This window comes from Pelobates fuscus, chromosome 6 (assembly GCF_036172605.1).
Source record: "Pelobates fuscus isolate aPelFus1 chromosome 6, aPelFus1.pri, whole genome shotgun sequence".
Taxonomy (NCBI): Eukaryota; Metazoa; Chordata; class Amphibia; order Anura; family Pelobatidae; genus Pelobates; species Pelobates fuscus.
This window is the reverse complement of record NC_086322.1, coordinates 82,980,056-83,124,234: the sequence shown is the minus strand read 5'-3', so window position 1 is coordinate 83,124,234 and position 144,179 is coordinate 82,980,056. Positions and strand designations below refer to the sequence as shown.

At 42.1% G+C, this 144,179-nt stretch overlaps 1 protein-coding gene across 1 annotated transcript; it reads right to left on the bottom strand.

The window, feature by feature from the left end:
* Window positions 1-39,520: 39,520 nt before the first annotated feature.
* SLC30A9 (solute carrier family 30 member 9) lies at window positions 39,521-142,678 on the bottom strand. Its single transcript, XM_063457909.1, has 18 exons — window positions 142,531-142,678; window positions 130,541-130,699; window positions 99,385-99,447; window positions 94,714-94,813; window positions 93,222-93,314; window positions 92,351-92,433; window positions 82,661-82,719; window positions 81,614-81,681; window positions 81,168-81,270; window positions 73,889-73,944; window positions 65,553-65,688; window positions 65,430-65,469; window positions 64,028-64,099; window positions 56,303-56,410; window positions 52,353-52,518; window positions 46,729-46,858; window positions 44,311-44,424; window positions 39,521-40,551 (listed from the first exon to the last, which is right to left on the bottom strand). Exons 1-18 carry the CDS (start codon window positions 142,628-142,630, stop codon window positions 40,507-40,509), a joined length of 1,695 nt encoding a protein of 564 aa, XP_063313979.1. The 5' UTR covers window positions 142,631-142,678; the 3' UTR covers window positions 39,521-40,506.
* Between the last annotated feature and the right edge of the window lie 1,501 nt (window positions 142,679-144,179).

Sequence of the window (144,179 nt, the reverse complement as noted above, 5' to 3'; positions counted from 1 at the left end):
CTGGCAGGAGGGGGGGACTTGGGTTGGTTTTGTATGTTATATTGCATATCAACTGTTCTATTACCCATTCTGTATGATACCAGTAGATTCGCTCTACCCGAAACCTATTGCCCATGCAGCTGCTAAACGTGCCACTAAACAGTTGTTGACCCGGCCCGATCCCGACACGCTCCCCAGATTAGAACCGGGGCGGCCGCTCCGTCCCTGGGTTAGGGCATGGGGGGGGGGGCCTGTGGGAAGCTTTGCCTTCGCCTGAACATCTCATGTGGCACGTGGCGAGACATGTCAGCTAACGCACTCACCGCCCACGCCCTACCGGGCGCCACGCAGTCCCGGGCCAGCCTCTACACCCGCTACCGGACTGCCGATGCCCTTAATGCCCAAGGGACATGGCAGACCCCTCCTCTGCCCAGTGGCTAGGATGGGGATACCACATGTACACGGGGAGCTTGACCATGCTTTATTTGCTGTATATTCAACTGTTGTAAATAATTGCGAACTGTGGTTTGAATTGTATGCTCCCTGCAAACTGCTGCACCCCCCGTTAGAATGTGTGCCTTCTCTCTGCCCCGCCAACCGCCCCTTGCACCTCTCTCTCCCCCCCCCCCCCTGCTCAGCCGACCGTTGTTACCATGAGGCCCAGACGTGAAGGCCACCATGGCCACCTCACCCTCCCCGCAGTACCCGGGTCATCCAGGAGAGGGCCCCCCCCCAGGGAAACGTACTTGACGCGACCAGGCCTCCCTCCGACTCCTGCTGTCCAGTAGCCCTGACTGATGACCTGCACCTAACAGGCCCTCACGGACGCCTTCTTGCCCCTCAAACAGACCGCTAACCCCACAAGTATTGCCCCCCCCTCTTGCACTGACCATAATGACCCCTGAACGACATTCTACCCACCCTAATGTGGTCCGGGGGACCGTGACACCCGGTACCACCGGACGGTTCTCACACACTCGACTTCCAGACCTCCCAGCAACTGACCCACCTGTATATAAGGTCATCTTCACTAGACCTAGGGCCACGGTTGCCTATAACCCCTGACCCCCTACTAGGTGCCCACCTCCTCCTATCTTCCCCTCCTCATCCCCCCCTTACCTCTCCTTCCCCTACCACTCCCCTAACCTCTCCTTCTCATACCACCCCCCCGTCGGAACCCCACGGTCCGACCCCCCCCGCATCTCGAGCCAGTGCTCAGCCATGGCATCGGGCTATCGGCCCGCACCTTTAATCCTGAGGACGCATAATGTCCGAGGCCTCAACACCCCCGAAAAACGGAGACATTTACTACGCTCCCTCTGGGCTCAGAGGACCTCGGTGGCATTCATTCAGGAAACACACCTGAAAGGGGGGGACGCCCCCCTGATCAGGGATAAACGATTCCCCCTAGGCTATTATGCCAATTATCCCGACGCCAAACGAGCGGGGGTCGCCATCATATTCTCCCACAGCACCCCTTTTACCTGCACCGCCTCACAGGCAGATCCCCTGGGCAGATATATATTTGTTAAAGGCGATATTGCCGACCATAAGTACACCTTCGCCACGGTATACTGCCCTAACAAAGGACAGCACCGGTTCTTGACTAAAACCCTCACACTGTTAGACAAATTCCGAGAGGGCACGCTGATCCTGGCCGGAGACCTCAACATCCCACTGGACCCACGGATGGACTCGTCTATGGGTACCAGCACCATTCCCCTACACTGTATACGTCAGGCTAAACAATCCCTAGCTAAATCAGGCCTGATTGACTGCTGGAGGGTAGTGCACCCAGAGGACAGGGATTACACTTGCTACTCGGCAGCCCACACCAGATACAGTAGAATAGATTATATCTTCCTCGCGCAGGAATATCTCCCCTTCCTGATGGACTCCTCCATTGGCATACAACATGACTCAGACCACGCACCGGTCCAAGTTACACTCAAATCACCGCTTTTTAAACCCAGTGAACGCCACTGGAGACTTAACGAGAACATACTGACGGACAACGAAACTACCACACGCGTAGCCCAAATACTGACCCAATACTTTGACGACAACGACACACCGGACGTCGCCCCCCTCACTATATGGGAGGCACATAAATGCGTCATACGGGGACACCTGATTAGTCTATGCACCCAGCGGAAGAGGGAACATACCGCTAAGATACAGGACCTGACACGCGAAATAGCTACCCTAGAGACACAACACAAGACTGACCAAACAGACGATATCTACCGCCACCTCACAGACGCGCGACGACGGCTTAAAGACCTCCTATCCCAGAACCTATTACTCACCATTCGCAAATCCAACAGACATTTCTACGAGTTTTCAGACAAATGCGGTAGGACACTGGCACGCACCCTGAAACAGAGACAGAGACAACACCACATACACCAGGTCAAGGGACGGGACGGGACAATGAAAAGGACACCGACTGATATACTACAGACTTTTAGGCTCTTCTATGAAGAGCTCTACAACATCGATAACACCACCCGACGTACTGATGCGCCCCAACACCTGCGCAACATAGAGAACTTCCTTACGGAACACGTAGGCCGCACGCTACCAGAAGGCCTGGCTGAGGAACTAGAACAACCACTCACAGCGGAAGAGTTGGCCGCTGCGCTCAAACGATCTAAAACCCACAGGGCCCCAGGCCCGGACGGTCTGCCCGTCTCGTACCTGCGCAGGTTCGGGGACGTGCTGCTCCCACGCCTGGTACTAGGCTTCAACTCTCTGCTGGAAGAGGGTCGGTTCCCAACAGATACTCTACGCGCCACCGTGACGGTCATTCCAAAGGAGGGCAAAGATCCCGCTGAATGCGGGAGCTACAGACCGATCTCCCTCCTTAACGAAGACCTCAAGCTTTTCGCCAAAGCCATAGCCATGAGACTTTCCCGAGCTCTCCCTACCCTTATCCACCCGGATCAGGTAGGATTCATCCCGGGACGTGAGGCGCGTGATAACACTATCCGGGCCCTACACATGATCCATTCTGCCCGGTCGATGAAGAAGAACCTAATTCTGGTCTCCACAGATGCAGAGAAGGCCTTCGACCGGGTAGATTGGCTATACCTCGAAGCCACACTTCGCCATATGCAATTTGGCCCCCATATCCGCTCATGGATCCTCTCCCTATATACAGACCCTACGGCCCGCATTCGGGTGAACGGCGCTCTCTCGGCCCCCTTTTCCATCCGTAACGGAACTAGACAGGGGTGTCCTCTGTCCCCCCTCCTGTTTGCCCTCACTCTGGAACCTTTTCTAGAGGCGGTCAGACGGGATGGGGGCATCAGCGGATACCGACTCCACCATACGGAACATAAAGTAGCGGCTTACGCGGACGATATGTTATTCTTTTTAGACAACCCCGCGATCTCTTTCCCCAACCTCCTCCGTGCCTTCAGGACCTTTGGCGACATATCCAATCTGAAACTCAACATGAGCAAATCGGAAGCCCTACCGATATCCCTCGCAGCTGAGAGGGTCGCTCACTTAAAATCCCAGTTCCGCTTCTCGTGGTGTGACTCCAAACTTAAATATCTTGGCGTATGGCTGCCCAGCGACCTATCATCCCTATTTCGACTGAACTTCCTCACCATACTCGCGGTAATACAATCAGACCTACAACGATGGAGGAATCTTTATGTTTCCTGGTTCGGACGAATCAACGTTGTAAAAATGAATATACTCCCGCGTCTCCTGTACCTGTTCCAGGCTATCCCCATCACTATCCCCAGGACATACTTTCAATCGCTGAACACAGCCATACGGCAGTTTGTATGGAATGGGAAGGCAAGCAGGATTAGCAGGGCACTATTAGAACGCCCCAAACGCAAAGGGGGCGCAGGCCTCCCTTCCCCTCAAGGGTACTACCACGCGACACATCTGCTTAGGGTGATAGACTGGCACGCCCACCCCACGGCCAAGCAGTGGGTCCCCATTGAACAGGCACAGGCGGGGGGCGCTCTCCCCTCCCGCCTGTGGCTCAGTTCTCTCACTTTAACATCGCTACAAACAGGCAACCCTCTGATCGACGCTACATTGCGGGTCTGGTGCTCACTACGGTATACACGCCAGCTCACCACCACCGACAGCCCCCTTACACCCATTACCCACAACCCGGGGGTGGGTGGGGGTCTCACGCCAGCAGACCTGCGCTCCTTCACCGACTCCGACTGGCTTAGCTTCCGACAGCTCCTGCAGGGACACCGACTTCTACCCCTTGCGGCCATCCTGGGGGACAAGGCCCCCACAGGACTAGATCACTTCCATTATGCTCAGATAAGGGCCTACTATAACGCCTTTTCGAACAAACTGTGCCTACACAGACCCCCCACACAGTTTGAGTCACTGTGCACCTCCCGAACCCACCCGGACAAGGGAATATCATTGCTTTACGCGACATTGCTTGATAGCGAACATCAGACACACCCTAGATATATAGCTAAATGGGAAGAGGAGACAGGGACCACACTCACGGACCAGGACTGGGACAAGATTTTTGCGCTAACACACAAAACCTCCATCAGCTCTAAGGTTCAGGAAACAGGCTTTAAGATCCTCACGCGCTGGTATAGAACCCCTGACGTTGTACACCGTATAGACCCGGGATCCCCTAAGGAATGCTGGAGATGCGGTAGCACGGACGGTTCCTTCCTCCACATCTGGTGGACCTGCCCTGATATTGTGCCTTTCTGGACGCAAATCAGAGAAGCCATCCGTCTCATAACAGACATCACCCTCCCCCTTCACCCCCTCACCATGCTATTACACCATACAGACATGTCTATCTCGGCTTACAAGAAATCCCTGGTCAGACACCTCCTGACTGCAGCCATAGCGTTGATTCCCGCCCAGTGGAGACAAAAGGGTGCACCCACCTTCCAGCGGTGGCTAGACAGAGTAGGGGAGATACACCACATGGAATCACTCACGGCAGCCCTACAGGGCAGATTGGAGAGATGCGATCGCACCTGGATGCCATGGCTGTGGTACCTCATGATGGACGGGACCGGGAACCGTGGATCCTCCTCCCCCTCCCCCTCGTCCCTACCCCCCCTCCCCTCCCCTCCCCCCCTGCTCACCTACATTGAAATACCGACCATATGCCGCCCAAACCTTGCCCTGCCCTGGACACCTGTCACTCATAACCAGACCTCGGACACAGAGTTGTTGACCCCTCACATCTTGGACTATACGGCCTCACTCACGTTAGTTCACCAGCCGGACGGACTCTGACTTACCCAGATTCCTAGACCGCTGGGACTGACGACCCCTACCCATAACCGCCAGACTGCCCCGTAGCCGTCTCCCGACTTGGTATCGCGAAACAGGCGCATACCTCTATCCCATCATTTTGTACCCCATACCCCGTTTGTTGATTGTCACAGTTTACGCTCATGTAAAAGGAGTTCACGACTCATATTACGACTAAGCTGAGTTGCCCCACATGTGATACTTACCTGATTATATTGTTGTCAGTTATTAGCCCTAACGGAAACTCCCTAACGTTGGCACATTCATGCCCTAAACTCTTTTTGTATTCTACACCCCACTCTTGATTTACCTCTGTACGCACCAATGACTCGAAGTCACCCACATCTGTCTTCTATAGCGTACTCCGGACCACAAGCAGGCTTCTGTGGTTCCCTGCAGATGTACTAACCAGCTTGCTTATCAGTTGCTTACTATGTTTATCTGGAGGGCTCTGTTTGGGGCTCATTTTTGCTGTAACTTTGCTATGATGTAAATCCCTATGCCACACACCGGAGTTTTCCTTTTGTGTCTATGATGATAGGTGTGCCCTTCCGCTCACCCTGTTCACATGTAATGTATACGTTTGAATCTTGAAAATAAAGATTGTCAAAAAAAAAAAAAAGAATTAAGTGGGAAATCGTTGGAAAAATATATCAAAGAAAGTATCACGCCAAGGAGGTGGAGGTTTCTCCAAATACCCTTCATTTGAACAAGAGGACGATAATTTTATAAAGGAGTGGGAAATAATGCTAGACTCCTTCTCATTTGGGATGATAAACATGATAATAAAGAGAAGGAAATTTACACTGGAAAAACTTGCTCAGGAAATTATTAAGGAACAAAATTCCCTCCTCAACCATAACAATGCAGAGGAATGTACATCAATAACTGATGACATTCAGAAATGCTGAGACAAAATAGAAAAATATGCCATCCAAATAAAGAAGAGAAAATACATTAGGGACCTGACAGACTATAGAAGAAATGAGGTGAGGACATACAATAATAACAATAAAAACAATAATCAACAAGAAATCATACAATGTTCCCTCAAAACTGGGATAATTACCATCCCTCACATTATAGGGATAATTGTCGTCTCCCCCCCCCCCCCCTATACAAAAGAGGAAAAAGGAAAACCAAATTCACAACGTAAAAATAGCCTTTCAGGGAAAGAGAGAGGCCCTTACACAATGAATAAGTATACCCCCAGGAACCCTAAAAAATACCTAGAAGAAAAGACAACTCCTATGGGGAGAGAGAGAAGAGCCAGATCAGATGAATTTACAACAGCCCAAAGTAAGTTAAGGGACATAATAACTAGACGTTCGGACATTACCATAACCAATTAACCAAAACCACACAAAAGGAGGATTTTTGGAACTCCAAAATGAAAGAGAGATACAAACCCCTCCTCCTCCCAAGGTCCCCAATGAAAAGAAGAAGTATAGAGGACGTGGAAATAGAGGAGGAGTTTATACTTAAAGGAGGAAAAAGGGACCGAAGGTGTCATTAAAGACCAATAAGAAGATAGAAATAGATTTGGACATCTTTAATTTGACACAAAAAATTTAAAGCATTTAGAACTAAACGTGTTTAAAAAGGGTTTAACATTCGCGCCAACGAGAAGTCTAAACAAATTTGATACGAATGTTGAGTCGAACAAATTTAAGAGGAATTTATTCCTCAAAAAATATTTTTTTAAAGAACCCAAGAGATCTCTCAGGGAATCTTACAGTGCAAACCCCCATTAATGAGGATTACATACACACATCCCTCAAAAACAGATCCACTTTCTTTCCTAAACATTTCATTTCAAATGAAATGATAACCTTTGAGAAACTTGTAATGACAGAAATTAATAAAACCAGCAGACAAAGGGGAGGTGGGGGAGATTATTGTTAACAAACCTACAAAAAAACTAAAAGGAGATCCCACAAGAGAAATCAAAGACAAGTTCCATACATTTTTTTTTAGAAAAGGATTTGAAACGGGAATACTTAAACATGAATTCCAGTATCTAGATGAAAAATTTCCAAAAATCACAGTGTTTTATCTAATTTTTGCATTATGTGCCATATAACTACATTATTCTGCCCTTAACATTTTTTTGAGAAACACAGTATGATTTTATTCACTTATCAAAATAACAGTAATGCATTAAACAGGTTTTGCAGCATGGAAGAGCAGTCATCCAGAAGATTAACTTCTGTTGCACCCTATCCCCTTGATAACAGTACAGATTGCTTTAAGTAACATGTAGTCTGACCGTTCCAGCAAATTAATAGCATGTTGCTCTCCTTGATCTTTCCGATTACAGACATTCAAGGCTTCTGCTGTCTGGCTTCATAGTTCTGTGGTTCCCTGGTTTTCTCATCACTTCCGTTTGTACAAGTATTTGAGGAAATGACACCTAAGTCATCTCTATCATCAATTAATGAAACACATCTCTGCTTGTACATACACTTAATGACGAAGAAAGTCAGCAGAAAGGTTTTCAAGGGGACAAAGTCAACATCAACATAAGACTCACGGGTTCATGTTAGAATTAACAACATCTGTGAAAATGCACCCAAGTGCACATACTAATATTAACAATTAACACACAAATAATTAGGAACAAAGAGATATGACACATTTGGGAAATTGCATTGTTTGTGACTCTCTAAATGTGAGTGGCAGTATGTGTGTGTCTGTACCCCTGTAATGCGTTTGTATGTGTGTGTATTGGTATGCATCTTTATTGGCTTCTATGAGTGTATGTTTGTCTGTGGATGTTACAACCAACCTGTTGGTTTGCTGGGAGATGAACTCAGTTGCAGTGGACCGGCAGCCCCGTGCAGACACAACCTTCTCAGGTGCTTTACAGTGATATGGGTACCTGGAAAATCTATGGGTACCTTTATTTACAAAGAAAGCAATGAGGCCAGAAAAGAGCAGACAGGAAGTGTCAGGTGGTTCTATGGTCAGGGTTGACAGCAAAGGAGCAAAAGTGAAGAGTCAAGTTGAAGGTCAGAAGACAAGAAATCCACGAATAGTGAGAGGGATGTCAGAGACAAGAAGCGTAGTCAAGGTCAAAGCCAAAAGGCCAGAAGTTTTACCTGAGTAAGGAACCAAAAATCAGAGACCATGAACAACAACCATAAACCTGGACACTAAAGAAAACCAAGCACTGACCACGGGCATGCAGTGCTTGGGTATTTATAGGGAGAGCTGATCATGTGACCACACCGCACCTCCCTGTTGGCAGAGCCCCCAGTACAATACAGGAGGAGCCAGGAACCAACGTCATATTAGTTGTGTCAGCGCTCCTCCCACTTGCTCCTCCAGCACCTCCTGCTTTCTCCCAAGAGACATTTGCCATGGTAGCGCTATCATGGAGCCTAGCGCAGATTAAGAACATTTGACCAGACCATGAGGAGCACCACCGGTGCGGACCCACTCCCAGGATGCCACAGGGGCACTGGAGCAGGTAAGTGCAAGACTCTGTGACAGTACATGTATCTGAATGTGATTTGTTGGGGTTTGTGTTTGAAGCTTTTTATTATGATTAGGAGGGACAAAAGGGAGCAAAGTCAAACACAGGACAAGGAACCACAAGAAGTCAGAATGCGGAGTGCCCTGTAATTGTTAAAATACAAAAAAAGATTGTCAGTGTTTGTGTTGTTTTGAATCTGGTTGCAATTATTATTTGTTAGGAGCAGTATCATGAAGATCACCTATGAATGTCCCACTGATCTTAAAGCAGCTATGTCATCGTGTTGTCAGGATCGGGACAGGGATCCAACACGCAGAGTACAAACAGGTACAGGATACGTATACCGGACCTTAGAATGGCCAGACTAACGTACGGAGAATATAGAGAATAGTCAAAGACAAGCCGAGGTCGAGGGAACGAGAAGACAGGTAAGCGAGGAACAAGCCGGGTCAAGGGTAACAGAGATAAACAGAGTAAGTCAAACAAGCCGGGTCAGAACCAAAGGGATAACAGAAATACAAGAGCACTGTGTGACTAGGCAGACTAGAACCACGACAGGGCAATGAGCAAATGGGAGAAGCAAGTTTAAATACCCTGGCTCGGAAGGGTAGACACGCCTCCGACGAGTCCTGATTAGTCTCTGAAGGATTGAGTGACAGGTCGTTCCGGGTTGGCGTCATGACGTCGGTTTCCGGACGTCATGCTAGAAAAGGAAGTGAGTCCCTCGCGGCCGGCGTTTACGTGACCGGATGGACCGCGAGGAACAGAGGAAACAGCCCGTCCGGACGGATGGACGTCTAAGTCTCTACCTCTCTCAGATACGCCCACCGGGCGGAAGGGACCGGGACGAGATGGGAAGCGGGAGTGAAACGCCCTGCGGAGACGAGGAGCATGAACATCCTCCTGAGGTACCCAACTCCTCTCCTCAGGACCATATCCCTTCCAATCGACCAGATATTGTACTCTCCCCCGGGAGATTCGAGAATCGATAATAGAGTTAACCTCATACTCCTCCTGACCCTCCACCTGAACAGAGCGAGGAGAGGATGATGTGGAGGAAAATCTGTTACAGACTAGTGGTTTCAACAATGAAACATGAAATGAGTTAGGGATGCGTAAGGCAGTTGGAAGAGCTAGACGATACGCAACTGGGTTAATGCGAGTTAGCACCCTGTAAGGTCCAATATAACGAGGAGCGAACTTCATGGAAGGCACTTTTAAACGGATGTTTCTTGTACTCAACCATACTCTATCACCTGGAACAAACACCGGAGCCGCCCTTCTACGTTTATCAGCGTGTTTCTTAACCAGCATAGAATTGTGCAGAAGAATCTGTCGAGTCTGATCCCACAACTTCCTCAAATTGGCAACATGAACATCAACCGACGGCACCCCCTGGGAAGAAGAAGCCGAAGGGAGAATAGATGGATGAAAGCCATAATTCATGAAGAAGGGGCTTGAACAAGTAGAATCACAAACGAGATTGTTGTGTGCAAACTCCGCCCAAGGAATCAAACCAACCCAATCGTCCTGGTGTTCGGAAACAAAACAACGTAAATATTGTTCAACCTTTTGGTTGGTGCGTTCAGCAGTTCCGTTAGACTGAGGATGATAGGCAGAAGAGAAATTCAATTTGATACCCAGTTGAGAGCAGAAGGACCTCCAAAAACGGGAAACAAATTGGGAACCTCTGTCAGATACAATTTGGGAGGGTATCCCATGTAATCGAAAAATCTCCCTTGCGAATATCTCCGCCAATTCGGGAGAAGACGGGAGTTTAGGCAGAGGAACGAAGTGAGCCATCTTGGTGAATCTGTCAACCACGGTGAGGATAACAGTCTGTTTTTTAGAGATAGGTAAATCGACAATAAAGTCCATAGCCAAACAGGACCATGGCTTCTCTGGAACCTCTAAGGGGTGCAGAAATCCACAGGGAAGGGTATGAGGTTGCTTGGTCTTAGTACAAACCTCACATGCACCGATGAAATCTTTAATATCCTTCCGTAAATCAGGCCACCAGAAGTCCTTAGAGATCAAAGCACATGTCTTGCGAATACCAGGATGTCCAGCCACCTTGCTGTTGTGGAAACATTGCAACAGTTCCAGTTGTAGAACAGGAGGAACGAAACGTCGACCTTCAGGAGTCTGTTTAGGAGCTAGATGTTGCAGTTTAATGATCTCGGCAAGTAACGGAGAGTGAATCCTGAGATTCGTGTTGGCGATAATATTGCATTTCGGAACTATAGAGGAAAGAACCGGTTCAGATATAGTAGAAGGTTCATATTGGCGAGACAAAGCATCGACTTTTGAGTTCTTAGAACCAGGTCTATAAGTAAGCACATAATTGAAGTGGGTCAGGAATAAGGACCAACGAGCTTGTCTGGCGGACAGTCGCTTAGCTTCCCCAATATAAGACAAGTTCTTGTGATCCGTTAAAATAGTAACAGGATGTAAGGTCCCCTCCAATAAATGTCTCCACTCCTTTAAGGCCATAATGACCGCTAAGAGTTCCCTGTCGCCAATGTCATATCTACTTTCAGGGCCAGACAGTTTCTTAGAAAAAAACCCACAAGGGTTTAGTGGTTTATCCACCCCTAACCTTTGCGACAGAACAGCCCCTACGCCTGTCTCAGAGGCATCGACCTCGAGTAGGAACGGCAGAGTCGTATCAGGATGGACTAGAATTGGAGCAGAAGCAAAAAGATCCTTGAGAGTCTTGAAAGCAGCGAGAGCTTCATTAGACCAAGTCTTAGTGTCAACCCCCTGTCTGGTCATATTGGTAATAGGTGCAATAATAGAAGAGTATCCCTTAATGAAGCGCCTATAATAAATGGAGAAACCAATAAACCTCTGAATAGCCTTAAGTCCCTTAGGCAAAGGCCACTCTAAAATGGACTGGAGTTTGTCAGGGTCCATCTTAAAGCCTTCCCCAGAAATCACGTATCCAAGAAAGTCTATCTGAGACTGGTCAAAGCTACATTTCTCCAATTTACAGTATAAGCCATGTTGCAGGAGTTTGTGTAATACCTTTCTGACCTGTCTGTGGTGGGTCTCAACCTCTCTAGAGTGTATCAGTATGTCATCCAGGTATACAATAACACAATCATGTTGAAATTCCCTAAGAACCTCATTAATCAAATCCTGAAATACTGCAGGTGCGTTACAAAGACCAAAAGGCATGACCGTGTATTCATAATGCCCATAACGGGTATTGAACGCTGTCATCCACTCGTGTCCTTGCTGGATTCTCACCAAGTTATATGCCCCTCTGAGGTCCAACTTGGTGAAAATTTTAGAGCCTTTCAGACGATCAAACAGCTCGGTAATCAAGGGAATCGGATAGGCATTTCTGATGGTTATCTTATTCAAACCTCGGTAATCAATGCAAGGTCTTAGTGAACCATCCTTCTTTTTAACAAAAAAAAAACCAGCCCCGGCAGGAGAAGAAGATCTCCTAATGAATCCCTTGTCTAGATTCTCCCGAATATACTCCTCTAGAACTGAATTCTCCTTAGTGGATAGGGGGTATACATTGCCCCTCGGAGGCATGGTACCAGATAGTAAGTTCATTTTACAATCAAAGGTCCTGTGTGGAGGTAGAGTGTCAGCATTCTTTTTGTCGAATACTGCTTTTAAGTCTAGGTACAGGGGCGGTATCTGTATCTCTGTAGACTGGGTAGAACTACCTGGTGTGTTAATTACACCCAATGGGGAAACCCTCCGTAAACAATTCTCCTGGCAACCCTGGCCCCATGAGAGTATCTGCCCTAACTCCCAATCAATAATAGGGTTATGTCTTTTTAACCATGGGTAACCCAGGACTATGGGAACAGAAAGGGATGAAATAAGCATAAGCGATAAGTTTTCCTCGTGTAAGATACCATCAGTTAAGCTAACTGGGAACTCAACGGCCAAGGGTGTATCCCTTAACTGGGATGGGATAGTGTGTTTAGTAGCAAAGGCTTGATCGATAAAATTCTCAGCAGCACTGGAATCTATCAAAGCCATGGTCCTTAGTACTCCCCTTTCCCAAGTTAAAGAAACTGGTAGCAGAAGCCTGTGATCTTTATAATTATGCGTAGAGGACAAAATAGAAACACCCAAGGCCTGTCCTCTAGAGAAACTTAGGTGCGAGCGTTTCCCGAACGATTAGGACAATTCAGGCGTAGGTGACCTCTGACTCCACAATACATGCATAATCCCTCCCTTCTCCTGTACTGCCTCTCCTCCTCTGAGAGGCGAGTATTGCCTATCTGCATAGGTTCAGGACATAGTGAGGTAGTGGAATCAGGACTTTGAAATGCGGGAGCTAATTTAAATGAAGGTCTAAGGTTCCTCTCTCGAGTGTTCTGTCTCTCTCTTAAACGCTCATCAATACGAGAAATGAATGAAATTAAATCCTCCAAATTTTCAGGAAGCTCTCTAGTAGCAACCTCGTCGAGGATTACATCTGATAGCCCATTCAAAAATACATCTATATATGCCTGCTCGTTCCACTTAACTTCTGCCGCCAAAGACCTGAACTCTAGTGCATAATCCACAAGAGTTCGATTCTCTTGTCTCAGGCGCAACAGTAATCTAGCTGCATTGACCTTTCTACCAGGAGGGTCAAAAGTTCTTCTAAAGGCAGCTACAAAGGCATTATAATTATATACCAAAGGGTTATCATTCTCCCATAATGGGTTGGCCCATCTCAGAGCTTTCTCAATGAGTAAGGTGATAATAAATCCAACCTTCGCCCTATCTGTAGGATAGGAGCGAGGTTGTAATTCAAAGTGGATACTGATATGGTTAAGGAAACCACGACACTTCTCAGGTGAGCCACCATAACGTACTGGTGGTGTAATACGGGAAGAGGCACCTATAGTGGCTACCTCTAGGCCTGAGCTCACAGGAGAAATAGAAGTAGTACGCGTCTCCTCTGGCGGGTTATTAGCACGAGACAATAACGCCTGTAGTGCTAGCGCCATCTGATCCATTCTGTGCTCCATGGCTTCGAACCTAGGATCAGAAGGACCAAGCTGACTGTTTGTTCTTGCAGGATCCATTGGCCCTGTCGTAATGTCAGGATCGGGACAGGGATCCAACACGCAGAGTACAAACAGGTACAGGATACGTATACCGGACCTTAGAATGGCCGGACTAACGTACGGAGAATATAGAGAATAGTCAAAGACAAGCCGAGGTCGAGGGAACGAGAAGACAGGTAAGCGAGTAAGTCAAACAAGCCGGGTCAGAACCAAAGGGATAACAGAAATACAAGAGCACTGTGTGACTAGGCAGACTAGAACCACGACAGGGCAATGAGCAAATGGGAGAAGCAAGTTTAAATACCCTGGCTCGGAAGGGTAGACACGCCTCCGACGAGTCCTGATTAGTCTCTGAAGGATTGAGTGACAGGTCGTTCCGGGTTGGCGTCATGACGTCGGTTTCCGGACGTCATGCTAGAAAAGGAAGTGAGTCCCTCGCGGCCGGCGTTTACGTGACCGGATGGACCGCGAGGAACAGAGGAAACAGCCCGTCCGGACGGATGGACGTCTAAGTCTCTACCTCTCTCGGAGGTAGAGACTTCAGGTACCCTGACACGTGTGTGGCCTTGGCATATTTTAAAAATACTCATGGAAGGGAGATAACAGTGACGCTTTAACAAACCATTGCAAAAAGTAAAATCAGAATGCCCTGCTAAATACAGGGGATGTTTTTAAATTTTTTTAAATCACATCCCAGTTTCCCATTTCCTCACATTTCTAGGACTTAATTCCTTGTATGACATGATGCACTCTTCCATGGTAACCCTGGAAGAGAGCAACTTTTCTTCCAGAGATGATTGAGATTTACAGGTGAAAGTTGTAGTGTAGGTTGACCTTTTAGACTGTATAGTAGAAAATACTCATACCAGAAGTTAGTCACATTACACTAATAGCCAGGTTAGCAGTATATGTGTTCGCTATAAAAGACTTCTTGACAGTTAACACTTTGGTGTGTAACATAAAAGGGCACTAACACAATTCAGAGGCAGCTAATTAATGCCCACATCATAGGTGCATCTGTCACAAAATCTGAGATATATATATATATATTACAATTTTGTATATAGCGCCAACATGTTCCACAGCACGGTAAAAAAGATAAACCAAGACCAACAATTCTGATAAACTGCTTTTTTCGATTCCTTCATTTTTTTCTGTTGTATATTATTCCCTGCATCAATGTATTATGGACTTTTATGGACTCTTGTATCCCTACAGGGAGTGCAGAATTATTAGGCAAGTTGTATTTTTTTTTTTTTTTAATTCTTTATTTTTGATGTGCATGAGGGTAACAAGCAGTCTCGCTATGCCACAACAGGATAAGCGAGATAAGAATAAACAGTGAAGTTCACAGTATAGGCATATTGATATCAATGCACACATTTTTTGATATGAAACAAGAGTGGTACACGTTTGAGTATATCGAGTAATTTAAGAAACATTCTGAACCAGGAGCATGTGCGGGTTAAACACCGCCTGAACCTACGTGATTAGCAGTGTTGCTAGGGCTGAACAAGTGTATGTATGCGCATTTTGTTAATATGTTGAAACAGGCCAGCGACAATTTTGGCTTGTAGTGAAAATAATATTTGATAGACATATTACAGTAAAACCATGCTATGGTAGCAGGCGAGGCTTTTGATGGTAGCACACTCCCAGCATGGGTGTGATTAGCCCAGGGTTTTTGGCACGTTGCTTATTAGTAATCTATGGAGGCATGTGTTGGGGTTGCCCTAGGTAGGTAGGAGCTGCACTATGGTACAGAGTAGGCTAACCAGATATTTGCGTTGCTCTGTGGTTCGGTGCCTAGAGCGAGGGTGTTGAACCTTTGCCGTAAAACATGCGCCCAAAGTACAATAGCCTAAACCACGCTGTTACGGTTGTTTGTTAAGTTGGCAGCCAGTACACTATTACTTCTTGGGTTTGGTCTGAGGTTGGTGCTTTAGTGCCCCCATCTAGCATTGTTTGACATTCTTTGTTGTGGCAGTGCAGAGTAAAAATTACCCGCTTTGTGTAGACATTTCAATAAAGGAATATACGGTTGTGTACAGTCAATACACGTGTGCTGTCAAATACACTGCGCCTATTGTTAGATAGTAGGAACTAGCAAGTAATCTAAACTAAACATGTCTGTTTGAAATGTCCTATATAGGCAACAAGCAGATTGCATAACTGAGACACATTATAAGGTTATACCACCCCAGAGGCCCATGGAGGAATAATCAGTTGGAAAGTCATACAGGTAGCTTAAGCTAATTAGCGGTGGTTAGGAAAAACAGAGTGTTAACATAGAGAATGTGACAGACAGTCGTTGTACAGGGACATGAATCAGGCAGTGTGTAATTCTCAGCCTTAGTGGCTCGTCTGAGCGTTGGTGCAGCAATCATACTTGTGAACACCTAGCTACCTCAGCGGCTTGCAGCTGTACAGTCCTGTTCCATAGAGGGGGATTGGGTAAGCTTTGCGCCCCCCTCGATACTCAAGCTGTTTTCTCAGGTCGTCTCCGCATGGGGTCAGTTATGTTGAAGTAGGAGGCTGGCAAGTGCCCTCATGGTGAGGAGTTCGTGGCAGCCGCTGTCATCCAGCTGGTTGGTGTCCTCTTCCTGCGGTTAGGCTGTGTCTCTGTGCCGTTGTTGAGATGTTGCAGGCCGGGTCCCCGAGTCTGGGCGCGCAGGCTGCCGCTCCCGCCTTTTTGGCGTGTGAGGTTTCGGGTCTGGAGGCTGAGCAGTGCCGCGTTTTGGGTTGTTCCTTTCAGGTACACATACCTTGAGTTAGCCACATGGGGGTTATGCCCCTTCGGGAACTGGAGGTGTTCGTGTGAGTCAACCTGGACGCTGTGCCGCCATTTTGGGTGACTCGGTGTAGCAGGAGTCATAGAGTGTGCAGGGTGTGGGCCGGGATCACCCCCACCGGCCCAGGGGGGGGGAACAGGGCCCGGTCCGCTCAGTTGAGGGAGTCTGTCCGGACTGCATCGGGCAGGATAGCAGGCGGCGGCCGTCCGCCTTGCTCACTGCCTGAGTAGGCCTCATCCCGAAGGAGCGATGCTCGTCTCTCCGGGGGACTAAAACGTTAGTCGCAATCCTCTCCCCGGGTCCATTGTCTCCTCGTGTGCTGGCCCTTCTCGGTAGGTCGTCAGGTAGGACCTTAGGCTTTATTTTGTGGTCCAATAATTCGAATATTGCCGGAGCTCTTGTGCCGTGCGACCAGCCGGCATGGCGGTCGGGCCCCGCCCCCAGGCAAGTTGTATTTTTGAGGATTACCGTATATACTCGAGTATAAGCCGACCCGAATATAAGCCGAGGCCCCTAATTTTACCCCCAAAAACTGGGAAAACGTATTGACTCGAGTATAAGACTAGGGTGGGACATGCAGCAGCTACTGGTAAATTTCTAAATAAAATTAGATCCTAAAAAAAATTATATTAATTGAATATTTATTTGCAGTGTGTGCGTGCGTATGAATGCAGTGTGTGCGTATATGAGTGCAGTGCGTGTGTGCAGTGCGTGTGTGCAGTGCGTGTATGAGTGCAGTGCGTGTATGAGTGCAGTGCGTGAGTGCAGTGTGTGTATGAGTGCAGTGCGTGTGTGTGTGTATGAGTGCAGTGTGTGTGTATGAGTGCAGTGTGTGTATGAGTGCAGTGTGTGTGTGTGAGTGCAGTGTGTGTGTGTGAGTGCGGTGTGTGTGTGAGTGCAGTGTGTGTGTGAGTGCAGAGTGTGTGTGAGTGCAGTGTGTGTATATGAGTGCAGTGTGAGTGTGTGATGCAGTGTGTGTTTGTGTATGTGTTGGTGGGGGTGGGCATTTGATATATTATTATTATTTTTTTTTTATATTATTATTATTTTTTGTATTATTATTTATTATTTAAATATTATTAATTTTTTTTTTTATTATCTTTTTTTTTTCGTCCCCCCTCCCTGCTTGCTAGCTGGCCAGGGAGGGGGGCTCCTTCCCTGGTGGTCCAGTGTCATTGGTAGTTCAGTGGGGGAGAGAGGGGTGCTGGCAGAGCTGTACTTACCTTTACTGCAGCTCCTGTCAGCTCTCTCCTCCTCCGCGCAGTCTGTGCAGCTCCCTCTGTCAGCTCACACTGTAAGTCTCGCGAGAGCCGCGGCTCTCGCGAGACTTACACTGGGAGCTGACCGAGGTGCTGAACGGACCGGCACGGAGGAGGAGAGAGCTGACAGGAGCTGCAGGAGAGGTAAGTACAGCTCTGCCAGCACCCCTCTCCCCCGGTCTGTATTATGGCAATGCAAATTGCCATAATACAGACTCTGACTCGAGTATAAGCCGAGTTGGGGTTTTTCAGCACAAAAAATGTGCTGAAAAACTCGGCTTATACTCGAGTATATACGGTAATTTTATTATTGAACAACAACCATGTTCTCAATGAACCCCAAAAACTCATTAATATCAAAGCTGAATATTTTTGGAAGTAGTTTTTAGTTTGTTTTTAGTTTTAGCTATTTTAGGGGGATATCTGTGTGTGCAGGTGACTATTACTGTGCATAATTATTAGGCAACTTAACAAAAAACAAATATATACCCATTTCAATTATTTATTTTTACCAGTGAAACCAATATAACATCTCAACATTCACAAATATACATTTCTGACATTCAAAAACAAAACAAAAACAAATCAGTGACCAATATAGCCACCTTTCTTTGCAAGGACACTCAAAAGCCTGCCATCCATGGATTCTGTCAGTGTTTTGATCTGTTCACCATCAACATTGCGTGCGGAAGCAACCACAGCCTCCCAGACACTGTTCAGAGAGGTGTACTGTTTTCCCTCCTTGTAAATCTCACATTTGATGATGGACCACAGGTTCTCAATGGGGTTCAGATCAGGTGAACAAGGAGGCCATGTCATTAGATTTTCTTCTTTTATACCCTTTCTTGCCAGCCACGCTGTGGAGTACTTGGACGCGTGTGATGGAGCATTGTCCTGCATGAAAATCATGTTTTTCTTGAAGGATGCAGACTTCTTCCTGTACCACTGCTTGAAGAAGGTGTCTTCCAGAAACTGGCAGTAGGACTGGGAGTTGAGCTTGACTCCATCCTCAACCCGAAAAGGCCCCACAAGCTCATCTTTGATGATACCAGCCCAAACCAGTACTCCACCTCCACCTTGCTGGCGTCTGAGTCGGACTGGAGCTCTCTGCCCTTTACCAATCCAGCCACGGGCCCATCCATCTGGCCCATCAAGACTCACTCTCATTTCATCAGTCCATAAAACCATAGAAAAATCAGTCTTGAGATATTTCTTGGCCCAGTCTTGACGTTTCAGCTTGTGTGTCTTGTTCAGTGGTGGTCGTCTTTCAGCCTTTCTTACCTTGGCCATGTCTCTGAGTATTGTACACCTTGTGCTTTTGGGCACTCCAGTGATGTTGCAGCTCTGAAATATGGCCAAACTGGTGGCAAGTGGCATCTTGGCAGCTGCACGCTTGACTTTTCTCAGTTCATGGGCAGTTATTTTGCGCCTTGGTTTTTCCACACGCTTCTTGCGACCCTGTTGACTATTTTGAATGAAACGCTTGATTGTTCGATGATCACGCTTCAGAAGCTTTGCAATTTTAAGAGTGCTGCATCCCTCTGCAAGATATCTCACTATTTTTGACTTTTCTGAGCCTGTCAAGTCCTTCTTTTGACCCATTTTGCCAACGGAAAGGAAGTTGCCTAATAATTATGCACACCTGATATAGGGTGTTGATGTCATTAGACCACACCCCTTCTCATTACAGAGATGCACATCACCTAATATGCTTAATTGGTAGTAGGCTTTCGAGCCTATACAGCTTGGAGTAAGACAACATGCATAAAGAGGATGATGTGGTCAAAATACTCATTTGCCTAATAATTCTGCACTCTCTGTAATGTGAATGGAACGCTTTCACGACCATGGAATGCATACCGGCAAAGGATGATGACACCATCAAATCACAGACGGAACTTTAAATGAAAATGAGGCTTAAACCGCAAGCCTTGAAATAATGAGCTTCAGCTGGTACACCTCTGTGCGGATAGGCTGATGGCAACCCGCGGGAGTTCCCAGATGCATTTAAAAAGCGCACCACAAACTCTTTCGGATCAGACTACCACAAGGAGATGAACCAATGCCTTACTTCCCGTGAAGAAGTTCATGTTTTGAACGAAACGTGTAGGGCTTTCTTTTAGTGTTATTAGAATTTCCTCTTTTTGTTACTTTGTATTTTATTTTACTCCACTTAGTCACAGTATCTTTGTGCTTCGAGAAGAACTTTCGAACACCTCCATATTCCACCATTGAGAGTTCCTGCCTTCCTGCACCAAGCGACTATTCTGTGATGTGTCTATTATTCGTTTTTATCTTGTAAGTGGTTTATTAAAAGGTTTATTTTGTGATAGAAACTCTGCACTATTATTTTTATTTTTTTTTATTTTTTTTTATTTTTTGTCGTGCACGGAAATACATCAGAGTCTGCGTTGCCACAACAACTAACACATACTCTTTTGTGTACATCAGGATACAACAGTGGTGTAGCGTGAGTAAATATGGCACATTTTGGTATATAATAGATTCAAGATACAAGATACAGCATAACATATGAGTCAACTTATTACCTGGTACTTTTCTGCGTACCTTTCTAGAGCTTGTACGTGTGTACAGGAGAGGTCAGGTCGTGATGAAGTGGCCTAGCGTCGTCTGCTTTACATTATTATAGGGAGTATATGTATGCTGCTTAGAGTGAGGGCTGGTTAGGGTGAGAGACTTCTCTGTGTGTGTGGCACGTCATAAAACAAGAGATATAACATATTAACATAACAGAGAGCGTAACAGTACATGCTGAAATGTCATAACGAGTGATGGCGTAGGGGTCGGTGTGTGTCCTCGTGAATTACTAGGGCTATGTGTTAGCGCTGTTTGTCGATTTTGAAAAGGTACATCTATTTCAACCCTGTGTAATGTGGAGCCTAGGGGTGCACACCGCTAAGTCGCTATAGCGCTAGTCGCGGCATGGAGTGGGTTAGCTATTGATGGCTCCATGTGTGCTTGTCCCCATGTCCCAGGGGTGAGGGGGGGGGTTATCACCGGAGCAGTTAAGGTCAGCCCTGTGAGGGTGTTTTCTCCGCCTTCGGGTAGCAATGTGTTGCAGTTTCTAGAGCATAGTGAAAATTATAGTAAACTTATTAAACAGAATTAAGAGAGAGAGCAGTTCTGTATGGTCGGAATTAGACCAGTGGGTCGCACGGGCGGTGCTGAAGAGGTGGCCCATTTCATGTCTGTGGAGGTCCCGTCGTTCTGGATCGAAAGACTGTCTCTTTGTCCGCTGTCTTCGGTTGAGGATGTGGAGCTGTCGTGTCGCTTTGACTTGAGAGTCCAAGTATGCCCAGTATAGTGTGACCGTCTTGGGGGGTCGTAGCCTTGTGTTGTTCTCCATTTATAGTCACCCATAAGGTTCTGGGGGTTGCCCATTTGTAAGGTATTCCAGCTGCGTGAAGTGGTTTGGTTACCGGTTGCATGTCCCTGCGCCACAGGAGTGTGGATCTGCTTAAGTCCTGAAAAAATGAGAGTTGGCAAGACTCAAATTCCAATGGGGTCTTCCCCCGAAGTGCCGCCAGCAGCCCAAGCTTGTCTGACATTGTTTGACATCTGAGTATAATGTCCCTTGGGGCTGCGCTGGGGGCCTGTGGCGATTTGGAAATCCTGTATACCCCATCAAATATAAAAGATTTAGCCTGCCTTGTTGGCAATACCTCTGACACCAGGCGTCTAATGTAGTGGGGCAGTTCCTCTAGTGGTACGGTCTCCAGTACCCCTCTGATTTTTATATTTTTGCGTCGGCTCCTGTCGTCCAGTAAATGGACTTGGTTGGAGAGATTTTCTTGGGCAGTTGTCGAATCTTGTTGTCCATTGTGTGTATGCTGTGTTTTAAGTCTGTTATGTCCCCCTCTGTTGCTTGAGTGCGTGCTGTCACTGCTTGCACTTGTGTGGTGAGCGTTGCCAAGTCTGCTTCCCACATTTGTTTAAGATTGCGTTGGAGGCCTGACAGCATATTCTGGATGTCTCCCTTCGTGGCTGGGGGGCTGTCCTCTGATGCCAGTGAGGGTTCTGGTCTATATGGGCCTGGTGGGGGACTTTCATGGATATAGTCCTCGTCTGAGGGCGCAGGTGAGGCCTCACGGGGAGTGGGTGCTTTTACCACCCTTGGCGTTTGTAGCAGTTGGCCACTGTCCTGCCGTGATTTTGTTGTGACTGGGGTCGGTTTTGGGGTTTTCCGTCCCATCTCACCTGCGTTATGCTGGCTGATCTGTTGGTCTGCTGTGGAAGGTAAGTGCCACGGTCAGTCCCACTCCACTCAGTCTCCGTGCTGTCCGCCCGTGCGGTAGGCCTTAACGCCTCGTTTTCGGGATTTCACTCCGGGTGCCGCAAAAAATGGCATCAGCCTAGCTGGTAAGTCTGCCCATATGCTGCGGTATCTTTTAAGACCACGGGTGTCGCTTTGTGGTCCCGATGTCGGCGGATTGCCGTTTATTTTCTCGGAGCTCCGAGAAATGGCGTCTGCTCCGGTGCGGTGTTAGGCTCCGACCCCCACTATTATTATTTTACTTCTCTCCTGCATGTCCTGATATCGATGCGAAGATACCGAAGCAATATATTGATATGCCTACAATCGATTTGGGTTCGTGAGTGTGTTTCTACAAACAAACATTTCATACCCCCTATACTGGCAATATTTCCATATGTTTTTCTCTTAAAATTTCTGCATTGTAGATACCTGTTTTCTGGTGTATGTATTTTCTATTGTTGAGGACCCGGTGGAGTCCTATTTCTACATGCAGACAGTAATATTGGGGTAAAATTGTTTTCGACTTTTTTATCCCATCTGTATCTTTCTTTTCCACTAAAGGTGTTTCTGGTATACCTGGTGTATTCTGATAAAAACACATTTTGACACGTGGAGCAGTAAGAAAAGAGGGCCGAGCTTAGGTTCAGAACAGTTTGACTTTTTCCCTGCCTCCTCTACCCTGAACGTGATTGCTTTCAGCCAAACAGCAAGCATGCACAATTTAGCTCAAGAGAGCTAACTAGAGTTCTTACTTAGGAGCTTCTGGGTCTCTGTCATTACTAATGGAGGTAGAAAGTGGTGCCCATCAGAACTCAAGGTATCAAGTCAGACCGTTCTTTAATAATTTGCTTACAATGGAAATGGGGCGCGGGGAGGGGCGGCGCCAGGGCACTCCTACAAAGCAACCTATAGTAGTTAAAATGCTTGTAATGTTCCTTTAAATATGAGATGATGCTCCATAAAATAAAATATATTTAGGGAATACGGCATACATGCCTAATAGCTTACTTTATCTGACTGTTTGTTATCTCTAGAACAATGTGTTTTGTAGTAGACGGTGGCTCCAAATAGTTGTCATCTGTGTATTTTCTGGTCACTAACCATAAGTTGAACTGCGTCTGCAGCTGTATTCTCTCTAAATCTCTGTCTGTTTTATTCCCCAGATCCACACACACATAGTCAATTCAGTCTTTCTACCTTGACGTTGTTCTGCTATGTGTAAATCGCAGAACCTCATGCTGCAGAAACATACATAATAGATATTTTTCTAACATCATAATACGTATTAATGTTTACCATGCTCATTCATAATAGCACAGATTAGTGTAAAGTGTTTGGTATTCCTTCCCCCCTTGCCAACATTAAATCTAATGTAAAGTATAACTAAATTCAAATGAGAAAAGCTTTATAATATATCTATATATCTGCACAACCGTGACAGCTAAGGGCTTCCGTACAAATAGGCAATTTATCAGACTGTTCTGAAGATCAGCTCACATTTAGTTATTCGCAGTAAAACGAGCACAAAGAAAAGAAAACAAAATCCTTTGGGCATAACCCTTATGTCACAACCCGATAAATATAGGTTATACACAATAAAAAAAAGTGGTTACTTACTATGACTTATGAATAGACGGTTCGGCTCTCTGCAGCAACACCATCAACATGGGATACTGTCAAACCTTCCCATATGGACCAGCCTCAACTATTACCTAGGTCCTAGACACTTGGAGAAATTCAGCATTTCACATGTCATTGTAGTTATTTTAACACAAATATAAAAGCTGCCAATTTCTGAAACAAATTAATGCACCCCATCCATCAATTCGCCATTACAACGGCAACAGACCAATGTCTTACATTACAGATTGATACTGAGTATTTTAGAGGCAGTAAGCTGGAGTTTTATATCACAGAGCAGGCTATGTTGTTGAGGAGGCAGACTGGAGGCCTGCATTACAAAGGAGGACCAAATAGGGCTGTGGTCCTAAGTAAGCCAAAAGTTTCCAAAGATTTTCAGTTTCTCTCCACGCATCTTAGCACCCATTGATCTTACATTATTAAAAAAATCATCCTCTTGCACAACTCTCATACTCCACATTTCTTAACATCAACACATTTTATTTGTACACCATACCAGCTGTCTCCCCTCTTTTGATTTAACTCATTACAGCTTTACCCACTCTCCCTTCCTTTATTAGCATTCACCTTCTCCCCAGCACCTATTCCAAAACATCTCAAGTCATTATTGAGTTCAAAATAGCAGTCCCATTCCAGCATTCCTCTCTGTTTTAAGTCTCTAGGTAGAAACATCACCTACCTTCATTATGAGCCTAATTTCCAGGAACAAGTACCTAAAACACTCCAAGCACCATAACCACTACAGCATGCCCTGGTGTCCCTCCAATCTAAGCAGTCAAACCATTTTAAATGGTTTCAATTCTTACCTGGGATCTGCCAGGTGCTGCTCTGCAGGCTACCAAAACAACTGCTCTATAATAATAATTATAATCTAATACTATAATTTGTCTATGCATCAAACAGAAATGTTTTTGAGCTTTTAAAGCCAGGTATTTACGTAGGAAAGGATTAACAAGGATACGTTAAGATATGCCTACATTTTCAACTAGGTCTTCATCTAGTATACTTCATCTATAATTTTATTTCAGAACCTAACAAGATAAATTCATCAGGAGTATATGTGAAAGTTTTGCTCCGGCCCTTCCCTATCTCAAACGGAACCCGCATGGGTTGCCCCCTGTTGCCTCTCCTGTATGTACTGGCCTTGGAGCCACCAGCCGAAGCAATTAGACAGAACCCAAACATTCACGGAGTACCAATAAAGGACAAGGAATACAAACATAATTTATTTCCCGATGATATCTTACTGACGCTTACACAACCCATGATTTCACTCCAGAACCTCCAACGTGAAACAACAGCATACGGCAAACAATCGTACTACCAGCTGAACGGGTATAAACGTACCAGTAGAACTGGAAGCTAGACTAAAAAAAAACATTCCGATACGACTGGAGGGACAACTACCTGACCTTTCTAGGGATTACAAATACCTCCACCGCCAAAACTACGACAAACTACAGAAATATAGAGAAATATAGAGAACATACTACACAATTGCCAAAATAAATTCCTCTCCTCTTTCGGTAGAATTGCGGCAATAAAAATGACTATACTAACTAAAATCCTCTACCGATTCAGATTGCTTCACATTTACCTACCCCACTCATATCCAAAGACTTCAATCTATCCTAATCAAATTTAGCTGGGGGGGGGAGAAACACCCACGCTTATGAAATGAGAAGGGCGGGCTAAATTTTCCGAACCTAAAAGCTTACCTACATGCAACACACCTTACAAACATTATAGGAATGCACTCCAAAACATACATTCCCCAATGGGTAACCATAGAGGAACATTACAGCAAACAACAAGACTTGGCAGCAACGATATGGGTCCCTAAACGCCTACAGAAATTGTCTAACACTACTCTACCAACCACCCGGCTACTCTTTCAATCCTGGAATGAACACAGGTGCTTAGCCACCATCACACAACCATGCTTTCTAGCAATGCCTATACGATCACTACAAATATATGACACTTTCAATCACTGCAAATAGCACCAACATGGCATAACCCACATACACCAGCTATAAACAGAGAACAGGCTTAAACCTTTACCAGAACTACAGGAGACTCATACGCTGCCACAAACACTAACATTTCCATACCTACAACTGAAAACACTCCTAACGTGCACTAAAGTACACACTCAAAACCAAACAGTCGATCTTGGGCTGACCTCCTTTGAAAAAATGTGTATTAATATGATACCACCTAAGAAAACCCCATCAATATGCTACAAACACATAACGGCACACAAAACAGAGCCGCCCTGGGGGTTCATGAGAGATTGGCATGTAGACTTGGGTTATGAGCTAACATGAGTAGAATAGAACAAAATCTTTGCAGCACAGAAGGGCCTTACCACATGTGCCTCACACATGGAGGCATCCCAGAAAATCCTGTACCGCTGGTACATGGTGCCGGAAAAACTAGCTAAAATATATCCTAATGTCAGCAATCACTGCTGGAGATGTCGCTCCCCTACAGCTCTGGGAACGATGCTCCACATGTGGTGGACATGCCCAGAGGTAATGAACCTTTGGAAAAAGGTTGCAGCATTGATACATGAGGTAACAGGTCTTAGAATAGACTGTACTATAGAGAGCTGCCTACTAAAATTGCTTCCTGGACACATACCCAGGCCTATCCAAAAGATAATATATCCAGGGCTGGATTAACATAGGGGCTGATGGAGCTGCAGCTCCAGGCCCAGGCCCATGGAATAGGCCCATTTAAAAAAAAATAATAATAATAATTTTTTTTAAACTTTTTTTTTCCACACTACTCTTAGGTTTGCCACCTGACTAGTATTTTAAGGCACATCCAATATTTGAGGCTTCCTAGCCATGATGGTATTGCAGTAATACTGGCAATGCAAATGCAAATATTTTTTATCAGTATAAACGGAGATTACTCTGCAATACCAGCACCGGCCAGTAGGGGTCACTGTGTGTGGAGAGAGGCAGGGATAGGAAGTTACAGCATATCCCTCCCTGCCTCTCTCTACTCACTAATCCATGGGGGAGCAGCTACACAGCACAGAGAGTTCAGACAGCAGCTCCCAGCCGGCAGAGACAGACTACATCTCAGGGAAGTGAGGGATGAGGGGAAAGGCAGCACGGAGATATGGGGACACAGACACTAGGGGACACTGGGAGACATGGGGACACAGACACTAGGGGACACTGAGACATGGGGACACTGAGACACTAGGGGACACTTTGAGACATGGGGACACTGAGACACATGGGGACGCTGTGAGACATATGTAGACACCCAGTGTCCCCATGTCTCCCAGCCAGTGTCCCTAGTGTCTGTGTCCCCTAGTCTCCCAGTGTCCCCAAATGTCTGTGTCCCCATGTCTCCCAGTGTCCCCATATGTCTGTCTCCCAGCCAGTGTCCCTAGTGTCTCAGTGTCCCCATGTCTCCAAGTGTCACCAAATGTCTGTGTCCCCATGTCTCCCAGTGTCTCCATGTCTCAGTGTCCCCATGTCTGTATCCACAAGTGCCCCCATGTCTCCCAGTGTCTCAGTGTCCCCATGTCTCACTGTGTCCCCATGTCTCTCAGTGTCCCCTAGTATCCTAGTGACACGGGACGCACTGAGACATGGGGACACTGGGAGAAATGGGGACACAGAGACATGGGGACACTGAGACACTAGGGGACACTTTGAGACATGGGGACACTGAGACACATGGGGACGCTGTGAGACATATGTAGACAACCTGTGTCCCCATGTCTCCCAGCCAGTGTCCCTAGTGTCTGTGTCCCCTAGTCTCCCAGTGTCCCCAAATGTCTGTGTCCCCATGTCTCCCAGTGTCCCCATATGTCTGTCTCCCAGCCAGTGTCCCTAGTGTCTCAGTGTCCCCATGTCTCCAAGTGTCACCAAATGTCTGTGTCCCCATGTCTCCCAGTGTCTCCATGTCTCAGTGTCCCCATGTCTGTATCCACAAGTGCCCCCATGTCTCCCAGTGTCTCAGTGTCCCCATGTCTCACTGTGTCCCCATGTCTCTCAGTGTCCCCTAGTATCCTAGTGACACGGGACGCACTGAGACATGGGGACACTGGGAGAAATGGGGACACAGACACTGGGAGACTAGGGGACTGGGTGATATAGGGGTACTGACACTGTGATACATAGGGACACTGATGCCAGGCTGGCCTTCCAATTCTTTGGACAGACATACCCCCTTTTTGGGCATGTTCGCCCCTTTTGGCAGTTCTGGTCACGTGATTCGCATCAGTGGCCTACTCTTTTACCCCTCCCATTGGCTTCCTGCTTCACTGGACACTGCTGTTAGGGAGTATGGATTTACTTGAAAGATGAAACCATAAATTAGATAAAGAGATTAGGATAGAGTATGTGTTTTCTTATAGCTGCATCCTTTGAGTTTCCCTCCATCACCAACTCCATCAGATACATGACGCTTGCGAGGTATGACTGTTGTAATGTTTTTGGTCGATAAGATTCTGTAATTAGGCCCCATCATAATTGTCAGCACCGGGCCCACTGGGCTCTTAATCTGGCCCTGAATATATCTAGTACTCACATGGATCTCCACATTGATTGCGAAAAACTGGAAGTCCAACATCCATCCAACCACCAAAGAAATACAGACAATGGTGACGACCACCTTAGAATATGAGGTGATGATGTGGCACCAGACTAGAATACAGAAAATGAGCCACACTGCCAATCAAATGTGGGCTTCCTACAAACAGACCACTACGACACAGTGATATAGCACCATACTATGCACTTCGGAGAACAGTGTACAGCCCCGACCTATTGGTCGTCCCTTCTGTGGACACTAAAGTTAACCCCACATACTGGGTCAAATGTATTAATTAATAATGAGATAAAGAAAAAAGGGGAAAAGTAATAGATTACACTCTTGCTACATAGGGCCTCTGCCTCCATAAAGGGTTCAGGTAGGCAGGGATGCTGTTTTGCTAGTACTAAGTATAACACAAATCTGTCGCAATGTAATGTTACCTTTTGTGAACAAGAATAGGCTGTTGCGAATTTCCAAATGTACCTTAAACCTCCATCCTCCCACTCCCTTTCTCATTTCTGTAACCCCTCCTAATCTTGAAATGACAAACTAAAAGTTGGGGGGGAAAAAGGAAATATGTGAAAGAACGGACCTGTATAACAGTTAAATTACAGATTATAGTTGGCAACACTATTGTAATGGGCTTGGGTTCTGCTATCAGAAGAAGGGGCACAGCTCAACCTAAATTATTAACATAAATGAACAAGAAAAGAGATGTGGATAGAATTAGACAAAAAAAAAGTGGGAAGAACATGGAAGATGGGTGGGAAGTGAGGGACTAAAAACCCTGCATAGAATAAGAAAAAAAAAACAAGAGACATGGCAAGAAAACAACCACAAGAGACCAGAACATATTAGAGGAGAGATCACTAAAACAGACAAGATGGTCATTCAGTAAAATGGGGGCCACAATATGCTACATTTACATTGTCAACCATAACTGTATCTATGGGGAGGGGATGTAAAACTAAAGTAGAAATAGGCGTGAATCAGAGACCGAGTACAAAAACGTTACTTTCAAATGTAGACATGCAACTTTAAAAAGTTAAGAAAACACAAAAAGCACTTTATATGTAGATCAAGCAGCTAGCTGCCTGAGTTGGACAGCTTACACAACATAAATGGGAAAAATATTGTTTCACTTGAAAAATTATGGGTCTAAGAGGCAGCAAAAAAATACTGCTAGGCACGCCTTTATATTACTTCTGCTTAAAAAGGAGTCATAAAATAGTCAACAAATGCATTTCTTTGTTAAAACATCAGACATTTCTCCATCTTATCTTTATCTTCACTAATAGCTTAATTGTTTCTGAAGCCTTAATCTGTCAGTACAAATCTGTGCACAAAATGAAGAAATGGTATAGCTGTTGCCCGAGGGATTTATTTCGCTCTCTTCTCTTGCTGTTCTCACAAAACACATTCGAACAGCTAACCTTGGGGGAGGAGGGGAATGGACCAATGGACCATGGTTTGCCGAGTTCACATTGCATGGTTTATAACTCACTAGTTCTCGTTACATATCTATTATTGCTGGTAAAATTTGCAACGGATTTGTCAATTTTAGAACTAATCGAGATGGATGATCTATTTAATAAAAATAGACGTAATTCAGAGTTATGCATATAACGAAACACAAAGACAATTATTTGGGCTAATAAAACAATTCAGACTGAATGCTTACATGAATTAAAATAACAGCTGCTTTAAATTCTGTGCAATGCTGTAAACTAGCATAATTGCCAATCATTAAATGATAAATGAATATGTTTTTAAAGGCTCTTTTTCCATATTAATGTTACTTTTTCCATTGTTTCTCTCCTGTGACATCTCACACTCCCTTTCATTACAGAAGGCACACACACACATTGACACAGTTATAATGTTTACATATACGTACTAATCCATCACACTACTTTCATATAAACATGCATCATCAAGCATGTAAAACCACATAGTCCACATAGTCACACTCATGCAAACACACCTACTACATATAAATAAGTACATGGAAAGACCAAGGACAATGTCAACCAAAGAACATAACCATGGTAGCATGACCCAGGTCATTAGAATGATGGACATAAAACGGGGGATGTAGGGAAGCAGTGCTTAACAATGGAAGTCCTTGTGTGGAGTCCAATGGAGCCAATATAAGGGAGAAAACAACATGTGACAGGAATACTAATATAGTGTAGTATGTCTATAACAACAGAGGCAGAATATAAGGAAAAAAATATATTGCACTCACACTTTTCTGGAGTTTAAGATCAGCTCCAGATCACATCGTATGGACGGAACAATCCCCGTCTGTGGATGTTAGGATGGTCTTGGTATCGTATCCCTGTGCCAGTAATCCACGTTTCATCCTAGCATCCACTTGACGTGATTTATCGAGGGTTATCCCAACACATCGACTATCGACTGCTTTTCAATCACAATCTTACACGACAATAATAAGGAGCACAGATATTCCTCCAGATAACTCACTTTAAGAAATACTGATTTCTTAGGAAGTCCGTCAGACCAGAGGCGGCTCTCTAATTAGGCGGTTTAGGCGGCCGCCTAAGGCCTCGCGCTGGCTGGGGCCTCGCGGCCGCCTAAACCGCCTGTTGGCAGAGTGTGTCAGGTCCTCGGTCAGTGACCGAGGACCTGACACCAGGAGGGGGCCCGGCGGCTTGCCCGGTATGCCGCCGGGTGCGAGGCCCCTCCTGGCTGCCCGGCCAGCCACCGCAGACACTGGTCTGCAGCTCCGCAGTGTGCAGAGCTGCAGACCATGTGACTCGCGAGAATTGGCCAATCAGAGCGTTGCCGCGGGTTACCACGGCAACGCTCTGAAATCTCGCGAGATTACACAGTCTGCAGCTCTGAGGAGCTGCAGACCGTGAGCAGTGGCCACCGGACCACCAGGGAGCCCACTGGACCACCAGGGAAAGGTAGGCTCACCCACCACCATCACCCCCACCAAACTCAGGCTCACCCCCACCACCCTCAGCCTCACCCCCACTACCACCATCACCCCCACCACCCTCAGCCTCACCCCCACCACCCCTCCCCACCCTCACCATCACCCCCACCACCCTCAGCCTCACCCCCCACCACCACCATCACCCCCACCACCCTCAGCTTCACCCCCCACCACCATCACCCCCACCACCCTCAGCCTCACCCCCCACCACCACCATCACCCCCACCACCCTCAGCCTCACCCCCACCACCATCACCCCCAACCACCCTCAGCCTCACCACCCACCACCATCACCCCCCACCATCCTCAGCCTCACCACCCACCACCACCATCACCCCCACCACCCTCAGCCTCACCCCCACCACCACCCCCACCACCCTCAGCTTCACCCCCCACCACCATCACCCCCCACCATCCTCAGCCTCACCACCCACCACCACCATCACCCCCACCACCCTCAGCCTCACCCCCACCACCACCATCACCCCCACCACCCTCACCATCACCCCTCCCCACCATCACCCCTCCCCACCCTCACTCCCACCACCCTCAGCTTCACCCCCTCCCCACCCTCACTCCCACCACCCTCAGCCTCACCCCCACCACCATCACCCACCATCACCACCCTCACCACCATCACCCCCCACCACCCTCAGCTTCACCCCCACCACCATCACCCACCATCACCACCCTCAGCCTCACCACCATCACCCCCCACCACCCTCAGCCTCACCCCCACCACCATCACCCACCATCACCACCCTCAGCCTCACCACCATCACCACCCTCACCATCACCCCTCCCCACCATCACCCCTCCCCACCCTCACTCCCACCACCCTCAGCTTCACCCCCTCCCCACCCTCACTCCCACCACCCTCAGCCTCACCCCCACCACCATCACCCACCATCACCACCCTCACCACCATCACCCCCCACCACCCTCAGCTTCACCCCCACCACCATCACCCACCATCACCACCCTCAGCCTCACCACCATCACCCCCCACCACCCTCAGCTTCACCCCCACCACCATCACCCCTTCCCACCCTCAGCCTCACCCCCACCACCCTCACCATTACCCCTTCACCCTCAGCCTCACCCCCACCACCCTCAGCCTCACCATCCCCCATAAACCCCCGCCACCCTCAGCCTCACCTCCCACCACCCTCAGCATCACCCCTCACCACCCTCAGCTTCACCACCCACCACCACCCTCAACATCACCCCCCTCACCCCCCTCAGCCTCACCACCCACCACCCTCAGCATCACCACCCTCAGCATCGCCCCTCACCACCCTCAGCATCGCCCCTCACCACCCTCAGCATTACCCCCCACCACCCTCATCATCACCACCCTCAGCATAACCCTCCGTCACCACCCTCAGCCTCCCCCACTCACATTACCCCCCACTCTCACATTACCCCCCACTCTCACATTACCCCCCACTCTCACATTACCCCCCCACTCTCACATTACCCCCCCACTCTCACATTACCCCCCCACTCTCACATTACCCCCCCACTCTCACATTACCCCCCCACTCTCACATTACCCCCCCACTCTCACATTAGCCCCCCACCCCACTCTCACATTAGCCCCCCACTCTCGCATTAGCCCCCCACTCTCGCATTACCCCCTCTCACTCTCGCATTACCCCCTCTCACTCTCGCATTACCCCCTCTCACTCTCGCATTACCCCCTCTCGCATTACCCCCTCTCACTCTCGCATTACCCCCTCTCACTCTCGCATTACCCCCTCTCACTCTCGCATTACCTCCTCTCACTCTCACATTACTCCCTCTCACATTACCATCACCCCCGCTCCCGCTCACATTACCATCACCCCCCTGCTCCCTTTCACCATCACCCCCCGCTCCCTCTCACCATCACACCCCCCGCTCCCTCTCACCATCAGCTACCCCATACACATAGGGTCTCAGACAAAAACGCAAACATGCTCACAGAGACATACATTCGCACACACAAGGATACTCTCTGTCAGACACACTCTCAGGCACATACACAGGTAGACAGTGCATCAATGTGTATATGTGACACTTTTTTGTTAGTGGGGCCTCATGTTTGTGTTTCGCCTAAGGCCTCATAAAGTCTAGAGCCGCCTCTGCGTCAGACTTATACAAGAGTTTACTTGTTTTGTACTAAAGGACCCAAGCAATTTTGCTGTGTGTGTGTTAAACCACAATTTCAATATTTCTCATTTATTGCACCAACACATATTACATTCAGGATGAAGCAGATTTCAATTTAATGTGATATATACATATATACAACCGTATTTATTCTAAAAACAAAAAAGTTCAAAACACAAAAAGCAAAAGGGGGAAGGGGGTTGTTGGTTTGAGTGGCGATATGTGTGTGGTATCACCTCTTAGCGCTTGAGCGGTGCACTATCATTTGGATGCCGGAGTGCGTTGTTAAGGCGAGTGTACTCCATTCATGTGTCAACCAATTAAACTTATAAGGATACTTCTAAAAAGATTAATGAAAACAAACATTACATAAAAGAGTTTGAGCCGCAGGTTGGTGTTAAGTCTGTGTAGTCAGATTTCTGGGTGTAGGGTCAGATGATCCTTTTGTGTAGAGGGCGCAGCTATTTTAGCGTCCCGTCTATTCAATTTGGGGTGTCGGTCTGGAGGGATTTTCGGGGGGCTGGAATACCCAGAGCTTTAAAGAAGGTAGGTGCCTCGGCTAGCGAGGAGAGTTTATGTACAGTCCCATTGTGAGTGGCCACTAGGAACCTGGATGATCTCCAGTGGTATTCCACACCGGCTGTTCTCAGGTGACTTGTCACTGTATTCAGGGATCTTCTCAATTGTAGCGTAGACCTAGTGAGATCCTGGTACAAGGAGTGACTTGTCCCTTCAAAGGATAGTGGCTCCTTGCCTTGGAGCGCTGACATCAGGAGTCTTTTATCCTGTGATGTGGAACATCTGGCAATCACATCCCGTACCACACTAGAGGTAGCTCTGCCTGATGCTGGTAGTCGGTAGATCCCATCTATGGTGAATTTCTTGGTGTGATTCTGGGGTAGTATGGAGGCCACAAGTCGCCTCATATAGTGACGGAGTTTGTCAGGTGTGATTGTGTCAGGTACCCCTCTGATCTTCAGGTAGTTGCGCCATGACCGGTCGTCCAGTGCTATATAATGGAGTGAGAGAGCCTGTTCGTGGACTTGCATTGTTAGGACTGAGTCTTGGAGGTCTGAAAGTCCCCGTTTAATTTCAGCTATGTCCTCTTCTGAGGCCTTCACCCTTTTGTCAACTGTATGTCTGCTTTGACAACTGCCACGTCAGCAGCTAGGAGTGTCTTGATCTCCTGAACCAAGTTGCAGAAGTCCTGCAGTGTGACCAGTGCAGACCCATCTGGGCCCTCAGTTGTGCCAGGTGCCTGCCCAGGAAGGGGTCTGGTTGTACAGGCTCTGCTGGTGTCATTGCAGTTCTGTGATCCGCCTTGCCCGCCATTTTGGCTGTCTGGTGTCGCTGCAATAATGCCCCTATGTCTCTGGACCCCGATAGTGGATCCAGAGGGGGCTTCTTCTGGGACCGCCTGCTCATCTGTGCCAGGGGTGTTAGGTAAGCGTCTGAATAGTATTCAGCCTCCGGGTCTCCGTGAGGCTCCAAGCTGCCTAGCAAGTTTGACCAATTCAGGCTCTGAGTGGGCTTGTAGGCCCAAGGCCTGCGCTTCTGCATTCTTACTCTCGCGGCTTTGCATGAACGGCATAGGTCGCCTCTGGGGTGCTTACTCCGTGGAGTGTGAGCCGTTTGCAGGTTGGGAGAGGGGTTTAGCCCTCTAAAATCAGGCTTTTATCATCTCAACAGACGGAGCGCAGTGAAATGGTGACAGCTCTTGCTCACGGTTAAGCTCTGCCGATTTTGGCATGTTTGTCTTCTAAGTTTAATAGCAATTAAAAAAATAAAATTACCACACAAAAGTATAGATTTATATAAAGTAGACATCGCAGACTATTAACTCAATGGTATTGTGCCACAGGTAGTATTTTGTTATTTGGATTGGATGGACCTATGCCTAATTTTGTGGCATTTTAGTGGTTTGACTGCCCAGAAAGACCTACTATTTGTGAAAGTAGGCTCTCCAGGGTATCTAATATAGTATATCTTGTGACTCAATTATTCATTATTGTGCTGTGTTTATGTTCACATGCACATTGCAATTTAGTTGTTTATTTTGTAAACTTGATGTGTACCACTATAAAAAAAAAAACTGTAGAATGAAAAAGTGTAGAATGACCCTGTTTGCATACCATTGTCACATTTTTGTGAAGATACAGGGCTGAATTTATAACCTGGCTAGCAAAGTTATAAAAAAAAGCTGATTTAAGATGGGTCTGTGGTATAGTTTAGCAGCTCACACGTTTTAATTACTTCATATGTGGATTCTCACATGACAGATCTTGAACTTTATTGAGATGTCAATTTTTTTTTTTGCTAAATTTTGTGGTATTCATTTTTACATAAAGATTTATGTTTGCTGATTTATTTGTTTTTAAATCTCATGTTTGACAATGTAATAACCTTTTCTAAGCTGTACTACCCAGCATCAGCTCCTGCTGATCTCAGCAGAGAAATTCCCTTGCTGGCCCTAATCCTAAACCTTAACCCTAACTAATTAGGATTAGAAAGATGTCCGCAGAGGAAATCAAGCATTGATTTCAGCAAATGGAATCCCTTTCTGACATCTTGAGCCCTTGCTGACATCAGCATAGGGAATCCTTTTTAGTGTTTTACAATTGCAGCATATGAGAGACTATTTCCCTCTCTGCTGTTAGATCATATTGTGACAAGTTGTTACAATATCACTTAAATGACTCCTGCAGCTGCAATCACTCACAGTGATCAGGTCTGGGCAGCTTGTATAGCCTATGATCACTGATAAACCTCTGCAGCCAGTGACCAAGCTTCCAGGGGCTTGCAGAGAGACCCCCCACAGGTCTCCCTCTGCTGGAGGGACATCAGAAATTGAGGCTGAACCCAGAAGTTCAGCCACTGTAATGTGAAGGGCTCTATGCAGTGCTCACTTTGATACTAATCAGCTTGGGGATACGAATTCTGGAAACAGGTATCTAGTGGTACCTGGTGTTCCCGTTCCCTGCAGGGAACAGTCCCTTGATGATAAAATACTGCATGATGGAATTATTAAGTCTTTGGTCCTTAAGAGAAGGACATCCATGATGGAATTATTCTGTCATGCATCCGTAAGGGGAACAAATATGTGTTTTCAAGTAGTGAAAAACAAAATTAAATATAGGAATACATAGTTCTGTTCTTTACACCTAGTAATCAGCATAGAGAAAGTATACGGAGAACATTTGTCCTCTGCATTAACAATGTTGGCACTGCTTTGTTGTGTCTAAACTGGATTGTGATGTAATTTGCTTACTCTATAAATTTAAAACAAAATAGAGCATCTCATGAAAATTATTAAAACATTTTTTTTATTCAATGCTATAAAATCCAGAGATGACAGTTCCCCTTAAATTAAAAAATTAATTAGAAAACGGTGCAACTTACATTGTGTTCTAGCAATCTCAACACATAGGTGTCTTTAAAGCTTGCCTACCATCTTCGTGTATCTAGAAAAATTCTACTTGAATCCAATCAGAATTCCTGTACATTAGAGTTTATAAAACACCCCACAAAAATTACTTTGTTTCCTAAAACATAATTAAGTTAAATACCCAAAAAGTACCACAACATCCTTTCTTTGGAGAAGACTGAAGTTAAAGAAACATATTGTTTTGCATGTGTATATGTACTAATTCTACTACTTTAAATCATTGGTCACTCCTGGAATGTCACCATTTATAGAATACCCAGTATATAACCGAGTTAGAGTAAAATTTGCCTTCTGACACACAAATTCCATACATTTAAGATCACAGGTCACAGAATTAAACTGAATGGGCTTGCTGTATATGGCCAGTAAAACGCTGTTCAGGGATACACTATTTTAAATGTTATACAGTGAAACCCTAAATGCTTTGGAGTAATCAATATAGTAGTAAGAGCACAAATGTAACAAAACATTTTTACCACACATTCTACATTTTAAATATCCAAGGACAGGCACTAGTATCTGTGCCGAAAAGTTGGTGTTTTTTGTTTTTTTTATTGTTGCGTTTGTGTGCTCTCATTACCATATTGATTATTATGTGCACTTTATTTGTGTGTTTGGGGTGAACACATAGGAGATCGAAGCACCAAAATTCAAATATCCTTAACGATCCATTAAATGTATTGTGTATTAATACGGATGTTAATATATTACATTCATTATCTGCCACCTTGTTAAGAGTATGACCCTTCATGTATTGTGAAAATGTATGAGAAAAATGTATGGTACTTCTTAGATAACATATTTCTGGTTATAAAAAGGGCAATTTTCGGGGCAGGAACAGAGAGAGAGGGGAAAACAAAACCCAACAGATTATTTATTTTATGTTTTTTCTTTAACGCAAAATTCTCAAAAACCTTGCATCCAGGAATATACTGCAGCCAGCTGACATGTTGAAAGAAAGAAAAAATCCCCATAGTATCACAACTATTTAATCATATACTTTAAACAGGTTAACAAAAAAAACATATGAAACAGCTCCTGAAGTCGTCATGTCTCACAGGGAAATCATTGGAGGATTTGGGAGCTAGTGTATAGAGGTCCACGCATCTGCAGGATGTATGGGTTAATGCCACATCCAGTATTTAGCAACACATTTAATTCATTCATTATATTGTTGATGTTACATTCTCAATGCAGGTCGGATACGTTCTCACAGATATTTATCTATTTACATAAATATTTAAAAAAAAAGATAGAAAGCCACTGATTTTCACCAAAATAGGTTTACTTTCTATTTCTTTACAAACTGGATTTCCGCCCCCCGCAACTTGTGTCCATCTAGCAATAACTTAAAAAAAAAAAAATATATATATATATATATATATATATATATCCAATTGGTAAAATTATAAACATATTTAGAATATTTTACAGTCTATGTTAAAACTGGCATAGCTACTGCTTTATTTAATAAGAACTAGAAGCAAATATTGAAAGAAAACAAGATCTGAATGAATGAGAGTTAAAACATTCACTTCTCAAACCAATGTAGTCACAGATGCTAAATGATTTAGGGATTACCCAATGATGTTCCAAAGGAAAGATCAGTAAAAGCTGAAACATTAGTGGTTTCGCCTGACGCCTGTGACATGCATTTCCTAATATTTTTTACATTTTCTAGCCCTACTACAGGCAACTGTTGGAGCTGCCTTGGGGGGGAGGATTGGTGTGGGGCACGGAGTGTATATCCGGCAAGGAGAGAGCCGGACTGGCCCAATTGGAAAGGTGTAAGAGGACGCCATAACGAAGGCCCAATTGGAAAGGTGTAAGAGGACGCCATAACGAAGGCCCAATTGGAAAGGTGTAAGAGGACGCCATAACAAAGGCCCAATTGGAAAGGTGTAAGAGGACGCCATAACGAAGGCCCAATTGGAAAGGTGTAAGAGGACGCCATAACGAAGGCCCAATTGGAAAGGTGTAAGAGGACGCCATAACGAAGGCCCAATTGGAAAGGTGTAAGAGGACCCCATAACAAAGGCCCAATTGGAAAGGTGTAAGAGGATGCCATAACGAAGGCCCAATTGGAAAGGTGTAAGTGGATTGTGTGAGCAATGCAGCAAACCACTCCTCACAATGCTCAGGGCCGCTGGTATTTAGCGTAATGTTATATTCTGCAGCCAAAACTCTGTAAAGTACAGAGAGAGCATGGGACACGCACACAGCACACAACACACACAGCCAGGACACACAACACTTGCATAAAGCACAGCCAGCACTCACTGTTCATACATGACACACAGCAAGCATACACACTGCACACAGCAAACACACATTAGGAAAAAGGGGGAGACTATAGGAGGGCAGAGGGTGAAACTCTCTGGATAATTCTTAAGACTTTTTTTTTTCCAACATAAATTCAAATGTGAAAATTGAGGCAATAATAGCCATGTTGTGGCTATAGCAGAGCTAGATAATTTCTCTATTTTTCCTTTCAGATTTATTTTGTGAAAATTCAGAGTTCAGCAAATAGCCCCGTCAATGCCCAGGGCTTGCCCCAATTTTTTTTTTTTTATTGAAATTATTTTGTGCCAGGGACAAGTAGATTGTCATGATGGGCAAGTATATTGGGCTAACACATTAGTCCCTTGCACAAGTAGATTTATTTTTTAAACAATTCCACACGCATGTGACTACATAACAACCAATGTTCCACACCATGAAGTTGTGTTAGTTTCCTAGAGTCTACAAACGGCGTGCAAGGAGGGACCTATATAACTCCCAGGCCACACTTCATCATGAGTTATAACAAGATCACTTAATATCTAAAACATTCCCACAAAATGGTTCTCCCATCAAGAATGCAATCAGTAAACCAAAAGGACAATAGAAATATTTACAAGTGATATTGGAGATATACAGGGCACAGGAATCAACTCTAAAACAATGCTTATAAGATGACTTGTCTAAATCTTAGGTAATCTGAGAAGAAGCTCTCGGGAAATGATTGCTCTATTCTTATGCAAACCCAGTTTCTCAACATGGCCAGCATTGTCTTAGAACATCGATTTCACAGAGAGATCAGTTTTTTTTAATAAGCAGGCTGAAAAATAACTGACCACACTGGATATTTATAAGCAGCATTCCTACTAAATATTAAAATATCTGGACAGATCAATAGTTTCTAAAAATAAAATATCAAATATTAAAAAAAAAATTCTTTTATTTTAACCACCTCAACACAACGAATGAAACTAATGCAGCCAATTTTCAATAAAAAGGCATTTTCCCCATGAAAAGGGAGTGAAAAATGCAGAAATAAAAATATGACATCATGTCGTTTATGCAGATGGAATGAAATGGAATAACATGGTTTACTTCAGTAAGGCAGCAGTACCAATAAATATGAGGGTTGGTTTTTTTTTGTTCTCAGGAAAAAAAAGACTGCAAATAATTTTTACAACAATCGACTCTAAGATGCTCTTGTAAACATGACTTATTAAGCAAAGCATTTGCATTGCTGTGCGATCTGTACTCATTTACAATTTAGTCATGGAGCATGCACACTGGAAAATGAAATGAAGCTTCTATCGCTGTCTTTTTTTTTTCTTCTCCTATGAATTGTATGAATAGAAATTCTTCTGCTTCTACAAAATTTCCAAGTCGACGTGCCGAACCTCTGGGTTGCGTTGCTGAAACAAAGAAATTTGTAATTAAACATAACAAAAGAATTTGCATCACCCTTGGCTTCAGGGGCACAATACAATTTACGTATTTGGAATAAATAAATAAAAACAGCTTTCTGTCTGAAAAAGAGAATGTGTATATGTCTTAATATACGGTCCAATTCTTTTGTGCTCCCATATCCCAATATGAAATTGTGCTGGTAATGAAAACTTGGTGTAATCATAAATAATGTACAGTAATTGATATATTAAACAAGTGCACGTTTTTTCTTCTTTACGCTAGTAGGCAATGGAAGTCGAGTGGCAGCTTTTCTAAGCGTTCTGGACCCAATACTATGATACTTTATATGTTACTGGGTACCAGTAGATTCCTGTTAAGGACCCCCCTCTGGTTATACTATCTCTTTTTTTGCCTTTCATGAGGAAGTGGTTGGCTGCTGATCTGTGGTTATTAGCAGTCAATAACGGATATGTATCTATTGCAGACCACGGTACCCAAATAAGTGTTGGAATTGTTGGAAAATCACATGACTCTTTACTGTGGGATCGCTCCATAACCACTGCAGTTGATTCCTAATTCTGCTAAGGTTAGTTTTGATATAATATACTCACCTTTTTAATAACACCCACTACACAATTTTGTTTTACGTTTGTTTGGACTCCTAAGGTTATGTTGCTTAGACTACCCCTATAAAAGAAAAGCCAATACTTCCATCTCTCTGCAGAGACCTTAAAGGGACCCTATAGGCACACAGATCACTCCAGCTCATTGAAGTGCTCTGGGTTCAGTTCCCTTTTCACATTTAGGCCTGCAATGTAAATCATTGCAGTTTTAGAGAAACTACAATGTTTACATTGCAGCACTAAGACAGTCTCTAGTAGCTGTCTACCAGACATCCACTAGATATGCTTCCTGCTTGCTATAGGTCGCCTGATGCTACTACTTTTGATCGCCTAACTGACGCTGGATGTTCCCACGCTTTGCATGAGGACATCCAGCATCAGAAAAATCCCCATAGGATAGCACTGCAGCAGTGCTTTCCTATGGGGAGGGCCTAATGCACATGCAGTGCTCATGTGTATTCAGCCCTTTCCCAACCAGCCAGGAGAGTGGTAATTGAAAGGAAGGTGCCCTAGACTAAAGTGAACAATCGCTCCCAGAGAAACTAGAGGAGCCCGCATTTGTTTATTTACAGGAGTTTCCAACAAATAACCGACCGCAAGGACAATTTCCGTGGAACTCTTTTGGGCTTAGCTCACGTGTGCGGTCGGTCAGAACTTTCTCCAGGTGGTGATCCTGTTACACTGCATAGATCTGAGTGCTATTTGGATAACTTGGCACTCATATTAGCGCTATGCAGGGATATAACATATGTGGGGGCTCTAACCTATTTATATGTTTTTGGGTGTTTATACATTGTACCTTGTGTGTCCGGGAGATAATTAATTTAAGCAAAGGCAAACTCACTTATCTCCCAGACACAGATGCCTGGGCAAGTTTACGGTGTTGTGAACAGGTACCCCATGCTGAGAGTCGTGTATGTAACCAGGCAACTTGGCCTAATAAAAACAGTTGTATTGTACCCTTCATTAGGTCTCAACTGATGTTTGGGTTTGCGGGAGATCGAGCGCTAAATCATTGAAGCCCCGGACGGACGGACCACTCTGGGTACAGGCGGTCCGTCACAAGTGTTTTTTTTAACCCTTTATTGTCCCAGAAGGGGGGCCACAAGGTAGTGTATTCCTGACACTGTAGTATCAGTACCTTTAGCCAAATAGTGACAAAATCTTTTTCATTTACTGGAGTACATTTTTCCATGTTGTGCTCAGCTACATTTACTTTTTCTAACAGTGGACACCCACTACAATAGCATGGAACACTTCCTTTGGGTCCAGATCCAGGAGAAGAATTTGGGTTTTAAAGAAAAAGTTATTTTAAGTGAAAAGGCAGACAAACTACATTTGTGTGCTCTAATTTCATAGATCACATAAAAAATGGCAAACAACGCTTATATCAATAGATCTACAGATGCAGTGCTGTCATTAGATCACAATAGGCATACATTTCTAAATATCTTCAGTCCCATTTACAAAGGACAGCGGAGGAGAGTTTTATTAATGACCAGTTGGTTTGATTGCGGACATAAATACATTCTATGAGTGTATGAAGAGTTTAATCTGATACCGCGGTGAAAAAGGTGAGGACATAACTTTATGCTAAAAAATACATTTATGTTCCCGAAAAGACTTTACTAAAGGAAGTAAAGGGTTCTATCATCAAACAGATAACGCATAAAGTGTAACCACAGATTTTTATAAAGCAGGCTTTTCAAAATGCAGTTCTCTAAAAATGAAGATCAAACAGATGCAGATAGTCGCACAAGGAATCAAGATAATCTAAATATATTTTTAAAGAAAATAGAAATATATCACTTGGGCAGAATACATTTCTTCTAGGCATAACTGGGAAATAAAAATTAAGCCAGGAAATAAGTTTGGGAATTCTGTTATTTAAAAAAAAAAATAAAAAAAAAAAGAGTAGTATTAGCATTCTAAGCGTGACGGGGTTTGGGGACATTTGACGCAATAGTTACCTACGTTTCGCTAATTTATAGCATACTTGGAAGCAGTTGACAATGAAAATTACAGACAGAATAAGCACATAAATAAATGACGTTGCATGTTTGTAAAGATTGCACTCCAAAAAATATTAGCTGGTATTAAAGTGCGATACATGACCAAGTATGCCAACATATCTGATTTGACAATTTAGGTATTTCAGCCACAACCATTACTGACAGACATAAAATTACACTGGCTTAATTTTTACAAGCCAATCTCTACTACCTTCCTTTTAACATATCTACTCATTAGTTTTGTCATGCCATATATCTTTGCGCTTTTCATGGCCTGCTCTATGCCACGGTCTTGCATGCCAGCTCATCCAGCTTTTCTTTTTATCAGGTTGTTACGTTTTATTTGCATGCCTGCTTTTTTAATTTGTGTTTCAATGTCAGTCATTTGTTTGTCCATTTTCAATAAGAACCTTTATTTTGGTCCTTGATATCTAGCTTGTTACTCTGCTGCCATTTTTATGCCTCATCCTAACTCTGTCACTGTATGTGTACTCTTGTAGTGAAACAGCATCACATCTATACGTAAATCCAGTGATTCTGCTGTGCCACTAACACCGCCATTTGGGTTGAAAAAAAGTGCGAGAAGACATGTCCCTCATAATGATGCATGGGGTATATAACAATAAAAAGCTATAAGTAGTCCAAATAACTGCAAACGTTGGCAGCCCATTAAGAAATTCTCAGATGGGCCTGTCTGACCTTGGAAGCAATGAGCAAAAACATTTCTTTAGTTTCAAATGTGATTGTTCCAATTTTATTTAAATGTTTCATCTTGCAGTACAATGAGCACTCTGCAGCATATTCTAAAATTACTAATAAGGCTATAGCTGCACTCAGACGACATCATTTTACGTATGCTTTACATCAACCAATCAAAACACAAACGGAAAATTCAGGAGAAATTAAAATAATCTCACACTTCTACTATTATCAGTGAATTCATAGATTGTTTCCTTTGTGATTATCTTGATGTGTTTTTGTCTTCCTCTACGGGAACGCTGGAAAATTATGTTTTGCATATAACTTAAACACTAACAGGGCTATTTATTAAAGTGAGAATTGTAGGTATTTCGAATTTTAGGTCAAAGTAGCTGAATTGGATGCATAGCTGGCATAGCTTAGAACTCACCTTTAATTCTTTTTCAAGTCTGTCTACTTCGGCTCCCAAGGTATCTATAATATTTTCCCCATGTTTAAGCATAAAAGCTTCCAAGTCCTCTGGTGTTTTCACCTGGCGAATTTCCTGTTTTACAAAAACAGATGCGATCATTCATTAGAAAAGAGCAGCAGAATAGCAAACATATATTACAACTATAGCTAGATTTGCATTTTAGAAACGTTAAACTGTTTAAATGCCTACAGGATTGGAAGAATACAGAAATGATGTTCAGTAATGCAGTTGGGGTGCTATAGACGTTACATTAGTTTAAAAGTTGTAGGATGAGCAACTGGTTGCAAAAAGAACAGGAAAGTTGTTTTGCCTTCTTTTCTCTAAGTGCAGTAGCAAACAAAGGCAACATGAAGGGAGCCAAGATGGAGGTGTTCTGTTCCCGGACAGATGTAAATATAGTGGTGAGGATTTCTACATTTAATAATATTTTTCAGATCTCATAAAAACCTATTTCTTAAATACAGTGGACAGGCAAATATGACAATCCTAGGATATGACAGTTTCCCTCTAAGTCCCACATCACAAAAATATAATTTGGAACTTTCACACATTTATATGTAGTTTGAGATGTTTATTTTTAGTTTTTGCAATTTGCCTTGCACAATCTATAAATTAAATGTTAACATCTAGAAATTCACAATTTTTCCATGACTGCAGCATTCAGCCATTATGTACTGATACATGTACTAAACCAACACTATATAAAAGAGCTAACACTGCATATCTGTGATAGAGTGCCTCTCTTTTCTAACAGCACTAGCCTACCCTGCACTGTGCATGCATCTTGCACAACTGATGTGGACCCATGCGCACTGCCAGCATTAGAAAGTCCTACCCCTATACTAGGCATGCGCAGTACACCTATCACATGGATTGTTAAACCGTTTGAAAATCATTAAGCAGGGAATGATGTCCAGGAAGTTGAGACTCTATTTAAGTGGTTATGGTGTTAATGGTGCCTAGAGTGTCCACCTGAAATTCTAGAATGCTACATTTAAAAAAAATAAACATTTTTTTTTTTAACTATGATGCTGTATTTTATGTGACGTGGCAAAACTGGCAATCAAAGAGATATGCAACATACCAAGTTATAGAAGGTGTATAAAGGCTGCTATTAGCTTGTCGAGTACTTTAATTTGTTCTATGCGTGACAGTGAATACGGGCTTGTGTCATTCAAAGCAAAGCTTTCTAAAAGGATCAGAGTGCCAAACCACATATCTCAACAACACTTACTGTGGTAATCCATAGGAAATGACACTGATGCAATTACAAACAATGGTATACTTAGCTATTTGTTTCTACAGACACTGCAGTATGCAGCTAATTGCAGATACTCATTAGTGGATATCTCTAGGTAAAAAAAAAAAGAATAATATATACAGTACACACAGGGCTCAAAATTTCCACACGACATTAGCCAATGTTAAAATGTAGCCCTGGTGAGTAGAAATTCACTCCAGGTGAATGTGACACGGACTCTCCAGGTTTTGAATATTGCATTACAGCTACCTGAGCTTGCTTGTTTCACTTTGGTCAGAATCTACTTGATAAAGGGAGGAATTCCCGAAAGCTCGTCACCACAAATTGACAAGATAGTTAGACAGACGGACAGATAATCTCAAATTATGCTAATGTTTAGCATTTCCATTCAGAAGCACAGCAATTGGGTCATGCAAAACAATACTTATTGCAGCAAATGTCACATGTATTGATTAAATGTGTGATCAATTCTATCAGCTTGCTCATCAATCTGATAGATTGTGGATTGCTCATCGGGAAAGGTCAAAGGTGAAATTTAAACTTGTAATGTTGATTAACGATGAGATACCCATCATCCCCTAAACCCTTAGTGGACAGATTGATAAACTATGTCTATTCTGACAAAATGCATGATGAAAGAAAAAAATATATATCTGTTATGTTGAATCAAATGTTGTGTGAGAAACATAAAGTTGAATGAAATGTGCTATGCACTTTGATATTTGCACTTCTAGAACCCTTTGCTCCTATATACGGCTTATTACATTTCTGCTGTTGTTCTCAACATATTTGCAAGCACCATATCAGTTTGTCTTTATGATGTGATACAGTAGAAGGGAAAGAATTGTATCTTTAAATACAACAGAATAGCAATACCATTTATGCTTACAATATTTTTGTAAATGACGTGCGTTTAATTTGAGTTCCTTGCAGAACAGTCCTATGACAAAAAACAGCCTTTTACGTTTCTAATCTCTGTACGTATACTACACAACCTCTGCTATATTTTCCCTTTTTTTTTTTCTAATGAAAATCATGCTTTAATCAAATATTACTCAACGCAAAATTTTCTATGCAACTTTTGTGGCAATATTAGGTATCAGAAATGTACTTACATTTAACATCTGATCAATATCTTGCTTTTCCAAGTACGATCTCGTTACTACCCGCCCGTCAAAATCTACCTCTGCCTTAAATCGAACCTTGCTCATTCCCATGTCAGTGGCTTTCACATCATGAATCGCCCTGGAAGAAAAGTAATCGAACATATTGAAGCAGATCTGTCATGGCCTACACAGAAGAATGTTTAAATCCAGAAAATAAAAATAGCTATTTTGATAATTGTATATTAATGTAGGCTGAGGCTCGTGATAATTGCCTTTTAAAAAAGAATAAGGTTATTTAATGCAAATCAACATTTTTTTTTCTCAAAATAAATAAATATGTTTAAAATAAATAAATAAAAGAAGCGAATTCCAAAAGCATTTTCCTGAGAATAGTCCAAAAACCATAAGGACTCATTGTGGCCAACCTTCATATAAATTTGCAGAGTTTCTTCTCATTGAAAAACTAATTTCCATAAGCTAACATGACTTAAAGGGGAAATAGGGATTAATGGACCAGTGAGAAGATTGCCATAAAGCAACAACATTTAAATATACATTTTTAGAATGGAGGATTTTAGAAATAAATAGTTGTACATCAGTAGTGTTTATTGGAATCGACGCACTAGCCTTATTCATTAAATTGCGTAAAAAGATACAGTACACCATATGCAGGAAAGTGTGTTAGCAATAAATGCCATAAACCACCTGGGTGGGAACCCCTTATACTTATACCACTCGAAACCATATAAAACACATACAATAGGTGGAATACATTTGATGTTTCTGCAAAAGAAAGCACAACATCGGGCAATATTGCTAAAATAGATTACCGGTAAGTAAATATCTATGGATCTTAGTTACTCACAAACACGGAGACAAATAAATTCATATGGCTCTCATGAGTAGCGCTGAGGGACTCTTTTAGGGATGTCCCCAGTCCTTCTTCTAGTAGATTGGTAGTGGTAATAAAATAGGAGAACCTTCTTAGGTATAAAAACACTTTATTGGATCAGTAAGCACATTTAACTATGTGCAAAAAAGTAGTAAAAAATATATATTGTGACATAGATGAGTCAGTCCGATACGCATTTCGCCCCAGCAGGGGCTTCCATACCGACTGAGGAAGCATCTGCTGGGGCGAAACGCGTATCGGACTGACTCATCTACTATCAAGGTACCATATTGGACTAACTATACGGACTGATAACTTTGGATTTCATTTTTATCTTTTACACATAGTTAAATGTGCTTACTGATCCAATAAAGAAGGTATTTTATTACCGCTACCAATCTACTAAAAGAAGGACTGCGGACATCCTTAAAAGAGTCCCTCAGCGCTACTCATGAGAGCCATATGAATTTATTTGGCTCCGTGTTTGTATCTAAGATCCATAGATATTTACTTAATCTATTTTAGCAATATTACCCGATGTTGTGCTTTCTTTTGAAGAAACATCAGATGTGTTCCACCTATTGTATGTATTTGTTTTATTCATTAAGTTGTGAATTAAAAGCCAAAACGAATGATTCAAACTAAAATAGCCTATAGTGACTAGTGAAACTGAACAATTTTTCAAACTCTGCTAGTCTGGCTTAAATTCTCAAAAAAAAAATATTTCAAATTCCCCATAATGCACAATTTAATGGATAAACTCTGTTAAAAAATAATAATAAAGAACATGCTAGTGACTGTTTAAATCACAACCCTGTTTTATATAAATAGGAGAGCTGATATGTTCTTATCAGTCACTTGTGCTGACTAATGCTCGTGTTGTTATTTCCTGTAGCAAGTGGCCATTAAAAGTCTATTCCACCATTTTATGCCTAAAAGTATAAGTCATTAGAGGGGATTAAATGGCCATTAGTATACATTCACTGGCTTCGCTCTCAAACAGATCTAAGCAATTACCACCATGGTGTTTATGAAATGTGCTTTTATATGAATGGTAAACGAATTAATTCCAGGCACTGATGACATACTTTGTTATATATAAGAAATGTCATTAAGTTGTACAAAAAGAAGTTTCACGTAGAAACAATGCTCAAAATAACGTTTATGTCAATATCTAATACAATGGCACAAAGGGCATAACTGAATGTATAAATGAATGGGTTGGAGATAAAGCAGGTTGTGCATTGGGAGGCAAGATTTGTATGTATGTTTTACGGAATGTCCTGGTAGGCCAGGGCGAACATTAATATCTGTAGGTATGGATGGACACTGAATGCCACCATGTTAAATGCAAACATTGGTCTTCACTAAACATTGCTTGTGAACAGTGTTTGCTGCTGATGCACTGGGCGATGTGTTTTTTGCCCTTATACATATCTGTAGGCCAAGAAATGAAAATATCTTATGTAAAAATGTGAATGAACCTAGAGCATATTAAATTAAAAAAGGGACAGAGCATGTGTAAGTACATGACCAGGGTAGACATCGGGTACTAACTGATGTGGGATAACACAACATGAAACATGTTAGAATAGATTCTGTCAAGGGCAGGAACATAAAAGCACCAACATATTTTGATATGGCATTGTTTGAGAATTCACTTTCAGTAGTCAATGTGACTGAAATTGGTGATATGACTGGTATGCTATGTATGCAAGACCGAACTCGTTGAATACAGCATGTGCCCACTGCTATAAAAAATAATGGACTTAATTCCCATTTTTCTGATCTGTGTGGAATGTTCATTTACAATATAGATATCTCTTGTGTTTTGGCATATAGATGAGACATTGGGGTCTGCATCAAACACATAATAATATAATGATCCGGGGTGATACTACAATATCTCATTAAAGTGGAATTTAACAAGTGTATGAATAGAGTTGTAACATAGTGCAGTTAGGTATGTGCACCAATGCACTTCAAAGACACAATCGTGGGAAGACGTAATGTGAGTTACCCTGAAACCATATCAACCAACTATAACCATAACCTATGCTTAACAACTGCCAGATCACTGTAAATAGACTATAGTAATGCACATAACGTGCCACTCAGCTAAGCACACCTCTTAAATCAATTACAAGATCCAGTGCAAAAGGATCACAGGGATGTAGATAGAAGCATACAGTAGTATGCGGATTATACTGAAATACCAGACCATAAATATATACAGGGACGCCATCAGAAATTTTGGGGCCCCTAACACAGCTCAAGGTCTGGGCCCCCCTTCAAGCCCGCCCACAGGGCCCGCCTCCAAATCCCGCCCACAGGAATACACACACACTAACATATACAAATACTGAAACAGACATACACACATGCATAGGGAGATACTGACACACACATATACATGCAGACATATATACTGACAAACATACATATACATACTGCATACTGATATATATATATATATATATATACATACATACATACATACATACACACACAGTGGCATACATACATACACACACACATATACTGGCATACATACATACACACACACACACACTGGCATACATACATACATACACACACACACACACACACACACTGGCATACATACATACATACACTGGCATACATACACTGGCACACTGGCATACATACACTGGCAAACATTGGCACACTGGCATACATACATACACTGGCATACATACATACACTGGCATGCATACACTGGCCTACATACATAGGCACACTGGCATACATACATACACTGGCATGCATACACTGGCATACATACATACACGGACATACATACATACACGGACATACATACATACACTGGCACACTGACATACATACACTGGCATACATACACTGGCATACATACATACACTGGCATACATACATAGGCATACACTGGCACACATACATACACTGGCATACATACATACACTGGCACACTGGCATACACACATACACTGGCATGCATACACTGGCACACTGGCATACATACACTGGCACACATACATACACTGGCATACATACATACACTAGCACACATACATACACTGGCATACATACATACACACACACCTCATGTTCAGCCACCCTCCTCTCTTCCTTACCATTTCGTCGCAAGAGGATGGCTGGGGATGATGTGCGTAGGCTGCCTCTCCTCGCGGCCTTTCTCTCCTCCTTCCCCCGCGCGGAGCAAATAGGGAGGAAGTGATGTCACTCCCTCCCAGCAGCACTTGCTTTCCGGCTGCATTTTTTATTTTTATTTTTTAAAGGGGCCCGGTCGCGCTATTACAGCGCTGACCGGGCCCCTGAAGATAATAGGGCCCATTGGGCCCCGGTGCAGATGCACCGGCGGCAGTTAAGCTGATACACGTGGGGCCCGGTCACGGTTGTCATGCCCTGATGGCGGCCCTGAATATATATAAGTAGAGAAGAGAAGAGGCACTCCGAATTCAAGCCGCAGGCAGTTTTATTGTAACAAAATGTAACGCAACGTTTCGACTGTAACGGTCTTTTTCAAGCTGACACCACATTGTGAGAAATGTGCTTATATAACAAACAATGTCAAACAGGAAATCAATCAATAACCCAACTAACTAATTAATAGGAGTTACTAATTGATACAAAGCAATTTAAAGGCACATACCAGTGCCAGTAGTGTTGCAAAATAAATACAGGGATCAAATCCCATAATATATTCATTGTACCAAACATCACAAATAGTAATACATCAATAACTTAGTAAAATAAAAATAAAACATAAATCACTATACAATTATACAATTGCTAGGAATAGTATGGAAAGTGTATAAATATACATCCTACTATAACATAAGAGAATGTTTAAATAATTAGTTTACCTACAAGTGCCCAATAAATGAGAGAAAGAGAAAAAAAGCAGAATAAATCAAATTAATTGAATTAAATAAGATAAATACATGATAAATATCTTCAGTGGCGTCCAAACGTGGCTCATTTCCGGGTATGTGAACCGCATGTGACGTCACTGGAACGCAAATGAGGCAGCCTCTTGCGGACAGATCGGCATAAGGACCAAAATAGCGTAGCTCTGTGCTCGACCGTGTGAGCAACATAATGGAGCATGCGTAATGTGCCACAAGGCACAGAGCGCGCAAAGCGCATAATTACTACACACTGCATCTCCACAGAGCATCCATGCCATTAGAAATACGAATAAACTGCAGGGCACAGACTAAGGATCAAACCCATTATGTACAGTATGCACCAATGTCTTATTGAGCTGAAACATAATAATTATTCATATAAATATCCAATTGAGAGACAGATTCAGCATAACCAATTCCATAGAGGGATAAATATATATAAGTCACACGTACTGATGGTAGAAGACTACTGAAATATATGAGGTTCCCAGTCACTGGCAAACTGCTTGAAAATTGCTTAAAGAAAAAGTGGGGGAACTGCACCCAAAGACTACTTGCAAAATGGCCACTGCAATAAGTTGCAGTGCCCCTTTAATGTATGGGTTTAGTTCTACTGTAGGCAAGACACAACATTATTTGTGCTGCTATAAGCATGCAAAAGTGATATGAGTACAAGAGAAACATTGAGGAGATTTGGAAACTCTATATAAGTAAAGATGCAGTAAAAAGCATCTTGGAAACAGCTTCACATCACTTGCATCTATCAATTATATGAATAGGAGTCAGAGAAAACCATAACTTGCAATTACCTTACAACAGGGTCACTCTCTAGGAGCTCGGTGAGACGCTGCACTTGCTCAGGTTGGATGGATCGGCCTAGGAGGGCCTCTGTGTTGGTGTAGATGAGGAAGGCAGATACAGCACCTAGTAGTGTCCCAACACCTAAAGAGCCTAAACTGTCATAATAGGGATTGCCTGATAAGAAAATGAAAACAAAGTTTAATATAACAACATAGTTGTACCTTCGATGTAAGCTAATGCAAACCAAAACAACAGGACAGAAAATGAACAAAATAGCTAAATGCAAACCAAACACAGAGTGCACAACCTTTTATACCTCTTTTTTATTTACATGCTTTTTGTCTATTATGCAGTTACAATTTAGTTAATATAGCATACCTTGAGATTTAATATATAGTATGCTAGGCACTATGCAGTTTGCAGACAGGGAATATGTGCCATTATATGTTCCCAACATTCTTTATTTGAAATGTACTTTGTACCTAAAACATTGTAGATTTACGTATATGTACATTGTTTATAAATAATTTAATAAATAAACCAGAATACAAAATGTTATAGAAGTATTGTAGCATTAATAATATTAGGCTACAGAATTATCTAGAAACAGGTCCATTTAATAGATTAGGATGACATTTTGAAGCAGAACCAGATGTAACAATGCAGTAATACAAGTTTATTCAGTGACAAGCAGTAAGAGGAAAAACAGAAAATTCATTATAAAACCCAACAACAAAAATCTCCTTCCTATCTGACAGGTGAAGTGCCATAAAACAAAACAGAAGAGGTTTGCCTGCAGTCTGGAGAATTCACAGATGCGCTTGCTGAGATTTATGACCTGAAGAGAGCATTAAGGGATCAGAAAGTACTAGCAGACAAATATAATTCATGTTGTCATGCCTTGGGAGTCTGTGACAAGGATGAAAACGAGAACTAAATATTAATGATGGCACCTAGTTACTAGCTGTAGTAAAGCGAGAGGGGTCATATTAACACACAGCAATTCCAAGGGTGGACATCTATCGCGGATCACCACCTATCTGATTCTAGGGTAATTATCAGGGATACTGTAGGCTTTCTGATAAATTTAGCAACACAAGGTAAATATCTCAACAACATATAGCCATAAACCGGAAGGTGGGTCACTTCCAATAACATCACATGCAAAAGCCACAATGATTTATCTGGGCCAAAACCAAGTTGAACGTGATACTAACAAACAAACATACATAACCTTAAGAACTCTGTTTTTTAGGTATGCTCTTATTTGTGAATCCAAAATCATGTTTCACTTTATTTGTGTTTTTAACAGGAAGAGCGTATGCTGTACTGCTCTTTGGGCCAAAATATCTTAAGGTTTCACCTTATTGGTAAGATTTAACATTAAATCAGTGTAAATTACACTGACCAGCCACAACATTCAAATGTCTGATGGGTGAAGTGAATAACATTAACTATACTGGTACAATGGCACCTGTCAAGCGGGGGGATAGATTAAGCAGCAGGTGAACAGTCACTTATTGAATTTCATGTGTTGAAATCAGGAACAATGAGCAAGCAAACAGATCTGAGTGACTTTAACAAGAGCCAAATAACTTATGTTTAGGCGACTGGGTCAGAGCATCTCCAAAACAACAAGTCTGTTCCCAATATGCAGTGGTTAATACCTACCAAAAAAGATGCAAAGAAAAACAGTTGGTGAACTGGTGTCAGGGGCACCTATGGCTCATGTGGGGAGCAAAGGTGAGCCCATCTGGTCAGATCACAAACAATAGCTACTGTAGCTCAAATTGCTGAAAATTCTAATGCTTCATAACTGTGCTATGAAATAATGGAAGAACTTTTTCTGGTCTGATGAATCATATTTTCTTTTAGATTAGGTGGATGGCAGTGTGCATGTGTGATGTTTACCAGGGAAAGAGATGGCAGTATGAAAAGAAGGCAATGTTCTGCTGGGAAACCTTGGATCCTGGCATACGTGTGAGGAAAACGTGCCTATGCCACAAGCTCCTGGAGGAGCTTGCTAGCTAGCCTCCTGCCCAAGGACTATGGGCCATATACAAAGACCCTGTTCGGGAGTTAACCCTGCCTCAGCGGTACTTAGCCGCGAATGTTATGGAACTATTTTCTGCATGAGGCGACTGTGCGGTTCCCGGACTTGGTCCAGGATTTTGAACGATGTTGAAAGCCGCCAAGAGAGCGCTTTTTGAAGGGAAGTTGCCGAGACTAAGGGGCACAAACGCTACCATAAGCGAAGCCGGAGCACCCTATATTTTGGATGCAGGAGCTCCTGATAGTTGACTGGCCAAAGCGCCAAACGCCCTGGAACTTTTTTGGGCATAGGACCATGTGTGCGGACAGTCAGAAATTTAACACTGTGGCGTTTCCCCTAGACTGCATGGATCTGAGCAGTGTTTGGAGAACTTGGGAGCTCAGATCAGGGCTATTTGGAGATGTATTATTTATAGGGTTATTGTATATTTTTATGCTGTTTTGGGGTATTTTTATGTTTTATATTGTGTTTGCCTCTCTGTTCCTAGGAGATAATTAGCTTACCGGTCTTTAACACAATTATCTCCCAGTCACAGAGATCTTTGGGAGGGGCTTGCATTATATTGTGTGGAGACCCCATTGGTGGGGTTTGTGTATATGAGCAGGAAACTTTATAAAGAAGTTCCTTTACACCCTTCACTCAGTCTGGGCTAATGTTTGGGTGGATCAACTATACGTTCTGTAGGAGAGCTGAATCACTTGAAGATGTACCCAGGACCCTGTTCCAGGGTAGGAAGTGATGGAGAGACCCCAGCCAAGCTGCAGCGGTTAGGGGCTGAAGACCTCCTGTGTCCCAGAGGAGAGCTAGGAAGCAAACTTGACGGAGATACCCAGTTGGGGGGGCCAGGTGGTCCGTCACAGTGTGCATGTTAATTTGACACATGCCACATACACACCTTCATGGCAATGGTGTTCCCCGATTGCAGTCGGCTCTTTTAGCAACCTAATGCACCCTGCCACAATGCAAAAATTGTTCAGCAATGGTATGAGGAACATGATAAATTCCCAACATCTCAATCCAATTGAGCATTGTGCTGGAACAACAATTCCAATCCATGGAGGTCCCACCTCACAACTGCAGGACTTAAAGGATCTTAAAGTGTCTTGGTACCACATACCACAGGACATGTTCAGAGGTCTTGTGGAGTCCATGCCTCGATGCATCAGAGCCGTTTTGGCAGCATAAGGGGGACCAACACGATATTAGGCAGGTGGTTTTAATGTTGTGCCTGATCAGTGTAAAATACTTTTTCCTCTTAACAGTGATGAATAACCATAAAATAAAATTAAAAAGAAACTCAGAATGGTTCAAATCAGTGCACAATCTTTATGGTGTATACACAACAAAACCAGTACACACCTATATTATGCAAATAGATCTTTTAAGAGCACCTATCTCAGAATAGAGATAAGTGATTTGAAATTATTTATATCAGAGGTGCTAAACTGGGGCCCAATTATATTGTTAGATCACAAATGTAACAACAATCTCTTGCAAATAAGTATGGGAGTTGTGGTTTAACAACAACTATAGGGGGTCACAATACCACACCCCAAATGTACAGTTTTTACAATGCTGTTCCCAATCCACGGTGTATGAAGTTTGTAACTTCAGAAATGCTCCACTTGATACAAGCATATTGAGAGTAGTAATTATCTGAAGTTTGTATGTAAAGTCGTAAAACCTGCTGAAGCAAGGTCACATTACAAAAATGCTTTGATGTCAATAAATTAATAGTCAGTGACCATGATGTATGAATCCAATGGGTCTTTCTCACGTTGAAACTGACAAAAAAAGAAAGTTCAAGGATTTTTGTATTTTGTCATGGAACATTTTTTGTAATTTATCATGTACACTGACACAATGTAAGATGTACATACAAAATGGTTAACAGAAAACAATTACCTGTGAGGGATGTCAGTCCCATGCAGGACGCAGCCATGATTACTCCCAAAACAGCTGCAGCATCTTCCATAAGGACAACATTGGTACTTGGATCACGGGACTGGAGCACTAAAAGTGACGGAATTCATAAATTATGTAAATTTGAAATGTCTTGAGATTAAAAATAAAATGTATAGCTTGCAGACCAGCAATACATGTTTGTGTTTATATACAGTTTAGAATGCAGAGATATAAAAGTCTCATAGATCTCTGATACTGGTATTAGATTGTGTAAATAAACCATTCTAATGTATATAGAGCCAAATATTTTGCAGTGCTGGGTTTACTGGCGCATACAATATAAAACTTAATTTGTTAGACAGAAGCAAACAAACAGTCAACCAGCACCTGCTGGAGTTGAATATCATGGTAGGTGGTGTGCTAACAAGTCTCGACAAAGTTGGCACTCCTGATGCAGGTTGAAAAATGTAGTCTACTATTGGACTAAAAGGTAATCGTAACAAACAAATGAAATCCCCACATCTCACTTATCATAGAAAGAAGATTTAATCAAAACAATTGATAGAAGGTTGAACTAGCAACAAAAAACAAAAACAAAAAAACAACCTTGTAATAACACCAGCTATTTTTAGCAGTTTTAAAAAAGTCTGATTGTTCGGTAATTTCCTTTTTTCTCATTTTGTGTACGAACGCAAATTATAATTTGTAATGTTTTAAGAACAAATAGTGTGTTTTATTGTATGCATATTATTTATTCAAGAAAGAGTATACACACTACAGATATGTGATAGAGACGTATAGCTGGAAATATTCCCAGGTGTACCTCACAAACACCTAAAGACAATATACAACCAAGTAAAAGAGTGGGAAACACCCAGAATACGTAAATGTATATATAAAATGTAAAACAACCTGGCATCAGGTATAATCCGTGAATAAGCTGTGTATTAGAATCAGAAAACTGACATAGCGTAATACAGTATAGAATAAAGTATATACATAAGTGTTACAATAGATACACTCACAAACACACGTGAAATCAGGCTTCTCACCCTCTCAGGGGTAGTATGATGTATGATGAATATGCTTGAAAATCATCCCATGAAATATTTGTGGATAAAGGAAATCGAAGATAGTGAAGTTTGTTATAAAAATACAAAATCACATTTATTGGTCACACTTACATGTATGCATATCAAAAGAGCATGTCTCCATATAACATGGAACTCCACACAGTATGGTCACAGATCCAAATAGGAACTTTAGGAGTAGATGTATGTAGACAGCCAAAATACAGATGAATAAAATATAAAATACAAAATAAAATACAGATCAAAAGTCCATAGAGAATCCAATGCGTTTCTTCCGATAATGTATAGGACTTCTTCAGGGATATCTCATTGTTAATCCTTTTGGGTTTATATACTGCCGGTTTATCTCCATTTAATTCAGCACATCTGATGTGCGGCGTGCGTTCCACCCGTGGAACGCACAAAGAGCGCGAGATGCTTCAGATTGAAGAAAAGAGTTCTGTGTTGTAGAACGCATGCGCGTAATGTACGCGCATGCGTGTATGGGCGATACTGAAACCTAGACGGGACAAAAAGACATAGGGCGAAAACATCGCCTGAATATCTAATAAGCAGAACAGTTCTAGTGTAGTTGCATCAGAAGATGTTAATAAGTAACTACGAAATGTTAATGTATGGGATGAAAATATACAAAATCTAAAATGAGGCAAATATAAACAATAAAACATTTGCCAAAATTATATATATAAATAAAAAATGTATATGAATAAAAAAAATTATATATACATGCATACATACATAAATATGCATTAAACATGTACACAAAATGGATACAAAATTCCTATAAAAGGAAGATATCATGTATAACATATACACATGCACATGTGAAACACATACACACATGTACACATATATATAAATATACACCTACATAAAATAAAAATATATGATCATAAACATCCTGTGATGCAACACGTCCAAAGTATTTTCCATTTACACATAAAAATCTATTTACAAACACATAAAAATCTTGGAAAAAGAACAAAGGTAAATGAAGCTATGTAAACCATCTAAATCCTATTGGTGTGTAGAAATGGAGGAAAAAATGAGTATGCCTATAGAAAGTAGCCCCCCCAAAAAGAGAGTAAAACGTACTATTAAATGAGACCTTGGAGGTCAATCTCTTGATTGAGTCCTTGATGTAAAGTTTTAAGATTAAAGATCCATAAAGCTTCTTTTCTGACTAATTCTTGTGTTCTTGTCTATCTCCTCCTCTCCAGCCCAACTGGACTGAGTCTATACCAAATGCTTGAAATGTATTCCAGCAAAATGAGGGACATGAATTACAGTGTCTAGGGACACTATGATCAAGTTTATTTTTCTTAATATTATTAAAGTGTTCCAAAATTCTGACATGTAATTTTCTAGATGTACGGCCAACATATTGCGCTCCACAGCCACATTGTAGTAGGTATATAACGAAAGTAGAAAAGCAATGAACATGTTTTTTTAGTATAAGTCCCTACAAGATCAATGATCTTCCTTTTCTGATACTTGCATGTGGAACAACGGCCACAACTATAGAAGCCAGTTATTGGAGTCTGAAGGACATTATTACAAGAAGGTGTTGTGGGGAGTAAGCTGGGTGCTAGTTTATTTTTTAAGTTAGTAGATTTTTTGTAAATTACTGTTGGAAATTTTGGTAACACTTGTTTCAAGATATCATCTTTCATTAGAATATACCAATGTCTTTTAAGTATTTTTTCTACTTTCTTTGCTTGGGAATTAAATTGAGTTATAAAGGCAAATTCAAATCTCGTATTATTATTTATATTCCTATTTATATTTTTATTACATAAAAATTTCTTTTTCGGGTTATGTTGAAGAGTAGTGTGATCAATTTCCACTTCTCTTTCACTTTCATTTTCATTTCCATTTCTATTTTCCAAAAAAAGTGATCTGTCGGAATTTAATATTTCCAATTCGTTTTTTTCCATAGCTTTAACATTATAGCCCTTATCTATATATCTGTTTTATAATTGCAGATTGTTCTAAAAAAACTAGATTTTCTGTACAGTTCCTCCTAAGTCGAATGAACTGACTCTTAGGGATGTTGGCCAGCCAAGGAGGAGGATGAGCACTTGAGCATTCAATTGCTGTATTACAATCCGTAGGTTTGAAATATGTTTTAGTTTTTAACTGATTATGTTCTATATATAGAGTTAGATCCAAGAAATTAATAGAAGAATCACTAACCATAGAGGTAAATTTTAAATTGTAATCATTATTGTTAATCTGATCCCAAAAAGAATTAAGATCTTCCAAAGTACCATCCCAGATAATTAATACATCATCTATGAAGCGCCGCCATAGGACCAAACCACCCCCAGCAAGTACCCCCAATCTAATATGTTGTTGTTCCCAATGGGACACATACAGATTGGCAAAGCTAGGGGCGAATTTTGTTCCCATGGCGACGCCACACCGCTGGAGAAAAAACTGTCCATTGAACCAAAAAATGTTCTTAGTAAGAACAAATTGAATACAGTTAATCAAAAACTCAATTTGGACATCTTGCAAATTTTGATGCAATATTAGTGTTTCTTTTATACATATGGGGAATGTTTGAGTAAAGAGCTGTAATATCAGCAGTGGCTAAAATATATGAAGATTTCCAACATATGGATTGTAAATCCTGCAAAATATGTTTTGTGTCTTTAATAAAGGTATTATGTAAAGGGACGTATGGTTGCAGGAATAAATCCACATATTCGGATAAATTGCAAGACAGAGAATTTATTCCACTTATAATAGGACGGCCTGGAGGTTTTTTTGCGTTCTTGTGGATCTTTGGTAAAAAGTAAAAGACCGCCAGTTGACAGTTGGGATTGTAGATGAATTTAAATTCATCTGAATTTATTATTAGATTATTCAAACCCGTTATTAGTAATGTCTTAAGTTCCACCAAAAATTCAGAAGTAGGATTTTTATCCAAAACTTGGTAGGTGTTTAAATCATTAAGAATATTGTATGCCTCTTGCAAATAATAGGATTTATTCATAATAACGATACCTCCACCTTTATCCGCCTCTTTTATGATTAGATTTTGATTCTCTGTTAAAGATTTTAACGCTGATTTTTCTTTTTGAGTGAGATTAGGTTTAAATTTACTATCTGCAATTTTATTTAGATCCTCCTGCACGAAGTCATTGAATACCTCCAAAAATTTACTTTTCGCAGTCCATGGAAAAAAAGTCGATTTTGGTTTTAAAGAAGTATGTATAATCTTAGGTTCCGTAAAAGGAACATCTTTATCATTATTCATTGTACAAACCGGATGGGTTTCATTGTGTTCGACATTGTTTGAATTTAATTCTTTACCCTTAAAAAATCTTTTTAATGTTAGTTTTCTTAAGAATTTTTGATTGTCCAAATACAAATTGAAAGAATTACAATTGGAAGCAGGGGCGAATTTTAAACCCTTCCTTAATAGTGATAATTCTTGCAGTGAAAGAACTGTGTCTGATAAATTAAAAACACCTTCAGAGTGGTTTAATTCTGTCTGTATGAAAGATGTAGCGGAGTGTCTTCCTCCTCCACTTCTAGGTGTGGTCTCTTTTTTATAAGAGATTTTAGCATTTGAAACCTGTTTTTGTGTATGGACTGAATATTCTGTCGATCTGATTTTTGGTCTCGCTCCTTGCCTAAAAAAAACTTCCTGGTTTCCTTTGGAATATCTAGAATAGTTGGTGGATTTTCTTGATTGGTTACTGTTTGGATTTTGAGAATGGAATTTAGAAGCATATGTAGAATTAGAGTTATCTTTTGAAACTCGATCGGAAGAAGAATTAGAATAAAAATTGGAATTAGAATTTGAAGGGCGTCGTCCAGAGGATTTATTTGGACGAAAACTAGGAAGTCTAGAGGTTCTATAATTTTGAGTAGAATGATTATTAGATTGTCTATGGTCATTTTTGGGCCTGGGCCAATTGCTTTGGTTTCCCTTTTGATAATCATCTTGATCTCTCTTAAATTTAGTGGATTTCGTATTGGAAATTTTTTCATCTACCACTTTTATCTTGTCCTTCAGAATCTTGTAGTTATTTTCTACTACTTTAGGTTCTGTATGTGTGGATATATCCATCTCCACTTTATTAATTTCTTCCTCTAATACTTTTAAAGATCTTTTTTGGTAGTTAATTAAACTGGTCATATATTTCCTAGAATATGACCAGTTTAATTAACTACCAAAAAGAATGTCAGAATTTTGGAACACTTTAATAATATTAAGAAAAATAAACTTGATCATAGTGTCCCTAGACACTGTAATTCATGTCCCTCATTTTGCTGGAATACATTTCAAGCATTTGGTATAGACTCAGTCCAGTTGGGCTGGAGAGGAGGAGATAGAACACAAGAATTAGTCAGAAAAGAAGCTTTATGGATCTTTAATCTTAAAACTTTACATCAAGGACTCAATCAAGAGATTGACCTCCAAGGTCTCATTTAATAGTATGTTTTACTCTCTTTTTTGGGGGGCTACTTTCTATAGGCATACTAATTTTTTCCCTCCATTTCTACACACCAATAGGATTTAGATGGTTTACATAGCTTCATTTACCTTTGTTCTTTTTCCAAGATTTTTATGTGTTTGTAAATAGATTTTTATGTGTAAATGAAAAATACTTTGGATGTGTTGCATCACAGGATGTTTATGATCATATATTTTTATTTTATGTAGGTGTATATTTATATATATGTGTACATGTGTGTATGTGTTTCACATGTGCATATGTTATACATGATATCTTCCTTTTATAGGAATTTTGTATCCATTTTGTGTACATGTTTAATGCATATTTATGTATGTATGCATGTATATATAATTTTTTTTATTCATATACATTTTTTATTTATATATATAATTTTGGCAAATGTTTTATTGTTTATATTTGCCTCATTTCAGATTTTGTATATTTTCATCCCATACATTAACATTTCGTAGTTACTTATTAACATCTTCTGATGCAACTACACTAGAACTGTTCTGCTTATTAGATATTCAGGCGATGTTTTTGCCCTATGTCTTTTTGTCCCGTCTAGGTTTCAGTATCGCCCATACACGCATGCGCGTACATTACGCGCATGCGTTCTACAACACAGAACTCTTTTCTTCAATCTGAAGCATCCCGCGCTCTTTGTGTGTTCCACGGGTGGAATACACAGCTTATTCATGGATTATACCTGATGCCAGGTTGTTTTACATTTTATATATACATTTACGTATTCTGGGTGTTTCCCACTCTTTTACTTGGTTGTATATTATTTATTCAGTATGGAAAGTATAAAACAAATAGAGAGGGGGGGGAGTTCTAGTTCAATCCAGGGCCGGACTGGTCCACCGGGATTCTGGGAGATTTCCCAGTGGGCCGCAGTACCTGTGGCCGTTAGTGCATCACATTGCATTTATTTTTTCCCTCCTATAACTTGCCATTGGGGGCTGGGGAAGACAGTTAACTAGAAGGCCACAGGGAGGCTGCCTGAGGCTGGTACAAGGGCAAGGGTGGCAGCCAGCTGCAGCAGGGAGCACTGAAAGTCTCTCACAAAAGATACTTGGCAGTTTCCAGCTCTGCACAGTCAGTCTGTAGTGAGTTTTTGTGTGTTTGTGTCAGTGAGCTTGTTTGTAGTGCTTGTGTGGGTCAGAAAGCTTGTGTGTGGGTCAGTGAGCTTGTCTCTAGTGAGCTTGTGCGTCGGTGAGCTTGTCTCTAGTGAGCTTGTGCGTCAGTGAGCTTGTTTATAGTGTGCTTGTGCGTCAGTGTGCTTGTTTGTAGTGTGCTTATGCATCAGTGTGCTTGTCTATAGTGAATTTATGTGAGTTTTAGAGCTTCCGTATGTTTCAGTGAGTTTAGTGTGTGTGTGTGTGCGCGCGTTCGCTCATATCTTTACTATGCCATTGAGGTTGCCTGTGTGTGCATGTTAGCTTGTGTGATTTATTCATGTGGAGCATGCTTTTTAATATATCACAATGAGGCCATTGATGCACTGATGCAGATATCGGCATGGAGGATTGCCCTGCTTAAAGAAGTGTCCCCAAACAGGGCCAATCACAACAGACAAGGGGCCACCTGGGGGGCGGTTGCAACAGCACTGTAATATTCAAGGATCATCTGGAGAGACGGGATGCAGGTAAGAAATAATATAACGGCCCCCAAAGCAGATAATTATATCAACATGCTATATGGCACGATGAACTATAGGGACGGAATTTTTTTATTTTTTTTTCAGGGCTGCTTTCAGTTCCCAGCCAGGCCCTGGTTCAATCTATAACTAGGTATTATCACTGAAAAACAAAATACATATTTCAAAATACATGCCAACTGAATGACAGGTAAAAGACATTGATCTTACATGACTAACTTATAAAACTTTGAATTCATCAGTGCAAGTTCTTATGTGAAACAGAAAGATATAATGAGTCTACTCATTTAACAGTAGTGCAGTAAATTGAAAACCATAGTGCAAAATGTAGTACTAATATACCACGTAGGAAAGAAAATGCAAAATAGCTGAACAATAGAATGTATTAAACCCTTGTAATATAAATTGTAATTCTGTTTCAAATTCTCCATTCTGAGAATGGCCACAAATGTGGTGTACCCCTCCCCATCTGGGTTAATTTAATTATAATACATACCGTACTGGTAAAAAGACATTCCTTTTGCCCTAGAACTCTTTCGGATTTCATTGATGGCGACAAGTAGTGTTGCTAAAACACACAGCAAAAGGTTAGAAAAACAAGGGATTTTTAGCTCACAAACACATGGTAAAAAACACAGACTCTACCATTGCTTTTAAAATGTTTAATTTATATTAGAAAATATGCAGCAGAAAGCACATTATTAAACAAAAGAAACAAATAAGGGAGTTGAAGGTTAGTTAATAAAGTGGATGTAAAGTGGAACATGTATTTTGATATTAGCTGCTTTTATAAAGGTTTTAGAAATATTAAAAACTGTAAAATGCAACACTGCTAAAGGACCAGGTGATTTTCTTTTCTGAAAATATATATTTTAACATCTCAGTGACCAATGAAACTTTTAAAGGTATAAGTACTTATACAAGACCTTGCCAACAATTGTTTCAAATTTAGTGATTTGTTTTGTTTACGTCTCTGTGAGATTTTAACTATATATTTTAACTATGCATTTGCAATGATCAATGTAATCATCAAAAACTACTCTGCCAAAAAGAACTGAACTTAAAGGAATTCTATAGTGCCAGGAAAAGAAAGCGTTTTTTCTGGCACTACAGAATCCAAAAGTGCCCCACTCCCTCCCGCCCCCCATCCCACAGCGCTGAATGGCTGTGGGATGGAGGGCGGAACATAAACCCTTTAGTCACTTACCTGAATCCAGTGCCGATGTCCCTCTGTGCTGGGTCAGGCTCCAACCATGCTTCTCTCCCGCCAATATCACCTGGTGGAGGAGTTCTAAAGGCCAGTCTCGCATTAGGATTTCCCTATAGATAAGCATTATTCAATGCTTTCCAATGGGGATTCCGGTGATGCTGAAAGTCCTCATGCATAGCGTGAGGACGTCCAGCGTCGTTTAGACCAGTGTTTTCCAACCCAGTCCTCATTGAACACCAACAGTCCAGATTTTGTCAGTATCTCCATTGGAATAAAACAGGGAAATACATCAATTCTGGACTGTTGGTGGTCCATGAGAACTGGGTTGGGGACCACGGGTTTAAATGACCAAATACATAAATCCTGGACTGTTGGTGGTCCATGAGGACTCGGTTGGGGACCACTGGTTTAGATGACCAAATGTCTTCTAAGCACCTGGAAGTCCCTCTAGTTGCTGTCTTGTAGACAGCCACTAGAGGAGGAGTTAACCCTGCAAGGTAGCAGTCTGGGTGCCTACAGTGTCCCTTTAATATAACAGGTGTCTCAAGAAAACTGTCTCAATGTCAATTCATTAATTTGACGATCTTTGGGCATCTTATATAATAAAGGGTATGTTTAGTAAAGAACACAAATATTAAATATGAGCATTACTAAAAACGATAAAAAGCATATAGATACAACTCCTTACCTCCTTCAGAGACCACAGATCCTGCTAAAATACAATATGCCTGCAATAGAAGAAAAGAAAACTTGGTTCAGCAGGAAACCACAAACTTTGGAAATGTTGAATAATAATGGGAGACTGACCTACCCATAGAAGAGATTCCATTGGTTGCGGGTGAAGTAAGCCCATGATTCCATGGTACCAGGAAAGCCCAGCTCCCATCATAAATATGCCAACTCCGCTGATCAATGAGGCAATGTAACGCATATTTGTAAAGCCATATCTATGCGATTACAAATGGAGAAAAAGAATTAATGTACAATTATGTATTTATGTAAAAATACTGTATCTAGTCAGAAATTTTATTTCTAGATAGTTCACACGGTAGAAAGAAAAATTAAAACACTTTCGTTTAGAGTTTAGAATAGCATCCTACGAATACTCTGTAGTTTTTCTGAATTTTGTCTTATTGTGCATACTTCTATCTTAAGTGTTTATATGTAATCATAATACAAATCAAAGCACCCCTTCCCAACGTTAGGATGATGAATCCCTTCTCACACATCAATAAATACCTGGAGCCCACTCCTCCCCCCTCTATCAACTGAGACCATTTTTTGTGTCCAAAGACATTTTGAGGAGCTGCATGCAATGCTGGATATCAGCGCTGAAATCAGCTCTGTAAATAGACTTTTAAATAGATTGTGGTGTGTGCAAGGTTAAATCCCTGCATCAATAGATACCGGTCTCTACCCTTTGTCAGCTTGGGTCTTTTTTAGAGACCAAAGACTAACTGGTAAGCTGCATTCAGGGATAAAAGTCAGCACTGCAAACAGTTCTTCAAAAAAGTATTGCAATGCCTTTAAAGAAATCATGATGTCAGCAAGGTTAAATCCCTGCATCAATGGATACCTGGGGTTCCACTCTGCCATTTTTAGTGGCACCAGACTGACCAATGAACTCTAAGCAGCACTGAAGTCAGCTCTGCATAGAGCCCATTAACTCCATAATAATGCGGCTCAGTGATGATGCTCGGCTACAGTGTTTCTGGGCTGCAAGCTTGTCTCCAAGCCAACGGTGATCAGTATTGGGCTCTTCCAGCTGCCCACCACCAATCACAATGTAATTGTTTGGGACCCAGGTGTCGTTCATAACTTCCCCATTCCTCTTCACAGACCTCAGACTAGTGTCCTTCAGGTCCTCCAGACCAGACAGGATAGCATTCTTGCACCCAGAGGGCACAGATTCAGAGGCTTCTTGATGAGTTTCTCAGTTTTATTATACTCTCCCTTGAAGCACATTATGCTCTCACGTGGCCTTTACATACAAAAGGAAATATCCTTGGAGAACACGAAGATGATGACTGGGCTGACATTTAAAACATCTCTCAAATTATCTCCACGTGTGCTACAATAAGGAAATTGTTATAAAACAATAGCCCATTAGTACAATTAACATCAGAAACATCCTGCAATATATACAACGCTGTCATCTAGTGGCAGAACACCATATGACAGGTAAATTACCCTAAATTTCATCCAGTTAAAATACTGAGAGGCCGAACCTATCCCAGGCAGGGTAGGACTGATGACTCGGGCACTTTACAGAAGTTTCACTTTTTTTTTTTTAATTCTTTATTTTAGTTGTGCAAAAGCTTGACAGGCAAGTTTAATATGCCACGATAATAATTACAGGCATTTCGAAAGACATATGTCTGTGGCAATTAAGAACAAATGCACATTTTTTTTTTCAAGAGTAATAAACAAGCAAAAACACGGTATATCAGATAATGAGATGGCAGTAGGCACACGTTAAACATATCGAGAAGACTAGCGATAACAGTGTTTAAAATAAGTGAATCTATGAACATGTTAAATTATATCTAGAGCTAATCTTATGTGCCAGGTAAACTTTACAGCGAATGAGGCACTAATATAGGATTACAAACTGTCATTTTTGTGAGATGATAATTCCTAGGCTCAGCTAAAATAGAAGATGTGGAAGTTTAGGTGAGACATGTTTGATAACAGATTTGTGACTCCGCATGTACATAAGTTGCTGATTTACATCCTTACCATGTCTGTCCTATGTGTTGTAATTACAGAATGAGTGTGGAGCGTCAATAGGGCATGCATGGCTACCTACGATTAAACTAAAAATAAAAAAAAGGAAAAGAAAAACAAACAAGAAAAACAAAAAAAAAAAACTTTGCTGATAAGACTTGGTTGAACTCGGGATCAGGACAACCTGTAAGCTGTCAGACATATAGGCTATTTGGCATGAAGTTGGCCAGTAGCAGTCTATCTAAAAACTCTTAAGGCATTAATATTGTCATGCAGTTATCAGTGATATATGCAGTGGGTATAAACGTTTTGGTGGGGATAATGTCCTGTCTACTTTCTGGTTGTCAGGGTAGCGGCCAGTTCCTGGCGTAGGTTGATTTGTTCAGCCGATGCCGGCTCTGGATGTTGGGCTGGCGGGCTGTGTTTGCGGGTAGGCTTGATGCCCCAGTGAGCTTCTTTCTCCAGCGGATCGTGGAGGGGCCCTGCTCTTGTATCTCTCACCAGTAGAGATCCGTGCCGCTTCTTGGGGAGCGTCGCTGCCGACTGTGTGTGCCTGTAGATGTGGGGTTGTTCTCCGCTGGTCCCGGGTTACTGGGACCGCCGAGTGGTGGGCGGGTCGGGCTTGCATGGGGATCTCGCCCTGGTGAGTGTTTGTGCATGTGTTGGCACCTGGGGGACATTGCTTTGGTTCCCGCCATGCTGATGTCCGGCGTTGCCTCTGGGGCCTCTCTCTGGAGGTTCGTGGGGAGTTTCTGCCCATCTGTCGCCTGATTGCCGGTCTGATCCATGCCACCGCTTCTCTCCTCCTTAGCCGGAAGGACTGCTCTTGGCTGTGAAACCTCGTCCAGAGGTAAGTACAGAGTTTGTTAAAGAACTCGATTGTGTGCTTGGGAGGCTTATACAGTGTGTGCTTTGTCGCTGGGCGCGTTGGTGCCGCCATCTTTTTTGAGCCTCGTGAGTCCTGCTTTGCTGTAGACTTTGATGTTTTATCGGGCAGCGTTGCTGGGATGGTTGTTCCCAGCGTGGACCGGGATATCCCCCGCCGGTCCAGAGGGGGGGGTAGCAGGGTCTTGAATTTCTCATGCTGGTGACCAGGTACTGAGCCGGGAGGTCGGCCGCCCCTCCCTGGCTTCAGCTCCCGCTCCCTTTTAGGCCGCGTGGTCGGTACAGGCGTACCCGTGTCGTTTCTGCTCGGAATTAGGATCATCCTGCACTGTATACGGTGCCTTTCCGTTTTCCAGACCTCGTGTGCTAAAGGCTTTGTTGAGTCGTTTAGAATAAGCGTTTCTGCATTATTTAATGTCGGAGCTCTCAGAGCACACGTCCGGCCATCTTGGCTGCTAGGCCGCGCCCCCAGAAGTTTCACATTTTAAACATGAGCGCTCTCATTTTCAAAACATATGCTATCGCCATGCTCATAAGCGATATGATGAATGACTTGGGCAGATTTATTAGTATTCTTTGCAATGGGTAAAGCAATCTTAGGAGTATGTTAATTTTAAAGAATCTGATTCACCCAATCCAATTCTAAGTTCAGTGTGGCATATGATTGCTCTAATTATTCTAATTGTTATAAAGAAAACACAGGATTGTAGAATACAATTGTTTTTTGTTTTTTTTTAAAGACATCTTTTCTAAATAGTATAGTTCTTAAATGATAGCAGCATGGAAACAATGCTATGGAGAAGAGTGTGTACTCACAAACTTTAAATAATTAATTGTCTTGCTTGGTCTGAAGATAATCTATAACGTGTTTTATAAAGACAACTTTAGCTTCATAAAGCAGTTTTGGAGTATTGATCATGCCCCAGCAGTCTCCCTGCTCAATTCATTTAGAAGTTTAATCCCTTTGTTTCTACAGCCCAACTCACACCTCCCAGCCTGTCACTTACACAGCCTTCCTAAACACTTACTGTAATGAGAAATCTACTGTTTAAACTTCATTTATTGCACATTTTGTTAAATTTAGAATCTCTTCTCCTCCTGCAGAGTGGTTTCCAGAGCAGAGTGGTCTCCTGCTCTGTTAATAGCCTTCTAGACCATGTAGGAGCCTCCTGTGATTGAAGCTCAATTTATACAGCAAGTTCTAAAGCAATTTAAGATCTGATTTGAAACCATTTTGCTTTCATGCAGGCTGTATGAGTCACAGTCAGAGGATGTGTGGCTAGGGCTACATAAACAAAACCAAAAGTGGTTTATCTCCTAAATGGAAAAAATATTGAGCAGTGAGTGTGCAGCAACCTGATCTATAGACTACAACTGCTTTGTTAAAGTTGTTATGGTGCCTACGGTGTCCCCTATAATTTATGAATGTCTCAGTTTGACAAACAGGACAAATAATTGAATTGTGAAATGTCAGGAATTTAAAAGGAATTCTAATTTCTAGTTTTAGGCCAAAATATTTAAATTAGAAAAACTACCCTAGTCGGTTATTCTTTAGGTTTGACCATTTCAGTGTAACATTTTAAATTCATTCCCAATTCACACTGAATAGCCCAGATGTTTTCCTGTTTTTGATTGTACTCTTATTTAGAAGTCTAATTTGCTTTGGTGTTGGGGTCCATTTGGAAGTTTTCTCTGCTTTATAAAAGTCCATGGGAGTGGCTTACTGCCTTGAAAAATGGCAAAATGTTCTTATTACATGTTTAGCCTCTCTGCTTCTCTAATCAGACAGGGTGAATCGACTGATCAGAAATGGTTTTAAATTGTCCAGGGAATTTAAAATTGTAGACCAAAATAGCATGGAGGAATAACGGACTTGGAGTATATTTTCCATTTGACTATTTCCAGGCAAATTTATGACACATTTTGAACTGTTGGGAAATTAATTTAAACGTTTAGGCCCAAAATAACCTAACTGAAAACACATCTTGTTTGCTAGAATGTTTCAGATACTCCTATTACAGACTCACATTTGATATTTAACTTGAATTCTAACTTTAGGGTTTTAGTCACTAAACTCAATAGTTTATAAATAGGAAACATAGGCTAAAATTGTCAAGTAGGGACACTGGCTGACTTGCAAAATGTTTACAATCAGTCTAAATTCTGTCTTTTGAATTACATGTGGCTGCATCTTGGAGTTTAGTAAATAAACCACAATGCACATACCGGTTAGAGTGAAAGCATTAAAGGAACACTATAGTGTAAAAAATACAAACATGTATTTCTGACCCTATAATGGCAAAACTCCCCCTTTCCTTTCGTTAAAAAGGTAATAAACTTACCTTTATTCCAGCGCAGCACGGATCTGCCTCTGCTCCGATCCACCTCCTTGGCTTCCGATGGGAAAGCATCATATTAGCTGAGATTGTCAACACTGATGATCTCAGCCAAAGAGTTGGGACCGGGTGCAGCCAAACGCTGCTCTGGCCAATCAGTGAATCAATGCATCTTTATGAGGAATGTTCAGCATCTCCATGCAGAGTGCGGAGATGCTGAATGTCAGTGCTGCAATTGTGCAGCACTGCCACAGGAAGCACCTCTAGAGGCCCTGAGTGACTGCCACCAGACATGCCCCTAGGGAGCAATGTAAACACTGCATTTTCTCTGAAAAAAGGGCAGTGTTTACAGCAAAAAGTCTGCAGGGACTGACTCTACTCACCAGAACAAATACAATAAGCTGTAGTTGTTATGGTGACTATAGTGTCCCTTTAAAGCAAACAGCTAACCAAGGAATTTTGGGATTTTAGTAGAAATATAACCTAGATACATTGTATCCATCTCAAATGCATTTGACTCCACTACAAACTCTTTAGTTCAAACATAGAACTGAAATTTGACTGATGTGGGAAGTTTGGTAATGGATCAGTCACAGGTTCTATATAACGTAGGTAATGTATTTTTCCTGTGTGACATTTTCTACTATACAGTCACAACATCGCACACATGTCTTCTTTCAAAATGTATTGTTTATTGCATATGAAAGAAATGAGAGTTAAATTTAAATTCTAGGATAGCGACCACAAAAACTGTTTAGCTTTTTTGAATAATAGACATTGCAGGGCTGTAAACCAGGGCTAGAACCCCATTCTCAACAGAATTTCCTTGATTCAACTTACTTATTTTTCATTTACTGATTAAAAGCTATATTTAAAAAGGCAGGCTGTTGCTATGGGGACGGAGAGAAATGTAAGCAGGTATTCTACCACAACTATCAGTCTGTGACTTTAAAACAAAGCAGTAGCCCATTTGTACATATACAGATATATATAACATTTTGTAAAGATGTATTTTTTCTACAACAAATTAGAACAACACACAGTCAATAGCAGTTTTGTTAGAAAGACATTCAATCTTTCATTGGGTGCAGTTAACACCTCTAATGCACTTAGAATTATCCTATCTAAATATGTATATACATTAAAGCCACGTAAAAGATGGGACGTTTTGAGGTTAGAACTATAACTCGTCTGTAATAAAGTTAAATCTAAAAACCTGTGTGACAATGGAAAATAAAAACTGCTACTATATTGTGTAAAAACATTTGCTACAATGCAAAAATACGATGCAATCAATAAAAGCTTGTTATACAATATTTAGTGCTGCAAAACTACACAAATCAGAGATGAAGGAATCCATTTATAGTGAATTAGAATTTCATGTACTATTAAAAAAATAAATAAAAGGGGGATGGTGAACGTCATTTCATTTAGAATTTTTTTTTCCCCTAATCCCTCCTCTGCATAGGCTATTTAGATCTAATCTTATTACTTTAATGTTATGCACCACAGCTGCTGATGAAATTGATTTAATCCATTTTTTTAATGCATTCAGATGTTTAATGAACAGGGTAGTATTTAAATATTCTCTGAATGCCATTCTGAATTTAATTCCTGCAGTCTTTATGTGTAATTTTAGATATGTTTTGATACCAGAAATACATTTCCATATTTATAATTTCTTAGCATTTAAAAGTACTAAAGCTGGTAATTATCCTTTGGAGAAAGGGCGCTTTGCACAATAAGCATTACAATTATTTTGGATAGATTAATAATATTTCAAAGTGGAAAAGACTGTGTTCCTAGTGATCTGCTGGACACATTATCTGCTTATGTGTTTTGTGTCTACGGTATCCAAACGTAATGGATATTTGTCATTTGCAGTTGTCTGCAACCAAGTCTAGTTCGCTCATCAACAATAGAAATATAACGAAAACACACATTGAAAATCCTACTTTAGCAGAGTCAATTAAAGTCCACCTGCCCTGCAAATATAACATGGCTGCACTACTCAATGTGTTAATACTCCCATAATGTGGAACAGCATTATTGGAAAATGTGGGATATGTATATTTACATATTTTCAGTGAATATCATTTTTGATTTATACATTTGTTGAGGATTTTGATAGCAGTGTCAAGATTAAATGTTCTCACTTATATGTGATCCCTTAACTGAAGTAGACCTTAATTTGTGGATTATAAGATTTATTCAAAAGGGTTACTACTCGAAGCACCAATAAAACCTTGCAAAGTTGATGGTGCATAGTGTACCCTGTACTCACTTGTGAGCTAGATGTGAGCTAGTCTTAGGACTACTGGAAGTCTAAGAAGGCCTCTCCAAGCTTTCAGAAAGCTGCTTAATATCAGTTTTTTTCAACTTGTGCATACAGTGTGCACATGCACAACGTTTTGTGGAAAGAAAAAAAAAATATTCTGAATGATGTGAAAATACAGCCAGAATATTTAACTACATCCTTTTTTGAGCATCATTAATTACTGATTAGACTAGAACCATACACACACACACACGGAATATAAAAAGATAAACAAACTCCCATAATATTTACTTTTAATAACAGATTCCATTTTTATCGTAAAATGAAAAAATTATAATGATCATAATTGAAAGTTCAGAATTAGTTTTAAAAATTTGTCCTAGAACACAAAATGTTGTCAGTCTTTTTAAAATTCTTAGTTCTGTTTTTTTCAGAACAGTTTTACAGAATGTCAATGCATTAAACAGACACTCCACTAAAGCACTTTCATTTTACAAAAAGTGTGGATTTCAATAGAAATTGGCACTTTTATAAATTAATCATGCTACACATAAATGGCCATCGAGCAGACATCCAGTCCTGTTACCTACTGGGTATTTAGCTCAGCGGATCTAAACTCAAGAGGCAGCAATTGCCAAGAGCACCAGACTTGCAAAGACTTCTCACTGAGCTGCACATGACAGCCACAGGGCAAGAAAGGGATTACTTGCAAAGTATTTAGATGAGATCTGCAGCTTTTGGAAGCTGATCTAACACATACCTTCAATAAAAACAAATGCATGCATGTTTTCATTGGGGGTATATATTTAATAGGGCTTTTTAGAGTAGGGGAGGGGGAAGTGGAGTGTCCGTTTAAATAATCTTGTTGGCCAACTAATAACAACTAAAACTATTAATATATAATAAGATTAACAGTCTTACGGATGGCCAGGATCTGGTATTCTTGCAGACTGCGATATACCCAAAGCCAACAGTGCCTAAACAAAAGTAAATACATTTCAGAATCACAGAATGAATAGGATTTACTGTTACAATGTTAGCAACATGCACAATATTATGACCCAAAACAAATAATTTCAAATATGAAATACAAATTACATGCATATAATTATAATAAAATAGATGGACAAGGTATTATCACCATAATTCTCAAAAACAAGCTAGATTTAAAAGGACACTGCAAGCACTATCACCATTTCATCTCATTGAAATGCTTATAGTGCCTGGGGTCACTTAACATTGTCCCTCCATTCCTCCACTCACTGTTGGTATGGCTAAGGTAGAGATTACTTACTTCCTTATAGCCATACCGATTCATACCTTCAATGGTGATAGGCTGAATGCAGGCAGCTGACACACTCAGCCAAACACAGCCACTCGCTGCTGCTCAGGGTAATGCGTCCTCATTAACCCAAGCAACACAAAGGGTATGGGGCTGCTTGAGACTCTTGCTTAGCATTGAAACATTAAAAATCGAAGGATGGTGCCAGTGCACTCCAAACACTATAACCACTTCAGAGACACACATACGTTTCATCAAAAGAGGTTATGACTATTGGACATGAAGACGTGCTCTGCAGAAAGCAAGGGGCAAATTTACTGAAGTCACAACCACCACTGAACGCATTGCTTTTTCACAAACCTTACGTACCTAAATCACATTTGTTGGCGAGGTCGGTTAGAGAGAATTGGAAAATTATCCAGAAGGATAAGTTGTTACCGGCTCCCTTTTTGCAACCACCGTTTATAAGTTAAAGACTAGGAGCAAATCTCAGGCATTTATTGGTACATATGGATCAATTTAATCAGTGCTGATTTAAAGATGATGGAGTGCATATGGGATGATACCTTTGCTTAGGGTGCACCACTTGTGGACAAATGACCCCAGAAAGTTTATTTTATCAACCACAATTAAATGTGAGATTTGGCACCATATTGCAAGCACCTCTGATTATGTGATCTGTAATATTAGGTGTACTTGTATGTTGGCCTATATAGCCAAAACCAAAAATGAACTCCAAGAAAGATTAGGAATCATTGCTCGTCAATCAAAAATGCAACTAATGACCCCAAAAAACGCCCCCAGTAGCGAGTCATTTGGGGTGGCTGGAAAACCCTCGTCATTGCTCAAATTCATGGGTGATTGATTGTGTAGCCCCTTTAACTTGGGGACATGAAAGGGAAGCAAAGTGGCATTTCAATCTGGGCCATGGAGCGCCAAGAGGTCTCAAAGAGCTTAATCCACTAAATTATAATTTGCCCAGATGATGAAACCCTCATATATTGATCCCTAGGGGTCAGCTGTGAGTGCTATCCTTTTATTTAGAAACTTGATAATCACTTTTTTGGTTGTCTTTGTAGTTGTTCTCTGTATGAAACAGATTTTTTTGAATAATAAAATATTTTTTAATGATACATTACTTTTCGCATTATGTTTGATGTTGCATTTAGTAGATTGAGTTGCGAACTCAGATCACTTCCTCACAGCACTTGTAAACAGGAAGCAGCCTGCATCAGCTATCCCAGCTCCTGCCCTGTACCTGGCCAGCTCCTGCCCTGTACCTGTACCCTACTGGACCCCAGGAAAGCCACCCACACTGCTCCTTATACAAAGAATACAAAGAATACAAATAACTCACACACAAACACACACACACACTTCTCACAAACCTAATACCACTGACAATCCACATACACATGCAATACAACAAGCAGCCCCACACATACACACACACCATCAAACACACAATGTGACATGTCATCCACACACATAATTCCACAAGGAGCCCTCATACACAGCCCATATTTATAGGTATTGTACACAATAGCACAAACTACTCATGAATATATAAAATATAACAGCCCACATGCACACAAATACAATGCTACAAAGCAACTGCAGCATCTGTAAATAAGACCAGCACAATACGACACCATACACATCTCAACTTAAAAAAAAAAACAATAGGACCAGCACGCCAAGGGACTTCAAGAGCTTGTTTTGGCACAGTACCACTAAAAGGTTGCCTACCCCTGCTCTAGTATATAAATGTATTTATTGTTTTTTTGTCCTATTGTCCTATTGTTTTTTTTTTTTAAAGTTGAGATGTGTATGGTGTCGTATTGTGCTGGTCTTATTTACAGATGCTGCAGTTGCTTTGTAGCATTGTATTTGTGTGCATGTGGGCTGTTATATTTTATATATTCATGAGTAGAGTTTGTGCTATTGTGTACAATACCTATAAATATGGGCTGTGTATGAGGGCTCCTTGTGGAATTGTGTGTGTGGATGACATGTCACATTGTGTGTTTGATGGTGTGTGTATGTGTGGGGCTGCTTGTTGTATTGCATGTGTACGTGGATTGTCAGTGGTATTAGGTTTGTAAGAAGTGTGTGTGTGTGTGTGTGTGTGTTTGTGTGCGAGTTATTTGTATTCTTTGTATAAGGAGCAGTGTGGGTGGCTTTCCTGGGGTCCAGTAGGGTACAGGTACAGGAGCTGGGATAGCTGATGCAGGCAGGATACAGGCAGGAGCTGGCCAGGTACAGGACAGGAGCTGGGATAGCTGATGCAGGCTGCTTCCTGTTTACAAGTGCGGTGAGGAAGTGATCTGAAATCACTTCCTCTAAGTGCTGCAATGTGTAAATTGAGGATTTTCCCTCACTGCCTTTATTTACCGCTCGGGTTGCACTAGCGGACATCTGAAGTCCCACTGGGGACTTCACCTTGATTGTCGTGCAAACGCACCTTGAGTGACCCCTGTACTCGAGTGTATAATGCAAACAATGTACTTCTTGAGATTCATTAAAATGTATCATCGTACTTTGTATAACTTTTATTTGACACAGCAGTTTTTTTTTTACCCTTTCAGTTACCTTTTGCAGATTGCATCCTTTTTCACATTTGATTCATTAAAATCTTATAGAGCACGTTGTAAAGACTGTTGCCATTGTTAACACTGCTTTGACACCGTGTGTTACCTTTAAGTGCATGGGGTTGCTATAGTCACCACTTTTCATGTTGTTTCTTGCTATGGTGGCTTGACTTCCAAGACTCTGATTAATATCTATAGCCTCTTTTTCACAAATCCCACCCTCATTCCCATTTCCCAGTCATTTAAACACTTTTTTTTGGTATCCCTTTGTCTTGAAAAATATATATATTTATATAGCTGTTTAGGCGAAACAGGACTGTGGCACATTGATACTTTTAAACGGCAAATGCAAGACTCTATTTCTCTTTGTATGTGTATGTATATACATACATGTGTATGTGTGTGTATGTATATATATATATATATATACACACACATACATACATACATACATACATATATATTCACATACACATACGTGAAATGATGGCTATATATAGGGTGAGGAAGAGGCAAAATATGCCTACAAAATTCAAAATTTAAACAAAGAACAGTTAGACCTGTGCTGCAGATACTCTGAAGTCCCAACCGTGTATATACAACCAAAAAACAAACAAACACGAGTCCTGCACATCCAATATAGGTGTGCACACCCAGGTGCTACCACAATTTATTTGAGGACAAAGTTAAAACAGCAAACGTTTCGAGCAGCAGCCCTTTCTCAATGCTAATGTGCTAATTAGCATTGAGAAAGGGCTGCTGCTCGAAACGTTTGCTGTTTTAACTTTGTCCTCAAATAAATTGTGGTAGCACCTGGGTGTGCACACCTATACTGGATGCGCAGGACTCGTGTTTGTTTTTTGGATGTGAAATGATGGTAATGATGGTATAGAGGCTACTGATATATATATATATATATATATATATATATATATATATATATATTAGGAAGAATACTAGGAAGAAGAAAATCAATGAAGTTCATAATTTAAATAAAGGTGAACCATTACTTTTCTGAAAATTAGACCTCTGAATAAGACATTGATCTATACATACATAAATTCATATTATTTAGAGACTGCTTAATATGAGTAAATGGCGGATTCTAATAAACTAACTGTTCACTAGAAGACATTTTTACAAAATTTTAAAAATGTTAAAAAGTGATAGAAACTCTGTTAGTTGGGGCGGGGCTTGAACGCTGAAGAAACCAGTCGCATGTAAACGGAGCTCCGAGCCCCAAACTGTAAAAACGCCTGAAATTACCCCATTATCCCTCTAATTCCACTGGCACACACCAAGCGACCTAATGGGGAAAAAGGGGAAAAGACCGGTACCACATAAGCCCACCCCGGGATTAACGATCGGGGACATGTGGATGCATGCACGAGGAGCCACAGAGGCCAACATGGCGGCCCAACACGGGGGGTGCTCGGACTTCTCCGAGGAATTATCCGAGGAGGAGGAAGGGGGATACCTGCCACCCCCTGACCCACCGCGGCAGACTAAACGCCAGAACAAAAGGGCAGAACCAGAACAACTCACTGTGGCGATTATGAAAGGCATAATGGCGGACCTGAAAAACAGCTTCCGCGAAGAGGTCTCAGCACTTCGTGCAGACCTACAAGGCCTGACAGGCCGCATCTCTACGCTTGAAGGCTTATCGCTGGCCCAAGCCCAGGAAATTTCCGCGCTACACCACACGGTGCAAGACCTGGAGCACCAAAACCGGCATTACGAACAACGCCTCGCGGCCCTGGAGGATGCCAGACGCGCCTCTAATGTAAAAATCAGGGGAATCCCAGAGGCCATTGCCGACGCCGAACTTCCAAAGTTAGTCGACCGCATATTACTCTCAGCCCTGCCACATGGGCGGCATGAGACGATCACCCCAGGGGGGGTCTTCCGAATCCCCAAGCCCTCAAATACACCACACACTGCTACGAGGGATGTCATCTTGAACCTCCGCAACAGCGGACAAAAAGCAATGATCCTCGCTGCCTTCAGGGGCAAGACTCCCTACAGGTTTGAGAACATGGAAATCTCTATGTACCCGGATCTATCAAGTAGCACCTTGGCGTGGCGCCGAACGCTTAGACCCCTCACCTTACTCCTCCGGGCCCACAAATTGGACTATCGGTGGCGACCTCCCGGGACTTTATCGGTCACAAGAGGGTCGACCACACACAGCATCCAAGACATGCGGGACGCCCCGGCATTTCTCCGGCTACTGAACCTACCCCAAGATTTGCTAACACCTACGGAGTCAGCCACGACGGGCAATGCCAACATCTGCTCCCCAGAACGCACCCATACGTGGGATCCTGACCGGAGTGCACCGTTTGTACCCCAAAGCTCCACTCCAGAGGCCTATGCAACGGTCACATCGTAGGGACTTTGGGACATTCAGAGGTTTGGCACAGACGCATTCACCTCGTACATGTTACACCGGGACCACCGGGCCATGGAGCATACGCCGTCAGGACTGGTAAATTATAAAATATCCTGTAATGTGAAAGTACACCGTTGGGCTGCTATGAGCTACTCAGCTTCACTGCCCTGAACAGGAACATTATTGTTGAGGACAGATGCCGATGCCCCTAACATGTACTTATTACCTTGTTGCCTAGGCCGCTACCTACGATCAGCATTATATTATTATATTAGTGTGTATCACAGCTTTATTTTTATTATCTCACTCTGTTATCACATTGTGTATAACTAAGGGCGTAGGCATGATTACTAGCCGATCTCTGTACTAAGCCAAGCCTATCTGACACATCCCACCGACCACATTTTTTCAGACTGTAAAGTTTTTTGCTTTCCTACTATTCACAGTATGTTTACTTGTTTTAAACGGTTTAGGTTATTTTTGTTCATATTTGCCAGCCTGTAGGTCGGCTATCCTACAAAAAAGTCAGTCTACTTCCTTGGACAAAGAGTGACGTACGGACCGCCAAGACGGGCAGTGTCCGGAAAACTACATGCAAACATTGTCGGGGCCATGCATCTCTCTTGCTACCTCCCATCGCACGAGCCACTGAATGCTTACATTAACTTTTATTTAATTTGTTCCTTCTCCTGCAATTACTCGTACATAAGATCCTCGACCGACCGCAGTACACTGCACTATGTATAACCCTGCATGTAACATAGGTTTAACATATGTATGCTTTATTTTCCTGACCGCAGTTCATGCTCATTTGTCTTAAATCATTGACAGAATAGGCCTGGGTTCCGCATGCAGCCTCTAACTTCACAGTTCACTAGGCCCAAGGGTATCAGACAGCCTAACACTTTGCATACTATACACCTTAATGTGTACCAAGGCTCACACATAGGTCTTTTTTTTTTTTTTTTTTTTTGCGGACCTCTCTCTAACAGCGCATAATCAGATACACCCGGAGGGATAGCAGACTAACATGCCCCTAATGCATCATGGTGCTACTTAAAACCAGGCTATGCCTAACATTACTACATGAACCGTACCATCCTGTATACCCGGCATAGCACGGCACCGCAGGCTCATTTAGCCTACCTAATGCACAAAAAGATACCTACATATGCCTCAGCACAAGCCAGGTTACAGCCCCACAATCTGTTCACAGTGCTCTCTGGCGGATTTGCACCACTATGCTAGGCAGCGCAGCACCTACCTGGTACAAGGAAACCTTGAACCCCAAACTTTGCATAGCTCAGGGTAAGACGCTGTGACACACTGCAGTATCTACTACACGCCGTTACTCCCCTACAAAACTAAACCGACCTGCCTATATTGACTGCGCACTTAGCACATTAGACAGGTAAATTCAGACCACGACCAACAGTGATAACTTACTTACCTTAGCTATGGTAAACGTCAACCTTATCATTATATTTTAATGACTTAAATGTTTAGACTATCAGATGTTTGTTAGATTTACATAAAAATGTGCCTGCGACTTACCAATCGGATCTTATGGTCCATAGCCTGTATTTTCAAGCTAAAGTTTAACAACAAAAAATTTAAAAAAAAGAGGCATCGCAATCCTGGAAACATTATCTACTCTCTGATTGATGTAACAACCCTATGCTGTAAATCTCTCGAATGTTTCCCCCAATTTTTCTTCTGTACCCCATCCTACATGCCTTAATAAAAGAAAGATTGACAAAAAAAAAAAGAAACTCTGTTAGTTATTACAATGTGCCATAAACTCTGAGGAATCTGTTTTTTTTTTTTTAAATATATAAAAAATAATAATTTAAATAATATCCACTCATCAAACCAATTGTGCCAATATTTCTGTCCAAAACAATTGATAATACTTGTTGTATTATAACATCTTACCTGGTTGCATGTATCTGCTAAGGAGTGGATAGCTTCTGAAAACATACTTGCGGAACCAGTATAGACCCAAGCTAAAAGCTTGAAGAAGAAGTTTAATCCATTTCTGGATAAGAAAAAAAAATATATTAACCCAAATCAGTTTCTGAGAACTGGAATGTATATAAATTTTCACAACACTTTCTAACTTGCTTATGTTCAGAATTTGAAGTGAATAACAAAGCTAGAGTATTGGCACTTTTATAAATTAACATGGTTAACTTAAGAGGCAGAAATTGCCCAGAGCACTTGCCTTGCAAATACTTCTCATTTGGAAGGCTGTAATTGGACAGACACAGAAAGTCGTGCTTTTGCATCATATGTTATGTGTTGGTGTGCCTTGCTACAATATTTTTAGCTAAAATTATAAAGCACATCATCAATTTAAACTTAAAAACAATTAAACTTACATACAAATAGCAACCATCACCACTTTCCCAGGTCCACTCGTGAACATGCTGGTTGCTCTTAATCGGGGCTGTGTTCAAATAAACATAGAAAAAAATGAAATAACTTAACAATGAAAAATATTGTTATACAATACAAAGTTCATCGTTAGCCTACTACACACTGTGGATATCTGCACATCACTACGATAAACTCAAAAAGGACAAAGCAGCAAGCAAATAGGCAACGCGACAATCATTGCTTCTGATTTAAATGTGTAATATTCAAAATCTTTATTTTTCTTATACATTTCTTTAGATAAGACAGGACACAAACATTAACCTAAATTGCTAATGCAGAGTAGTGTGTATATATATATATATATATATATATATATATATATATCACATGTAAGATCTCATATCCATTACTTCTTTTTCAAAGACAGCTCAACATATAACAGATATATGCATACTAATTATAACGTTTCCTGTTTTGTGCTTTCTTTGTTGGTTATTTTTCTTTTCCCAAAGGGAATAATGCACGGACCAATATACACCAAAACACAACACACACAAAGTTTGGTTTACCAATTGTTTGTAGGCCCTGGTTGCCAGACATCTTGGATTACCACGAAGACATAGATCCAGCCAGTTTATCAGGCTGCTAACAACACAGAGTAGCACAGATGCACCTAGACTGCAAGGGCAGACGCCTGAATTTTCCAATCTGGAATTTATTATAGGGTATCACAATACTGAAATCAGGAGTTGACTAGACCCTAATCTCACCTGGGTTCTCTTCATATTTCAAAACGGTCTAAAAAAAAATGTCAAAAAATGTTGTGGACACAATGAGATCATCCAAACTAAAACATTGATCACAACCAATGAAAGAGTCGTAGGTCTAAAAGAGTGGAAATCAATCTATGGAGTTTGATGCCAAGACACCAAGTATATCTTAAAATTTGAGCTACTTTATTTAGAGTCATAATGTAAACTAAGTATTTCAGAGGACTGAATAGTCTAGAATGTATATCAAATTATAATGTATATAACATTTATGCATACCTTAGTGTCCCCTAGGAAGTCCTTGTATTCCTTTAACAACTGCTGATTTCTAAATACATCTAAGGGAGGAAAAAAAGAAATTTTATGAGAACATCACTTGTATGTATTTAAATCTAATAAATAAGGAAGAACCCATACAAAAGCAGAGTTCTAGTGCAATGAGAGTAGGATATGGTAAATTGCATTTTTTGGGAGGCTTTAACTCTGTACATAAGTAACCTGAACATAATGTATGTTACCTTAAAAATAATAGAATTCATGATTTAAGTTTGAATAATGTAAAAACAAATTCAAATTTTAGTGAAAAATGCAATGGGCATCTTTTCATTACATTATGATCACTTCTTTCAGGTTACTACATCCAATTTATGGCCACACAAAAGTTGTTAAAAATAAAATCCGAATACTTAAAGGATTACTATATCTACCATGACCTCTATGAGAAATCTGTGATTGGACTCGAGAATGACGTCAGGACAGGAGGTGGAAGAAAGCACTAAGAGCCTCGCTCGGCGTTGGCTGTCAGGTAAGTTTAAACCCCTTTTAAAATGTTTAAGGGGAGGGGGTAAGAATAGTAATGCTCACAGGGCGCTGCAAATGTTTTATAGTTTGTAAAATGGTTGGAGTAACCCTTTAAATACAAAAACTTATTTTCTTTAAATCTAACACAGCTTTTGTCTTACAGGCTATCAGCAGAGTTGTGAGTCCTAACACATGGAGGGGTAGGGGGGGAAGCAATGAAATGGCACTCAAATTTGTAATTTAAAATAACACATTAAAAATTCATATACAGTTTTAATTTCTCACATATGAAGTAATATTGGTATAACACAACCTCACGTGGGAATTGTTTCACTTAGAAGTAACTAAATCACAAATACAAATAAAGCTGCAAAGGTATGTCAGATGAGATGGAATGCCAATAGTAATATAGTCTCTGAAAAGAGATATTTAACTTTATTTATTGTTTACATCTACGTGGGTTTACATTTGGATAAAGCCAAAAGGTGCTTTCATCCCAGAGAGTATGACACCAACTGTCAGTAGAAGATCTTTCTAATCCATTATTTTCCTCATAATACAAGTGTCATTGTTTTTTTGTTAATGGAATAGACTCGTCAAACATCACGTTGATGAAAAAATGCTATAAAATAAATAAATGTAAAAAGAGGGAGTAGAAAAACATGGAGCTTTCCTACATGCTTCCTTTTGCACCGTTTTTTTTTTTTTGTTGTTAATAAAAATAGGCAGCTAATCGCCCTGTTCCATTGCAACTAGAATAAATTAGGTGGCAGATACACAAGATGAGCAATTTAAGACACTGAATACATTTAACGTGGAGTCTTGTTGGCTTGGACACTGAAGAGATTTCACTAATTGTGGTTAATGTGCCAGGGGGCAGAAAGCCATTGGACTTGAGCCTTTACTAAAATAAGAAATGGATGAAGGTTTTACATTTCCTCCATCACATACAATCTGTAAGAAGTAATTCTATATGGCCTGGGGCAGGCTGTGTTTGAGAAGGTCTGATACAATCAAAGTGGCAATGTTATATTAAACAGAATTCAAGCAGCTTTATTTTATTATTTCCTTTCAATGCTTTGGGCTCCTATAAAATTACCAAAGGGAATGCAGGATGAATAATTCAAGGGTAATTGTAGGTTACTGACCCAGTCATTGCCACAAGGCAGAGTAGTATTAAAAAACACATGTTACTTTTAATCACTATCTACAGATTCTGTGAACAGTGGGAAACGCAGTACAGTACATGTCAGTCAATCCTTTCCTAAATCCCAATATAAATTCTGCTTCCCATAGCATGCTTATACAACACGTGGATTTTTCATGGTATTAAATAGTGCTGATAGAAGCAATATGCCATAAAGATTTTGAATTTGTATTGCCCGACACCCAGGATATGCAGTACCATGAGCCGGGCAGGGTGTCTTTTTTTTGGCCTTTAGCCCTACCGTGGACAAGTGGTAGGCCTGGTAGAGGGATGAGACGGTCGGGACAGGTAGTGAGGTCTGTACCTCCGGTTGGTGCAGATCTCAGTATTTGCTCACTCACACTCTAGAGCTTTCTAGTGAGTCAGAGGGCAGCCAGCAGTGCTGCCAGCATACACTCAGTGAGTGACGGTAACGCTAGGGGCACTTACTGAGGTCATGTCTCTCTCTCTCTGTGGTTGTGTAACGAGGAATGTGCTCAATGTTTTGGTAAGAGTATGATCTAGATGAGAGCCAAACATGCTTCACCATATAGGGTTTACATTGTTTGGCTTCCTGAAGATTGTTATATTTAGAATTAAAAGAAATTAGCAAGGTAGTAATGCTTGTTCTTCTCATTCACTTTATTTTTTCTTGCAAATGTTGTATACTCCTATGGAAGGAATTACTGTCACCTCTGAATTATAGAAACATAAACCCGTTTAGTTTCTTTTTGCTCGATATGGCTATCTTTAGGTGGTTGGTTGATGTCACCTCCACAGTTGAGACATGAAACTGTGCGAAGTATAAGATCCCCCTCTAGACAACCAGGGTATATAACCTCCACAGGACCACCGTGGATCAAGGAAAGTTAAACATGGGGGGGGACAGAGCACCCCACACTACACACAGCCAGCACACACCACACACATATTACACCTAGCCACCACATGCACACTACAGGGAGCCAGTGAAATCCACTATTTTGCTAATTAAATATGAGTGGCAAAATTGAGGCAAAAATACCCAGTGGTAACTAAAGCGGACTTTGAGTATTTTTTCAGATCAGCTGAGTTAGTGAAAAACCCTGCCAATTTTCCAGTCTAAGCAGGATACAAAAACCTTTTACCGTATATACTCGAGTATAAGCCGACCCGAATATAAGCCGAGGCCCCTAATTTTATCCCAAAAAACTGGGAAAACTTATTGACTCGAGTATAAGACTAGGGTGGGAAATGCAGCAGCTACTGGTAAATTTCTAAATAAAATTAGATCCTAAAAAAAATATATTAATTGAATATTTATTTACAGTGTGTGTATAATGAATGCAGTGTGTGCGTATGTGTGTGTGTATGAGTGCAGTGTGTGTATGAGTGCAGTGTGTGTGTATGAATGCAGTGTGTGAATGCAGTGTGTGCAGGGCCGGTGCAAGGATATTTGCCGCCGTAGGCAAAAAAAATTTTGCCGCCCCCTCCCCCCCCCCCATATGTCCTGACTTCCCCTCCTCCTCCCTCAGTGGTCCTTACCTCCCCACCCCCGTGTTCCTTCACCCCCCCCAGTGGTCCTGACTCACCCCTCCCCTAGTGGTCCTTACCCTCCCCTCCCCTAGTGGTCCTTACTTCCCCCTCCCCTCCCATAGTGGTCCTTATCCCACCCCCTCCCTCTCATAGTGGTCCTTATCCCCCTTCTCCCTCCCATAGTGTTCCTTATCCCCCCCATCCCTCCCATAGTGGTCCATATACCCCCCCTCCCTCCCATAGTGGTCCTTATACCCCCCCTCCCTCCCATAGTGGTCCTTATCCCACCCCCTCCCTCCCATAGTGGTCCTTATCCCACCCCTCCCTCCCATAGTGGTCCTTATACCCCCCTCCCTCCCATAGTGGTCCTTATACCCCCCTCCCTCCCATAGTGGTCCTTATCCCCCCCTCCCTCCCATAGTGGTCCTTATCCTCCCCCTCCCTCCCATAGTGGTCCTTATCCCCCCCTCCCTCCCATAGTGGTCCTTATCCCCCCCCTCCCTCCCATAGTGGTCCTTATCCCCCCCTCCCTCCCATAGGGGTCCTTATCCCCCCCCTCCCTCCCATAGTGGTCCTTATCCCCCCCTCCCTCCCATAGTGGTCCTTATCCCCCCCCTCCCTCCCATAGTGGTCCTTATCCCCCCCTCCCTCCCATAGTGGTCCTTATCCCCCCCTCCCTCCCATAGTGGTCCTTATCCCCCCTCCCTCCCATAGTGGTCCTTATACCCCCCTCCCTCCCATAGTGGTCCTTATACCCCTTTTTTGTTATTATTATTTTTTTTTTTATTATTATTATTTTTTTATTATTTCTTCTTATTTTATTTATATTTTTTTTTTTCGTCCCCCCTCCCTGCTTGATATATGGCAGGGAGGGGGGCTCTCCTTCCCTGGTGGTCCAGTGGCAGTTCAGTGGGGGGGAGAGGGGGGCTGGCAGAGCTGTAACTTACCTGTTCTGCAGCTCCTGTCAGCTCTCTCCTCCTCTGCGCCGTCCGTTCAGCTCTTCTGTCAGCTTACACTGTAAGTCTCGCGAGAGCCGCGGCTCTCGCGAGATTTACACTGGGAGCTGACCGAGGTGCTGACCGGACGGCGTGGAGGAGGAGAGTGCTGACAGGAGCTGCAGAACAGGTAAGTTACAGCTCTGCCAGCCCCCCTCTCCCCCAGTCTGTATTATGGCAATGCAAATTGCCATAATACAGACCTTGACTCGAGTATAAGCCGAGTTGGGGTTTTTCAGCCCAAAAAATGGGCTGAAAAACTCGGCTTATACTCGAGTATATACGGTAATTTGAAATACTGTGTCAGAACTTTAGTCCCTTTAACATATACATTTTTTTTTCACTGTTTATACCCCTGATGATACACCCAACTGGAATGTTCTAAAAGCAGTACTGGCATTAACTGCTGTCAGGGTGTTTATATCGGCAGACATTTTGTGCTATGATAGAAATTAAAAGTGTATATTCTGAGTCACTCTAAACAGAGCAGACTCCATTTTGTTATTTTCAAGTTACCAAAAGACACAAGATTTCTATCCTTTATGTAAAACTAACCACTTTGCCAGAGCTAAAGGAATGCTTAGTATATACAAACCTGTTGATAAGAAATGAGAACGGGGGATGGACAGACTGTTAGCTAAATGCTAATGGAATATAATTAATTCTAAAACCCAGACATTTGTGACAGAGAAGATTAAATAATTTAATTTTACTTTCGATAATGTATAAGAGTCCCATTGTAATTTAAGGGTCATATTTAGTATTATAACTGTCATATTAGAAATTATAGCAGAATTTGCCAGACACATAGTCTGGACAAAACTTAAAGAAACTCTTTGATCTGACAGTAAACTTAAATTATAGACAACTATAAAGATAAGGTAAATGACGTCAAAATAGCCACCAGGAAAAGTTAACTCTTTCCTGGATAGGTATGTTTAGTGGGACGAGACTGCCCTCTATAGACCAAATACTTAAATTGTTATCTGGAAGGTAACCACACCCCCAGTGTCCCTATTGGTCTATCACCTAGTGAATTTTCCTTTAAAAGTTAAGACAAAGGGAAGAGAGAGGTATGCAGAGGAATGCAGAGAAAGCAAAGGGCAAGTCGGAAGCAGGCTAAGAAAGAAAAGCAGAGTGAGAGCGAGAAAGAAACATTCCTTGACACTTAGCTACCTGAGAATATCTGATGAGAAAATCTACTTAACTGGTAATTATACTGGTTTCATTTAATTAATCTAATGTAATTAAAAAAAATCTAATAGCATGATATATGACTGGATAAATCACGATCAGATTTCGATATTTAGAAATCTTAGTTAACTAAGAAGTACATGGTTATAACCATTCTATTCTGCAGATAGAAATGAATAATAATATGTATTCATGTGACATATCACATGTTAGCATATCATGGTATTTATCCAGGTGTATTGATTTGCTCTAAAATAAGATAAAATATCTGTTTAGGCAAGTTAAAATTCTGCTTATAGAACATAGTAGACTACTCTTATTGGATGGTTCCAGGAAATGACTAATGAGCTGGTTTAAATGTTATTTTATTTAAAATCACATGAGAATATGTCTTAATTACTTAGGAGGTCTAGCCAGCATTGAAAGGGTTATTCTAACTGTCAGCTAAGGGTTTTATGGCTATTTGCTGGAAGCTTTCTCTGTGTGAAACGTTCACTTTCTTTCTGTGAACTACCGTCATAAATCTTCTTAACAATTAAGACTGTGTTAGCCATTGGGAGAGGTTTTTACATTACCATATTGTATTGCATAATATGTTATACTGAATATTCATTGATTATTGTCACGCATGTTACTTATTATTATTTAAAATGTCACAATAAATTGTATCTATTTTTATAACAAATTGTGATTTTATTTATATGGAATACATTTCACTTACACGATAACGATCTTTGGGATCTGAGAATTGAAATAGTGGGCAATTCTCAACTGTTTACTATTATTATCCCATAAATATCCCCACACTGCAGCAGGGCAACCTCAAAATGATAGACAGACAAAACATCAAATATTGCTCTGCACAACAGTCTGTGATAGGATGCATATAATATACAAAATTACTACTGAAAAATTAAAATGAAAATTGAATCCAAAGGTTCTAGAGATTGTTATATATTTGAGGTTACATTGAATTATTTCCCAAATTGGCTGAATTTATTACCACTAAAGTTATAATATTGCCACCACAGGAATTGTATAACAAACATTCCAAAGGGGCAGTTTATGGGGATTAGTAGTAATTATACAAGGGACATAGATTGGCCAAATCAAATAAAAAATTTTAGCCAAAAGACTTATCTACTTGCTACAATGTCCCTTTGGTGTACAGAACATGGGTTGTACTGTTAAACCGTTATAGGAACGTATACTGGAGCACCACTGAGCTATTGAGAGTAGGAGTATCAAACACAGTGTCCCATGACACTGTAATCAAGGACAATCATTAAATTTCAAAGATTTTTTGTGTGTGTAGAGATTGATTTTATTTTTTTATTATATGCATTTTTTAAATAATATGCATTTTTTGTTTTTAGAATATTTATTTTGTATGAATTTTTATTATGCACAATCTGAATTTTAGGTTTAGAATGGTTATATTACTGCATATGATTAAGTGTGATTTTATATGTTGTTGAATTTTGTTATTTGTATGTATATATTATGGAGCCAATATGGAGTTACCATGGAGATGAACGTCACACGCCAGCTGTATGGTCCTGCCCATACACATACAGTGCACACAGGGCTTTTTTAGTTGTCCATGAGGGATCCTTGGCCGCCATGTTTTTGGTATCATCTCAGTTTTCTGAACTCTCTAAGTTACCATGGGGGTATATAAGAACCGGAAGTGAAAGACTTATTTGTGCAACCCTCCTTGAAAAAGTCTTTAGCAGCAACTCTCAAAGTTATCAAGCAACTTCTTCCTCTCATTTAACCTTCCGCTGTCTGGCATTGAATCAGAAGAGAAGCAATATAGCGGTCACCCTTTGACAGATGAATACTGTGTCCAGATTCAGAACTCCGATGCAGCTGATAGGGGTCCTGGTGATTTTAGTGTCTGAAAGCACGGCTTGTCCAGCACTTTATGTTTGCAAGAACAATAAGTTTATGTGGCATTTTTATTTTTATGTTTCTTTGTATTACCTTTTAGCCTACTAAAGTTGTTGTAGACGGTGTTCCCATTTGGTCTGCTCTTTACTGGAAACAGTACCCTATATATAATTGGTATGTGTTTTAAGTGAGATTTATCACTCTATCCATACAGGGAGTGCAGAATTATTAGGCAAATGAGTATTTTGACCACATCATCCTCTTTATGCATGTTGTCTTACTCCAAGCTGTATAGGCTCGAAAGCCTACTACCAATTAAGCATATTAGGTGATGTGCATCTCTGTAATGAGAAGTGGTGTGGTCTAATGACATCAACACCCTATATCAGGTGTGCATAATTATTAGGCAACTTCCTTTCCTTTGGCAAAATGGGTCAAAAGAAGGACTTGACAGGCTCAGAAAAGTCAAAAATAGTGCGATATCTTGCAGAGGGATGCAGCACTCTTAAAATTGCAAAGCTTCTGAAGCGTGATCATCGAACAATCAAGCGTTTCATTCAAAATAGTCAACAGGGTCGCAAGAAGCGTGTGGAAAAACCAAGGCGCAAAATAACTGCCCATGAACTGAGAAAAGTCAAGCGTGCAGCTGCCAAGATGCCACTTGCCACCAGTTTGGCCATATTTTAGAGCTGCAACATCACTGGAGTGCCCAAAAGCACAAGGTGTGCAATACTCAGAGACATGGCCATGGTAAGATAGGCTGAAAGACGACCACCACTGAACAAGACACACAAGCTGAAACGTCAAGACTGGGCCAAGAAATATCTCAAGACTGATTTTTCTAAGGTTTTATGGACTGATGAAATGAGAGTGAGTCTTGATGGGCCAGATGGATGGGCCCGTGGCTGGATTGGTAAAGGGCAGAGAGCTCCAGTCCAACTCAGACGCCAGCAAGGTGGAGGTGGAGTACTGGTTTGGGCTGGTATCATCAAAGATGAGCTTGTGGGGCCTTTTCGGGTTGAGGATGGAGTCAAGCTCAACTCCCAGTCCTACTGCCAGTTTCTGGAAGACACCTTCTTCAAGCAGTGGTACAGGAAGAAGTCTGCATCCTTCAAGAAAAACATGATTTTCATGCAGGACAATGCTCCATCACACGTGTCCAAGTACTCCACAGCGTGGCTGGCAAGAAAGGGTATAAAAGAAGAAAATCTAATGACATGGCCTCCTTGTTCACCTGATCTGAACCCCATTGAGAACCTGTGGTCCATCATCAAATGTGAGATTTACAAGGAGGGAAAACAGTACACCTCTATGAACAGTGTCTGGGAGGCTGTGGTTGCTTCTGCACGCAATGTTGATGGTGAACAGATCAAAACACTGATGGATGGCAGGCTTTTGAGTGTCCTTGCAAAGAAAGTGGCTATATTGGTCACTTATTTGTTTTTGTTTTGTTTTTGAATGTCAGAAATGTATATTTGTGAATGTTGAGATGTTATATTGGTTTCACTGGTAAAAATAAATAATTGAAATGGGTATATATTTGTTTTTTGTTAAGTTGCCTAATAATTATGCACAGTAATAGTCACCTGCACACACAGATATCCCCCTAAAATAGCTAAAACTAAAAACAAACTAAAAACTACTTCCAAAAATATTCAGCTTTGATATTAATGAGTTTTTTGGGTTCATTGAGAACATGGTTGTTGTTCAATAATAAAATGAATCCTCAAAAATACAACTTGCCTAATAATTCTGCACTCCCTGTATACTCACTGTGACTTTGTACCATACCTCACCACTTCTTGTAGTTTTCAAACACTGCCTGACCCAAGGTGCATGTATATGAATGAAGAATTTTCTTATATACTAAAGGCAGAGATGCTTTTTTCCCAATTATTTTTTACATATACTTTGTTTAAAAATAAAACTATTTCCTTTAAAAACTTGATGAAAGAATTATTACATAAAAAAAATGATTTTGATTTTACAGTTGTCCTTTAACTCATCCAGACATATCTGTGTTGCATAACCGCAGTGAAAGCACCGCTCACCGTTTGACAGAAAAACATGTACAATTTTCCTACAAGTTGCTCTAACTCATTGGTTCTTAAACCCAGGGCAGGAAAGTTCTAAACCTTTTATTAAAAAAATGATTAAAAACAAAAAAAACAAAAAAACAAAAAAAAAATAACTACAGGGGAAAAAAAGCCACATGGAAAAGACCTTATGTATGACTTCACTAGTGAACTTTTCATCGATACGAGTTACCAAAGAAGGAAAGTGGTGCCCTACAACAAGGCACTAACGAGGCAGAACATAAAGTGGAAAGGTTACTGGGAGGTGATGTATCCCACATTTATAACTGAGGACTTGATCAGTACTCACTTTCTTTGTATGCTATTTCCTCTTCCTGTCTCAATTTCTTCTCTCTGAAAATGGCTTCAGGACTCCCCCAAACCTCAATCGCTCTGTAGAAGAAAAAAAGTATGACATGATCACTTTGTTAATAAACCCCTTCTATTTGATATAGCTCTATTGTCTGTGTTTATTACCATTCAGCTCGCAGAGAGTAACATATCCAGTATTGCTTATTACTTTACTTAATGACCACCAACCAGTTTTACTAAGACTCTAATTATACTTCAAGTAAGTATCTGGCAATTTAAGCAAACTTACATGTGCCATAAATAATATCATGGCATCCTCTGAATTAAGTGCACCTGTCAGGCAATGTGGCTAAGAAATAAGATGATGGAAAAGACAAAGACTACATTTTGAATAAAGTTGTATAAAAGTTGTTCCCAACACATTTCAGTATGAAATGCCCTTCTGAACCTCCAAAAACCATTAGCTTCTATCATATTAATACTTCAAGTTACAGTAAGTCTTTTACACTCTCTAATCACAAGATATTTACCTTGATTCTGTTACATCCACAGGACCCTGGGACCCTTGGACTCTAGTCTTACTGTGCTCCTTAGTCCCCCCTGGACTCTGGCCCAGAGTCCCTAAGGATGGCCCTATGGCCTTCCCTAGTCGCCCTCGGCATTTTCTGTGTGCTGTTTAAAGGTCCCGAGTAAAGTACCTCAAAATATCTTGGATGCTAATCTATTACTATTTTATGAATTGATGTGTGCTGTACAGTTAGGGCTATCCAACTGCATTTGTTTTTGGACTATGCACAATGTATTTGGAACATATAATTACTATTATTAATATATGTGAACATACAGCTCTAAACAATCAACTCCCTTACTTTGATTCAACATCTGATCTTAGATAAACTGTAAAAGCTTCTGTGTCATCATGAGGACTTCTTCTTCGTATCTTCCGTAATGGTTCCAGATCACTGAAAGAAAAAAAAGAAAAGGAAAGGATTCATAACCAATTACTAACTTCAAGGCATTACAGTCCAAAAAGTGTCCACTATGAATGTAGTATAATATAGTTTGGATCTATTAAAGACATAAGTAAGATGAGCTGGGTAAGAAAGCATAGACTGTTATATGCACAGTTCATACAGCAATAAAGCATTGATTTTCAAGTCAGTCCTCAGTGACTATCCTCAGATTTACAGAGTACCCAACTGTAATCCAAGTGAGATATTGGTAAAACCTGGATAATCCGGGCTGAAGTAAGTCTATTTTGGGAATGTTACTGTGTAAAGAGTTATTTAGGCCTCCTGGGGAATAACTTGAGTTTCTCAAAGGCTTTCTTTACCTCATGCTGCCATATCTGCAGTGGGATTTGCACGATACCTAGCAGTAATAGCAGATAAAACACAATTACAAAGCATATGGTTTTATTAGAATCTTGATAACAGACTGAATCTTGAATAAAGGACTGAATCTAGGTCATCTCAAGCAAGAACAAATCCCACCAGACAAAAAATATTTTGCAAATCACAATATCTTTTAGATGTGTTCCTTCCCTCACTCCCTTAAAAAAATATAATAATAATAATAATAAGTGTGACACTAAATACCAAAACAACTTTAGCTTTAGCAGATTTGGTTTATAGATCATGCCCCTGCATGCTCACTGCTCAATTTTCTACCATTTAGGAATTGTGTTGTTTAGCAGTCCTGAAACAGATTCACTTGGCCTCCCTACACACTTCCTGAAAAGAGATAATTATTTATTGTAAAATTCATTTATTGCACAATGTGTTTAATTTAGAAGTTCTGATTTCCAGCTAGGGCGTAAAGTCGTCCCCTGTATCTGATTAAAGGTCAATCTACAGAGCAGGAGATAAGAACGTCTAAGGTAAACACACTGCAGTAAGATCAGTTTTAAACAATACAATTTTTTCATGAAGGCTATGTGAGTCACAGCCAGGGAAGGTACAGCTATGGCTGTAAAAACAAAGTGATTAGGGTCAAACAGTAGAGAATTAGGCAGTGAGACTTGAGGGACATTGTCTAAAACTGCTTCATTAAGCTAAATTTTTTATGCTTAAAGTATTTCTCTAAAATTGCTTTAAAACTTTCCATTTTCCCTAGTGTTGGGACAGTCTCCTTGCAGCAGCCAATCCTAATCCTAATAACCTTTGTCCAATAAGAAACACTTTGGCAGCCACTGTTCACAGCTCACTGATAATATTGCTGTTTCTCAGCAATGGCAAAGTTTTAAATTTTCAAAAAAAGGGACTGCAATTACACACCAAAATCAATACATTAAGATGCGTTTGTTTTGGTGCTTAGACTGTCGCTTTAATCTGATATCTCATAGCAGATAAAGTGAAATACCTGGGTTTTAGGCAGAATTCATTCATTGCTCGTACACCGGTGATAAAATTATTCTTCATGTACGTGGCTCCATACTCCCGTTTCTTTAAGACAGCTTTGACTATAGCAAAAACAAACAACAAAGGCTCATAAACTATGCTCAATTTTCCAATACTCTATGCAACACAGTGTCTCAACAAAACCACTTTGTGGGAGATGAATTTCAATTTTACAGCTCAACAGATAAAAAATAGATAATACTATTATCCAACTTAATGATGCTCATTTTATCAGAAAGGAAAGAAAAACTAAAAAAGTTAATGTACGTTGCAGAGAAAGGAATCAGCATTCTTAAGGTTTCAACAGGTACAACTGTTGTTGCTTTACTGAACTGAGCAATCTAATCGCTGCAGTAATATTAGTCTATTATAAGGCTAATATTAGTTAATAATCCAGATAACCTGTAAGTTTTAATTAACGTCAACTCAACACTTTTTTTTCTTTTCAGTTTAATGTTTTCAATGCAATTTGCAAATATATCGAAAAAGAATGGTAAAAAAGGCACTAAACAGAGACAATACTAAAATAAAATATATACATATATAACTGACAGAAAATAGGTCTTTGTAAAACTAGTGTTTTTACTTAAAATAGCTACTTGTGCCAGAAGCACACATATTCTAAACTCCCTACTGGGATTGTCTCTAAAACAAGTCGTTGAGGAGCCAACTCGTAAAGAGGCCATACTAGATTTAGTGTTAACAAATGGAGATTTGGTATCAGATATTACTGTAGGTGAAAGTTTAGGATCCAGTGATCATCAGTCAGTGTGGTTTAATATAAGAACAGTGACTGAGTCACACCACACAAAAACAAAAGTTTTAGACTTTAGAAAAACAGACTTTTCTAAAATTAGAATATGTGTAAAGGAGTCATTATCAGACTGGAGCAACTTAAATGGAGTCCAAAATAAATGGGATTATTTAAAAGCTGCACTACTGAAGGCAACAGAAAATTGCATTAGGCTTGTCAGTAAAAGCAAAAAATTCAAGAAACCACTGTGGTACTCCGCAGATGTGGCCAAAATAGTAAAAAACAAAAAGTTAGCATTTAGTAATTATAAAAAAACCCAGAGTGAGGAAGACAGAATGACCTATAAGATTAGGCAGAAAGAGGCTAAGCAAGTTATAAGAGCTTCCAAATCACACACAGAAGAGAAAATAGCACAGTCAGTAAAAAAGGGGGACAAAACTTTTTTTAGATATATAAATGAGAAAAGAAAAGTAAAACAAGGATTAGTTAGATTAAAAACAAAAGAAGGAAGGTATGTAGATGAGGATAAAGGTCTAGCTGACTGCCTCAATGAATATTTTTGTTCGGTATTTACAGCTGAAAATGAAGGAAAGGGACCTCTGTTAAAAAAAAGGATAAATGAGTCATTTATTACATGTGAGTTTACAGAGGAAGATGTTCTATTGCAACTGTCAAAAGTAAAGACAAATAAGTCAATGGGACCTGATGGAATACACCCAAAGCTATTAAAAGAGCTTAGTGGTGTACTAGCAAAACCATTAACAGATTTATTTAACCAATCATTGTTAACAGGAGTAGTCCCAGAAGATTGGAAGTTAGCGAATGTTGTGCCCATTCACAAGAAAGGTAATAAGGAGGAGTCGGGCAACTATAGGCCAGTAAGCCTTACTTCAGTAGTGGGGAAAGTGATGGAAACCATGTTAAAGGATAGGATTGTTGAACATCTAAAAACACATGGATTTCAAGATCAGAGACAACATGGGTTTACTTCAGGGAGATCATGCCAAACTAATCTTATTGATTTTTTTGATTGGGTAACTAAAATTATAGATCAGGGTGGTGCAGTAGACATTGCTTACCTAGATTTCAGTAAGGCTTTTGACACTGTTGCACATAGAAGGCTTATCAATAAACTGCAATCTTTGAGTTTGGATTCCAATATTGTTGAATGGGTAAGGCAGTGGCTGAGTGACAGGCAACAGAGGGTTGTAGTCAATGGAGTATATTCGAAGCTTGGGCTTGTCACCAGTGGGGTACCTCAGGGATCTGTACTTGGACCCATTCTCTTTAATATTTTTATTAGAAGGTCTTGATGGTAAGGTGTGTCTTTTTGCGGATGATACTAAGATATGTAACAGGGTTGATGTTCCAGGAGGGATAAGCCAAATGGCAAATGATTTAGGTAAACTAGAAAAATGGTCAGAGTTGTGGCAACTGACATTTAATGTGGATAAGTGCAAGATAATGCATCTTGGACGTAAAAACCCAAGGGCCGAGTACAGAATATTTGATAGAGTCCTTACCTCAACATCTGAGGAAAGGGATTTAGGGGTGATTATTTCTGAGGACTTAAAGGTAGGCAGACAATGTAATAGAGCAGCAGGAAATGCTAGCAGAATGCTTGGTTGTATAGGGAGAGGTATTAGCAGTAGAAAGAGGGAAGTGCTCATGCCATTGTACAGAACACTGGTGAGACCTCACTTGGAGTACTGTACACAGTACTGGAGACCATATCTTCAGAAGGATATTGATACCTTAGAGAGAATTCAAAGAAGGGCTACTAAACTGGTTCATGGATTGCAGGATAAAACTTACCAGGAAAGGTTAAAGGATCTTAACATGTATAGCTTGGAGGAAAGACGAGACAGGGGGGATATGATAGAAACATTTAAATACATAAAGGGAATCAACACAGTAAAGGAGGAGACTATATTTAAAAGAAGAAAAACTACCACAACCAGAGGACAGTCTTAAATTAGAGGGACAAAGGTTTAAAAATAATATCAGGAAGTATTACTTTACTGAGAGGGTAGTGGATGCATGGAATAGCCTTCCAGCTGAAGTGGTAGAGGTTAACACAGTAAAGGAGTTTAAGCATGCGTGGGATAGGCATAAGGCTATCCTAACTATAAGATAATGCCAGGGACTAATGAAAGTATTTAGAAAACTGGGCAGACTAGATGGGCCGAATGGTTCTTATCTGCCGTCACATTCTATGTTTCTATGTTTCTATATTTCTACTTTTAAAAGCATCCTATGAATTGAAATATTCTACACTGAAAATATTTTTAAAACAATATTTCCAATTTATTAAAAGCCATACATTTGATAAATAAAAAAAAAAATAAATAATATGCATTATGTATGCACTTTAAAGGAATAGTCCAAGCACCATAACCACCACCAGGAGTGCCCAGCGGATCCCAGGTAAGGAGGCAGAGAGGAGTGCCCAGCGGATCCCAGGTAAGGAGGCAGAGAGGAGTGCCCAGTGGATCCCAGGTAAGGAGGCAGAGAGGAGTGCCCAGCGGATCCCAGGTAAGGAGGCAGAGAGGAGTGCCCAGAGGATCCCAGGTAAGGAGGCAGAGAGGAGTGCCCAGCGGATCCCAGGTAAGGAGGCAGAGAGGAGTGCCCAGCGGATCCCAGGTAAGGAGGCAGAGAGGAGTGCCCAGCGGATCCCAGGTAAGGAGGCAGAGAGGAGTGCCCAGCGGATCCCAGGTAAGGAGGCAGAGAGGAGTGCCCAGCGGATCCCAGGTAAGGAGGCAGAGAGGAGTGCCCAGCGGATCCCAGGTAAGGAGGCAGGGAGGAGTGCCCAGCGGATCCCAGGTAAGGAGGCAGGGAGGAGTGCCCAGCGGATACCAGGTAAGGAGGCAGGGAGGAGTGCCCAGCGGATACCAGGTAAGGAGGCAGGGAGGAGTGCCCAGCAGATACCAGGTAAGGAGGCAGGGAGGAGTGCCCAGAGGATCCCAGGTAAGGAGGCAGGGAGGAGTGCCCAGCTGATCCCAGGTAAGGAGGCAGGGAAGAGTGCCCAACGAATCCCAGGTAAGAAGTCAAACCATTACTAAATGGTTAAAATGTTTAACTCTGTACATTGGGTGTTACTGCTGTAGTGGTTATAGTGCTTATACTATTTCTTTAAAAACTGCTCTTCCATTAATCTTTTTAAGATCATTTTCAGATTTATTATAATAATAATGTGTCTCGGAAAGATTTTTAGCCAACTCTGTAATGTGGCACAATGTCATGATTGCCACTTGCATTCACATTTTCAAGAGGAAATTGTAGTTAACTTTACTATAGCCTGGGTAGATGAAAACAATAATAACCCATTATGATTACTGTTAGCCACCAATCATAGGCAACCTTTGTCGTTAAACCGTGTGAGAACAGTTTAACCCCTTCAGAATAGAAAGCGCCCAGGGCCTCCTGGCACGATAACATAATTTTGATAAAGTTTCTATGGTGCAGAGATTGTTCCTATAAGGTTACTTATTCCCTATATTTAATATACATGTGTGAAGTCTATTTCCCACTATCCTGAAACCAAGCAACTCCATCTAGGCTCCCTGTCAATCATTTGTATAAGCTCCGTCCTCTGCATCTCCGAGTCAGCATAGGGAAAGGAATGGAAACAGAAATAAAGTTTGTGTTTCTCCTCCTCAGATGCAATCTGTGGCTTTGTCTGCAGTGAACTGGATTGTGATGTCAATTGGTAAATATTTAACATACATTCAAAATGAAATGGAAAAAATTTGCACAAGTGCAAGTTATGGGTGATCTGCAATGTTTTCAACGTTCCTTTAAAAAAATAAAAAAAAAAACACAATATATATGTTTATAATGTCCATTTACATTTAGTTATTGGGAATAAAGAATACACACCTTTAACTTGAATAGGATTTTGTGGGAAAGGAAGTATTTGTTCTACTTTTCCAGGATCGGGTCCTATTAAAGAAAAACACATAAAGAAGATTTAAGCTGCACAACGATTCTACTGCCTGTTGTCTAATTTGCATTAAATATAGAAATGGTTTAAACTGTCTACATTGCAGTCTGGGTATCAATAATATTCTAGACACATTCAAAAGAAAAATTATAATGTGTACACTGAAGGGAGCTTCTGAAACTATTTTTATGTTGAAATAATGAGATGGTGTATGTCCCATCAACATAAAACTATACAAAACTAAATCTTAAAGGGTTACTCCAAATATCATAACTGCTACAGTGGCTATGCTGCAAGGAGTACCATGTCCTGGATCCCCGGTAATGGGGCAAATAATTTAACAATTGTTTGCATGCTGTTGTGCTCTGGTGCTCCCTGGATGGTCCGGTGATGCACTTCGAATTCTGCAGAGCCATAGAAGCGATTCATTGGCTGGAAACATCAGCTGACTACTCTCAGCCAATGACCAACATTCCGTGCAACAGAAGTGCACCTCCAGCAGCAAAGGGGTTAAATATTGCATGTGCAGCATTTCATAGCAAATGCAGCACATACAGACACAAGACACCATAACAACTTCAAATCACTGAACTAGTAATGGTGCTTAGAGAAACCCTTTTAAAAAACTCATTATGAACAAAACAATAAGACTAGATTAGCTTAAAAAATAAGCAAGGTAGTAATCACATGAAAGAGCCTATACTATATTCATACAGCCAAATTAAATTTTTAAGACTCAAGAATAAGAAAATAAGGCTTCGGAGGACAGCATAAAAGAAATGTGGCCTTTACATCCATGGTGTCATTTTATCAAGCAGTAGAGCAGTAGCAGAGGCTCCATTAGTAAGTTGCTTGTCAGTGAAACTCCATCCAATATAGCAGACTACTTAGGACAAGGATGGCCATCTCCCATGATGCTTTGCCAGATGGGTATCTACCATTGATGCCCATCTCTTAGCGCCATACCAGGGTTAGCAGGTTGTTATGAAAGCACACATTGCAATACCCAAAGCAGTATTTCCATTAAATAAAATAAAAGTTACACTCCACCTTAATATACATTTCTAAAAAGATTTGTTCCTTGAATATTAAATCCACAAGCAGAATAGTTCTAAACACAAAACTTGTAAAGCATTGCAGGAAAGAATTAATAAAGACATTAAAAAAAACAAAATATCCTTAGCAATGGCACAGCAGCAAGTGATGGATTTCTAGAAAATTATCATCAGTTTGTTTTGCTAATGACAGCAGATGTTTTTGTCGAAATAAATTTGATGTTGGGGAGATGGAGCTTGAAGTAATGCAATTTAGATATTCAAGATCTATAATAAGTGACAAGCTTGTTTCTTTAAACTACTTTTAAGCGTGTGATGAAATTCAATTGTATTAACTATTTCACAGTCATCTGGATGTTCCTCGGCACTGGAGTGGTGTTAAAGATATAATGGTTATAATTATGGCTGTTCGTCCTGTTTCTTATAATCTTAAACAGAGGATATGGAACATCACTTGTCGTAATTATTACTTAGTAGAAATGGTGATGGGAGCCTTTATTGCATAGTTTAAGCAAGTCTCTTTATACATGTCAAGAACACTTCTCTCGTTTTGTTTAAGGAGAAAGGTCTAAACTTTTTTTTTTCTTCAGCTTGTCAATTTTTATTAGTTCCTTAACATTCAGGCAATTACAAAGGTTATGCTAACATTAATATAGAACAACATAATGAAGACATCATTTTATAGTCACATACATCACTTTCCAATGATGTGGGGTAACGGGCAACAGTAAACATTTGTATTCTATTAGAAACAAACTAGGATTTTCAACAATTTGTTGCTTTTTAAAATCAGTAAGGTTGTATGTGTGCTTTCAATTGCTCGAATAATGCTGCATCTTCATTCATGACAACACTTTGCAGATCATTACTACCAGCGGCTTCCTACATAAAATTCTGATTCTAGGAGACGGGCTTGAGGAGAAAAAAAGTGCATGCTTTATTTATTTTTTTTCTTCCCTCGGCTCGGATTTTCTCCCTGCATATTACTAAAGGGAGAACGGTTGAATTAAGGACAAATGCCACAAATAGCAATTGCTGGCTTTGAGTTTAACAGTCACCAATCTTATGCATACATTATAAAGGTGCTGCTGGGGTTAATTAATACAAAAAACAGAATCCAGTGTACTCACACAATCACTAAACACCAGCTTCAAAGCACAGAGTTTTATAGTTTTTTTTTTTTGTTTTGTTTTTTGTTTTTTTTTTAAACACCTAGCTTGGGGGAAAGAGAAAGGGGATATAGCTACAATATATGATCACACATGGTTTATATCATAAAAGCAGGCATTGGGGTGCTAGAATAGGACAGGCAAAAATGTGGCACATTGGCATTATGGCAGTGGTATGCAATGTATGATCATATATTGTAAATAAATCCCCCCTTTATTTTTTATTTTGCATTTTAAAAATCTTACAGTTTATTTAGGAAGTGATACACACACACCTATCTACCTACCTTTTGGATATAATAAACATGCGGATGTGGACAGAGACTGTACATAAATGAATATTAAAAAAAAGTTATGCTGATGTAAATGGAGAAGGACAGAAATAAAGATCAATTAAATTTTTTCATGCAAAGAAATAAAAATTAGACCTTTAATGTAATAGCTCCGCTCCCGTCAACTGTGGCTTCTAGCGGTTAATCTTGCACTTTAAACGGGGGTTTACGCTCTCCCCACTGCATGACATTTAGTGGAGCTTAGCTATCTTTATAGCAGTTTGAGGTAAAGATTTCAGAACAAAAGTGTTCAATCTTTCAAAAGATCAAATCACTTGGTGCCATTTAACATGTTAAAAGAACCAGTCAGAAAATTACTATTCAGATTTATATCACCAGCCAGCGCTACATCCAAACAATATCCATTTTAAATTACAGAGAGGAGTGGTGAAACTTTTATTTTTATTGAAACTATACTATGTATCTCTTTTTATATTTATAATTTAGGCAAGCAGATGATCTATATAATGCCACTCAAAAGAACCGACCAATGACAGCAAGAGGTAATTTATTGGCAGGTTCATCATAGGACAAGAATCAAGTGAAAGTCATATGGGTTCACGTTCAATTCATCAAGCAGGAGATAAAATTTTCTAAAGCAAGTTAAAGTGACACTCCAGTGCCAGGAAAACAATCAATTTTCCTGGCACTGCAGGTCTCCTCTCCCTCCCACCCCCCATCCCAGCTTGCTGAGGGGTTAAAACCCCTTCAGTGACTTACCTTTATCCAGCGCTGGTTCAGGGTCCGCCCACGCTTGTCCCCCGTCGACGTCATCCGGCGGGGGAGGCCCATTGCGCATGCGCAGCGGGGGAGACCTAATGCGCATGCGCATTAGACCTCCCCATAGGAAAGCATTGAAAAATGCTTTCAATGCTTTCCTATAGGAATTTCAGCGACGCTGGAGGTCCTCACATAGCGTGAGGACGTCCAGCGACGCTATAGCACAGAAAATCTGTGTTATAAACCCGGAACTGCCCTTTAGTGTCTGTCTAGTAGACAGCCACTAGAGGAGGAGTTAACCCTGCAATGTAAATATTGAAGTTTATGAAAACTGCAATATTTACAGTTGCAGGGTTAAGGGTAGTGGGAGTTGGCACCCAGACCACTCCAATGGGCAGAATTGGTCTGGCTGCCTGGAGTGTCCCTTTGACATTTGACTGAAAATGAAGCCATTTTTTTCCAATGCTGGCCACAGACAGGAACAAAAATGATTGAACTCCTAAATGGCAGAGAATGGAACAGTGAGACTTCGGAGGCATTATTTATACACCAAAACTGCTTCATTGAGCTAAAGTTGTTTTGGGTGACTACAGTGTGTATTTTTATTCACTTTTGAATCTGATTATGCAGCTCTAACCACAACCCCTCTGGTAGTGACATACAGCCAACATGATAGTACAGCATTGTTTACTAGAAGTTCCTATATTCTGCTATGTTAATTGATCACTATAGCCTTAGGAATACAAATATGTATACCTAACACTATAGAGCCCTAGTCACAGAAACGGTGACTAGGGCCCCTTCCGCTGCGAATAAATGGTTAACCATTTATTTGCTTACCTTAATCCAGCGCCGGGCTCCCCCAGGACTGGTCAAGTGAAGCAGAATGCGCATTACTCAATGCTTTCCTATGGGGATCTTTTTTGACGCAGGAGGTCAGTGAGGACATCCAGCATCAAATAAGTGCGTTTTACTCTGATTTACTGTGTAAATCGTGGAAGCGCCTCTAGTGGCTGTCAGGGAGACAGCCACTAGAGGCTGGATTAACCCTGCAGTTTCTCTGAACATGCTATGTTTTCAGCTGCAGGGTTAAAACTAGGGGGACCTGGCACCCAGACCATTTCATTGAGCTGAAGTGGTCTGGGTGACTATAGTTGTCTTTTAATCACAGACACAAGGACCCTGTAGGCTCTAGCAAGCTATTAAAGCGAGAGATAAGACATTTTAACTTAAAGGGACATTCCAGACCCCTAAAGCACTTTTGCTTGCTGAAAAGCTTTAGGTGTGTCTTTTTTCATTTTGCAAAAAGTGACAGATTCCAATAGATATTGATACTTTTATAAATTAACCTGGTTACACCCCAATTGGCTTTCAAGCAGACTCTTCCTGGTTTGGTTAGAGGCAGCAATTGCTCAAAGAACCTACCTTGCAAAGACTTCTCATTGAGCTGCACTGGGAAGTCTGTGATTGAACAGACATAGAAAGTCAGGGAGGGCTTGCAAAGACTGCACACAAGAGAACTAAGTTTTGCAAGCTGTTTTTTATACCCCAGTGAAAATAAACATAATTAAATGCATGCACGTTTTCATTTGGTCTAAATCTACTAAATGGTGAGTTATTTCTTTTGTATTTAGGCAGTGGAGTGTCCCTTTAAACGGATTTTATAGGCACTACAAAAAGAACAGTTTTTTTTGTTGTTTTTTTAACCTTGCAATTAAAAACATTGCCATTTTACAAGTATGGCAGTTTTCATTGCAGGGTTAAAACGCCTCTAGTGACTATCTTCCTGACAGCTACAACCGCGCCAACCTGGTTATAGATCAAATGGCTCCAACTGACCACGTTTGGCTTAGTACAGCGTTTTACCATGCATGCCAACTAGAGGAGGAAAAAAAGATGGATGGTGCCTAACTGAAAAGTAATCAGAAAAATATACAGAACTAGATGAGGGGGGTGCATCAAAAAATACCATGTCAAATATTACTATAGTAGAAGATACATTTATTGCATAAAACGATACATAGACAGTAGAACATAAATTAACACAAGTATCAAGTATAAGTAACAAATAAATACAAATGAGTAGAAATGTATTTATGTATTCATGCACTTTGTACCCATCTGTTACCTGTGATTACACATGCACCATTGGCCAAGATAATCAATCAAGATGTTCTCAGCCAAGGAGGCTGGGTGGCCACTGCAAGACCAGTATGGCAAAAGTAACCCTTTTTACTTCATTCAGGGGTTGGCTAGAAATACATGTTTGTATCTTTAAACACACCATGCAATAAAGTAAGTTTAAGTATTCAATCTCTCTTTATAGGAAATGTATAGAGCGACTGTATAGGTCACATGCAGGAGGCATGACTAGTGTTGCATAAATAAACTAATTTAACTTCTAAGTGACAGATAATTGAGCAGGGAGACTGCAGGGGCATGATCTATAGACTAAACTAAAGTTGTTTTGTTGTTCACAATGTCCCTATAAGACAGATAATAAAATTAAAATAAACTCTTAATGTTTTATCTGCAGGTCCAAATTTCAATAATACTCATCTATGCGTTAGAGTCAGCACTGCAGAATTAGGTTTAAGACCTGTAGTCTGTTGCATCTTCTTTCACAGCCGTGACTCTCTTAGTCACTTCCATTATCTCCACCTTCACCCCAGCTATGTCAGCATTAAATAGCTTGTACATATTAATCATCAGATAATTTACTACTGTGTGTTGCACATTGCACAACGTATACTCTTTATAGTGTTCTGTGTCAGAGTAAAAATGTTCACGTAGAGAAGGTGAATGGTGCTAAGCAAATCCTTGGTTCCTAAGCACTTGAAGCACCATAGCCACTACATCTCTCTGTTCCAGGACTTAACTCCGTAGCGCTAACAGAAAATCGTAATGGAGGCAGGGAGTGGTTGTGATTATGGTGCTTGGAATGTTTCTGGTTTCAAAATGGTGCACTACTAGAGAACAAAAAGAAACATATTCTTATGTTGCACAACCAAGCTATCAATCAGTCTTTCTTAATTAAATTTTACACTTTTGCAGCACCCAAAAAGATCTAGTTGTATTTTGTATTACAATGAAAACCAATGACCTCATTTACTGAAAGCAGTAAAGGAGATCTTAACTTGTGTAAAATGTAAGCCCACATCATGTTATTTTAATATTTGCTACAATTTAAAACGTTTCGAATGGCACAGGTTAGGCTAGGAGAATAGACCTACGGGTATTTTTAAAGAGACAGGCAAGAGCAATTTTACGTCTGTGTTTAGTACTCAACCACTGTTGGTAAACGGATGGTGTAGCACTTGACAAAACATAAACAAATACCATTCAAAGCTTCTATTTCATTTAATAAATCAGATTAAAGCAAATTACTTTTTATTGGCCCATTAAAGGCAGTTAAGTACAATAAGTACTAATGCTAAGCCTACACATGAGAATGAGTTGTGGACCAAGACGCCTGCAAAATCTCCTGTGAAGATAAGGTGGATTTACCCAGACTTAATCAATCTGTGGGTAGGCGCAAAGTGATTGTTCAGAAAGTTACATCAACAGCCTTAACTAAAGTAATCTAATCCTCTAATGTACAATTTTTACCTAACTACACAGCTAAGGCCTACATCTCAAGATGTAACAAGATCAACTGAACTCCCTCCAAACAGAATGCTGGAAGGTACAACTTGTCCCAGCATGGTAGAGGAGTCACCAGATAGGTCACCTTATTAATAGGTACATCTCTTGTGAACATTGCTGAAGGTGTCATCCTAGAAGAACACTTAAATGACTGCAGTTCTTCTTTGAACCACAATTAAAATAAGGAGCAAAATGTGTTTATAGATTTGAATTTCTATGCTTTTCGTTAAGGGTGTTAGGACTCGGAGTGACTGTCACTTCTTATGAGGGGACAATGTATTATTTGGTTAATGCTATAATATATTGATTAGAAATATTAGAGGGAAAAAAGAGAAAGAAACAAAGAGAGAACAGAAGCCAGTCTTAGTGTAACCTCCTACTTGGCGGATAACCACTGAGAAAAGTTTTCAACACAAAAAAAAAGAAAAGAATAGGAGGATTACCAATATAACAAGTTGATATAGTCAAATACTGCATACGGTAAAAACAACTGTAATGGTTAAACTTAACTTTTACTAGGTATTTACTAAAAATAAGTCCACCAGCTACTGGGCTTCTAATGATTAGTTTAGATCAGTCATGTCCAAATTCCGGCCTGCGTTTCTGGTTTAATATGGCCTCACAGTTAATTTGGTAAATCTGTTGTGGCCCCCAGTGAATCCCTGAATGACGCTCAGGACCCCTGGGATCTCTGAATCTTTGAATGCAGCGGTCCTGAGCAGTGCTCGGGGATTCACTGGGGGCCAAGAGATCGCGAGAACGCAGACGGACGTGCAGTGACGTCAGTCTGCATTCTCGCGATCTCTTGGACGTCATGGGATTCACGGGATTTGGTGTGCGCGATCGCAGAATTTGGTTCCTTCTCCCTGCTGGGACTATAATAGCGAATAGACAGAATAAAGAGGGACCGAATAAGGAAGAGGGGCCGAATAAGGAAGAGGGGCCGAATAAAGAGAGAATAGGCAGACTAAAGAGAGACAGAGTGACGAGACAGAGTGACGAGACAGAGTGACGAGACAGAGTGACGAGACAGAGTGACGAGACAGAGTGACGAGACAGAGTGACGAGACAGAGTGACGAGACAGAGTGACGAGACAGAGTGACGAGACAGAGTGACGAGACACAGTGACGAGACACGGTGACGAGACACAGTGACGAGACACGGTGACGAGACAAGGTGACGAGACAAGGTGACGAGACAAGGTGACGAGACAAGGTGACGAGACAAGGTGACAGAGTAACGAGAGAAGGCGACAGAGTAACGACAGAAGGACAGAAGTAACGACAGAAGGACAGAAGTAACGAGAGAAGGCGACAGACTAAAGAGGGATAGAATAAAGAGAGACAGAATAAAAGAGAGAGGGGGCGGAGCCTAACTGCCAAGCAGGACAGACATGCTGTGAATCAGCTCCTGCACAAAGCGACAAAATTGGGGATAAATACCCCGAAAACAGACACGATTCTGAGCCGGAGGGCACACAACGAGTCAAGGGACCCAAGGGGCATCGAATTAACCTACAAACAAGATTTACACTGCCCGGGAACCCGACCAACAGCACATGGGGCCTACATGCGACCGAGCCAGGGAGAGGCGGCCGTTCTCCTGGATGGTAAAGCCGAGTACAGCCCCCTATGCACACTCGCCTCCTCCCTCCCCCCCCTCTGGACCGGTGGGGGTCATCCCGGTCCACACGCAACTCAAATAGCAAGCAGCACAAGCCTGACACTGAACTGCAAGGCTGCAGACCCTTACAGAGTGCAACTAAAATGGCGGCCGGCGAAGCGACTAACATGGCGAGCACACACTCGGCACAAATGCCAAGGAAAGCACCCCTACAGAAGCTAGAGGTGATACTGAACCGCTTCTGGGACACACTCATGAAGCGGCAACAAGCAGCCCGAACCATGACACCTGCACCACCGACGCTGGGTAAGCGGACCCGCGGATGGTGGGGAGTGGAGGGAATGCCCTCGGGCACAACGTCGCCTCAACTACTTATCCACACGCAATCTAGCCCACCCGGGCTGCAGGCCAAAGGGCAAAAAGCCCCAAAGCACCAGCCACACTGGCGGAGGAACAAGATACGCAAGCGACAGGAAAAGACCAGCTCCCCCCGTCACTCCCGCACGTGGAGGAAACCCGGACCCTAGCGGTAACCGAGTTAGTGGCAAGAAAGTGCAGGCCTCCAAGCCAGCCTGGGGCGGGAGGGACACCTCCACAGACACCCGCACAGCGGCGAGAAGCAGAACCCCAGTGCCGGACGTACACTACTTTTGCAAGGAAGGTATCGGGTGAAAGAGACTCTGACATGGAGCCAGTGAACTCGCTACAAAGGGACATTGAAGAACGCCATCCCCCCCAATATAGCACCGTCAAGCATAAGCTATGCTCTTATAATATTTTTGGTTTATAATATTTTTGTTTTTTTCTCAGCATTAGACCTACCTACTGTTCTCTCTACATATTGTGGGCTCAAGGTACATTAAGCATAGTGGCCCAATATATCAGTATAACCTTGCAAGTCTCCATATGCCACTTTATCACACTGCTATTGTGTCTTAAGCCTCAGTCCATAACATGTGTAAAAAGCTTGTCAATTTTATTATTTTCTATTAGTCGTAACACAAGACCTGCAAATCACATTATAAGCATAAGTATACTTAGTCATGTTACTCGAAGTTATATGCATACCTAACCTAGCATGTCATAGTATTCTAAATACAAAAATGTGCAAGATATCTCCAAGCCATGTTTCTGTTACATCAAATGAAAATAGAGCTTGTGGAAGCTATTGTGGCTGTGCAAGCACTGTTGTAATTCTTATGCACAACAAAAAAATTAAAATAAAAAAAAAAATAGTAAAAAAAAAAAAAAGAATAAAAGAGAGAAGGGACGGAATAAAGAGAGACAGAATAAAAGAGGCGACAGAATAAGAGAGAGGCGAGAGACTAAAAAGAGAGGCGAGGAGGGGCGGAGCCTGGACGCCAAGCCGAGCGGACGCATCTGCCACAAGCTCCTGCTGGACGGGCCAAACAACGGGGAAAAGCGGCAGCCATATGGCACAACGACCCTTAAGGGTGCACCACCCATGCCGTGGATGCACCGCCGATCCGGTAGCCACTACCACGGGGCCTGCTGGTGCCGGGAGTGCGAAGATGCGGCCGCGGCCTACTGGGGCTGGAGCCGGGGGGAGACGGCCGCTCTCCTCGGCGACGGAGCCCATAAGCGGCATAACTGCAACCTACCCCCCCCCCCCCAATGGACCGGTGAGGGATATCCCGGTCCCTGCTGGAAGACTCTACCTAAGCGGAAAGACGACAAGCGAACCTCACGGCACGCAGACTACCAAGGCCCTACCAAAATGGCCGCCAAGCACGGGCCCCAACAGCGGGTCGCCCCACCCAAGCTATCCTCTCCCCAACGAGGTAACCTTGACTGGCTCTGCACAAGGCTTTGGGACATGCTACATGGCAGAGGCATAACCTACTACAGGGCAGAAACGATAGTAGCCTCGTGGATCCGACCGGCGGCACGACGCAGTCACTACAGGCGCATACCACGAGCCTCCAGAGCGGCTGTTCGGCTGTACAGGTTCCAGCAAGCCTTAAAGAGGGACAGAGTACCAGGTCTCTCGCACGCACGCTCCCACTTACAGATACACAAATCCGGGACAGCCACACAAGCCACTCTAAAAAGATACTCACCAGACTTTACTAATAACGGCCAGCGCAACTCGACCCAGCTCCCGACCGCCATCACTACGACACAAAGGCACGTGCGGCTGCACACCCCCAAAGGGACCACCGGAGCTGATACCTGGCATGGAGACGCCATGTCCAGGGGCCCCGAAACTATGAGGCCGTATCACACAACCATTATATCTGGGGCAACCGAGCAGCAGCACCAAGGTACAACCAACCAACCCCATCAACCCACCTACCAACCACGAATGGGGACCCAGAGACACTCTAAAGGGGCATCAGGACTTGGCCTGACTGGCGTAGGCTGAACAAAGAATACCGTGCAAACTGTCTACTTTGAGGACTAAAACCACCTGTACCGATTAACCCACTATTACCCAGCGGAATCACCCTTACTTTAAAGGACTCTTGATTGTTTTTGTCCGGCGTACAGCCTCATTAGACAACTCATAAGAATTTATTATTTCACTGTACTATTGCTCTAATGTTCTCCTCTCAGGTTTTATGATTTGTTTCCACTAAACTTGCCAGTAGCTCCATACAGTAACCATATACACTCGAAAACTGCACAGCATTCAAGACCATGCACCCACAAAGATACCAATACCTCACAAGTAACACACAAACAAGCAACCACATAGCAGCGAGACTTAATGCGACGCACATACTTCATACAGCGAGAAACTAAATTGCCATAATGCAGACCTAGGGCTTGTAACTTACAGGGCTACACTCCTAAGCTACACTCGAAGCTACCTTCATAACTACTACTCTATACATGTTCTTAACTTTCTGGAAAGCTTACTTAATAAAAAAAAAAAATGAGGCTGCCAATCGTAGGAGATGTACTATTGTGTTACAATGATCTCACTATGTACAAATACTGTGCATCCCCTCTTCTCTATTCTGTATCCCATTTAAATCCTGCCTCAATAAAAGAAAGATTGACAAAAAAAAAAAGAGAGGCGAGAGACTAAAGAGAGAGGCGAGAGACTAAAGAGAGAGGCGAGAGACTAAAGAGAGAGGCGAGAGACTAAAGAGAGAGGCGAGAGACTAAAGAGAGAGGCGAGAGACTAACGAGAGAGGCGAGAGACTAACGAGAGAGGCGAGAGACTAACGAGAGAGGCGAGAGACTAACGAGAGAGGCGAGAGACTAACGAGAGAGGCGAGAGACTAACGAGAGAGGCGAGAGACTAACGAGAGAGGCGAGAGACTAACGAGAGAGGCGAGAGACTAACGAGAGAGGCGAGAGACTAACGAGAGAGGCGAGAGACTAACGAGAGAGGCGAGAGACTAACGAGAGAGGCGAGAGACTAACGAGAGAGGCGAGAGACTAACGAGAGAGGCGAGAGACTAACGAGAAAGGCGAGAGACTAACGAGAAAGGAGAGAGACTAAAGAGAAAGGAGACAGACTAAAGAGAAAGGAGACAGACTAAAGAGAGAAGAGAGACTAAAGAGGGATAGAATAAAGAGAGAGAATAAAAGAGAAGGGACAGAATAAAGAGAGACAGAATAAAAGAGAGAAGGGACAGAATAAAAGACAGAAGGGACAGAATAAAAGAGAGAAGGGACAGAGTAAAGAGAGAAGGGACAGAGTAAAGAGAGAAGGGACAGAGTAAAGAGAGAAGGGACAGAGTAAAGAGAGAAGGGACAGAGTAAAGAGAGAAGGGACAGAGTAAAGAGAGAAGGGACAGAATAAAGAGATGAAATGAAAAGTATGCCGTTTGCAATAAACTTTTGTATTCAATTGTAATGGTTCAAAGAATGTCAGGCAAAATGGTTGGCCCTCACTCATGTTCAATTCATCAAATCTGGCCCTCTTTGAAAAAAGTTTGGACACCCCTGGTTTAAAAATAAATACATAAAGTGCGCTGTGCCTTTAAGACCAACAAATATTGAAATAAAGTGAGAATAATATGTGTAATATTATATAACACAGAAAGTGATCAAGTGCATATGTGCAAAATCACACTTAAAAATGTGTGCAAGGGGGGCGTGGCTTGGAGGTCCGCGAAGATGGCAGCATAAACTGAGAGCTCCCCGCCGGCCTAACTTTCAACCTCACCGACCGCACTAACAAAAGCTGAAAATGGGGAAAACACACCGCGCATCGTGCGCCCAAAGACCCGGGGACACCCCGAAAAGCACCTTGACCCCCTCCGTGAAGCCGTACCTCGTGGCACCAGCGGACCTAGACCAGGCCTCAAACGACTCCACGGGTTCCGGCCTTTCCCACCCACGATCCCCACAGGGTGACCATCCACTACCGACCTCCCAAGCCTCCCTACCTGACATAATGTCTATACTGCAACAACTACCCACGAAAGCGGATTTGAAGACTGCAAACGCGGAACTCCGCGCGTCCATTACTGCTGAGCTACATGCCATGCGAGAGGACATACAAGGCCTCAGCCAAAAGGTGACTCAGTTAGAAGCAGACAGCGACCACATGTCTGCGGTTCAGGCAGCAACCACAGACAGACTGCAATCCCATACTAAGGTACTGCAACAAATGGCGCTTCACATTGAGGACTTGGACAACAGGGGTAGGAGACAAAATATCAGAATCAGAGGGGTGCCAGAGGCGCTGGACAGGAAAAACCCAATCCAAGACACCTTGCTGGACTTATTTAACAAATTGCTGATGCGACCACTCCAGACCCCCATTAGCTTTGTACGAGCGCACCGCGCCCTGAGGCCTCCGGGCCCCCCAGATGGACCACCCAGTGACATTATTTGCTGTTTGGAGAACTTTCCACTGAAGGAGGAAATCCTCCGCAAAGCAAGGGGCGCGGATAAAATAATACTGGAAAACTCTGAAGTCCACCTGTTTCCTGACCTGTCCCCAGCCACGCTGTCATTCAGGCGAGCTTTGAAACCCCTTACTAGGCAGCTACAAGCAGCTCAAATAAGGTACCGCTGGTGCTTTCCCACGGGCCTACAGGTTGCAACACCCAACGGCCCCTTCACGATCCTAGGGGAAGAAGACGCCCAGGCGCTGCAAAGAGAGCTACACCTTTCGCCGGAAACCCTGACATGGCCGAACCCGCTCAATTTCTACGCTTTTGCCCCCAGATCGCAGGACACGGGCCCTCGCCCTCAGAGAATTCGTCCCCCCCGTACTCAAACGACCAGACCAGTGGGGACACCCAACTGAAACCCGCTCCATTCCTGGGAGGCTACCCCCCCCCCCCCCCCCCGAAACCGCCATTTTGAATCCATTAGCGGACTGTGAACTGTACCACCCACAGCTGACCACCCTCGGCACTCCGCCGCTACTGTGAACTTTGACTATAATTTTGTCACAGCAAGTATCATGGGAGCTGAAGCTCCACTTTGGGCGTGGGGGGAAAACTAGGCCTAGCTAAGATCGCCCTGGGGGGTGGAAGGGGTACTATACCCACACTGCCACAGAGAGGAAGGGGACCCACGAAGGGCCTAGGCCCTGGAGGTAAAACAATAGGAGCAATGCACCTCACAGCCCCATTACAAGGCCCCCCACACTCTAACACTTAAGGGCCCTCTATATTAGTTGAGATTGGTACATTAGGCTGGGGAAGGAGGGGGGAAGGTATAAAATCAGGCAAAAATCTGGCTTTGGGAGTGGGAGAGGGGAAGGTGATGGGGACTTGGGAGGGGGGAGGGAAGCGGCATAGTAGGCCAGTAGTAGGTAACATTGTAGGTAACATTGAAATGTTGATATGTTTTGTGTTATGGCTAATACTATTGCTACTGTTTTTCTTTACTGTAATTATATGGTGAGGTTGACATTTACGCTGAATTTCATATAGATTGTGCCGTAAGTCGGGGAGACGTTGGATCCTAACTGGGTGGTGCCCCGAGAGGTCACAGTGGTCTGTGACGACCTTTTTGAGAGCGCACTTGACCCCCTGGACCCTACTCACTTGGGATTCCCGGAACTCCTTCGACTGCCCTACTGGAGTGAGCGACCAGAATCAGGTGAGCGGTCCCCCTCCGCCCTCTAACGGACAGGGGGGTTCCAGCCCCCCTACGCTCTTTTCCGATACCGCTGGTTATAGCGATTTTGTACAGACTTAACGACTGTGACTCTTGACTCCTGACTTTTTCCCTCCCCGTCTGACCCAAACCTTTCTGTACCCCCCCCCCCCTTTTCCCTATCCCACCCTCCAGCTTGCCCGCTGGACGGACAAGCCTACGCTGATACACGACTGCTGGTAGAGCCCTGGTCATGTCCATTGCCCCGGCCCCCATCACGATACTATCCTTGAACGCCAGAGGCCTTAATCAACCCGAGAAACGGTCGGGAGTGGTGAGGGAATTTCTCTCCCGTAACGCATCGATAGTGTTTGTACAAGAAACAGACTTCAGGGAGGGGTCACGTCCCACACTGACTAACCACCATTATCCCGTAGGATACTTTAGCGATTTTCAGGGGGGAAAGTCCAGAGGAACTGCGATCCTCATTCATAGACGCATTCCGTTCACAGAAAAAGACGTACAAACCGACCCGGAGGGTAGATATACTTTTTTAAAGGGGGAGATAGCGGGAACGCTTTACACCTTCGCTAACGTCTATGCCCCAAACCGCAGACAATACCGTTTCCTGGCCCGGACACTTCGCTCACTGCGGCACTTCGCAGAAGGGGTACTGGTCCTAGGGGGCGACCTAAACGTGGCTCTAGACCCCAAATGGGACTCCTCCTCAGGACGCTCACCCGTCCCTACCCAACACATCGCGGCAATCAGGGCCTTACTGACGAGGGAGAGACTAGTGGACTGCTGGAGAGCACTACACCCTGACGAAAGGGACTATACCTTTTACTCTCACCCACACAATTCCTACACTCGCATTGACTACCTTTTTCTTTCACAATACCACCTACCACTGGCTCTCCAGGCTGACCAAGGCACCGCAACGTGGTCGGACCGTGCACCGGTATCGGTCACCCTGGAGTCTCCCCTATTCAGACCTAAGGTCTCTAAGTGGAGGCTGAACGAAGCCCTACTTGCCATACCAGAACTGACTGCAGACATAGACCCCACACTCCGGGACTACTTTACACACAATGGCGACCAGACGTCCCCCACCATACGATGGGAAGCACACAAAAGTGTTATCAGGGGGCACTTCATACAAAAGGGCGCTCTCCTGAAAAGACAGAGGGAGGCACGCATGACTACACTATTGGCAGACATACACCGCCTAGATACCCTCAACAAACGCCTCCAACTCCCTACACACCAAGCCACGCTGTTAGGTCTGAGGAGGGAACTGACCACACTCATACAGTCCCAACACCATAGGGCAGTCCTACGACACAAGGCATTCTTTCATGTTAACGGTAATAAGAGTGGGAAGCTCCTAGCACGCATGCTCAACAAAAGAAGGCGGGACACATACATAGACCGAATTCGGGACAAGGACGGGAACCTCCACAGACACCCTACCAAGATACAGGAGATCATCCGATCATATTATGCAGACTTATACTCCCTACCACGACCGCACACGGACATGCACACCCTCAGACTCCGCGACTCTATAGATGAGTACCTATCGGCCCATACACTCCCCGCCCTAGCGACAGACGTATCAGACCGACTAGAAGAACCCATCACCTCGGAGGAACTTGCGCTAGCGATTAAAAGCTCCAAATCAGGGAGGAGCCCGGGCCCCGACGGGCTACCACTAAAATATTACAGGACATACGCTGACATACTTTACTCCCCATTGACAGACATGTTCAACGCGATCAGAGAAGGACACTAACTCCCCGGACAGGCACTAATGGCGCACATTACTATCATCCCCAAGGAGGGGAAGGATCGGGAGCACTGTGGCGGCTACCGACCCATATCCCTCATCAATACAGACATTAAACTCCTGGCAAAGGTCCTGGCGACTAGACTCCAGACGCACGTTCCCGGCCTGGTCCACGCAGACCAGGTTGGGTTTGTGTTGGGTCGGGAGGCTAGGGACAATACTATCAGGGCCCTGACACTAATGCATAGGAACACCGAGACGAACACGGGCCTTCTCCTACTCTCCACAGACGCGGAGAAGGCCTTTGATAGGGTCAATTGGGAATACATGTTCCGGACATTGACACACCTGGGGATGGGACCACACCTTCTGGGCTGGATCAAAGCCCTATACTCCAAACCGTCAGCACACGTACTGGTCAACGGGGCCCTAACAGACCCGTTCCCCATATATAACGGTACACGTCAGGGATGTCCCCTCTCCCCGTTACTTTTCGTCCTAGCGTTGGAGCCATTCCTGAACACCATCAGACATCACCCCGACATTACTGGCATTCATACAGGAGACACGCACCACAAAATTGCCGCTCCTGCGGATGACCTACTGTTTTTCCTCACACATCCAGAGGTCTCCCTGCCCAACTTAGTGCAGGCCTTCCACACATTCGGACTCCTCTCGGGATTGAAAATTAATTTCTCGAAATCATATGTCCTAAACATTAGTGTACCCGCACCTCGCGCAGACCAACTGCGCAGGAGCTACAAATTCCAATGGGCCTCGGACAAGATACGCTACCTGGGCACCTGGCTGACAGTGAGCGCAACCAACCTGTATGCGACGAACTTTACCCCATTACTGACCCAATTTCGGAAAGAGATGAGGGAATGGGCCTTCCCCCACATATCCTGGTTGGGTAGGGTGCAAGTGGTGAAGATGAATTTTTTGCCACGACTACTCTACCTCTTCCAGGCCTTGCCTATCCTGATCCCAACATCTTTCTTCACGACACTCCGGGGAGCACTGGGGTCCTATGTGTGGAACGGGAGGAGACCCAGACTGAAATACTCACTGCTCACACGGCCCAAAGACAAAGGAGGACTAGCCCTCCCAGACTTTCTGCTATACTACAGAGCGTGTCACCTACAACGAGTAGTGGAATGGTCCAAACTAGGGGTACACAAGCTGTGGAAGTCCTTAGAGGGACACACAGCGGGCGTCCCCGCCGCCTTACTCCCGTGGCTCCCAGTGGGAGGTTCAGGGAGGGAAGCCCGTTACACACCCTACACAAGAGCGACTCTGACGGTATGGAGAAGGAGTATAGGGCGTCATGCTCTTAGTACGTACCCCTCCTCCTTACTGCCTCTCACCCATAATCCGGACTTCCAACCAGGCCTTGACCCGAAAGCCTTGCAATCTTTAGTAGACGACCCCCTACCTCGACTAAGACATATCTGTTCCAACCGGGGACTGAAAGACCTGACAGAGTTACGTGGGGTGACCCCTCAGCCCTTCCTGACGCGTTTTCGCTATGCACAGGTACGCAACTACATAAAACTCCTCCCACAGGGACAGGCTTTGGGCAGAGATCTCACAACCTTTGAGAGACTGTGCTCAGCCCCTGACCCATTATCACATGGGATTTCACACCTCTACTCCCTTCTCCAAACGCAAACCCCAGTAGAGACACCTAACTTTATGGGGAAATGGGAGGAATCCCTAAATAAGACGTTTAGCGCCCCCGAATGGGTGAAGATCTGCAACACTGTTCACCACTGCTCAACATTTAGCAAGAGTCAGGAGACTGCTTATAAACTACTCACGAGATGGTACCACACACCAGCTACTGCGCATCACATAAACACTCAAGACTCCCGTCTATGCTGGAGGTGTGAGAAGGAGATGGGCACACTCTTACACATTTGGTGGAACTGTGAACTGATCCAACCGTTCTGGCACACTATCCATCAAGTCATAGCCCGCTTCTCAGATAACCCCCCACCTCTTGAACCAGCAGCTATGCTGCTACACCACACACCCACCCCCACGTCCAAATATAAAAAGACACTCACGATCCGGATCATTAATGTAGCAAAACAATTAATCCCACAGTTTTGGAAGAAAAAAATGGCCCCGCCCTTATCCCAGTGGTTCGCCCAAATGGAGGACCTCAGAGCAGTTGAGGAACTTATCATGTACGCGGCTGGCCCGCAAAAACAACAGCAGACTTACCTAGACATATGGACGCAGTGGATACTGACGACAACGAAACCGGAATTCCAGTCCATACTAACGGACCACACGACCGATACCCCAGGACCAACAAAAGCAGAGACAGTAGGCTAACCCTATCCCCCCTTTCCTACCTGGACCCTGCCCCCCTTTTTCCCTGACTCCCTTACTTCGCACTGACTAGAGAGACGGGAATCCGTAACCAAGAGCAAGCAGACGCATTAGGCTGCATGATCATGAGCATTGGGCACTGACGACTAATGCACACTACTATGCCCATCGGCCTATCCGACCTACACTCCTGAAGACCTGGTCGGTAGCCGAACTCGCAATGCCCAGTACGATCCTATACACCACCAGACCTAACTCATGATAGCTACGGATCTAGCCAGACAAAATGTTGCCTGTAGACTTCTGAAGAAAACCTGTGAGCTCTGAGCTTCATAGGGCCTGCGCGCCCACAAGACTATGTTATTGTTCTTTTGTTTTCTCCCAAAGGGACACACGCCATGTCCTGAGTCTTAGACGTGATTGTATGTACAGTGTGACTCCTGATTGGTTCTATCACGAGACAACTATCTTCTGATAATATGGTTATGTGAAGTATAGCACAGAAGTTTTGATAACTGACGAGGACCTGCGAGTCCACTGCTCCATGGGGCCTGCGCGCCCACAAGTTTATATTTGTGCTCTACTGTTTCTTTATAGTTGGACACACGTTGTGTTCTAAATACTGCTAATAACTGTATGTGGAGACTTGCACGTCTCGGAATGAACCTTATATCTTTGAAATAAAAATCATATTTACAAAAAAAAAAATGTGTGCAAATATTCTGCAAAAATAGTGAAATTTTAAACCACACAAAAATACTTAGCTAATTAGAGATGTCCCGAACAGTTCGCCGGGAACTATTCGCCGGCGAACATAGCTTGTTCAGTCCGCCCCCAATTCGTCATCATTGAGTAAACTTTGACCCTGTACCTCACAGTCAGCAGACACATTCCAGCCAATCAGCAGCAGACCCTCCCTCCCAGACCCTCCCATCTCCATGACGAATAGGGGGCGGACCGAACATCGCATATGTTCGCCCGCCGCGGCGACCGCGAACAAGCTGTGTTCGCCGGCGAACAGTTCGGGACATCTCTACTTAGCTTATTTTCCACTTTGGAATATACCTTTGTACTTGATCTCTATGGCTAATAGTTTTTCTAAATCGTTAAAAGTAACTTCTATATCATCCTTCCTTGTGATGTCCATATTATCATTATGCAAATCTTCTCCTATATCAAATAAGAATTTTCATTTTTTTCTCTATATTCAAACAGAGACATTTTAAAAGCTGCCTTACTTGTAAAAAAGAGCTCGTCTCCGAGATAAAGTCACTGTTGCAAGTGAGCTGGAATCCAACAAGGTATCATAGTGGATGCAGACTTATGCAGATATATAGTAATATAGTAACAGTAGGACTTGGAACTAATAGATAGCCAGTTTCACAGGGGTGAAAGATAAGGCAGCAGAGGGGAAGATGAATACGTCTCGCTAGAGAAGAGCTTTCCCTGTTGTGCATTAATAGGCACCCCTGACCGCCAAACTAATATAACCCTGTGCTGTATATGCCAATCATATACCTCTGAGCCAGATAAAATGACAGTGTACGGGTGAACAATAAAGTCCCATACTGTGTCGCAGGGGAGTTGGATAGTACAGAGAAGGGGAAAGGGAAAAAGATCTAGCTAAATAAGCTTTCCCTATCGTGCCTTCGTGGGCACCCCTTAACGCCAAAATAATCTCACCCCGTACTATCTATAATAGTTAAATACCTCCCACCAAAATAGAAAACAATTAATAAATACGCTAGAAAGCAACAGTGTATCGTGATTGATACAAACTCATCTGGAACACTTCTATCGGTCTAATAGCGAATTGCGATCTAAGCATTTTTCAAAATTCATCCAGACGAAAAACACTACAAATAAAAAATAAAATTAAAATAAACACTATTCCTACTGCTGGTTTCTACAGATATTGTTAAAGTGATGTACACAAGAGTGCTCCTATAATATACTGATGATGAATTACTTTCTTGGGATGGGGGAGAGGATTGTTAATATTTGTACCTATTGCTAGTTTTGGACGCTACATCCATATCTTTGCATGATTGAACAAGTTATATAGGCTGAATATATATTGTTTTATTGCTATAATTAATGCATGACCTGTACCTCAAGATTTTTGAAAACTGTATCTTGTGTGACCAAGATTTCAAAATAGTTCCGGAACTACACTCTGCGCATCAGTGGGTACAGCACATTAAATTTGGGTAGGCAGAGTGTCTAAGTGTACCTAAGTTATAAAAAAGTGTGTGTGAAATCGTACTCCAACCATGGGTTCCATCTAGAAAGATGCAGAAGTGTGATGTATAGAAGCAGTGAACTTGTCCATTTGCAGGTTATCTTTAGTTTTTAGGATGATTGTTTTGAGAGATGGTGGTGCAAGTGCAGCCACTTTTCAGCCAGGGCTCTACAGGTGGCAAGAGTTATCCTAAACAGTAACTTATTCTCTTAAGATTTCAGTGCTTTGATCGGTTTAGACAAGTGGAAAGTTCATGGATCCATCGGGATAGACTCCAAGTTGACTGCCTCACTTTAACTGTGAACCGCTCTCCAGAGTTGTTGGCATGTCTGTAGCCATTGATCCAGCAAAGGTCAGAATGAGTATGATATTGGCTAGAAGTGGGTCCTCTGGGGAGTCAGCTCCTGTGAGAAGTTTTTGTAATAGGCCATTGTGAAGCCACCTGGGTCCAGAACTTTATGAGGTTTCATGAAGGAAATGGCCTGGGCTGCCTCCTCCTCATTAATTATGGCCAACAAATGCTCTAACTGTCCATCTTTCAACTGATGTAGGACTAACTGGTTCAGGAAGGATTTAATCTTTCCAATTAGCATGGGGTCAGTGTGATTATAGTGTGAGTGTGATTATACATTTCTGAGTAAACCTGGGTGAATGTGACTCTAATGTCAGTGGGAGAGAAGACTAATTTGCCATTTGAATCTTTAATGTTTGGAATTGTCTGGACACATTTAAGATTTTTTATTTTTTTTTAGATGTATTTTTACAAAAAAGGTATCATTATCAGAATGTGCAATGATATTTAGGATCATGCCTAATGCCGTTAGTAACATACAGATCACCAATATTAAAGGATCACTATAGTGTCAGGAAAACAAAGCGGTTTTCCTGACACTATAGTGCCATGAGGGTGCCCCCACCCTCAGGGTCCCCCTGCAATGGCGCTGAAGGGGCCGGAAAGACAGCTACTAGAGGCTGAATTAACCCCAAATGTAACCCCCAGTTTCTCTGAAACTGCTATGTTTGCATCTAAAGGGTTAAAACCCGAGGGACCTGGCACCCAGACCACTTCATTGAGCTGAAGTGGTCTGGGTGACTATAGTGTCCCTTTAATCTTAATGCAGTGAATACTATGTAAATAGTGTGCTGTGTGAAGAAACAATATAATAAAAACTGTCACAAACAAAATCATGTTGCCTTTGTTCAGGAGACTCGTGTTCTAGAACCAGACAGAGTGCAAGTAATAACAGATACGTTCTGACTACTGACAAATGCTGCTTCTACACTGCATATAAAAAGCTTTTATTTTATTTTATTTTTTTAAACAAAAAAACAAGACTGCCCATCCCATTTCTATCCCATTTGTGAATCTATTATATTGAACAGAGGTCAGCTTATATTTGCACAATCTTTCTTTATTGCAGTCATACACACACCCATCTGACACAATGAGAAACTTCTGCAGTCACCAAAATAACAGTTAAATCTCCAGCTTCTGCTGCAATGCATTAAAGAGACACGCTAGGATGGCAGCCACCAACATATTTGTGAGGAGAAAGTGAAATTAGAAAATAAATATAAAAAACAAATTGCACTTTCATATTACGAAATTTACTAAATTAAAAAAAAAAAAAAAAACTAATGACCTAGAAAATTAATATTTGCATATACAGGGAAATTGAAATGAATACACATTTTATGATTGTTTTAAGGCAATAACAAATACATTTTGCAACAAACTGCAGTATGATTGAATACATCTGGAGAATATATCTTAGTGAGCCTTTAAAGAGATATTCTAAGCACCAAAAAAGGGACGTGACAAGTTACATGACAGTTCCTATGAGCATTTTTTATTTAAAGTGTTAGTGAACATGTTTTTTATTAAAAAACTAAAGCAAATATGTTTGGTGAAGGAACTAGAGCAACGGTATGGCAGGAGCTACGGCTGGAGGATGCCTACCAGGCGCTCTGGTAGTATATGGCACAGTATATACCCTGGACAGCCGAACATGACAAGCCAGAGGGAGAGGATGGTCCTGGCTTGTTATGGAAGTCCTTTGCAGAGCCTGGCTTTGGGAGCCCTGCGCAAACCAGACTTCAGGACATTTTCTATGAGAGGGAGGCTAGGCATGAGTGGGATGACCCCCATGAGGTAGAGCAAGACCACTGCTTGACCCTCAACACGGAGCCTTGTCTCGTTCTTGGGGGGATTCACTGTATGCTGTTGGAGACTGATTGCCAGGAGTGTAAGCTGCTTGGGTGCTTTTCCTGTTCAGCTGCTAACAGCTATTCGTGAGGTTCCAGTTCGGGAGTTTGGAGTGCTACTTTGTATCCAGTTCGGGAGTTTGGTGTTCTGCAGTAGCTGTGCCTGTGTCTCAGAAAGGGGATTATCGCCCAAACTGATTTTTAACCCCTTGTCTGCTGAAACGGTCCGTTACAATTGGTGGCAGAGGTGGGATCGTTCCTACAGCCAGAAGGACAGCTACAGGAGACACCATTTCTGTGGATTTTACAATTTAAGGGCAACGCATGTCCCAGTACAGCGACCCTAAAAGCAACAGGATGGAACCAGTAGTGTTATACGAGGAGGAAGACCTGGATGGCCGGGATGCATTAAGGAAAGGCATCTGGTACCAGGCCCTGGATAATGTACAATACCAGCGGGGTGAGAGTCTCCCCAGTGAAGAGCAGCGGTTGCAGAAGCAAGTGGCCCTGCGGATGCCCTTCCTGTGAGAGCAGCCCCTGGAGGAATGGGTGAAGGAACTAGAGCACCGGGTATTGCAGGAGCTATGGCTGGAGGATGCCTACCAGGCGCTCTGGTGGTATATGGCACAGTATATACCCTGGACAGCCGAATATGACAAGCCAGAGGGAGAGGAGTTTGATGGTCCTGGCTTGTTATGGGAGTCCTTTGCAGAGCCTGGCTTTGGGAGCCCTGCGCAAACCAGACTTCAGGACATTTTCTATGAGAGGGAGGCTAGGCATGAGTGGGATGACCCCCATGAGGTAGAGCAAGACCACTGCTTGACCCTTAACACGGAGCCTTGTCTCGTTCTAGGGGGATTCACTGTATGCTGTTGGAGACTGATTGCCAGGAGTGTAAGCTGCTTGGGTGCTTTTCCTGTTCAGCTGCTAACAGCTATTCGTGAGGTTCCAGTTCGGGAGTTTGGAGTGCTACTTTGTATCCAGTTCAGGAGTTTGGTGTTCTGCAGCAGCTGTGCCTGTGTCTCAGAAAGGGGATTATCGCCCAAACTGATTTTTAATCCGTTACAATGTTTGATCTCAAAATCCATTGAGGTAAAAATAAAATAGTTGCATTTTCTTTTTCTATTTACGAACATAACGGGTCCAAATAATTACACTAGTCAGAAAAAAAGCTTAAAAAGACTCTATAGGCATCCAGACCACTTCATCCCAATGAAGTGGTCTGGGTACTGCAACTCTCTAATTTTAATCCTGCAATGTTTACATTACAGGTTTAAATGCCTCTAGTGGTTGTTACTGCCACATAAATAACCAAATGAAAGGCAGCTATTTCAATCAGATTGTCTCACAGACACCATCTGATTGGCGCAGTGCGGTATTTTGCTTTCTTATGGGACATTATTGTATTGGCGGAGATCCTCAAGATTGATGATCTCAGTCAAGGAGGCGGGGCCAGCTGCAGAGAGAGCAGCATAGCATGTGATTAAAGGTAGGTAAATTACCTTTTTAATCCTTGCGGGGAAGGGAGGGGGGAGGAGGGGTGGTCACTTAAATAGTGACCAGGACACTGTAGCATTAGGAATGAAAATGTGTATTCCTAATGCTATAGTGTTCCTTTACAATATGCAAAACCATACTGTACCAGGCATATTACAGTGATAAATATTTCACCTCCAAGCTTCAAAGATTGAACGTCACACTGTATTATAGTCTATGAAAAGGGCTAAGGTGCCTGCACAATGGAATAATGTGTTTTTTCTTTAATTTTAAACAAGGTTATACAATAAACTCCAAAATGTAGTGAACTATAACCCGCTTTAAAAGATTAAGCAATGCTGTGACTATAGGACATTGGAGAATTTCTAAGAGATCTTGTTCAGTTGCCAGCTTTCTACTTATGGTAGAGACTGCAAGATTGAGCTGATATGGTTTTTTTTTTCTTTCTTTCTTTTCATTTATAACCATACCTACGGTAAAACCTTGCATTGCACACTAACTTTTTAATTCTCTCTGCATACCACTGGATAAAATGTGATTTAAAATGTGATTAAGGTCTGTGCTGCACGTCCATGACTTGTGACATCACAAATTGCAGTAAACCAGCATATAATAATTAATTTATAAATGACAGAACAAAGATAGAGATGGTAAGATGCAGGAAGTTTTGAACCTTTTATATTTTCTCAACAAATATATAGAAATGCACCTATACAGAATGCATCATCTTATGTGTCGTACTTCCTCTCAGCCCTCTCTGCACCCAGGGCCGGCCTTAGGCCTTTGGGCGCCCTGTTCGAAAAATCTTCACAGCGCCCCCCCTTCCCGCCCCCTTACCACCACTCCTTCCCCCCCCCTTCCCACACACACACACACACACACACGCAGGCAGTCACACACACAGACATAGAAACATAGAATGTGACGTCAGATAAGAACCATTCGGCCCATCTAGTCTGCCCAGACAGTCACACATAGGCAGTCACACACACACACACAGGCAGACATAGAATGTGACGGCAGATAAGAACCATTCGGCCCATCTAATCTGCCCAGACAGTCACACATAGACAGCCACACACACACAGGCAGACAGTCATACACACACATAGGCAGACAGTCAAACACACAGACAGTCACATACACAGGCACCTTGCACACCCCTAAGGCCGGCCCTGGCTGCACCTCTTTCCTCGGCCAACCTGTTCCTCTGTTCGATGCTGCATACAGTCATTTGATTGACGGCATATGCATGCATGTGCAATAACATCATTATGCTATGCCTGCTTTCATTCTAAATTTAAAGTGATAATAGCCCAAATCACTTGTGGGCCAAATCACTTGTGGACCAAGAATGTTCAGATATAGACAACACCCTTTATTGAATAATTAAACAAACAGACGTTTTACTAATTAATTAGACAGGAGCATATAAAAGCATGTCCCAATGAACTGTTACACTATCTTGAGAAAGCCTGGTATTGTGGGCGAAACGCGTCGAAAGTGTGAACAGCTTCCTGCTGCCAGAGGTGGATGCACGTCTAACTGTCAGCATTGTTTGCCAGCCACAGCCTCCTCTCCGTTTGAATATTCATTTTATCAGCGCTGAGATCAGGTGGGAGTGTGCACTGATGGTAACGGCTGCCAAGCCTCTGTGTATTTTAAAGTTTATATCGTGGTATCTTGGAAACGAATACCACAACTTGCTGATGTAAGGGTCTTTAATTTGGGGGAAGGGTTTTGTATGTTAACTTGATTAAATTGCAGTATTACCTATGATAGGTCTTTTTGTATCATTTCAAGGTTAAAAGCCCACAGTGCAACAATGTACCTACATATGCTTTGACATAGCTGCAAGACTAATCTTAACCCTGTAAAAGATCATCACCCAATATTTATTGGACCCTATAGCAAGACTTTTTATGATCATTTGAGTACTACATTTATGCTGGTCTGTTTTATTGTATTTTATTTTATAAGTGCATTTATAAGTGTTTTACTTCAGATTGAGAGTGATCACCTAAATTATGTTTTCAAGTATAGCGCTGACACTTTATTTTGTTGATATCCTATTATTTACTATTAAAAAAAATTATAAAATATGATGAAAAAAATGTAAAAAAAAAAAAAATCAAAAAAATAAAACACTCTTTTTCTAACTTTGACCCCCAAAATCTTTTGCGCATCTACAACCGCCAAAAAACACCCATGCTACATAGTTTCCAAATTTTGTCTTGGTTTTAGAAATACCCAATGTTAACATGTCCTTAGATTTTTTCTTGCAAGTTATAGGGCAATAAGTACAAGTAACACTTTGCTATTTCCAAACCATTTTTTTTTTTTTTAAATTAACGCAAGTTACATTGTAACACTGGTATCTGTCAGATATCCCTGAATAACCCTTCACATGTATATATTTTTTCTAAGAAGACAACCAGAGGTATTAAACTTGGGGTATTTTGACTCTTTCCATGCAACCATTTTGCCACCAATCTATGCCAAATTAAAAAAAATAATAATAATTGGTGAGTTTTTTGACACACATAGCAATTTAAGAATACATAGAAACATAGAAACATAGAATGTGACGGCAGATAAGAACCATTCAGCCCATCTAGTCTGCCCAGTTTTCTAAATACTTTCATTAGTCCCTGGCCTTATCTTATAGTTAGGATAGCCTTATGCCTATCCCACGCATGCTTAAACTCCTTTACTGTGTTAACCTCTACCACTTCAGCTGGAAGGCTATTCCATGCATCCACTACCCTCTCAGTAAAGTAATACTTCCTGATATTATTTTTAAACCTTTGTCCCTCTAATTTAAGACTCTGTCCTCTGGTTGTGGTAGTTTTTCTTCTTTTAAATATAGTCTCCTCCTTTACTGTGTTGATTCCCTTTATGTATTTAAATGTTTCTATCATATCCCCCCTGTCTCGTCTTTCCTCCATGCTATACATGTTAAGATCCTTTAACCTTTCCTGGTAAGTTTTATCCTGCAATCCATGACCCAGTTTAGTAGCCCTTCTTTGAGAACTTTAAGGGTTACTGCCAGAGAACACCCCAATGTGTTCAGCAACATCTCCTGATTACAGTGATACCACCAATGTACAAGTGTGTCGGGTTCTCTGGGGGTTAAAAGACCTAATTTGGAGGGTGCGCATTCCTGTTTTCAAACTTGGAATTTTCACAGCTGGTCATCATGCACCCATGTCCTACTTGGGATATTTTTTTTTTTTTATAATTCTTTATTTTTGGAGTGCAAGATAGTACATACGAGTCACATACGCCACAACAGCATGCATTAAAACTGAGATACATGCTAGTGATACAGTGGCCGGTGGGAATTGCACAAAAATTTTTTTTTTTTTTTAGTTCCTTTGAAGAACACAGTAATAGGTTTGATAGTTAATAAATGAAGTACTATATATAAACTACAGCTAGGCGATTAGCCTTGAGTAAACGAGAGTATCACGTTGGTTCAGTTGCCCAGGTAACATCCAGCTCATTGTGTGCTAGGCCATTAATGGGCAAGCGAGATTTGAATGTATATAGGTTACATTGAAATAAAACATAACAAAGATTCTAACTTGTTAACCTCTTGATATCGTGTGTTTTAACTTAAATAGAAAGTGTGCTCGTGGTAAAGAGACGTCTCTAGACTATATAATATAATACGATAATACATGGTATAAAACTATGTAATGATTGTAGAAATTATGAAGTATTTCTAGTTGTGCTCAGACGTGTCACTGACTGCAAAATTGGGTATGCGGTACCTGGTTACTGCCTCGCCGCTCCCCCCCCCCCCCCCCCCACGATCGGGGAGGGGGGGGAGGGAAGGAGCCCCACGTATGTCTAGGTGCGTTTGAGAGTAGTTTGGATCAGGTGAGGTGCCGGTATGGGCGTATGCCTAAGTGAGCTGTAGTGTGTGGACATGTGCAGTACAATTAATGAGCATTATTAAAGTTCACATTAGAGCAACAATAAGGACACTTGAGCTTAAGTGGCCCGCGTAAAATGTCATAGTGTTCTAGTGCGGCCGAGTGGCCCATAGTCCCGTTCAGAGTGATCTGCATTTGGAAAGACTTCAGGGCCCCTTTAAGTGCCGTTATCTTCGGCGGTGGTCTGTTCTGGTCCGCGTGGTACAAATATTTTGGAGCGCACTGGGTCCCATCTGTGTTGCTGGCGTGGGTTCTCTTGGTGTACCGGTCCAGGGATCGCATCTTGGGGTAGGCCCAAAATGTGCTGTATGTTTCTTGCGTCCTGCATCGAGTGCACCACATGGCTGTCTTCCCCTTTCCTGACAATTAACGATCGGTCAAAGCGCCACCTGTATTTGATGTCCCGTTGTCTGAGGAGGGTAGTGAATGGCTTCAGGGTCCCCCTCCATGCTAGTGTGCCGCCAGTCACATCGGCGAAGAAAGTTAATGAATGACCCTCGAACAAAACCTGAGTTCTGTTTTTAAGTGCTGCCTGGAGTGTGGCCTTGTCCTTGCGGTGGTGGAAACGGACTATGAGATCACGGGTTGCAGAAGCCGGGGCTCTAGCCGGTTTTGGGACCCGGAATACGGATTCAACTGGGATGCTTTTAGACTGTTTCGGTGTGAGTAATTCCGTAAGGAGCCTGCGGACTAAGTGTGGCAGCTCCTCTGCCGGTATATCCTCCGGCAGCCCCCGTACCTTTATATTGGTGGCCCTGCGCTCTTCCTCAGCGGCGGTGAACCTTCGATCGTATTCCTCGTTTTTGAGTTGTAGGTTAGTAATTTCCGCCTGCATTGCGGTGATTTGCGCGTCTCGCGCCACAGAGGCGTTTTCCAGGGTTCCCAGCCTGCCGTTCATGCCTTGTAGCTCCGTGCGTAGGGAAGCCATGTCCGCCTGTAGTGTGGTCTGGAGGCCCGCCAACAGGGTTTTTAGTACTGCAGTGGTCACCGGAGCGTTGTCCGGGTCTGGAGGTGTATTCCCCGGTGCAGGTAAGTGCGTGGTCATTGGGACTTCTCCTTCTTGATAGAAATCGTCCGAGTAGTCGGAGTATGTGTCAGTGTGGTCGGCCATTTTGGGCCTTGCCGCCTCGCGGGGCTGTCTCCAAAGAGCCCCGATATCTTGGCTCTGCCTCGGCTGATCGGGTTTTGCTTTTTTAGATTTACGCCCCATATCGGTTCTGCCGGCTCTCCCTTTCACCAGTGATGGTTTGTGAGAGGTTTAATGGGCCGAAATGGGTGAAAGTTTGCTTTTCCCACGGGAGCTCCAGTCCCATGCGACTTCTCCGCTTCGTGGCTCGGCTCCGCCCCCCCTATTTGGGATATTTTTGAAGCCGGACAATGTAATTTACCCCCGTCAAACCTAATATTTTTGAAAAGAAGACACCCTAGGGTATTTCAAATGGTGTTATTTTAACACTTTCCATGCACTAAATCTACCACCAGTCTTTGCCAAACTTTTGGGTAGTCGTTTTTTTGTGTTATTTTTCTCTCACATTGTACTTTAGGCATGGATTCTCAGCTCCTGTTAGGAGTTACTGCCAAAGAACACCCCAACAACAAAAAAGCGTTGTGTTTTGCAATCTGCATTCAGTATATTGCACCCTTTTTGTACCAGGCCCTTGTCTTCCGTATAATTAGGTAGGGCTGCAGCAGCTGATCTGCCAGATCAACCCCACCCATTTGCCGGTTATAGGCCTTGATGCACACTGGCTTCCTTGTGCTCTCAGCTCTGACACGTACAGAGACCTCCACGGTCCTCAAAGTGTGGATGGTGTTAAGAAGGTACACATCCTTCTTGTCTCTGTACTTAACTGCCAACTGTCACTATGATGAGGCAGACTAGGGATACTCCCCCCCCCCCCCAGAAGCCCCATGATGCACTGCCTTTAGAAAGGCAGCACCATCTTGGGAGCTACATGGGGGGAAAGTCAATACATTTAATACATTTAATATATATATATATATTTTATTTTTTTATTCTTCACCGAGTGCCTTGACCGATGATTTCCGATGCTCTGCTTGACTGCCGGGCACCATGTGGTGGAGCAACCCGGAAGTGATCACTCCAGGGGGAGCAATCAACCGGCGTCTGGCAGTAAGGAGAGGTATTGCACGATGCCTCGACATCGAGGCATCACTGCAATACCATCAGAGTGGCTGGAAGCGATTATGATCACTTGAGGCACTCAAATTAGCCGTCGCCATATCAGGTACGTCCGCGGTCCTTAAGGAACATTTTTTGTCGGAAGTACCCGATACGTCCGCGGTCGGGAAGGGGTTAAGTGCAGCCACTCTGAGGCCCGATATGTTATTATTGTTTATAGGGTTATACTTGCCTCACTGTTTGCAAGTTAGGGAGTCTGACTTTGACATTATGTAGACTAAAAGCTATAAAATGCATATATGTTGTGTTGGTCGTCAAGGAGTACCTTTACAGGACATTGCATAAAAAAAATACCTGTTGTAGATTTATTTACAGAGCCCTCTGTAGTGGGCTGTTTGGATTCCCCGCCAGCTTTCCGATCATCTGAATAAAGCCTTACATGTGCTTGAACGGGCAAATGACTTGAAGGCAGCCAAAACAGAACGCGTCTGCTTCCCGCTGCATTTCGCCAACCTGTAGGAGAGTAAGCAAAAATATATCAAAGCAATACTCCTTAACATGAACTTTATATTTCAGATTTTATAATTATAGAACAAATAAAAGTGGTTCCAAAGCACATTAGCAAAATGGCGAACATATTTACTGTTCCACATAGTTACGCTTGTTATACACCTCTCCTTAACCTTTCCATCCGCCCCAACTGTGACCACTCCTGTTTTCTTCCTTGTCATTTTATTTGTACGTGCCTTATTTGTCAAACTATGCACATCAAAATGAAGAATGAAAAAAAATATATATGATTTGTAAAATAAAATTAAATAGAAATGCTGACCCATTATAGATGCCCAAATATCTGAAGAAAAATGTATCATAGATAATATTGAGGACCATGATTTTTTAGCCTGCAACACCTTCTACTGAACTTCATATTACGCTGCATATGTAGTGCAAAGTCTTAACCTATAGGGGTTTAGTTTCGGGCATATGATGGCAAATGTATAGCTATGGAGTTATTTAGCACCAAGTATACTTGCTTAATGGTTTGACAGATAACTAAAAGACTGAGCCGAGAGACTGCTGACACCATAACCAATAAAGCATGCTGTAGTGATTATAGTGCCTAGCATTTATCTTTGAATGTGCTGTTACTTGTGCACTTACGTATACTGATCCATTTGCTTGGCTAATCAACCTTTGCCCAGTTCTTGATAGTGGCTCACCTTATCCAGTCAAGTCTAGTATTTCTCACTAAGTTAATCGTTAAACTCCAAAGACCCACCCTCACACAAAGTGAAAATAATGCAAGGAAACATTCTGGACATATTTAAAAATAAATACATATAAAAAATATAGCAGAGTTACAAAGTAGACATGAAGATTCCGGATACTACAAACCACATGAAGGAAGCCAAACAAATGAAGAATAAAATGTGTCGGTCTCTAGAACCCCATTAATTAGTAGAACACCAGATTTATAGACCTTCTACTACCTTTCCCCCAAACACAGCTGTGAAAGGGTTAAAAATGTGTAAACTGACCAGTTACTGTGACATGGAATTCTCCGACTAGTGGCCTCTAGATCCCCTGGGCTTAGCCTAGGAGTGACAGGTGAAAGGCTCCACCAACATGATTGATGTTATTACAATTATACATTACAGGAGCACATAACACACATTAAAAGGGACTCTCCAGTGCAAGGAAAACAAACAGTTTTTCTGGCACTGCAGGTCCCTTCTCCCTCCCACCCCAAGTTGCTGAAGGGGTTAAAACCCCTTCAGTGACTTACCTGTATCCAGTGCAGATGTCCCTCGGCACTGGGTTAGGGTTCGCCCACACTCCTCCCCCGCCGACATCTGGCGGAGGAGACCTATTGCACATGCGCGGCCGCCAGGCGGGGGAGACCTAATGCGCATGCGCAGCAATGTCACGCACGTGCATTACACCTCCCCATAGGAAAGCATTGAAAAATGCTTTCAATGGGGATTTCAGCAACGCTGGAGGTCCTCACATAGCGTAAGGACGTCCAGCGACGCGTGCTATAATCACGGAAGTGCCCTCTAATGGCCACTAGAGGAGGAGTTAACCCTGCAAGGTAAATATTGCAGTTTATGAAAACTGCAATAATTACACTTGCAGTGTTAAGGGCAGTGGGAGTTGGCACCCAGACCACTCCAATGGGCAGAAGTGGTCTGGGTGCCTAGAGTGTCCCTTTAAGAACCTCAGAGCTTGCAGAAGTACTTAAAGGGATTCTATAGTGTAAGGAATACAAATCTCTATCCCTAACACTATAGTGTCCTCTGGTCCCCCCCAGCATGTAAAGGGTTAAAAAAACCTTTAGTCACATACCTGATGCCAGCGCCGATGTCCCTCGAAGGGGGGACGGGGACGGATTTTACTGATGAGTGTAATTGACCAAAGATCTGTTAGCAACCAGGAAGCGCCTTTGCAGGACTAAGTGGGGTTGGGATACTGCATGCATACCACTTTAATGAGCAGAAGTGGTCTGTGTGACTATAGTGTCCCTTTAACGTGTTTAAATTTTTTTGCCATTTATAAAACTGCTGATTTCAATATAAATGTGCACTTTTATAATTGGGATAGAAACATTTGAGTGACAACCAGGGATGTTTTCATCCAATTTTGTTTTCTCCCCAAAGCCAATGAAAACGTCAAGTACACTGGTCTAAAGCTCGCTTGTACTACAGTTTATTGAGAAGCATTGGAAGATCACAATCGCATGCTCACAGCTCCAGCAGAGAGTTTTCTCAATGGTCATTGCCCCAGCACAGATAAAGACTGTGTCAAAAAGTGGGGGTCTCGCATCAGGTCTGCAGCGTTTACAAGCTATTTAATATCTCCTCAAAGAAAACATGCAGGTTACATACATGCAGGTTTTCTTTAGGTCTATATCTACTAAATAGTTAAAATACAAATAAAAGGACATTTAACCAAGTGTTCCTTTAACGCCTACTTTAAGTAAATACTGTCAAAATTAAATCATAATTGTATCCAACCACATAGGAGTCTGTAGCGGAGCTCCCTGTACCCTGGCTGGGTACCCCCGCCAAGGACCGCTTCCTAGCTGGAACAGGGGAAAACCTCAGCGCTTCTGCCCCAGTCGCTGTGGCTTGACTGGGGTGCTCCTGGAGCCTCTCCGCCCTGGAACAGGATAGGGGGACTAGCTCTATTCCCTCCCAGGGACTGGACAACACACAGTACTGGGAGCTCTAGTCCTTATAAGGACTTTCACCGCCGAATCCTCCACAAGCTGGAACAAGGTGCTGAGCAGTGATTAGCCCTTTTCCCTCCCAGTAACTACACGACACATAGTTCTGGGAGTACAACTGACTGTTATGCACAGACCCCAGCAGAGGGTCTCCATCGTATTCAACACAAGCTCCTCCCAGCCATCTCTGGGCCTTGGAGATAATTGTGTTCAGTGCCATCTTAACCACATTATGGGCCCCCAAGCAAAGCAGTGCACTGGGGCCCTGCCTACACAACCAGTCACAGGAATAAAAATGTAAATTATCGATAAAATTGCACTTATATTTATTGGTACTTCCAACAAATGCAATACATTCAGACATTACAAACACAGACTTCTGAATACACACACAAGGACTGCTATATACACACACACGGACGGCTGAATACACACATACAGAATGCAGAATACACACACAGACTGCTAAATGCATAAACAGACTGCATAATACACACACAGACAGACTGCTGAATACATACACAGACAGACTGCTGAAAACACACAGACGGACAGCAGTGAGGGGTGCAGTGTGTGTGTGTGTGTGTGTGTGTGTGTGTGTGTGAGGAGTGCAGTGTGAGAAGGGTGCTGCGTGAGAGTGGTGCCGCGTGTGTGAGAAGAGTGCCGTGTATGTGAGAGAGAGAGAAGGGTGCCGTGTATGTGAGAGAGAGAGAAGGGTGCTGTGTGTGTGAGAGAGAGAGAAGGGTGCTGTGTGTGTGTGAGAGAGAGAAGGGTGCTGTGTGTGTGAGAGAAAAGGGTGCAGTGTGATAAGGGTGCTGTGTGAGTGTGGGGGGCATGGGGGTACATAGGGAAAAGGGATTTTTTCTTTGTTATGTTTATTTAAAATTAAATAAATTAAATAAATAAAAATAAATAAATTTAAAAAAAAAGCTTAAATTTCCTCCCACCCTTCTTACCTTTGGTGGGAGTGGGGGACACTGGCAACCCTGGTGGTTCGGTGGTGAGTAATGATCTTCACTCCTCCCACAAGCAGAATGCTGTGTCGGAGCGTTATTATAGTCACCATATTGTATTTGCTCTGATGAGTATAATCAGTCCCTTCAGGATTTTTGCAGTAAACACGGTCTTTTCAGAGAAAATGCAGTGTTTACATTACAGCCTAGTGATAACTCCACTGGCCACTCCTCAGATGGTTACTAGAGGTGCTTCCAGTGGCAGTGCTGCATTCAGTGCCTCCACCCTCTGCATGGAGACACTGAATTGATTAAATGCACCTCTATGAGGAGATGCGGATTGACTAGGGCTGCGTTTGGCTCTGCCCCCGATTTGCCTCCTTGACAATCTCAGCCAATTCTATGGGAAAGCATTGTGATTGGTTCACATAATCACTTCTGATGATGTCAGCCAAGCAGGCACATCAGGGGCAGAGGCAGTAGGAATACACATAAGATTTTACTATATTAAGGAAGGCAACGGGGGGCCAGGGGGGCTAGATGGTGTTTTAACACAATAGGAAATACGTTTGTGTTCCTAAACCCTATAGTGTTCCTTTAAATAAAAGTTTGAATGCTTGCTACATCTTTCACTTAAATACAGATTTGAGATTTTTTCTCAAAATAGGACAATGACAATAATAATACTAATATAATATAATTTTATATATATATATATAAAAATATCTGAAATGTTATGCCCATCAAGTCAGAAAGCACAAAAAAAACTAAAGATGTATTATAGGAAATTGATTTATTACAAAGTGTTCCTTTAAATAAAAGTTTGAATGCTTGCTACATCTTTCACTTAAATACAGATTTGAGATTTTCTCTCAAAATAGGACAATGACAATAATAATACTAACAATATTATAATTTTATATATATATATATATATATATATATATATATATATATATATATATATATATATATATATATATATATATATAATATCTGAAATGTTATGCCCATCAAGTCAGAAAGCACAAAAACACTAAAGATGTATTATAGGAAATTGATTTATTACAAACATACAGACACTGCTTATGAACTAAGTTAATGAGTACAAATGAATTCCAGCATACAGTGAACAATTAGTATCACCAATCGTATGACTGGGTATTTACACGTGTAATTACATTTATTTCATGGTCTAAACAAGACTATAAAAGGCCATTCAGAAAAAAAAGGAAACGTTCAAATGAACATCCGCTTCAATTTGCCAAAAATCACATGAATGGTTTATTTTAATCATACATTAGGATAGGACTTGGGTTAAGCCTGGGGTTAATTATTGTCGGTGAATTTGTATTAAGCTCTATAAATGTGTTTGTTTACTTTCTCCACAAATACTAAGCTTCATAATACCAGTTATATTGAATCTTTTGTATCACTGGCTGCTCGTTCCCTCTTGTCTAGGTAGCTATACATATTTAATTTTTTTTTTTTTAAACACATTATCCTTTAAATACACTCCTGGGTGCCTACAAATATTCCAATTACATGGCATGTCATTCAAGTGGATTTATGAAATTTGTTTGACATTTGACTACTCCTTTCTTCTTGCTGCAGTATTTTAAAATAACAGAGGTGAATTGTAAAACTCAATTTTCTCCTGTTTCTTTACACAGCTCTGCCACCTCAGACAAAATGACACCATCCTCTCCGGACTCAAACATCTCCCACCAAACCGCAACAACACAGTGACTGATATTTTCTCCACTTTTAATTTTTAGAGTTTGGCCCTGGAAATTGTTGTTCTAGGACCCTCTAGTGATACTATTTAGACCAAGCATTGCTTAATGAACTATACAGGGAGGTTATTTTCTCCAATAAAGTTCCATAGATAAGGTCAAAGTGATTTATTCAATTTTTACTTACCCTACAAGCATTCATTTAGTACAGAAACCACAAACCTTTTATACAGGGAATAATGGAATCTACACATTGTTTTGTATATAACTTTGCTCAATCATTTTTATTACTTGATTAAGAATTTTACTAATGTAATAAACTTAATTTAGATTTTTTATTATGTTTTCATTTTGTCTAAACTCACTATTTACAACTGAAGCAGGTCTTGCCAACACTTGTCCACTCAGTTTACAGGGGGCTACAGATCCGGCACTCTGGCAAGATTCATAGGTGGCTCTTGCTCCTCATTTGTGCCGATGACGAAAAAGCATTTGACCAGGTGACCCAACCATTCATGCAGTCAGTGCTCCAAAAAAGAGAGAATATTAACTTGCTCTATAAGCATCCTCTACATTTGCCCTACTGCAAAAAAAAAAAAAAAAAGGAGCCACTGGTTAGTTAACAAAGCAAGTGGTCATAGACAACAGAACTAGACAGGGGTAGGGCAGTCCCCAGTTGCTGCTTTGGCTCATGTTAACGCTAAAGCCAATAAAACCAAACTAGAATGCAAAGGTACAGTTGTGCTCAAAAGTTTGCATAGCCTGGTAGAAATTGTGACATTTTGGCAATGATTTAGAAAATATGACTAACCATACAAAAAAAAAAAGTACTTTATTGAAGGATAGTGATCACATGAAGCCATTTAATGAGAACAGAAATCACCTAAATGGCCCTGATCAAAAGTTTACATACCTTTGAATGTTTGGCCTTGTTACAGACACACAAGGTGACAAACACGAGTTAAAAAGGCAATGAAAGGTTAATTTCCCACACCTGTGGCTTTTTATATTTCAATTAGTTTCTGTGCATAAATGGCCAATGAGTTTGTTCGTTCTCACGTGGGTGCACTGAGCAGGCTATATACTGAGCCATAGAGAGTAGAAAAGAACTGTCAAAAGACCTGCGTAACAAGGTAATGGAACTTTATAAAGATAGAAATGGAAATAAAAAGATACCAAAAGCCTTGAAAATGCCAGTCAGTATTGTTCAATCAATTATTAAGAAGTTAAAAATGTTGGGATCTCTAGATACCAAGCCAAGGTCAGGTAGACCAAGAAAGATTTCAGCCACAACTGCCAGAAGAATTGTTTGGGATACAAAGAAAAACCCACAGGTAACCTCAGGAGAAATACAGGCAGCTCTGGAAAAAGACGTTGTGGTTGTTTCAAAGAGCACAATACGACGATACTTTGACAAAAATAAGCTGCATGGTCGAGTTGCCAGGAAGAAGCCTTCACTGCGCCAATGCCAGAAAAAAAGCCTGGTTACAATATGCCCAGCAACACCAACACCGCACAGCTTCTGGCACACTGTAATTTGGAGTGATGAGACCAAAATAGAGCTTTATGGTCACAACCATAAGCACTATGTTTGGAGAGGGTTTAACAAGGCCTATAGTGAAAAGAATACCATCCCCACTGTGAAGCATGGTGGTGGCTCACTGATGTGTTTTTTTTTTTGGGGGGGGGGGTAGTGAGCTCTAATGGCACAGGGGACCTTGTGAACATGTTAACAGAAAATACTGGCAAACAATTTGCATTCTCCTGTACGAAGGCTGCGCATGGGGCGCTCGTGGACATTTCAGCATGAAAATGACCCTAAGCACAAGGCCAAGTTGACCCTCCAGTGGTTACAGCAGAAAAAGGTGAAGGTTCTGAAGTGGCCATTACAGTCTCCTGACTTTAATATCATCAAGCCCCTCTGGGGACATCTCAAACATGCGGTTAATGCAAGACGACCAAAGATTTTGCATGACCTGGAGGCATTTTGTCAAGATGAATGGGCAGCTATACCATCTGCAAGAATTAGGGGCCTCATAGACAACTATTACAAAGACTGCACGCTGTCATTGATGCTAAAGGGGGCAATACACAGTATTATTGGTATGCAGACTTTTGAACAGGTGTCTTTTTTTTTGTTTTGCCATGTATTGTTTTATGATTGTGCCATTCTGTTATAACCCATCACTGAATATGAATCCCATAAGAAATAAAAAAAAAAAAAATGTGTTTTGCCTGCTCACTCATGTTTTCCTTAAAACTGGTACATATATTACCAATTATCCAAGGGTATGCAAACATTTGCGCACAACTGTACGTAAAGTCTTTCAGATCTCAGTTAAACTTTCTTCCTTTGCTCAACACACTCCGAGCAGATACGAAAGGCTGGTGTCAGGATCCTATCCTGACAACCAAGGTATTGTTTTGTTTTATTGCTGCAATACCTGTTTCTCGTCTCTAGTGGCCTCCCTAAACACTAGTCAATCCTCAGTTTCTATCACCTGCCTATATGATCTTCCAAGTCTGCTATAAAAGGCCACACCCAACTCTTTACATGGCCTTTATATTGAAATCAGTGTTCTGACATAGAAATCCTGTATCCTGTGAAGTCAGTGTTCTGACATAAGACTTGTGATGCTGGCTCCTGAAACCATCCTGTATCTGTATCCTGGCTCCTGAAAACATCCTGATCCTCAGCTCTGACCAGGGCTCAAGTGCACATGCCACTAGCCATTGGTAAAAAAAAAGATTTAGCCCTGGCTACTAGAATTCCAATTTTTCATGGACACTCCAGACTTGCAGAGGCAAGCAACTTTTAAGGTCTGGCCCCACCATTCGAACAAAAGTTAGCACAAATGTGAGAAATTAGGGGACTGGAGGAGCTTGCTGTTTCTCTTCTGATTCACTCAGAACATTATCTGAATACTTGGAAAATGTGCCTAGACTTCATTAGTAGGAAGATCCACATACACCTGAGAACTTGAGTGAAATTATTCATCAACCTTTGCCCAATATTTAGGTATGTTATATACCCTATGATTCACCATGATGATAGATCACACAAGCATAGCCTTTGTTGTGTAGTTATGTACCTGCTCTATAATCCATGGGTCACAGGGACTCAAACACATACATTTGTAAGCTACAACCCCCCCTTTTTTTTTACCACTATTTCCATTTCTCTTTCACAGTATGGATTACAAAACAAACAGAATGCAAAACTCATTATTTAAAAGAAGACTATAGTGTTAGCAATACAAAACTGTAATCCCAACACTATAGTGTCCCTCTGTCTTTTTTCACTTACCTGATTCCAGCGCCGTGGGACCCTTACTCTGGATCGCTCTGCGTTTACTCTGAAATGACGGCGATGAGGGTACCTAATGTGCATGCATTAGGCCTTTCCCATAGTAAACCATTCACTTGCAAGACGCTGGACGTCCACATGCAAAGGAGGAGGACGTCCAAATGTGCGAAAGGCCAGGACGTGCCTGTAGTTGCAGTCTGGGAGAAAGCCATTAGAGCCAGTCTTAACCCTGCACTGTAAACATTACAGTTTCTCTAAAATAGAAATGTTTTAAATTGCAGAGAAGGGGACTGGGACACTGCACCCAGACCACTTTAAACGAGATGAAGTGGTATGGTTGACTACAATGTCCCTTTAAGAATTACACTACACTCTGTAATAGTCTGAAAGCTGAGGTTTTATCACCTGATTTTAAAGCAGTTTAAAGCAGATCTGTCAGAGTCTGGTGACTTTGCATAATGTGTCCCAACTTTGCCTCACCTAACTTTTGACTGAGTTGGAATTTCAGTGAAATTACAAATCAGTCAATATGAGTATTTCATAAAGATGTTATCTTTATGAAATACTCCTTTGGCAGGTGGGGTAACAGTGCTGCTTTAAAATGGCATTTGCGATTTATATCAGTACACTTATGTCTCTAAACTTCTTGTTGTTTTCCTTGTTTTAATGTTTCACAATACGAAATCATAATCATCAAAAAAATTGCTTATAGAAAACAATGTATACATTTGTGCATTCTGACAGTATTCAATTGGAAATTTCCTTAGAATAATGCAGCAAATGCATAGAGAAACACGTTCAACACACACAGGTAATGCAATGTGTTGTATGGGTTCATTCTAGTTCAAACAAAGAGAGAAGGTACTGGCAGATTAGAACAATTCCACATGACCGTAAACTGGATTCCAGAAACCACACTGACCTATCATATTCTACAAAGAGGGCATTAGATACAGGGTAGAGATACTTCTGCCATATCCTCCTTCAATATTTTAATTGTGATTTCTATTTAATGGTTAAAAGGCTACTGACAGACTTTAGCATACTTCTTCAATAACCATTAGAATAAGAAACACTTAGTTAGTGACCCTGGCACTTTAGATGCTTCATCTCACGAGGTAATAACATCTGGAGTCATCCTTCCATTTGTATTTTCAAATTTGAAGGTTTTGGTATTCAACTAGTTTTAATGCTAACCAAAAGTCCCCTTTCTATGGCAGGAAAGGGTAGCTGTAACTGGCTAGGAGTGTCAACAGACTGCTTTCAGTCTATCACAGTACCATTGTTGATATGAAATGGTATGGCTAAAGTAAGTGTGTAATCCTTGCCTTAGCCTTACCCCCACAAAGGGCAGAGCTGTCTGTAATCAGAGACACTTATTTAGTATTGTACTACACAGCCCAAAAATGGTTTAAATCTGAACAGTGCCAGAGGACTCCAAGCACTATAACTAATTAAATGAGATGACTTTTTTACAATGTCTAAAGTGTACATTAAAGGGTCTATTCCAGGGATGCCCAAAAGGCAGACCCTCAGATGTTGTAGAACTACAAATCCTTTTGACGCTTTGCATGCCTTTAGAATGACAAAGCATCATGTGAGCTGTAGTTTTAAAACCTATTTGGATCTATCTTTTTGGCACCCTGGTTGCTTGATTAAATAAACACCGTGTTTGCTTTTGCAATTTAAAACCAGGAAATTGCACCGAGGTGTCTGTTAAACAATTTGACAAAATTACTCTGGGAGTGTGCCAGGGCATCCTGGCACTATAACATCTACAGAATTCTGTAATGTAAAAAGATACACAGTAAAGGAAATTCTATTGTTATATATTATTTCCATATTGTGAGCAGTATCACTAGTCCCATACTAAGGGCAGTATCACTATTCTCATATTATGAGCGCTCTCACTATTCTCATATGGTGAGCGCTCTCACTATTCCCATACGGTGAGCGCTCTCACTATTCCCATACGGTGAGCGCTCTCACTATTCCCATACGGTGAGCGCTCTCACTATTCCCATACGGTGAGCGCTCTCACTATTCCCATACGGTGAGCGCTCTCACTATTCCCATACGGTGAGCGCTCTCACTATTCCCATACGGTGAGCGCTCTCACTATTCCCATACGGTGAGCGCTCTCACTATTCCCATACGGTGAGCGCTCTCACTATTCCCATACGGTGAGCGCTCTCACTATTCCCATACGGTGAGCGCTCTCACTATACCCATACGGTGAGCGCTCTCACTATTACCATACGGTGAGCGCTCTCACTATTACCATACGGTGAGCGCTCTCACTATTCCCATACGGTGAGCGCTCTCACTATTCCCATACGGTGAGCGCTCTCACTATTCCCATACGGTGAGCGCTCTCACTATTCCCATACTGTGAGCGCTCTCACTATTCCCCTACTGTGAGCGCTCTCACTATTCCCCTACTGTGAGCGCTCTCACTATTCCCCTACTGTGAGCGCTCTCACTATTCCCCTACTGTGAGCGCTCTCACTATTCCCCTACTGTGAGCGCTCTCACTATTCCCCTACTGTGAGCGCTCTCACTATTCCCCTACTGTGAGCGCTCTCACTATTCCCCTACTGTGAGCGCTCTCACTATTCCCCTACTGTGAGCGCTCTCACTATTCCCCTACTGTGAGCGCTCTCACTATTCCCCTACTGTGAGCGCTCTCACTATTCCCCTACTGTGAGCGCTCTCACTATTCCCCTACTGTGAGCGCTCTCACTATTCCCCTACTGTGAGCGCTCTCACTATTCCCCTACTGTGAGCGCTCTCACTATTCCCCTACTGTGAGCGCTCTCACTATTCCCCTACTGTGAGCGCTCTCACTATTCCCCTACTGTGAGCGCTCTCACTATTCCCATACTGTGAGCGCTCTCACTATTCCCATACTGTGAGCGCTCTCACTATTCCCCTACTGTGAGCGCTATCACTATTCCCATACTGTGAGCGCTATCACTATTCCCATACTGTTAGTATTAATACAGTAATAGTATATACAGTATAGTAATGCAGTGATGACAGACAGTATAAGTCAGTGGTGAGGGCCTGTAGCCCAATCCTATTCGGCTGTAAATTAAATAAAGTGACCCCCAGCTCCTTACCATGACAGCCAGTCCCAGCGCTCGGACTCAGGGCGCTGTAACGCAGGTAAAGCCGGCAGAGTGAGGACCAGCCCCGGCTCCGGGCAGACACCCCAGCCATACTGTGATGCTTTCCTCTTCCCGGCAGCCGCCACTGGCCACTCAGCTGTTTACCAACGTCACAAGCATGCGACAGCAGCTAGAACGAGCGCTAAACACAAGAGCCCCGCGCTTACTGTCATCTGTCTCCATTGCAGGACTCATGGTGGTGTAGCCTGTTACACAGAGCTCATTGATTATTCTTCTTCTCGTGGCAAATTATTTAGTTGTTAGTTTTTGCTTATTTTGAAGTAAAAAAAAAAACAATCTTCAAAAAATGGAGTGAATCTATCATAACCTGGGCAATGATTCTCTCCATGAGCTTTCCTTTTTAATTTAATGTTAGTAAATAATAGTAATAGGTAAGGTGATATAAAAAGATAATGTGAGCATGTTGATTGGTAGGGTTGCAAAAATGTCATTATTTATGATATGTTTTGATTTTAGTATTCAGTGGGACAGTCCCAAATTGGCACCCTTACATCAGAGATTGTTCACTTTAAAAATGATACTGAGCCCAGAAAACTGTGTTCCCTATGTATGAGTGTCTTACTGCCTCAATAAGAGACATAACCCTCTGGTATTGACACATAGGAAGCATAGTGTTCTATCCTCGAAGAGGTAGAATATTGACAGGCAAGTATATTTAAAACAATACAATAATGTGTATTAGTTACAAAGTATTAAAATAATAATAAAAGTAAAAAACCGTGTACTGTGTGGATTACTTGTACTGGTTCCTACATTGTTAAACTTCACCTCAGCCAAGTGTATAGGTATTACTCTTGTTATGGTACTTTTTCAGTAAACCAAAATGTTTAAGTGTCTATCTGTTCCTGTCCAAATTAAAGAGAATTGGATTGCGTATATACGCTGAAGTAATTCAGTCTGACACACGGAGTTCAGGTTAAAATAACTTCGAGGAAATTTATTGGCAAGTGCAGAATCAGCGGGCGCGCAGGCCCTTTTAAGAGACATTTTCGTCATCATTGATTATCAAGATATCAGTGAATAAACATCATTAATTGGATTAATTGTTAAGTGTCTGGGTTAGTGTCCACCTATCAATATAATTAATTGGATCAAAAGCTAAGTGGTTAGTTCCGTGTCCACCCACCAAGAGGTGGTACTTTTTCGGACACGGGTGGGGGACAAGGGGTCTTGAGCGTCATTTTACTCGGTCGGTGATGTCAAATCTCGTGGTTAGGTGCAAGGTCTCTTATGAATAGAACATTTCATTACTACTGTGTTCTCATGGCCTTTAAATTATATTATGTTGCGAGTTAGGGGAAATTCAACAGTTCCTGGGTTAGTCATATCCTTATGGAGAATACAGTCCTTGTCTATTGTATTAGATGTGCTGAGAAATACTGTCATGTAATGTAGTTTTCATATGAAGAAGTCAGGTTATGAGGACAAAATGGAGGATTTGTCACAGTATCAGGTTAATACAGAGTTAGAGCAGCAATTCAATATAAATACAATAAGATTTTTTTAATAATTCTACATCAGTCCCCCCTATGAAATGTTAGATTCTAAGAGATAAAAACTTTATTTGTTAATACCAGAAG

Excerpts from the sequence above, each read along its gene's own strand:
- SLC30A9 (XM_063457909.1), bottom strand. The coding sequence starts at position 142,630 with ATGGCTGGGGTGTCTGCCCGGAGCCGGGGCTGGTCCTCACTCTGCCGG. Across the intron at positions 81,682-82,660 it reads ACTTCCTAGGGGACACTAAG|CCCCGATTAAGAGCAACCAG; the intron begins GTATGCATAAAT and ends ATTTGAACACAG. Across the intron at positions 46,859-52,352 it reads GAGAGTGACCCTGTTGTAAG|GGCGATTCATGATGTGAAAG; the intron begins GTAATTGCAAGT and ends CTTTTCTTCCAG.